The 144,179-nt window shown below is 38.4% G+C and overlaps 1 protein-coding gene across 1 annotated transcript; it reads left to right on the forward strand.

Annotated features, from left to right (window-relative positions):
• The first annotated feature begins 31,150 nt into the window (after window positions 1–31,150).
• LOC149231539 (FACT complex subunit SSRP1-like) lies at window positions 31,151–119,739 on the forward strand. Its single transcript, XM_089379219.1, has 16 exons — window positions 31,151–31,307; window positions 32,106–32,291; window positions 99,095–99,200; window positions 106,918–107,054; window positions 109,691–109,774; window positions 109,891–109,988; window positions 110,545–110,653; window positions 110,787–110,873; window positions 111,004–111,096; window positions 116,277–116,474; window positions 116,663–116,817; window positions 117,429–117,588; window positions 117,698–117,796; window positions 118,085–118,267; window positions 118,915–118,993; window positions 119,204–119,739. The coding sequence occupies exons 1-16, from the start codon at window positions 31,254–31,256 to the stop codon at window positions 119,326–119,328; spliced, it is 1,953 nt and encodes a 650-aa protein (XP_089235345.1). The 5' UTR covers window positions 31,151–31,253; the 3' UTR covers window positions 119,329–119,739.
• Window positions 119,740–144,179: the final 24,440 nt, after the last annotated feature.

A 144,179-nucleotide genomic window follows, 5' to 3' on the forward strand; every position in this document is an offset into this window, starting at 1 on the left:
CAGCTAAAAATAGATAATATACCAGAGTGCTTTCTTTGGTTCTCTATTATTGTATCATGGTATCTTTACTTATGCTTGTTATGTGATTGGTCGATGTTTGTACCACTAGTAACTATATGCACTTTTCCCTAGATTACATATTGGTTCCATGTCGTTAGTCAAAACTCAAGTCACAAAAGTATGCAAGCATAAATGTTAACACTAGAGGAGATACAGTTATGGTGGGAGACAAAAATCAATAACTACCTAAAGAACTATGTGCAGAGAAATTGACTATCAATAGAAAAACCCAAAGCCAATCTCTTCGCAAAAGCGCTCGAGCGGTTTATCAAAGGCGACTCGATAGAGCTCACGAAATTCCTTAACTGATTTCCTCAAGAAAAAACCTCAGAACAAAACTTATGCTCGACTTCTATTGAAATTATCAAAGGGTGGTCGAACAAATCTACACAAGTGGGTTGAGTCGATTTTGGATGAATTTTGTGAAGATCGATCAATAGAAGAGAGAACATCAATTGAATGTGTTAAAGCCTGACTCTTAGGCGATCTATATGATAGCCTTTTTTGCTCGGTTCCCACCCTTATACACAAATTACTCCTCAACAAGGGTGCAAGTCATATCATCGAATATCAAACTTCGTTGCCAAGTCCAATAAACATCGACTAACATAAGCGGTTGATCGATTAGTAGAACTTCCTTGACACCCAATGCAAAGACACAAAAGAAGTGTGAAGTGTGGGATTACGTTTTAAGCAAATAAACAGGGCTATCGAGTATCCCTCGCAAACTGACACTAAGTCGGGTCGACATAGGGGGGTGTAATGGATCATGATAAATAAAGAAGGAAAAAGGAGTAAATTTGGAGAATTACATGTAAATTGCAAAGATGGAAGAAAGAACGTCGACTGCTAGAAAGCAACAACAAGAAAGTAGTTAATAGAATAACAATCAACAATATAAGTAGTCGACCGATATAAAACAAATAGCAAGGGACAAGAGACAATAATGATGATAACAAATAAGAGAACAAGAATACAAAAGGACGAGAATGAAGAATTGATAGCATGAGAGGGAAGATGCATGAGACTCCTCAGATGAGTTGAGAGGCGTAGCAACACCTACTCTGACAAAGAATAATGGTTTACTTATAAGCCCTAGACAACAAGTAGACACTATGGAAACTGATGACTTTGGTCCAATGATAAGACAAACTCTGACTATATCAATAGGAAGTCCCATTGTTCAAGAATTCCTTCAACAAACATCACAGAATTATTCTGACATACCTGTAGTCTGGCATAATGAATAACAACAGAGAAACCGAAAAGAAATTGAAAATCCCGATGAAGATCGACCAAACAGAAACAATAATGAAATAGAACAAGTACTTCTCCAACTCTGGAATCTCACAACCGTGCCCCCCTGTTGCAACTAGTATCCATCAAGGAAGTTGAAAGCACAGACCCAGTTGATGAAGTTTCGTGACCTCGAGAGAGTTGGTTTATTGAATATATAGATAGAGCATGCCAAACAACAAATTAGTTTCAAAGGACATCATTGATAAAGAAGAAAATAATAGGCCTCAGAACAATTGACCCATCATCGATCTTGTCGAAAATGACCAGTCGGATGATATTCTAACATCTAGAATGTCGACACCCAAGATGAGAAAAATGGGATTGAACCATATACCCAGGGCAATGAAGAACTAAAAAAACATTGGTTCGTCTGTGAAAAATTCTAGTCTGCAAATGATGTCACTGATGAAGATAAACAAATGGTGCAATTTGTTGCAACCTTGAGGAAATGCGGTTCATGAATCTAACAAAGAAACAAAAAATAAAAATAAAAAAATAAAAAATCAAGAATAACTTCCTCGCATTCTTTAAGGCCTAAGATGTCAAGTACTTGACAATGCATAAATTAAAAGAAATTAAACAATGACCAAATGAATCAGTGATCTGAAATGGAGCATATTATAAATGTTGTGCTAATTCCCCATTTAGAATCAAACCCAAGATGCTTATCTTTTGCTTATCAAGTGCTTAAGGATTCACCATTTTTTCTTAATTAATTGATTCCCATGAGAATTTATTATGTAAATGTTATAAGCAATTTCACATAAAACATATGTTGAACAGGAGCAAAATAACAACAAAGAATATCAAAATACAACACACAACACAACGATTTGATGAGGAGTTCACCCCTCCTGGGATACGTCTCCTTGGTCCATCTTCCAATGCTTGAGCCTCTCTATTATGCTCCAAATTACAACAAAAGTGTGTCTACAATGCTCAAATGCCTCTGAAACATGTCTCAATGGGTTCAAAATAGTAAAAACTGTTAGAATTAACTCTTTTTTGCACCTAATTTGGGTAAGAACAGAAGAAGTTATGACCTCTCCCATTTCTCCCACAATTTTCTCAACAAATTCCTCTTTTTCTGGCCACTAACCATCAAATTCGGCCTGAAATCTGCCAAATTTACTACATTTTGGCCATCGGAGCCATACTTCCCAGTGGGTTAGGAAATCACAATCGCAATCGACGTTGGCGAAGAGACAGACGAAACAACTCCTTTCAAAAAATTGCAATGGTAGACTTAACAATTTATGCACCACAATTCATAAAAAAATTTGCATCCGGTATGTATCGAATTTTCACTATTGGCGCGGGCAAGGTGATTCTTAAAAAGACGACTTCCTACTTCAATGCGATTTTTGCGATGCGATCCATGTGATATCGCATATCACATCTTGGCGGGAGAGAGGGTCGATTTTTAAAAGAAAACTTATGCCAATGTGATGAAATGGGCCGATTTGCAGGACCAATGACATAGTGACACTTCGCGCCTCCCGATTGGCTGAAGAGACTTGAACTTACTAGTTGTTCACTTATTTTGCCTGTTTAGCAAACTGATCAAAACTCATTTCTGGGAGCATTCGAACTCTGTTTTCGATGAAACAAGTTGCATTGGATTCAGATCGCCGAGATATATCCAACCATACAGTTTCAATTCCATTATATGAACTTTTATTTTTGAGCATAAACTTGAGCACCTGATCACTCCTCCACACTAGAAGCTTTTGAACCCCAAAAGATTATATTTAGTTATTGAATAGATGATGGTATTGTTCTCTCACCTTCCCCTCTTAAATAAATTTGGTCTTTGATGGATTTGTACCTTTGAGACCCACTCGAAGATAATCAACATTTCCCCTCTTTGATGACCTCGTTCTTTTGTCAAGTATGGTGTCTTGTTGAAGCTCATCAAGAAATTCTGGAGAAAAATATTCAATTGATGGAATCTGTACACTTTCTCCTTGATCTTCAATCAAAGGAGGCTCATACAATCTCAAATTTTCAACATTAACAATGGAATAAATTTGCATATATGAAGGCAAATCAAGCTTGAAAGCATTATTACCAATCTTTTCTAGAATTTTAAATGGACCATAACGGATTGGTTTCAACTTTTTACCTTCACCTTGAAGCCTTTCCTTGCTAATGTAAAGCCAAAATTCATCACCTACTTGAAACTGATGATCCACACAATGCTTATCATGCCTTGCCTTATACTTTCCTTAACTCTTTGCTAGTTGTTCTTGAACTGTTTGGTGAATCAACTAAATTTGCTCAATGAATTTCTTTTCTTTGTCTATGTCGCTATGTCCATATACAACTACATCTTTCTCAAATATGAAATCCAAAGGCAATTTAGGCAAATAACCAATACATGCCTCAAAAGGCAAAGTTAGAGTAGAAGAGTGTTTTACTCGGTTGTAAGCATGTTGAATATAATGCAACTGTTCATCCCACATCTTAGGATGTTTGCTGCAATATCCTCTTAGAAAATGAATAACTATCATGTTAACCACTTCAGTTTGATCATCTATTTGCGGATGGAAGGTTGTACTTTTATTTAAATTGGTGTCCATCAAGTTCCATAAATTTGACCAAAAATTCCCAACAAATCAGGAACCACGATCACTTACAATAGAAGTAGGTAATACAAAATGAACCCATACATTTTGAAATAAAAGTTGAGTTGTTTGTTCAACTGTAATTTGTTTTTTACAAGGCATTAATATGCACATCTTGTTGAACCTATCCACAACTACGTACAAATAATCATGACCTTTTCCTGATAAAGGAAGACCTCCTACAAAATTCTAGAAACACTCTCCCATGGTCATGAAGGCACTGGAAGTGGTGTGTACAATCCTAGTTTCATATTACTAGGCTTACTGACTGCACACAATGAACAACCTCTGATAAAACATGACACACTTTGAAGCATATGAGACCAGCAAAAATACCTCTGAAGTTTTGCCACTGTTTTACTTACACCGAAATGTCCAACAATAAGAGAAGTGTTCGCTTCTCTTGTGACATTTACTCTCTCCCTATGGAACACAAAGTTTTCCCAAATGATACAACCGATTATCATGTACATGGTAGTCTAATTCCTCAACTTAATGGTGTTGGGTATACAACCAAAGTCCCACATTGACTAGAAGTGGGGAGGATCATGGGTATATAAGGATGGACACATATCTCCATTGGTATGAGGCCTTTTGGGGTAAGTCGAAAAGCAAATCCATGAGGGCTTAGGCCCAAAGTGGACAATATCATACCATTGTGGAGATATGTGGTGTCTAGAGTCCTTACAAGTGGTATCAGAGCCAAAGTTGTGTATTGGCTTCATAAAAATGTTTTTGTTGCCAAGGGTTATTTAGCCTCGTAGACATAGAAAGAATTGATGCATAGCTTGTTCGCAAATCTAATCTAAATGCAGCCAAAACAAGGTTCTACAAAGGCAGATAGATGAAGGCGAAAGCTGCAGTCTGTAGCGGCCATGAAAGAGTTGTTGCAGGCAAGAGACCGGAGGTAGAGGATCAGGAGGAGAAGGAGCAATTGTTGTTGTGGGATCCTTCGACAGCAATAGAGAGAGCTCAGAGCATATCTGTGTCTCGGCGAGGTCGTAAGCAAGAAAGGTCAAGTGGCATGGAAGAGAATGTTGATGCCATGGATATAGATCAACCAAACAAGAAACATAGCATGTTCGAGATCCAGATCAAGGCCCCCTGGTGAAGTCACCCCAGGTGAGGGTTTTAAGGATTAATCTAAGAATTTAAAGGCAGTTAAACTTGGCAAGAAGCCATCAAAGAAACAACACATTCATCTAAGAATTTAAAGGTAGTTAAACTTGGCAAAAAGGCATCAAAGAAACAACACAAGGATGCCCGCAATTGAGAGAAGATGGGTCAGAATATCAGCAGCAATAAACAAAAAAAATAAAATTAATTAATGAAGTCAAAATTGTTGCATGTAAATGGGCATATTACTGTAAGACCTGGTAAGGCATGTGTGCCCCTGGATAATCACCGGTAAAGTCTTGGTTATACCTAGGTGATAGGGGCGATGTCGGTTAACAATACCCCGGGGAAAAAACTGAGGGTACTTTGTATTTATGCAATGGTATTTCTAACTCTGTTAATGCTTTAACTTCCAAAGGAGCAGATGCAACATTATGGCATCATAGGCTCGGACACATGAGTGAAAAGGGGATGAAGGTTCTTCACTCAAGGAATTTGTTGCCGGGTTTGAAGAATGTTGATTTGGATTTCTGTGAGAATTGCATTTATGGAAAACAGAAGAGAGTCAGATTTCTCAGAGTTGGGAAAGAAAAGAAGAGCGAAAAGTTAGAGCTTGTGCATACAGATGTATGGGGACCTGCTCAGGTATCATCACTCGGTGGCTCTCGTTATTATGTTACTTTTATTGATGATGCAACTAGAAAAACTTGGATTTATTGTATTAAGAATAAATCTAATGTATTTGATACTTTCAAGAAATGGAAAGCTTTGGTTGAGATTGAGACAGGAAAGAAATTGAAGTGTCTTAGATCAGATAATGGAGGTGAATATTGCAACAAAGAGTTTGATAGGTACTGTTCAGAACATGGAATTCGCAAAGAAAAGACAGTTCCAAGAACACCACAAGAAAATGGTGTGTCAGAAAGGATGAACAGAACAATCATGGAGCGTGCAAGGTGCATGAGATTGCATGCAGGATTGCCTTTACAGTTTTGGGCAGATGTTGTAGATACTGTTGTTTATCTAATAAATATAGGGCCTTCAAGTTCCTTGGATGGTGGTGTTCCGGAGGAAGCATGGACAGGTAAAAAGGTAAACTACTATTTTTTAAAGCCTTTTGGTTGTGAGGCCTTTGTCCATATTGATAAAGAAAATAGAACAAAGCTTGAGGCAAAGTCAAAGAAATGTACCTTTATTGGATATGGTGTTAATGGATTTGGTTATCACTTATATGATTACGAAAATCACAAAATCATTAGGAGAAGAGATGTAATATTCAATGAAAAGGTCTTGTATAAGAATCAGTTGCACGAAAAGAAACTGGAAAAAGAAAACAAGGAATACGCAGTTCTTGATGAAATCACTGAAAAGGTAAAGGTGCCTGAAAATAATAATAATCAACAACATCAACCACCACACCAGCAACAGGCACCCCAAACACCTAAAAGTGGTGTTAGAAGATCTACCAGGATAAGTAGAACCCCTGAACAATACTCTCCTTCATTATATTATTTATTGTTGATTGATTCTGGTGAACCCGAATGTTATGAAGAAGCAATGCAGGTTGAAAGCAGGAAGAAGTGGGAGGTAGCCATGGAAGAAGAGATGGACTCCTTAATGCATAACCAGACTTGGGATTTAGTCAGGTTGCCTGCAGGAAAAACTACATTGAAGAATAAATGGGTTTACAGGCTGAAGGAAGAAGATGGAGGAAAACAGAGGTACAAAGCTAGACTTGCGGTGAAGGGGTTTGCACAGAAGAAAGTTAGATGTAAAGACAACCTTTCTTTATGGGGATTTGGAGGAAGAGATATATATGTAGCAGCCACAAGGATATGAGGTGAAAGGGAAGGAGAAACTAGTGTGCAGGTTGAAGAAGAGCTTGTATGGCTTAAAACAGGCTCCAAGGTAGTGGTATCTAAAATTTGACAAGTTTATGTCTGAACAAGGTTATACTAGATGTCACTCTGATCATTGTGTTTATATGAAAAAGCAAAATGATGGCAGCTATATTATATTGTTATTGTATGTGGATGACATGCTTGTTGCAGGATCTAACATGCAGGAAATAAATGTACTCAAAAGAAAATTGGCAAATTCATTTGCAATGAAGGATTTGGGAGCTACAAAACAAATCCTTGGTATGAGAATCACTAGATACAGGAAAAATCACAAATTAACATTGTCTCAGAATGAGTACATACAAAAGGTGTTGAGAAGATTTAATATGCACAATGCAAAACCAGTTAGTACACCTTTTGCTAGCCATTTCAAACTGAGTAAGGAAATGTGCCCAAAGACCCAAGAAGACATGGATTATATGTCTAAAGTTCCATATGCATCAGTAGTTGGAAGCTTAATGTATGCAATGGTCTGCACAAGGCCTGATATTGCACATGCAGTGGGAGTTGTAAGCAGGTACATGAACAACCCAGGAAAGGAACATTGGATGGCAGTGAAATGGATTCTCAGATATTTGAAAGGTACCACAAATCAAGCATTATGCTTTGGTGGTTCAAACATTTCCCTACAAGGATATGTTGATGCAGATATGGCAGGTGACAGAGATAACAGGAGGAGCACTATAGGATATGTATTTACTGTTGGAGGAACAGCTGTCAGTTGGGTTTCAAAAATCCAAAGTGTTGTTGCACTTTCAACAATAAAAGCAGAATATGTTGCTGCTACAGAGGCTAGTAAAGAAATGATTTGGTTACAAAGGTTTATGGGTGAATTGGGTAAGGAGCATGATATGGGCACGTTATACAGTGATAGCCAAAGTGCCATTCATCTTGCAAAGAACTCAGCATTTCATTCTAGTACTAAACACATACAGCTCAAGTACCATTTCATACGATCAGTGTTGGAAGATGGAGAGTTGAAGCTGGAAAAGATACACACTAGCCAAAATCCTGCAGATATGCTAACAAAAGTTGTAACCAGGGAGAAACTGAGAATATGCTCAGTTTCAATTGGTCTTCAAGGATGACGATGAAGATGAGAAACAACCAGGTCCAAAGAGGAGTCATTGTCCAGCAAATGAAGCAGCAGTGGAGTTGCTACAGTCATTCTCCAAGTGGGAGATTGTTGTGTGTGGAGCATGATTGTTTAAAGGTCTTTGTTTCAGCCGGATGTATACCCCAGGAAGTCTTGTACACCCCTCCACGCGGGGGGTGCGGGGGGGACTTGTCCCCCCCGCGGGGGTCCGGGGGCCAGCGATCCCCGGCGGGGGCTCGGGGGCAGTGCCCCCGAAGCTAAAAACAAATGTAAAATTGCCTTGTAAAAGTATAGTATTTTCTAGTCAATCTGGGCCATTCATTAGGCGAATGATCTGACGGTAGAACTTATGTTTAGTTTAGGGTTTTTGCCCTAGAAGGCAACCCCTCTCTTTGTATGAGGGTATTGTATTTGAGGCTGTGAAATAGATGTGCATTCTATGAGCGAGAAACAGAGAGGTGAGACTTTGAGAGAAAACAGAGGATATTACAACGGATTTGCTGTAGGTTGTGTCTCTTCATTTTGCTGGATAATAGAAAGGAAGGACTGGTTGTTTGGGGTGGACGTAGCCCAAACTGGGTGAACCACGTATATCTGTGTCTCTCTTGTTTTGTGCGTTTTCTGTGTTTATATTTCTGCAATATTTTATGTGTTCCATTGCTACGTAATATATAATTTTCTAACAGATGGCCTTGACTCAAGTTTGAATGTACCTCTTGAAAGTCAGCATCATGTGTGTATTGTTCAACATAACTTTCAGGAAAAACAGAATGATTCTTGAGTAAAATGGCTACAGTAACCACTGGTCTAGAAAGCGTATCAGCAACTCTGTTATAAATAACTTTCTTGTACCTAATTACCAAGTGGAATTGTTGTAAGAATCCCATCCAACGAAAGTGCCTTGATTGTTGCAATTTTGTTTGAGATTGCAGATATTGCAAAGGTTGATGATCAATGTGAATAATGGTTTCTTTTCCCATTAATTAATGCTTCCATTTCTTCACACTTTGCACCAATGCGTACAACTCTTTATCATATGTATGATAGTTAATAACAATACCATTAAAAATATCAGAATGAAATGAAATGGGCTTACCATGTTGTAAAAGAACTGCACCCATGGCAGAATCACTTGCATCTATTCGTATTTCAAATGGTTGTTTCAAATATGGCAATGCTAAAGCTGGGGCTGAACTGATCTTTTGTTTTAAAGCATCGAATGTTTTTTGTTGTTTGCCTCCCCACTGTAATACAACCTTCATGTTGGTCAAAGCATGTAGTGGAGCTGCTATGGAAGATAAATTGGCAATGAACTTCCTCTAGTACTACGCTGCTCCAAAAAACTCCTTACTTCTATGACTAATTTGGGTATTGTCCAATTCCAGTGATCGAAACTTTAGAGGGGTCAATATTCAACTCACCTCCTCCAACTATGTGGCCCAAATACACTAAGGAAGTTTTCCCAAATTCACATTTAGACATCTTCATAAATAATTGTTCTTTTTTCAAGACATCCAACACTTTCCTCGCATGCTTGACATGCTCTTCTCGTTATTTGTTGAATATCAAAATATCATCTAAATATTAAATTACAAACTTGTGAAGAAAGGATCTTAAAACATCATTCACAACTCTCATGAATGTAGTTGGAGCGTTGCAAAGACTGAAAGGCATAACCAACCACTCAAACAATCCTTGTTTGGTTCTAAAAGCAGTCTTCCAAGTATCCTCCTCAGCTGTTCTAACTTGATGGTATCCACTTCTCAGGTCTGATTTAGGGAAATATTTTGCATTCTTCAACTAATCTAGCAAATCATCTATTCTGGGTAGTGGGTATCGATTCTTTATGGTGATTTTATTCAAAGCTCAATAATCTACACACATGCGCTAGGTTCCATATTTCTTGGGTACCAAAATAATTGGTGAACCACATGGTGAAGTAGAGGGATGAATTACACCTTTATCTAACAATTCCTGGACTTGTTTCTTAATTTCTAAACTTTCCATAATTGACATTCGATACATACCGATATTTGGGAGTGGACATACTTGTTGTAGCTAAATTTCGTGTTGAATTCGCCTTTTTGGTGGCAATCCCTTTGGTTCTTGAAACACATCTCCATATTGATTGACCACATCAACCAATTCGGCTTCCAACTCCTTGTCACAGCATGCAAAGGATTCACGCTCTATTTCATTCTTCTACTTGATCATAAGGAGCACGAGATTCTTGCTAGAATTGACCAGTCGCTTCATTTGCCCTACGCTTGCTAAAGGAAAATTAATCTTTCTACTATGGGCTCTCACAATATACTCCACTCCATCTTTGAACAAATGATATTTTTTCTCAAATCTATGGAAAACGGGCTTTTCGGTCATACAGATACGGGCTTCCCAACACAATTCTAGAAATGTCCAGTGGCACTACAACTAATTCCACTTCATCAACGAAATTGGTAGTAATAGCAAACCTGAAATCGCATTTCCTTATGACCTAAAGATTTTCATCCTTGGTTATCCAACCCAACTGATACGGTTTATGATGAGTCACGATTTCCAGATTTAGCTTCTTGACCAAGTCTGTAGAAATTAAATTTGCCCGAGATCCATTGTCAAACAACGTATCATTCTTGGTGTGTTTGGAAATAACTCTGATATGGAACAACTCAATTATGTTTTCTTCATTTGAAGTGTTGTTGGAGTTATTTGTTGCGCTGGTGCTTGCCACGACTTCCTCTTTGCTTGTTTTTGCCACGACTTTTCCTTTAGTGACTGTGGTTGCAATCTTTGTTTCATCACCTCAGTCGGAACCCAAATCTTGTTGTACAACATTGTTTGTATTTTGTTTCCCTTTATTGTTAAATTTCTTCGATCTTAATTCAAGATGAAGCTTCCAACAATGCGCTTCATCATGGCCCTCTTTGGAACAATTCTTACACACAGATTTCTCCCCTTCTTTCTTAACAAAGGCATTTTTCTTCTTCTTTCCTTTAGATTTCTTTCCTTTTTCACCACTCTGTAATGGATTCTTCTTGTACATTTTTCCCTCTTGCTTCGAGGTGTGTAGCTTGAACACAGACCTCATCAAGATTCATGGGATTAAACATAATAATGGTGTGTTGAAGATAGCTATGCAAACCTCTTACGTATTTCAGTAAAGTATCTTGTGACTGCAAGTCTACTCCTAGCATAAGAGCTCATCTCCTAAACTTCTGAGTATACTCTTGCACATTTTGACCTTTTAACTTTCGGAAAATTTTCCAATTCATGGTAGCTTTTTGCATATGAGCTAAAGAGTATAATTTCCTTTTTATAGCAACAATGAAATCAGACCAAGTAATAGAGATCTTAATATGTTTTTTGATCTCGTCTTGAGTCCTTGCTTCCCACCAAATGAGTGTTGCACCCTCCATTCTCAATGAAGCCAACTGAATTTTGATATCATCCTCTCGAAGGTTCTGAATTCTACAATACACCTCCAACTGACGAATCCAATTATCAAGCTTCTCTGTATTCACTTCACCATTATACATGGGCAACTCGAATTTAACATTTAGTTTTAAAAACGGTGATTTACCAGTTCCTTTTGAAGAATAATGATGAGTATGAGTAAGGGTTGTATTAGTGGAAGGGTGTGAAGAAGAAGATGAAGAAGATGGTGGAGAGGGTGGAGGTTTGTCTCCATTCCCATTACCTCCTTTTCCATAGAGGACCTTCACCATCTCCATCATATCAAAGAAAGCCTTTCTAAAGGTCTTCTCATCTTCTGTCATGTTTGTAGGTTCTCCTTCACGAGACATGATCTCTAGAGTCTCAACTACAACTTGAGGTTGAACTAGTGTTGGAGATTGTGGCAACCTTGCTCTTCTTCCCCTTATCCCAACTTTAAGGCTTCCAACTAGCTTTCCTTCACTTCTTTTGAGTTTTAACCTTGTTAGCATGACACAAAACTAGCAAACAATACTCCTTCTTTGCACAAGCAAATCCAGTAAGCAAAAACGAATGCTCTGATACCAACTTGATCTGAAATGGAGTAGATTAGTAATGTTGTGCTAATTCCCTATTCAAAATAAAACCCAAGATGCTTATCATTTGCTTATCAAGTGCTTAAGGATTCACCATTTTTGCTTAATTAACTTATTCCCATGAGAGTTTCTTATGTAAATGTTATAAACAATTTAACATAAAACATATGCTGAACAACAACAAAATAATAGCAAAGAACATCAAAATACAACACACAACACAAAGATTTGATGAGGAGTTCACCCCTCCTAGGCTACATCTCCTTGGTCCAGCTTCCAATGCTTGGGCCTCTCTATTATGCTCCAAATTACAACAAAAGTGTGTTTACAATGCTCAAATGCCTCTAAAACCTATCTCAATGAGTTCAAAATAGCAAAAACTACTAGAATTGACTCTTTTTGCACCTAATTTGGATAAGAACTGAAGAAGTTATGACCTCTCCCAGTTCTCCCACAATTTTCTCAACAAATTCCCATTTTCCGACTGCTAACCATCAAATCGGCATTGGTGGAGAGAAGGACGGAGCAACTCCTTTCAAAAAACTGTAATCGTTGATCGGCGACAGAACACATCTTAAACAACTATCGATGGAGAAATGGACACACATAATACGCCACACCTTTGAAACTATGATGAGAAATTTGCGATGGCAGACTTAACGATTTATGCACCATGGTTCATAACAATTTCACGTCCAATATATATCGGCTTTTCGCTATCGGTGCGGGCAGGGTGATTCTTAACAAGACTTCATGTTGCGATGCGATCCATGTGATATCGCATATCACATCTCGACAGGATTGAGGGCTGATTTTTAACATAAAACTTATGCTGATGCGATGCGATAGGACGATTTACAGGACCAACAATAGAGTGACACTTGGCACCTCCCGATTGGTTGAAGAGACTTGAACTTGTTGACTGTGCACTTATTTTGCCTCTTTAGCGAAATGATAAGAACTCGTTTCTGGGAGCATCCGAACTCTGTTTTTGATGAAACGAGTTGCATTGGATTAAGATTGTTGAGTTCTATCCAACTATACAGTTTCCATTCCATTCTATGAAATTTTATTTTTGAGCATAAATTTGAGCACCTGTTCAATCAGTATGAGAATACGATAAAACATTTAAAGACTTATCGAGACAGATTCCATACATTATCGAAGAAAACCTATTAGTGCAATGGTATGTGGCTGGTCTCCTCTAGAAGAAATGTGGCCCACTCAGAATGCACAAAGTCACAACCTGTGAAGAAGTGCTTAAGCTAGCACAATGTATCGAAACAGATGATGAAGGCCAATTGATTATCTCACTGACTGACAACAAACTCGAAGACAAGCTAGAACAACTACAAAATTCTTTGTTGGCATTGACACTTCAAAAGAATAACCTATGCTGCACCAATTATCGCATGCAAGGACAAACTAAAGACACATGTAAATATGCATATTATTTTGATCAAAACTTCTCACGGGTACAGTTTGATGTATATTGTGATACTTTTCAAATCACTCAACCAAATACTGTCAATATAATCTTTGAATTTCCAAACCTAAATGGTGTGCCATTTGTAAAGATTATACACATTCCACGCAAGAATGCTCACTTAACGAAAAAAATAAACCAAATGATCATGTTGTTTATTATACATAGGCACAAGATCAATTTAATGAACCACCATCATACTGCAGACGAGGATCTAGTCGAGGAGGTTATGGTGATCGACGAGGGGGATACAATGACATAGGTCATGGTTGTGGTCGAGGTTATACCTATTGGAAAGAGGGGCAAATAACTGTGGACTGTCCTTTAAAGGATGAGACCAGACTGTGCTTCTGCAACATGTGCGAATTGGGGGATCACTCCTTGGAGAATTTCCCCGAGATTATTGAAAAAGTTTTAAATAAGAGAATTGTCAACTTGCTACAAACTATTCCAAAACAATAAAATATGGATTCCAAAAATCTCCATGTAGTTATAAGGTCAGGTGCTGGAAAAGAGAGCAGTAATCAAATCGCCAAGTTATTCGAACATTAAAAAACACGACTAAATATCTGAATATGCAGGAACAAACTGACACAATGTCAAAAGCAATGGAATTATTTATGAAGGAAACTATTCAACAAAGACTATCTAATGATCTCACTTTGGAATAATTATAGAACTTATAAAAGATGAGTATTCCATTGGTCGCTTGGTAGAATTCTTAAATATGCTGAAAAATTATAATGAAAGCAGAGAAAAATGCAAAAATGTTCGAAAACTCTCTAAAGGGAAACAAATGGAAGACCACGACCCACAAGTCAATTTAGAAATAAATGGGTACATGGTCAAACAAGTTGTTGTTGATTTTTGTTCAGAAGTAAATATCCTTCACGGGAAACATCGATCAATATGGGACGACCAAATCTGCACAGGATGACCAATTACATTAAACTTTTTGATCAAATATTTATTGAACCTATCAGGACACTAAGGCAATTACAAACTTCAATTATGGGAATCCTGACAATCATTGATTTTGAAATCATCAACCTAATCGATGGAATACGCACATACCCTGCACTATTTGGTTGACCTTGGGGATGCAGAATGAAAGCAACAATATCTCTTGGGAAAGATAGAATCAAGCTCAAAGGAAACAACAAGAAAATCATCATTCCTCTAGATCCTCGAGAAGGAAAGCCTTTGGTTGAAGCTTCTGACAAAGAAACTGAAATAAGAAGACTCTGCCAAGTACTACATGAAGACCATGATAATATTGAACCAAATGACTTTGGTGAAATTTTGACAATTTCACCCCTTTCCATTGGATAAAACATTGGCATGGAATATATGAATGGCAAGTTGAGAACTACAAATCTAGAGCTAAAGAACGTTGGACAATCGAAGCCATGCCAATGTCAAAGATTTGATCTTGCTACTCCATCAAAGAAGTACCTAATTTAAAAGAAAAAATTTGTCAAGGAACATCTCTACTTCTGATGGACTTAATACACGACTCTAGCAACACCATTCAATTTAAAGAACGGGCATCACTTGTTAACCATGTAGAACAAGTAACAAAATCTATTGGTGAATAGGGAAGAATGCAAAGCTTAGTACAAACTTTTACCGGTTAAGCGACAATATGATGGGATACCCATTCATCTTGACTTCAAACATGGACAACCGCAATGACATATTTCATCGAACGTTTTGGAGGGAAAAAACTTTCCAAACTAGAAAATATACCCATTTTTAGTGTTGGAGAGGACCCTGTTATGCACATTCAAAACTACAAGTCAAAATGGAAAATGATCGATTATAAAGATGAACGAGTTTGGCCTCATATGTTCCCAAAAACTTTAGATGACTTACCAAATAAATGGTACAAAATAGAAGAAGCGCAAGGTAAATCGTTGCAATGGAAAGAGCTAAGAGAAAATTTCATCAAGGATTTTGAATTCAAACTAAAGGAATGAAAATTAAATGATGAGATTCATAAAATCAAATAATTCATAAAAGAAAAACCAACTAAACATCAAAAATCATTAGTCAATGTTTCATTGACCTGCAATTATGTGTCATGCACCTCATAACAGAAAATGGCCAACCACATAAAAATGGAAGAAACACTTATTGTTGGTCAAAGTTTTTGTTTGAAGAAAAATCACCCAGAGAACCACAAAAGAATACAATTAGTATACAAAGTCGACAAACAAGAATTTGAGAAACCAGACAAATCAAATTTTCCATCAACCTATCAAGAAATAAAATTTGGGGAGCAGCCACTTTATGAATCAAAAGCACCCGATTAGATGGACGCATAAATAAAAATATGTGAAGTCAACATATTAAATGACAACAAGCTGAAGGTTGCTTGACTTGGTGATTACTGATCGGACAAACAAATTGCAAAATTCGTTGACTTGCTTGAAGATTATTAGGATGTATATAAACCTATTGTTCAAAAACAAATAAAGGGGATGCTTGCTATTGGAATAATCTACCTAATAGAAACATTAGAATGGACAAGTGCCATGGTCATGCAACCTAAAAAGCACAATCCAACTAGAGTATGTATTTGTGTCGACTACTATGGGTTGAATAAACTAATAGTTATTGATCCATTCCTTACTGCTTTCGTTGATGAAATTATAAACGAAGTTGCAGGGCATGAATGCTACTTATTTACAGATGGTTTCTCAAGGTACAATCAAGTACCTAATACAGAAGAAGATGGAAAAAAAACAACGTTTGTTACTGAGTTTGGTTCTTTTTCCTATTGGGTAATGCCTTTTGGATTGAAAAATGCACCAACAATATTTTCAAGAATTGTTGTTAAGCCTTTTAAAGAGCATGTTTATAAAACAATGTTTGTTTATTTTGACGACTAAATAATCTACACATTACTTAAAGATCACATCCAATGGTTAAGAGTAATGCTTGAAATATGCGACAAATCCGTTTATCACTCAGTATTAAAAAGTGCATCTTTGCAACACCAATTGGAATATTGTTGGGCCATGTAGTCTTGAAGGATGGGACTAAAGTTTATATGACTAAGATTAAGGTAATCTTAGACTTGAAAGCTCCCATTACTAAAAAACAAATTAAAATATTTTTGGCACACATTGGGTACTATAGACGATTCATTAGGCATTACTCCAACATTACATTCCCAATAGATGAGCTTTTACAAAAAGATGTTCCATTTAATTGGTCTAATGAATGCAACAAGTCATTTCAATTGCTAAAACTGAAACTAGTCGAAGCAACCATCCTTAAGTTTCTCGACTGGTAAACAATTCCACGGACATGTCAATGCATCAAATGTGGCATTCGAAGCAGTTCTAGTGCAATGTAACAACGAATCGACAGATCATCCAAATGCTTACGCTAGTTAGAAACTCAATAAAGTTGAAAGAAGTTACTCAACGATTGAATGAGAAGCTCTAGCAATGATCTTTGCCTTGCAGAAGTTTCGACATTACCTTCTTGTAAATCCATTAATATTCTACACAGATCGTCAAGCATTGAAATACCTTGTAAACAAACTAGTTCATCAAGGGCGCATTTGTCGATGGCTATTACTATTTCAAGAATTTAAATTCGAAGTCATTATTCGACCAAGTAAAAACAACGTCGATCTTGACCACTTATCTCGATTAGAATCTGGAGAGGAACCGACCGATATTGATGATGATCTCCTAGATGCACACTTATTCAAAGTTGAATAAGTCCCTTAAGAGTTCGTTGAAATATAAAAAAAGTTACATATTGGTAAGGCACCTAAGGGATTATCGGAAAAGAAGAAAAAATACCCTTACAATTAAAGCAACACCATTTACATTGCTAAATGGACAATTATATAAGCTTGGTATCGACGAGGTACTTCGAAGATGTGTCTTGGAACATGAAAGAGAAGAAATCATCAACAAAGCATATAGAGGAGGAGTCAGAGGTCATTTTCCGAGTGAAACAACTGCACGGAAAATATTGCAAGCAGGATTATAGTGACCAACGTTATTTCAAGACTATCGACACCATGTACAAAAATGTGACATATGCCAAAGATCGGGATGACCACTAGTGAAACATCATATTCCACTACATTCAATTGTTCCATCACTACCTTTTGAGATTTGGGTGATAGATTTCGTCGACCCTTTTTACAAAAGAGCCAAATGAATAGGAGCAAAGTATATCATAATAGTAGTTGAATACTTAACAAAATGGGAAAAAGCGGAACCAATGGAGTCATGTACCAAAGAAGTAACAACAAAACTCATATACAAAAATATAATAACATAGTTTGGTTGTCATATGATCATTATCAGTGATAGAGGGACGCATTTTGTCAATGGTACAATCCAAGTATTAATGAAGAACTTTATGATTGAACATAGGAAGACTACCACTTATCACCCACAAGCAAACAATGTTGTCGAATCTTCCAACAAAACACTACATAAAGAATTAACAAAGATTTGCAATATAGACAAAGATGACTAGGACAACAAGGTTCCAACCTTTTTATGGGCATACCACACAACATACAAGAAATCGACGAGATCAAAACCTTTTAAACTCGTTTACGGACAAGAAGCAGTTGTACCATTTCATTGTTCAACAAATGCACAAAATGTATCGATTATAATACAAAACTACAAACATAACGACTCAGATAATTCCATCAACTAGAATAAGACCGGATCCATGCACTCTACCATAAGCAAATAAGTAAAGAACAACAAAAACCATGGCCCGAAAGAAACCTGCAAACTAAGAATTTTCAATTCCATGACTTTGCCTTATTGTATGATAGTTGAGTGAAAGGAAAACCAAGGAAACTAGAAATCGCATGGTTGGGACCCTTTACCATCAAAGACATACGACCTTCAAGAGTCATTCAATCGAAGACACTACAAGAACACCTTTTCAAGTCACTTGTTAATGGTGCCCGTCTTAAAAGATATGTATCTTAATAACATTTAGCATGGGTTAGCTTTAAGACTACTTTGTGGCAGGCTAACCGACCGATAATTTGTAAACATAGTAAATTTTCTTTCTTAAGTTTAAATTAGCAAATTGTTTACAAAAAGTAGTTATAAATTAGCAATAAAAATAAACAACAGAATAGTCAAAAATCCAATGAAGGTAGTGAAAAAATAAATCAAGCAAGCAGACACAATAACAATATGGAACAAGAGATCAACCTATGTAATCTTCTAAATAGCAAAGTAAAACAGAACATGGACCGACATCCATTCAGAGACGAGTGATGACCAGAGCGTAGAGAAAACTTTGAAGGGTAATAAAAAGGTTATGTCTCAAGCGATAAATCAAGCCAACAAGATAGAAGTCGACTCGAACGAAGAAATAGTTGTTCGACAGAACAAAGTCACAACATACAATTTCACAGTATAGAAACTTGAGACAGAGGCTTCGACCAACCATTGGGAGGGAGTTTTAGAAAATCAATTGCTAATAGATACATGACATGTGATTCTGATAGCACATCACACAAAAGACAAAAATTTGGATTTAAAAATCAAAGCACTCAAGTACATCTATCTAATTAGGACAGTCATAAACTCCACACATACGATCGTTGTTAGACGCACAATAGAGATCAATTCAAACCACCCCATAATCATTCACCACCCTACGAAGAAGGTTGTGATAAGGTGGCATGCATGCACTAAGTGATGTTCAAGGATCAAATCAGAAATCAACGAGAAATTTTGAGGAAGAGCAATCGAGCGACAATGATGGCACAATTAATTCCACTACTATAAAAAATTAATGAATTCTTGGGCTTAACCAAAATCTTTCCAGAAATATAGTTCAATGCTATGTGCGACCTTGACGATATCTTAGACATTCCAAGCCCCATGATTTCTAATTCTGAGCTATTGGATTGTCTTCAAACCGCGAAATTTGAAAACAATTTTGCAATGGCAAATCATAAAGTCCGCTTTTAAGATGATGAAGTCACAGTAGAGCCGATGACCAAGGAAAGGTTCGACCTTCCTGGAAAGACAAAATTAGAAGTTTGCATGCATAATATAAGGCAAGCAAAGGTGAACAAACCCTCTTGGGAGAAACACTTTGAATCCTTTCTTAGGTGGGCCAAACCGAATGCTAGTGGAATTCTCGGTCTGAACAATTGTAGAAAGTGGGAATTTGGGACATCCTCGATGCTCCACTAGTAGCAGACTTGCAAGGAATGGGGGAAGAAGCCAACAAGTATTTAGTCAACAAAGACCATAATGACAAGCTTTGACTTGCACATCCTCAATCAATTTACAGGACTGCCATTCATCTGATCAAATGTATATCATACAAAGGTGAAAAAGTGTCGAGCACAACCAATTGTAATAAGTGGCTCACGTAGTTCGTTGGCAGAGCATCCAAAAATAATTCAAGAGGGTTAGTCATTAGCTAGGTTTAGGACCCGCTAGTTAGATGGATCTGCACAATAGTTTTCTTGTGTATCACAATTGTTGGTTGAGCCTTGGGCGTCAAATTGACAATGCTCAAAGCAATTTGCGAGATAACAAATTTTGATAAAGCATACAATTGGGTAGAACATGTAGCAAACCTCATCAAAGCCAACTTCTAGGACTATCAAAACTCAGGTAAAGCCATCCATTCCCCTCTCTTTTAATTTGGTTAGCTATGAAGTCTAGCCCACCAGTTGGGGAGGCAAACTTCACTTAAAAAGGCATGCCTCTTGTGAATAACTTTAGGATCTTTTCACATAGCTGGTCGGGAAAACTACAATCCTTAGGTCCCCATGAATTAGTTAGGAACTGGTTACTACGCATTAAGAACATATCCAATAAATGGAGAGTTCCCCAGCACGTCTGTTGAGCTTTACCTCCCTATTCCCATATCCAGTTATGTTTAGATGTCACCAAATTATGGTACAATAACTCTGCAGAGGTCAATGAATCCCTTATCAACCTTTCGTCAACCAAGTGTTCAACGAATTATGCCGACAATCCAATACCAATTACCTTATCCCCTTGGAGTGACCTATCCCGAGATATTATTAACCCTTTGTTTGATGCTAAATTAGAAGAAGAGGCACAAGTCGCATTGTATTTGCAACCGTTTAAAATCGATTTATCAGCCTCTTTACTAGAAACCTCCCAAAAATATGGCCGTAAAGAGTCACATAGCCCCAAGGCCACCCCACCACTTCCAAATCAGTCCAACAGGAACTTGTACTTTCAGAAATCTGCTTGCAAAATCCTTAACAACAACAACAACTTGATGAAGCTATTCGACAATTGAAGGCAAAAGAAAACATAGTAAAAAAGACTTGAAAACCCAAAGTTTCATCTATTTAAGTAGATATCCACAATGTAATGGAAAGTGCTAAGGGCATTTTTGCATATGGTATTTAATGGAAAATGTAGCAAATCTAACAGAATTCACTAAACCAGAGCCGTGTGCAAAATGGTACTTCTTCCAGTAAGCAAAACGACAACACTCAACATCAATAGAATGATACTTTAGACAAAGTCCATAGTTAGACACAATAGGTTGTCGACACACAGACCAATAAAGTCATTGAAATTGATTTAACAAATGATACACCAATTAACTCTTTGACTTGTATTAAAGAAGAACATAATTAGTTGGGGCAAAATTTATTAAATTAGGAGAAGCCAAAAGATAATTATTAAGAGATTTTGCAAGACAAGTCACCTGAGTGCAATCAATTTGACTAAACAATTAGATATTACAATCCACAAATGACTAATGCGTCGACAAACCATCATTGAAAAGAAATGACTGAAGTACCAGAGAATAATACACCAGTCACTGAGTCTGCTTCGACTGACACAACATCCTCGTAACTGACTTCAACAAGCACGTTGGGAACTAAAGTTAAAAAGGAGTGATGGATATTTCCACCAAGTATGATGATATCAAACTTGCCAGTGATAAACAATTTTTCTAGGTTTTAGAGAACTCCATCAAAGCCGCTAAGAGGCAGATGCAGAAGAGGAAGGACACCAAACAATTTCAACAACAACAAGAACGAGAAAGGGAGCTCCCTTGGCTAGCCTCTCAAAACCAAACAACAAAAAAACTTAGTATGAACACTCCAGTTAAGGTTGATGATCATCTCGTTGTTATTCAATAGTTGGTGCATCAACTAATTGATCAAAATGAACAACTTAATGCACATGTAACAAAGCTTCAAGATAGACCTATAGTCACTAGAAATCCAAAATTTACAGAAATGCTACAGAGGGTTCATGATGAATTCCTAGCATCCAAAGAGACTGTAGAAAAGACGTTCGACAAAGGAGATTCTCTCACGACTACATTAAACAACTAGCCTACTAATCCGACATCCAATCATAGTTGCATTAGAGCACAAGATATGGTTATTCATGATCTAGCTTAAAGATAAACTGTAGATCCTAGAGCAAAGCAATCATTTGACAACAAACTAGAGCAAGAACGATAAATTTATGCATAGCTAATGTAAAATGAGCACCAATGGCTTAAGGAAGGGAAAAAAGCACAACTGGAAGCCAACAATGAGTCAAAAATTTTGTAGGGAGTACTTAGTCAAGTTTTGAGCATTGAATAGGCCGAGTCGTTGAACCAAAGGATAGTAGAAGACATGCCCATGGAAGAAAAAGTCCAGTTCTTGTCAAATCTCAAAATATCTTGTGTTAAGGCTATATTGACAATGCGTAAATGGTCAAACTTTGATGAGCATCTATAGATCTTCAATTCAGTGATTTATCAGACTGCATTTCCAAACATGCCTCATTTGTATCTAACTCGCTCTTCATCACCACAATCGCCATGACCCACCCATTAGTTTTTTTGCACTAAGTATTTTGACATGTGCTGCCGCTTTGGAACAACAATCACACGAAGTTGAAGTCGACCAAGCATTAAATCAGTTGACAGTTCCAATCTAAGAAGTTATAGTGAAGCCTTCAAAAGCACCTACCAAATAATTACCAGTTGTCTTGTCTTGATTTACTTTTCATTGTAATATGTTTTGTATTAGAATTTTTCCTCTTAAAGAGCCAATGACATCAATTGTATAAGTCTTTGCTCTATCAAAATATTTTCTAAATCCTTTTGTAACACTCCAAATCTCCCCTTCTTCAAGAAGAAGAAGGCTTTGAGGGTGGGGGAGATGTTGGAGGAGCTAGTAGGCCTAGCCGACTAGCCCAAGTCGAGTCAATAAACATACATTGCAACGACAAATGTCATAAGAGTTAACTAAATTCATATTAGTTAAGTGTTTGGTTGGACAGTTATACAGTTGTAATCGTCCCAACGATCTATATATATTTGTTTGTATATCGATGTATCTATTTTGATTCGGCTAATAAGAGATAATATATCAAAGTGTTTCCGTTGGTTCTCCATCCCTATATCCCTACATTTTACTTATAATTGTTATGTGATTGGTCGATGTTTGTACTACTAGTAACTATGTGCACTTTTCCCTAGATTACAACACCAGGTATATTTTCCTCTTGTTGGTTTAATGTCCATCAAGTTCCATTTTGCCATAAGATCCTCTATTTGCTCCCTAAAAGGATCCTTGACTAGCGAGCCTCCTTTTTTTTCACGAGCAAACAAAGTTGCGTTAAAATTGCCACCAACTATATAATTTTGATGCCACAATGTTTCCTTAAGGGAAATGAAGTTGTTCCAAAATTCTACTTTCTCGCCATATATTACCGGGACATAAATATTCAGAAGTTTGACTCTTTCCCCATATCCTTTATTTTATAATCCTGTAGCTACCCAATGCATTATCGATTGAGAATATGTAATGTTCCAAAATAGGAAAAACAATGATATGCAAGCAAATAACATTTTTCACCACATAAATTTAAAACAATTTAGTAAACACCGTCAACAATCAGAAATATGGAAGCAACTGAGCCATTTTATTATAAACTGGTGCAAGAGTACAAAATATGGAAGGAATGCACCTGGGATTGCCTCAAAGGCAAGCATAGCAAAGGCCAGTTGAAGCAATGATAACCTGGAGCTACAATCAACTGACTAATTGTTACACTACACAGTCCCCTGCATTTATGCACTGTCTTTTGCAAAGATATGGTTGAAAACCCCACCTCCGGTACTCATAAAATTATGCAAAGTTATATCTAGGCTCCTCAAGAAAAACCCATAAATGGTTTGGCCTGATTATGGACTCCCAAAATCGACCCCCAAAGGCCCTGTGTAGTCCCCAACAATCCTGCACTATCTACTGCAAATATACGACTGAAAATGCCACCTTCGGTGCTCAGAAAATTCTACAAATTTATATCTGGGGTCCTTGTCGAAAACTCATAAAAACCCAAAAACAGTTTGGCCTGTTTTTGATCTTCTAAAATCGACCCCCAAAAGGCACACTGCCTGCCAATACACCAACAAAATCCTCCCCACACACTCCTGAAATGTAGAAATCAACTCCACCAATACTTCCCTTATTTCTCCCGGCAAGCAATAACCCCAATGGCTGGAACTCCGTTTCTCATGTATGCCTAGTTTCTTTCTTCTATGCTAGCCACAGAGTCTGCAAAATCATTCCTAAATATTGCAGCCACTTGTAGCCCTCAAACTCACCCAATAGCTAACAAATCTATTGAGCCTTCTTCTCATAATTTCTCTCTTAAATAGCCTTATGGAAGAATGTTGCAATGGCCACACTAGATCAACTATTGCGTCCTCCAGAAATACACACTACTGGAGCAAACTGAATACAAATTCTGGAAATCTCTCTACAAATCTCCTACATATGATAATGAATGAACCTCTCTAAGGTGGCACTCGAAGTCCCCCGAAGAAAGGGTGAATTCTCCACTTGGAAAACTCTTGCTAAACTGCAAGTGACCCGACTAAACAACTCGAGCAACAGAATCAAATTCGATAAATCAAGAATGAAAAATGAAGTGTGCTACCTTCCTTTTATAATTTTCGTGGAACCTTTCTTCTTTCCTTTTCTTCCCTCTTATACGTTTCGAATCATTGGCTTAGGGAGTGCGCATTTCTTATGTGGGTGGTTAGCACATATCATTAACAAAACAAAATAATATAAAATTAACTTGCCTCTAACTCCTAAGTCTTCTATCAAAAATTAAATGGGCTCCGTCTTCACCAAAATTGGCCCCCAAAATGTAGAAATAAATCATATTCCAAAACAATTTAGGAAGGGACATTACAATCCTCCCCGCCAAAATTGCTTGTCCTCCAGTAATGTCTGAACAAGTGCCCTCTCTGACTATTGATCACCACTGTAACCACCAATAATACTAGGTTCCAAATGTACCATTGAGTCATCTCCAATCTCAGCACTGTCCCGACATGAAGGAATCCCTCAATACCAGGATCCCAAGCCATCCTAATCAATGTGAAGCACACCTTGTTCCACTTTCTATCCAACCATATACAAGTACCAGAATTCCTTTGCATACTAGCAATAAGTAAAGCATCATGATAATGTAGGACTTTACCCAACTCCCCATGAAATTTCCCTACCGAGTAGTCCATCTCATGCACTACAATAGTAAACTCTTGAAGCTGCAATCAAATCCTGGTGGAATTGAACCCTTCTCTACTTGGGCCTCCCTTGATCTCCTCTTGTCAATGACCCTGCCACATTGATGAAGTTCCCCACACCATCAACAAATCACTAAAACCAAATGGAAGATCTAGATGACCCTCCCTTGTAAAAAATAACTCACCTCTACATATAGTTGAACTACTCATCCCTATGATGCCGGAATCCCCTACCCGTCGCAAAAGGAACCTATCCTGTTGACATCGTGACACTCTGGTCATGACCGACTACCTAGCATGCTTGTACTAGAGCCTCCTCTCCCATAACTCTCGACCATAATATATGTGATGACCGAGGCCAGACCAATCTTGCCAAAGCGACTCAACAATGTTAGTGCCTATCACTCCATGGCTAGCCCTAATCTTGAGCGACAATATTCCTCGTCCTATGGTGAGGGATTCGATGATCCCCCATGTGTTTGCTTGTGAATGAATCAATCTGCCTGTTATCTTGACCATGCTCACTAAGGAGTGGAGTATTCCACCAATCCACTTGATCCCTGGATCCCATAACCATACTGGAGTCCACAACCCCAAATCCTCTTTGTCTGTCGTTGTGATATGTTGCTAGCTATTGGGAACCCTCTGTGCCCCATCTCTGCTTCCTATAGGTATCCAATAGGTCGGTAAGGAGCATCAAGAACTTGTGTTGTAATATCCAACTGCTCAGTTCCTGCTAAATCACACAGCGAGATCTGCTATCCCAGCTCCTGATGATGTGCCCGGGTATTGTTCGAAGCCTAAGCATCATGTTGTTGACAAGGACTACCATCCTTCACACCTCATTCTCACCTAACTCCTTTTGAAAAAGCGCCATGTAATTGCCTCTCGGTCACCTCGCCAAGTGTGAGCCTAGGGGTGGAACATATGCTACCTCGACAATCAAACATGCCATCCTGAGGCCTATAACCGTCAACTCGTGCACCTACAAAGTGTCTCAACTGGAGAGTTTCCTCTCGGTCCATGACACATGGTGTCTCATCCAACTGCCTAGGGTGAGCCTCCCATGCCCTGCTACCTGAACGAAGAGTGTTAAAGGGAAACAACCAAACCCTCTGCGACTGTAAGCAACACTGGAGGATGATGGGTGGGTATGTCCCAAAGAGTATGATCAAGAGTCTGCTGGTATGCTCAAGAGTAATGCTATGGATGACCCTCTCTCCACCTCAGATCTACTGATAACCCCCTCGAGGCCCTGCCTCCATTAGACATGGTGTCCCCAGATGCTCAACAATGTCCTCATTGATCCTAGGTGAGTTGCGTCTAATGGTACACCTATTGTTCTAGTCTATAAGTCTCCTTGGAGGCAACGCTCCAAGAGCCTATTGCGCCGCATCATGTGTCACTGCATACCACCAAGTACCACCACACTCCTCGACATGCCACTGTACACCACAACCTGTCCCTATACACCACTGGATACCCCCGACTACGACTATACCATCGTGTACCATCAAGTGTCCTACCTGTGTCATTGCACTTGTCACTCCCCACACGTCCTCAATGTGATGCGAGTCACTCCTCCTACCTCACAGTGTAAACCAACATGTTGTGGTATACCACCATGCATCTCCATGCTCCTCTATAAGCCACCACACCTTGCTACATAGCCCTACACACCACTGGCCGCTATGGCCTAGAATTGGGTCTGTATGCATCAGGCCACATCCCTCTATATAACATTGGACGCTATGACCTGACTTTGTGCAACCTTGTGTACCAATGCCTACTGTCATACGACCCTGTAACATATGGTATCTCGCATATGCCAAAGTGTCCTCCACTCTGCTAGTGACCCCACCATGACACACGTCATGTTCCCTCATCCATCCTGGTAGACCTGAGCACCCTAACTCCACTCTTGCTAGAGGGGATATCTCTACTATGTCTATCCTCTATGACCCATAAGTCCTAAACCTCAATGGGAGAACATTGTCTCCATACAATATCCGATTTGGTGGCCTACCCATGCCACCTCCTCCATCAGGTCTTGCCAAAGAATGCTAATCATCTTGCGACCCCATGCACAACCAACATGCCAATACAATCCATGGAGCCTGCTCACAAACAACATGTTTGTTAATGCCGACTAGAATTCCCCTAGGGAATGTATGTGCTCAATCAATGGATCGAATACCTCATCAATGGCACAACCATCCCGCATGTCTGATATCAGATATGGACCTCCACCTGGATCCCAGTGCTAACCTGGGCCTCTAGTGCCCTCGGTGTCTACGCGCTCCTATTGAGACTTATTCCAGATTATGACCATCTCCATGAGGTCCACTCCACCAGGTACCAACTCATAATCTCTCACCATCCAACCCCAAGGGAGGGATTGAATGCACGAACTCCGGCACATAAAATAACCCTGACATGCAGATGTTGCACCTTGTGCAACTTCGATCGTCTCATCTCGCTATCCAAGTCAACACATGAGATCTGACTAGGTAGCTCTATCTCCCTCTCTCCAAAGGGTAAAGGTGACCCAATAGTGTTGCTAACCAGGTCACCCCCTCTGGTATGCCTAGACAACTCAGCCTCCCTCAATCCAATGCGTAAGGGTGGGCTAACAATGTTGTAGTCAGTGTGCCTCTTAAGAGAACTGTGCTGAAATCCTAATGTGTGGTCTCTATGTTACCCCTCATCAATGGCTAGCCCAAAGAATGGTTGCACATCCTCATCCATCATGGACTTTGCATGAGCCTCTGACTGCTCCTCCATAGATAACCCATTATGTAAGACATGCTCATTAGTCAGTTGTAGGTGACTGTCGTCCGACAACTCTATCATAGATCTGGGTGCCTTTGTACCTATTGGCTCCTCATCAATAGTGGGGATGTCTCCCGACACCTCATCGACCTGTTGCACGCTACTATCACCTGAGAACTCGGTCACAACTTGGGATACCTCAACAACGAATGACATGCTTAATTGTCTCCTTGCCAACCATGGCCCCTTGAACTACTCTCTCGTCTTCTTCCTTAATCCTCTCCATCATCCCAACATAATTCCATTGAATCCCCATTGGTTTTTGTATGCCTCTTAGCTCACAAAACTCCCAAAAAGAGAGTGACGCGTTAATGTCATGAGCCAAAAATTGGTATGCCCTCCAATTTGCTTCTAATAACTCCACATCAACTGCAATCACGTCTTGCCATCTTGATGCATTACCCATAATTTTGGGCATAATGGATTTGTTGTATAATTGAGAATGACATTGATTCCCAATTGCGGAATGAATCAAATTTCCCCCGGCATCAATCATCATTGTTGCATCCTAATCACCTCATTCAAGGTTACAACCATGTTGTTTGGTTCTAATCTTTCTTTGGATCCCATCATTTCTTAGCTTTTTATTATGGTCTTGTCATAGAACAAAGGGTTTACCACAGGCCGAGCGAAGATTATGGCTCTGATACCACTGTAATGTTCCAAAATATGAAAAACAATGATATGGAAACAAATAACAATTTTCACCACATAAATTTTAAAACAATTTAGTAAACACCTTGAACAATCAGAAATATGGAAGCAGCTGAGCCATTTTATTATAAACTGGTGCAAGAGTACAAAATATGGAAGGAATGCACTTGGGATTGCCTCAAAGGCAAGCAAAGGAAAGCCTAGGTGAAGCAATGACAACTCGAAGCTACAATCCACTGACCAACTGCTGCACTGCATAGTCCCTAGCAATTTTGCATTGTCTGCTGCAAAGATATGGCTGAAAACCCCGCCTTCGGCACTCACAAAATTTCTGCAAATTTATATATAGGATCCTCAGGAAAAACCCATAAAAACCCATAAATGGTTGTCTGATTTTGACCTACCAAAATCGACCCCGAAAGGCCCTGTGTAGTCCCCAACAATTCTACATTGTTTGTTGTAAAGATATAGTTGAAAACCCCACCTTTGGTGCTCAAAAAATTTTGCAAATTTATATTCGGGGTCCTTGTAGAAAACCCAAAAAAACCCATAAATGGTTTGGCCTGGTTTTGACCTTCCAAAATCGACCCCCAAAAGGCCCTATGCCCTCCATATTTGCTAAAGCACACTGCTTGGCAATACACTAGCAAAATCCTCCCTAAACACTCCTGAAATGTAGCAATCAACTCCACTAATACTTCCCTTATTTCTCCCGGCAAGAAATAACCCCAATGGCTGAAACTCTATCTCCCACATATGCCTAGTTTCTCTCTTTTGCGCTAGCCACAGAGTTTGCAAAATCATTCCTGAATATTGCTACCACTTTTGGCCTTAAAGCTCACCCAATAAGCAACAAATATATTGAGCCTTCTTTTGCTAATTTCTCCCAGCAATAGCCCTTTGAAAGAATGCTGCAATGGCCACACTAGATCCACTATTGCGTCCTCCAAAAATACGCACTACTGGGGCGAACTGAATACAATTGCTGGAAATCTCTCTACAAATCTCCTTCGAATGATAATGGATGAACCTCTCTAGGGTGACACTTGAAGTCCCCTGAAGAAAGGGCGAGTTCTCTGCTTGGAAAACTCTCGCTAAACAACAAGTGACTCGACTAAACAACTCGAGAAACAAAATCAAATTCGAGAAGCCAAGAATGTGAAATGAAGTGTGCTGCATTAACTTTCGTGGAGCCTTTCTTCCCGCCTTTTCTTCCCTCTCATGCATTTCGAATCATTGTCTTAGGGAGTGCATATTTCTTATGTGGGTGGTCCCCACATATCATTAGCAAAACAAAATAATATAAAATTAACTTGCCTCTAACTCTTAAGTCTTCTATAAAAAAATAAATGGGCCCCATCTCCACCAAAATTGGCCCCCAAAATGTAGAAATAAATCGTGTTCCAAAATAATTTAGGAAGGGACATTACATAATCCTTTAAGGTGAAAGCATTATTATCCTAGAAGATACCAAGAACTCCCGATGCTCCCATTGAGCTTTGAGCGACTCCATAACTTCTTTCCAAAATATCTTAGAGGCTCCCATTAGCTCACAACCTTCTAATTTCTATTCTTGAATACACAAAATTGAGGGTTTCTCCAACTTGACCAAATCCTTTATTTGGAGGGCTTTTTCGGGGTCACCCATTCCCCTTATATTCCAAGAAATTAACTTCATCATTTTTGGAAGGGGAGTGGGATTTCCAACCTCCATCCGGTTGTCCTACTCCTCCTTTACGCATTGTTCCTTTCAAAATGTCTAAGATTTGAGGCTGACTTCCTAATTTCTTGTTTAGTTATGCCTCACTATGCCTTAATTCCTTTTTTGAGTGCCTGCCTTTTCTCTTTGCCATGCTTTCCACTTCTTGACTGTTCTCATCTTCGAATCCACTTGGAGGGAGGGTCATATTTTTGGTTATGATCTTTTTGGGGTTGCTCAGTGGTTGAGATGCCCCAGATGGAGTAGAGTCCATTGATTAGATTTGACACAACACGAGACCCGTCTCCTTGACTTTTACATATTCATAAGACATTTTTTAACAAATTAATCTTTGATTAAAATGACACAAATGTAATTACTTTAGAAATCAATCTCAACTTTTTATTTATAATTATTATTAAAAATATTTTAGAAAACTTTTTATTTGTAATTATTATTAAAAATATTTTAGAAAATTTGATAAAGCTTAAAACCATACCATTCACCTAATACCAATAGTTATATATCTTTTGTAATAATATTTCCAAAATTTGAGATAAAATATTAACAAATGTATTTATTTTATAATAATATTTCCAAATTTTTTTATAATAATATTTCCAAAATTTTAATTTAATTATGAATAATTATTAAATAAAAAATAATAATTTATTTTAAATTTAATTTTGGTAAAGAAAGGGATGCCGTATATCTCCCAAATGTATTGTACACAAACGTACGCGGCGTTTATACGAACCCCGTGAAACTACTGGAAAGGGCGGGTAAAGACTCTTTAAAGCCACAAAATACAGCGCCCTTCAGTCTATTTGTAAGCACCAGGTTTAGTTTCATTACATAAAATCTGTACCTAGAGCCCAGCAATATCCTTCGCAATGGCTGACGGCCACCAGTTCAGCAATATTTTGCTTGTAGGTCGAGGTGGCACGGTGAGTAAAAGCATCTGTACCTTATTTTACTGCATGCGGAGCAATGAATAATTTTTTTTTCTCCCTCTGAAATGTCTTCCCTCTCGGCCTTTTTAGGTTTTTACCAAGGGTATCAAGTTTTCTGTTGCCTGAATTATTCTTTTTTCCCTGTGCTTGCGAGTGCTTAAAAGTTGAAAGGAGATGCTGTTATTATCATGAGGATTAATATTTCAATTTTTTTGTCAATTGATATAATTTCCCCCAGAAAGAAAGCTTTTCCATGATTCAGATATCAGTTTATTCTGCAGCCATCCTTTCATGACAGGTAGCTGTCAAAATTCCATCAAAAAATTCACTTGAACCACTTATTTACAGCTCCAAGCTTTCAAAACCTCAAACCCTAAAGTTCCAAATCATAAAACCCTACCGTCGCTAGCGGATAAACTTTCAACCGTTTTATTTTTCCAGCTGTAAATATTCAAACATGTTTTATATGCTATTTTTGTGCTCCTCTGGAATAGCAGTTGAAACACACCAGAAATAACAAAAAAATGATTGAAAAATGCTTGATATTGGAATCGGCTTTGGTAATATTGTTGTTTCTTCATAGCTTTTGATGTCAATTAGAAAAGCTCTAGAAGTACACAAACAGTAAATGCTAAAATTCTCCGAGTAAAAAACTGTTTAATTTATCAACATTAATATGTTAGATTACTCCAAGAGAACAAAAAATGATACAGTAATATAATTATTTCAACCATCTATATCAGCAACAAAGATCATATATTCACAATGACCTGCTCACTTTCTCTCTTGCAGAATCCGGGTCAACTGAGGATACATTCTGGAGGTATAGTGTGGAGAAGGCAGGGTGGAGGCAAGGTGGTTGATGTGGCAAAAAACGAAGTCAAGAGTTTGAGTTGGACTCGAGTTCCCAGGGGTTATCAACTCGGTGTCAAGCTTAAAGCTGGGTTGAACATCAAGCTTGCGGGATTTCGTGAACAGGTACGTCATTTCAATTTCAACATTTTTTTGGTAAGAGATATTTCTATCTAGCGATAATAATTTTTCTACAAGTTAGGTACTTCTTCACTATTAATATATAAAAATGTTACATCATCATCAGACTGGAGATGCTATTCGCTGTGAGACTTTCTGAGATTATTAAATAATATACACATTAAACATTAACCTTAATGTCTTTAATATAGCAGAACAGCCATACGCACTGCTGCCTTTAGTATTTAACACTCTGAAGATATCTTCATACAAAAAAATATTGTTATCTTAGAAAGTATAATCTTCTGTGTGACTAACAGTATTATTCTATAGGGTAGATGGAGGGGCCCTATAGATACTGAAACAATAGACACAAAAAAGCAGACCCTGTAATGAGATAAGGCTAATGTTTATCCTCAGGATCGGAGGCTACCAAGATGTAGGGAGATTGGGTATTAGGCTGAGTGGCCTTGAGGCATGCTGGTCCTCTGATGTATCCTCCACAACCACTGTGTCTACCCCCTAGATAGCCTTTACCAGAGCATCATATTTTTTGTCCAGAAAATCGAGTTTACCCAGAGTTCCCTTCTCTATCATCTGGGCACTGAGACTTTTGTTATGGCAATCTATTTTTACCATCTTAAAGAGTTTTGTGTCTCGGCAAATGTGGAGCCATCGATGTAGAACCACAGACCTTTTATGCTTTTGCGAGGGATTGCTGTGAAAGGAGAGCTTGTTATTACTATTTCAAGGAAACCTTCATGTACATTGTTTATTTTTTCCCATAGCTTTGGACAGGGGAGATTGAATTCTCACTTTGGGTGGTGAACAGATCCTTGGACGGGCAAAATGAAACTCCATTAACCAGGTTTCCTCCATACTAAATGCTTACATCTTCTAACCAGAGGATCACACCTCCACTTGTGCAATAGTGTGACAAGTGCCTTTGCCCAATGTTGATGGATAAATCGTTTGGGAGCATCTCTATAACCCTATTTGGGGGCATCCAAGTTCCAACTATGATATTCAACAATATTTATAGAGCAAATCTTTAAAGAAGAATGTTGCTAGAGTAACATCTGAGAGCAATAGGCCTTAGAGCATTAATGACCTCAAATTCTTGTTGAACCAACTATAGTATCCAAGGAAAAAAAATTTCATAGCACCACTTGGAGTGATTAAGAAGTTTGAGGGTCATGTTATCCATCCTTATACATGGGTAACCCTAGGAGAAATTTCTCCTATGATGCATATTTCAAACCATACAACAAAGATCATCCTTCCATGATTTACATTTTAGAGTTGATGACCAACATCCTTCACATATAACAACTCTAAGATGCCTCTCATTCTTCGTATGCTTAGTTCATTCACCTGATCAATATACCCATCCAATGATGGTGGTTCAAGACACATGAGGTACATTAGTCGGTGTTTCATACAAAGTGTTTACATTTAGTGTATTAGGTGTTTGAGTAAGGATCATGGGTTGAATTCGAAAAATGAATCATGATACTTGTAAGTTATACATATTGTCTTATTTCACTTTGGTGCTTATCAATTCCTTCTATTCAAGTATGACTATGTTAAAATTGGCAACTAGGGCCAAATTCCACCGTGGGACAACTCATTTGATGGAAATGATGATTGCATTAGATTCTTCTCTTCGAGAGGACCAAGATTGATATAAAGATCATCTCATTCAGACAAGCAGAAGTATGATTTTGAATCTATGCCTACTCATGTACAATTTGTTTAGGTTGGCCTCATCATCATGTAGGCTCATAAAGCCCAATAGACATGACTCTTCACCCTCATCAACTTGTATAAATACAAGTGTCCCTCCTCATTTGGCACATTCATCACTCACTCATTCTCTCTCCTCTCATTAGTTCGTACAACATTGGGCAACTTCTCTCTCTCACACAAGTGGCAAGAAGGACGAGTTTTTCTAGGTTGAATTGTAGAACTGAAATTTCAGACAACATATCAAGTTTGACTGGTGTTGACTAAGGGTTGTCGACCAACTTTGACTGCGATTTTTGGAGGAATTTTTCTCTCTTTAGGCCGCATTTTGGGCACAGAAATTGAGGCAATCTGGGTAATTTAACCAATGTTGACTTTAGGGTTGACTGCACTTTGACCGCAAAAAATTACAGCAGGTTTTCTCTCACCTTTGATCGAGTTTGACCGAGCTGTTTTGGGCTAACTTTGACCTCTTGATTAGATTGAATTTGACTTTGGAAGACCGAGCTGCTTTGAGGATGACTTATTGCTGATTTGACCAATGTTGACTTTCTAGGTAAGGCTGAAGTTTGATTGCAGAAATTTACAGGGTTGTTTTGACTATTAATTAAGCAAGTCAATTTGACTTTTGTACTCTCTCTACTGGACTTTTGATATAATAATAAGAAGAATTGATCAAAGGGTTTTCCCCACATCGAGGTTTTTCCTATGGTGCACGAGTTTCTGGAACTTGGGAACGTTGGGAACTTGGGTACGGGTGTTTGGAACGGCTAGAGGTTTCCCCAAAATTTCCAGGGAATGGCTAATTGGGAGCGGTAATATTATATAATAAAAAAAAAAAAAAGAAAAATTGTTTTTTTAATTATATAATTTATATAATAATCAAAATATTTCAATATTAAAATCAATTTAAAATTTTAATTCATTATATGAATATCAAATTAAAAAATGAAAATTTGAAAATGTAAATGATTCAAGAGACACTTTTTAATTTAAGAAACATAGTGAAAATCAAAGAGCTCATCATATTAATATTCATATTGCTAGCATGCTCAATGTAGTACATAGTAAAAAAAAATGACAAATGCCCAAAGTGGCATAGTAATACATGGTCCAAAAATGCTGAAAGACCAAAACATAACATTAAAGACTAAAGTTGAAGATGATCATAAAGTGCAATCTTCAACATCAAGACTATCCATATAACCTTGAGCCTCTCTATGCACTCCAATTTCATCATCACCATCATCAATATCAAGATCACCTACAATGCTACCCAAAGATATGCCAACTAAACCTGCATCTGGTGAAGGATTAGCCTCATCATCATCAATCTGAGAAGCCTCCTCAACATCAACATCCCATCTTGTTGCAGGGCCATCTAAATACTCAGGTAGCTCCCTTGAGCAAAGTCGAAGACTCCTATGCATAAAAACCAATTTCTCTGCTCTCTTAGAGGTAAGCCTATTCCTCTTAACAGAATGAATGAAACTTTAAGTAGACCAATTTCTTTCAGCTGTTGATGAACTAGAAACTTGAGATAGCAAGCGTGAGGCAAGATTTCGAAGATCTTGGGCTCCCCCGCATACATTCTCCACCATCCAATGGGATTCCTTTGTGCATAAATGTTGATGTCCACCCTTGCATCTTGAGAGAATTTGGAAGGGTTTAAGGTAGCAAAATCAATAAATTGTTCCCGCATTACATTTGCTTCATTAGGTGTATAGATTTTGCATATGGCATCAAGAAATCCTTGTTTCACTTCTTCATCATCAATGGGTAGAACTTTGTTTGGTCTCTCCATATACCACTTTGGATTAAGGGCATAAGCAGCCATGTGAAGAGAGGTATTGAGTGTGATCCATCTCTTCCCTATTATCTTATGAATTTCATTGAAGAACTTCAAAGAGGGGTGTCTATCTCGAATGATGTGCCTTATCTTGCTTACCATGCTATCAATACATTCATAAACTTCTCCAAGGGTGGGGGAACCAGAATTTGCATACCTAATCAACTCCACAATTGGAGTTGTGAAAGAAACAACATATTTACAATCAGACCACCAATCATCATTGAGAAGCTGCTCTCTTATCTTCTTTGCCTGCATTGATTTAGATTCAGACCATGCATTTCACTCTTGGGAAACAACAGTGGCTTGTAAGGATACATGCACCTCAACCATACGTTGAAGAAGAATGAAGTATGTAGCACATCTTGTTTCTGCAGGTTTCAAAAACCTCTTCCTTGAGTACATCTTATAGATTGCTAAAGAGGCATGGTGGTTGCAAATGTACATTTGTGCATCTAAAATTAGTTTTGCAATCCAAGATATTTTGCCAATGTCTTTGAGGACATTATGTAAGGCATGTACACAACAAGGAGTCCAAAAGATATGCCTATATCGACTTTGAACCATCAAACCCGCTGCTTTGCAAACAGGCGCTGCATCTATGATTACATGTACTACATTTGAAGGACCAAGCTCATCAATTGCTTTTTTCAATACTTCAAACATGAAGGTAGCATCCTTTAGTTTCCCACTACAATCAACTACTCTTAAAAATAGGGCCCAACTGGAGATGTAACAATAATATTCAATGACCTTTGTTGAATGTCTATCCAACCATCCATAACTATTGAACATCCTGAATGAATCTAAGATTGTTTAAGGGGGCCCATAAGCCCCTGCATTATTGTCACCCCCTTATATAACAATGATGTCCTCATTCTGTTGTAATTTGGAGGTGCATATCCTGGCCTAGCAGCTATGATTTTTCGCACCATTTCTTTGTAATGTGGAGAACGGGTAGTATTAAATGAAATTCCATTTGCCATAAAAATATCAGCAATAACATCATCAGCCTTATCCCTATGTACTACATTGTAGATTTTAGAAATTTGTTCCTGAGCAAAACTAGCGGGCCTCTTACTCCTCTCAGAAGTAGACCCCCCCACAGATTGAAATTGGTTTGATGCATTTTGATTAACTGAATCTTCCATATCATGGGAAGAAGATCTAGGTACTTAAAAATTACAATCATTGTCCAAGTTCATTACATTGGATCCTAGGGAAGCCATATGAAGCTTTGTCAACTCCATCCTTTTTCAAAATAGTACTTGTACAACCCTTTACACCATCACCGGATAGGGATAGAAGATGATGCCACACCCTAGTGTAGCTTCCTTTAAACACATGGTTACACAATGTGCACGTCCATTTTTCATAACCACCACTATTCTTTTTCTTGTTTTTAGTAATTTTCTTCACAAACTTTAACAAGGGTTTCTTGGGGTTTGTGCTTTGTTGGACTTGACCACTTGAAATTGGAGGAAGAGAAGAATTTTCATATCCACTTGTTGGTATTGAACTACCACCTTCCATGATTTCCCTGATTAATATAAGAGACAAAAAAACACATTATAAACAAATATTGAACCAACAATAAGGCTTAACAAAAAAACACACTAAGGTTTACATATCTACCTATGTGGATAATATCAATAAAATAAACTGGAAAAACTACTATCTATGTGGATAATACCAATAAAACAAAATGGAAAAACTTTGATGTTTTGCATTTAGTTATAAAAAATAAGTGTTGGCATAAAAAATAAGTGAAATAAATTAGCATAAACTAATCTTTGCTCTGAAATTTTAAGTGATTAAGGGCTTACACCCAAGTAATTTTTATTTCTTTCCATACTTACCAGGAACAACTATGTAAGTTAATTTCACACCATTACTAATATATCTATGACAACATATCAATGGGATGGAAAGAAGTCCAAGACAATAGCAAAACAGATCGGGCATTTTTTTAAGCAGATCTTCAATTTGAGGTCACATGAGTCAGTGTGCCAAGGTTCTATGTTGTCAATTTTTACTCCCATTTTCTTTTGCACATCACCAAAGGCCTTAGGGAATTGCAATTTGCAAATTTGATTGCTCCTTGTATATTAATATTTAACTTAATTACATTGCAGACTATTTTGAAATTTGATGTATAGAAGCGAAATTGAAAATAAAAATGAAGTTAAATACTTGATTTTTCTTTATTATTAAAAATCTAACATCTAAATAAAAATAACTATCCAAGTTTTTTTTTTTTCTCTGCAAATACTAACTTCTATTAACTGAAAGGCAAAATATTTTTACATATTGTCGAGGCATGGCAGCACTCGACAGAACAGAACTGCCCCATTACATCCATAAGCTGGGGAAACCAGTTACAAAGTGCAAGAAACCAGATATCAGACATAGAGAAGGACCAATGTTGCCAAGGAGAAGAACTAAGCCGGCATAGACATACAAAAACAAAGCAACCCAGCATATAAGTGTCACCAGGAATCCAACTGGGAGCCAAAAACAGTAGGAAAAAAAAGACATAGATACTTGACCACGCGCCTGAACCAGAAACCGAAACAAAAAGAGACAGTCCCAAGTGGCTCTACTTCTCCTGTGCTGGGCCGCTGTCCTTCTTCTCATCCCGACCAATATCACCAGTCTTCAAACCTTCATTGCCGCTTAAATCATCGTCAGGGATTGCTATGGTGTGATCAGCTTCGCCATGAATCCTGTCCTCAGCGTTCGGTCCTGTATCTTCCAGGGGAGGAAGACTGTTAAGACCAGCTTCCTGTTCAACTTTCTCTTTTTCCCAGATCTCCATACTGTCTTTGTCCGAAGAATTCTCACTGTTTGGAGAAGGATTAGGGGCAATGCAGGCCAGGGGGGTGACAAGATTTTCCTCTTCCGAGAGAATGAGAGTGATGTGGGCAGTGACCAGGGGTCGATGGAGATTACTTTGGAACTTGAAGTGCGTTGTTTGGAAAGCGCTATTCGGCAGAGGTTTACGACCAGAACCAGCAGAAGGCCCAGCTTCATGGACGGGAGAGGGATTGAGAGGTTCCGGCGCCGTTTCCATGGCGTGACCAACTGGAGGGTGCAAGCGAGTGTCACGACGCCCCTCAGGACAATGCCTCTTACCCGAGCGAACCATGGTGATGGACAGGAGATTGGACAGAGAAGGGCTGTGGACGGGATGACCAACAGGCCGGGGTCGAATGAGGCCAGAGGAATGCCCAATAGAGCTAGCGACCGCCACCACAGAATAACAGAGCTTGTAAATAACCACAATATTACAGAGCTTGTAAGCATCCACAGAACTTACGGACAACAACAGAAAGCAGGAGCTCCGAACAGGTGAGAAATTACCCTGGCGATAGATGGCTTGGAGCTCGTGGTCGTGAACGAAATTTAGACCCACACCCACAGCCTCCTCAGACCAGATTCCATAATCGCGCGACTGAACATCAAGCTTGGTGGTAAAGCAATGGAGCGTCATGATTATAACAGGGGGAATTTTGCGTCGATCCACGCAGAGCATTAATGCAAATCCGCCTCCCGATCTCCCATTAAAACACTTCCCCTGCTCGCATGAGTTAACGTCCCGGGAGGCCACGCTGCTCTGCAGCTGGCAGTACTGGGCATTAACTTCTTGCATGGATAACTGTGGAAGCGGTTATGCCACCCGGATCCAGGAAACTATCCAAGTTAAAAAAATACTTTAACTTAATTACATTGCAGACTATTTTGAAATTTGATGTATAGAAGTGAAATTGAAAATAAAAATGAAGTTAAATACTTGAATTTTCTTTATTATTAAAAATCTACCATCTAAATAAAAATAGCTATCCAAGTTAAAAATAAATAAATCAAATTATGTGATAACATCAAAGTTGAGGTCATATCAAAGTTATGGTTATGGCCATCTAATCTATAGAGATTAGAAATAAATGGGTTTACGTCGTATACTAGTTCTTGATAGTATTACTTGCATTTAAATATAGGCAACTAGAATGCTTAACCAAAACCTATACATAGCACTTTTATATGTAAAAGAACATATTGGGGATATTATTCCAGTTCTGCCTTCCAAACCTTTAGAAATGCTTGAGAAGAAATTTATCTAAAGGTATCTAAAGGTTTCTGTCAAAGGATGAGTTAAGAAATTTACCACTCATACTTTACAGGATGACAACTATGTAAGTTAATTTCGCACCATTACTAATATATCTATGACACCATTAACTCATTTCTTAGGGCTGCATTCCAAAACAATCTGACTATAGTCACGCGCTTAACTGGAATAATAGGTCCAATCTGCTGACAAAGAAACCTTTAGAAATTTACCACCCAATGAGAAGAAGACGCAGAAATGGTTGCCCGACATTACAACCTGCTCGATAGATCTTACCACAATGATTTACAACATAAAATATTTACACAAAATATGCTTGATCTTGATTCTTACCTGAACCTCTGAAGGTGAAACAACAAGTTGTTTATTGCTGAAGGGCTGTCAGCCACTGTTCGCTCCAGCTCTCAACACAGTTCGCTCTCAACATAGTTCGCTCTTCGACTCTCAACACCAAACAACAACAGACCTTAGCGAAAGCTCTCAACAACAAACAACAACCTCAGAGTGAAAAGAGGCGTAGAAACCAACATTTATGGAGGAATTGGAGGTTCTTTTTGGCGCCAAAAAGAACCTCCAATTTCCGTCCACATTCTTCCTGCCAATTTCCGTTGAGTCAACTGGGAACACTAGAACGCTGTTGATTTACGCGTTCATAGCTTCGAAAACCGTCCAAAGCTCCCTTTGCTATTCTCACAAAAAAAGGAATGTTCCTGTGCAGCTCCAAAGTTTCGGGGAGCGTGGGAACCACTTGAACGGGTTTTCCAGCTCTCAGGAACGATTCCCGTGCAACATAGGGTTTTTCCCTGACATCTGCCAAATCTGGTGTCCTCTTGTCATGGCTTGTCTTCTGCATTTTGTTTTATGTTCTATCTGGTTTTACTGCCAATTTGATTATTGTGATTGCTATTGAAATTGGAAATTGCTATTGGGCTACTAAGGAACATTGAAGTAAATTGTGCTGAGCATAGAATATACCATTGTTAACTAAAATTAACATGGTATCACAGCCCAGGTGAAGACAAAGCCCAAACAAGAATGAGAAAAGAAATCACTGAGAAGAGTTGTTGGACAAGAATATTGGTCTAGCTTCAATGACGACTACATCATATTTCAAATCCAAGGATAGGCTCAAGGACAAATCTGATTATCATGAATGGAAGATGTCTTTGGATTTGAATTTGGAAGAAAGTGATGCTGTGGACTATGTAAAGGGAAGAGTGCTAGAGCCTCCTTCAAATGCACCTACTGCTGCAAAGACAAAATACAAGAAAGGTGAGGTCAAAGCCAAGAAAATTATTGTAGACTCCATTCAAAAGCATTTGGTTGCCTATATTTATGATTTGGAAACATCTTAAGGAGATGTATGACAAGCTGGTTGGGATGTTCAAAGTAAACAATGCAAATCAAATCCTCTTTCTCAAGAACAAGTTGAAGGACATCAAGATGGATAGAGGAGAGTCTATTCAATCTTATTTCATGAGGATTATCGAAATCAAGAATGATTTTCTATCTATTGGAGAAGTTGTTGGTGACAGGGAGCTCACTCTCATTGCACTTGGAGGTCTTACAAGAGCGTGGGATGTGTTTAATACCACCATCTTCAACAATGACAAGATTTCTGGTTTTGATGAATTATTGGCTAGATGCACTCAAGAAGAAACAAGGATGATGGAGAGAGATATGTCCTCAAATGGAAATGATCCTACTGCTTTCTTTGCTCATGATAAGAGGAAGAGAAATGCTGTTCCAAGGAAACAAGGTCAAGGATTTAAGCCAGGATTCATAGAAGGAAGAAAAGGAAGATGCTACAATTGCAATAGGTTTGGCCACTATGCCAGAGAGTGTCCTCATAAGTAGGATACTCCAAGGGCTGATGACAACAACAACCACAACAATTACAAAGGCAATGGCAATCAAAGGAACAAGAAGTTCAACAATACAGGAAAGAGGAATGCTCCTGTTGCTTGATATAGAATTGGTCGACTTCCCAAAAGATCAAGAAATTCCAGGTATGAGGAAAGTAATGTTGTAAAAAAACAAAATGAAATTTATTTTATTTCCGCTTTATCTACTGCCTCTCCTCCGGATAGATTGGATCGTTGGTTGATCGATAGTGGAGCCTCAAGGCACTTCACTGGGTACAAAGAGGCCCTCTCAAATTTGGTTGAAAATAAGACTAACTTGCAAATCATACTTGGAGATAATGCCACCTATCTCGTGAAAATAATAGGTACTATCACTCTTCACTTGAATCAAGATCATACCATTCATCTACAAGAAGTATTGTATGCGCTCGATTTGAAGAACCTGGTATCTATTTCTTCGATGGAAGATAAAGCCTTCAAGGTAGAATTCATTGATGGAAAGGTACTTCTTTGGCGAAGAAACCCTAAAGATGCATTTACACTTGGATTTAGGGTTGATGGTCGTTATCAAGTTGAAGGAAGTCCCTTGGGAGCCATGTCTTGCGACACCTCTCTTCAATCTGAATTATGGCATTGGAGATTTGCCCACCTTCATTAGAAATCCTTACTTGGGGTAAGGAAGATGGTCACAGGTATGCCCGATTTCAACATGAATCATGAAAGTGTTTGTTAGGGTTGTGCAATTGGGAAACTTACAAGGGGACCATTCCCTTCAAGTGAAAACTTGGGGTAAGGAAGATGGTCACAGGTATGCCCGATTTCAACATGAATCATGAAGGTGTTTGTTAGGGTTGTGCAATTGGGAAACTTACAAGGGGACCATTCACTTCAAGTGAAAGTCAAACTTCTGGTATTCTTGAACTGGTCCATTCTGAGCTATCTAGTATGTTGCCCGTAACATCATTAGGAGGATACTTATACTGTGTTATCTTTGTGGATGATTTCTCTAGCGAAGCATGGATCTATTTCTTGAAGAAGAAGGATGAAGTGTTCAAACGGTTCCATTCTTTCAAAGCCTTGTTGGAGAATCAAACAGGAAAGAAGATCAAAATATTGAGGACCGGCAATGGAATCGAATATGAATCAAATGAATTCAATGACTTTTGCAGAGAGGTTGACATTAAGAGGGAGACAACCGTTGCATACACTCCTGAGCAAAATGGAGTTGCTGAAAGAAAGAATCGAATGATCATGGAAGCCACTCGTGCCATGCTTCATGATCTAGGTCTACCAAAGTTCCTATGGGGATAAGCTACCAATATTGCCGTATATGTTCAAAATAGGTGTCCACATAAAGTATTAAATTTCAAGACACCTGAAGAAGTTTTCACTGGTAAGAAACCTGATGTTTCTCATTTTAAAATATATGGTTGTCCCGTGTATTTTCATATTTGAGAAAATAGAAACAAGTTGGGAGCACGCGGGAGAAATTAACATTTGTGGGCTACAGTAAAAAGTCAAAGACATATAGAATTTATGTGCCTGGTCAACGGGATGTGGAAGTAAGCCATGATGTTACATTCGATGAAGACACTGCTCTTGGGAAAGCCAAAGATCTCCCCATTCCAGGAAAAGAGGATGATGATGCCACAGGAAAGCAGGATGAACCTCTGTCCGATGAGCCTATGCTCGATGTCGAAGGCTTGATGGATCCCATTGATCCACCTATTGGTGATCCCTCTTCCTCAAGAAAAAGGCCTTTGTGTCTCAAAGACACTCTTGAAGATGCTGAAAAGCATATTGCTCTAAGAGGGACATTTCGTGGAAGTAAGAAGCTAAACATGTATCAAGGGTACCTTGCTGCTATGAGTACTATTGTTCAATCTGAGCCATGTACGTTCAAAGAACCTATGAAACACGAAGTATGGAAGGATGCGATGAATGAGAAGTACGAATCTATCATGAAGAATGATGTCTGGGATGTGGTTCCTAGACCCAAGGATAAGTCTGTGGTCACTTCTAAATGGATTTACAAAATCAAACATGGAGTTGATGGGAGTGCGAAAAAATACAAGGCTAGGTTCGTTGCTTGAGGCTTCTCTCAAAAGGAAGGAGTGGACTATGATGAGATATTTGCACTAGTTGCCCGATATACCACTATCCATTTGATTATTGCTCTTGCTGCCTCTCAAGGATGGAGCCTACACCAAATGGATGTTAAGATTGCTTTCTTGCATGGCTCGCTTAAGGAGGAAGTCTACTTGGAACAACCTGAGGGGTTCGAAGTACAAGATCAAAGGACACACGTGTGCAGGTTGAAGAAAGCCCTCTATGGGTTGAAGCAAGCCCCCAGGGCTTGGTATGAGAGGATTGATAACTATCTTATGACGTTGGGATTGATGAGGAGCAAAGCTGATGCTAACCTACATTTCAAGGTTGAGAATGACATGCCTCTCATTTTGGTCCTTTAGGTGGATGATCTCTTTCTGACAGGTGCAAACCCTCTCATTTATCAATACAAGAGGGAGTTGGCTTCCGAGTACGAGATCAAGGACCTAGGACTGATGCACTACTTCCTAGGCTTGGAGGTCTAGCAAAAGACAGGTGAGATTTTCCTCTCTCAAGGATAATACATTGTGAAGCTGCTCGAGAGATGTGGGATGGTGGATTGCAAGTCTTTGTTTACTCCGATGGAACTAAACTTCAAGAAGCTATGTGGAAGTGTTGTTGGGTCCGAATTGGCAAACCCTTCCGAATATAGACAACTTGTGGGGGCCTTGATGTTCTTGGTAAACTCCTGTCCTGACATATGCTTCGCTGTGAATACGTTGAGTCAATTTATGGTCGAGCCTCATCACGTACATTGGATTGCTTCTAAGAATCTCTTGAGATATCTCCAGGGCACAATCTATTATGGACTAAGATGCACTACCAGGGATTTGACGCTGCATGGATATATAGATGCTGACTGGGTTGGTAGTGTGGTGGATCGCAAGAGCACGTCTGGATGTTGCTTCTCATTAGGATTTGCTTCAATTTCTTGGATGAGCAGGAAGCAAAAATCAGTTGCACTAAGCACCGTCGAGGTCAAATACATTGCAGCTAGTATGGCCTGTTCTGAAGTTGTTTGGTTGAGGAAGCTCTTCAGTGAGCTATTTGAGCATGTGTTGAATAACACTGTGATCTTCTACAACAACCAGAGTGGGATTCACCTTTCAAAGAATCCCGTGTTCCATGACCGCTCCAAGCACATTGATATCAGGTACCACTTTATCTGGGATATGGTACAATGAGGAGCAATAAGGCTCCAACACATCAGGATTGATGAGTAGGTCGCAGATATCCTCACAAAGCCTTTGGGGAAGGTCAAATTCTTAACCTTCCAAGAGAGACTTGGAGTTGTGGAAAGACCCTCCCATGAGGGTCCCGCTTGAGTTGGACACTGAGCTCTGGGAGCTCTTGGGGGCTTGGGGTACTTCTTGGAGCTATGAGCGACCATAGGGTGAGTGGTTCACCTTCCCATATGAGACACATGTGTGTTGGGTGAGTGGTTCACCTTCCCCTACGATTGGCATATGCATAGGATGAGTGGTTCACCTTCTCTTGTTAATGCCCCAACATACATCCTACCCATGTAGTCTGAGACTCATGGGAAGTACCTCTCATCTGGCCAATGAGTTGGGAAACGTGGATAGGGACCATAGCACTACCGATGGATGCATCGTGTACTACCGTACTCCCTATGTCTAGGATGCATGGTGTTCAACAACTTGATCTGGGATCATTTGAGGTTCTACCTTTGGACTGAATTTTGTCAATGGAGAGTGGTAAGGTCTTGTGACTCACTCTCGATCGATTCTTCTTCATTATTACATCATGGTTCAACAGAGCAGAGATGAGATGACAAAGATGATACATGACGATAGGATGGCATGATGATCGATGATGACAGATGGATTGGCAGGTGGAATTCTCCCTAGTTGAGAGGGAGTGTTAAAATTGGCAACTAGGGCCAAATTCCACCTTGGGACAACTCATTTGATGGAGATGATGATTGCATTAGATTCCTCTTTTTGAGAGGACCAAGATTGATATAAAGATCATCTCATTCGGACAAGCAAAAGTATGATTTTGAATTTATGCCCACTCATGTACAATTTGTTCAGGTCGGCCTCATCATCATGTAGGCTCATGGAGCCCAATAGACATGACCCTTCACCCTCATCGACTTGTATAAATACAAGTGTCCCTCCTCATTTGGCACATTCATCACTCACTCATTCTCTCTCCTTCTCTCATTGGTTCATACAACATTGGGCAACTTCTCTCTCACACGTGTGGCAAGAAGGACGAGTTTTTCTGTGCTAAATTGCAGAATTGAAATTTTAGACATCGGATCAAGTTTGACCAATGTTGACCAAGGGTTGTTGACCAACTTTGATTGTGATTTTTGGAGGAATTTTTCTGTCTCTTTAGGCCGCATTTTTGGACACAAAAATTGAGGCAATCTGAGTAGTTTGACCAGGGTTGACTGCACTTTGATTGCACTTTGGTTGACTTTGACCTCCTTATCAGGTTGAGTTTGACTGTGGAAGACCGAGCTGCTTTGAGGATGATTTATTGTTGATTTGACCAGTGTTGACTTTTTGGTTAAGGCTGAAGTTTGACTGCAAAAATTTACAGGGTTGTTTTGAATTTGAATTGAGCAAGTCAATTTGACTTTTGTACTCTCTCTCTCTGATGAACTTTTGATATAATAATAAGAAGAATTGATTAAAGGGTTCGGGTTTTCCCCTGGCATCTGCCAAATCTGGTGTCCTCTTGGCTTGACTTGTCTTCTACATTTTGTTTTATGTTCTTTCCGCTTTTACTATCAATGTGATTATTGTGGTTACTATTGAAATTGGAAATTGATATTGGGCTGCTAAGGAACATTGAAGTAAATTGTGCTAAGCATAGAACATACCATTGTTAACTAAATTAATAGACCACCTTAGGGATTTTCTTTCACTGTCCAAGAAGGGCACGAGTAGGAGACCTACATTGAGATAGCATGAGCATATTTTTCTATACTCAACACTTTCCATGTATCCCTCTTCTCCATATTCCTCTCGTTTGAGTTGGTTGTTGTTAGTCACCCATATTGGTTGCTTATTTTGTCTCATCCTATGAGAAGAAGGGGTTTGGAAATGCCTAGAGGTCGATGCAGTTGCAAAAAGACAAAATATAGAAGCACGTGCCAAATGTTAAAATGGAAAATAATGAGAAGGGATGAATTATGAATAAAATGGAAGTTATCTAGAGCTTTGCCCCCCATGTGAGGACATCACTCTAGTTTGATGCATATCATTAGCTATCAAAAGAAAGGGACTTAAAGAATATCCCAACCCATATGAGCATTGGATTGCCCATACGAAAGGGGGGTTTCAAAAGAAAATCAATGAAGCTTGTAAAACAGGCTAATTAAAGCAATGTTGCAAACATCAACATCGAGATAAAGTCGAAAAGGGTTTCAAAAACTAAAATATCATAAAAATTGAGAAAATATTAGTAAAAGTTGGCAAACATCAACAAAATTAAGATATTGCTAAAATATTGGTAAAAGTCTGCAAACATTGGTTAGGCCAAAAAATCGCGATTTGATCGCAATAAAATTGGGATGTTTGCAACATTGAATTAAAGCAAATTAAAATGCTAGGGGGTAGAAAAAACAGTGTTGAGGATGTTGAAATGTGTAACTAGGTTTGGTCTTCATAATGTCTATTGTAATCATGATTTTATGTATTTGATGAAAAGAGAAAAATAAATTTATTATTTTCATTCTTGATGCATGGGTTTCATGCTCAAGGTAAATTTATTTGTAGGTCAAGCACCCATTGAGTGCTTCTAGGTTTGTCATAGAATTATGAAGTCAAAAGAGTCATTGTCATACATGTAAAACCCCTTTGGGCATCTTGTACATGTAACTCGGTTGTCAATGATATGACTTCTCTAGCAGTGCTTACGAAGAACAATTCTACTAGCTTATCATAGATTTCTTTTGATGTATCCAACTTTTCTACATAAGGGGTGAGGGGATCTTTGATGGATTATATAAGAATTCTTTGAGCCCTTATCTCCTCTTCATATACTTTGATAGTGCTTGCTCTTTAGATGGTTTGGTGATTTTACCATTGACATGGCCAATAACTTCATTCTCTATGAGGATTAAGTCTATCCTCTTTTTCCATGCAAGGAAGTTTGATGACCTAACCAATTTGTTGCTCTTCTTGCAAAATGAAGTCATTTTGATAGATTCAGACATAGATATAAATATACTTAGTTGTCAAGTGAAGATACTCCTAGATGATGAAATCTTCAACTTGATGCCTTTCTTGATGATGTTGATAATAGAAGATGTCTTCCTTCAAGTATGCTTCGAAAAGTGATCCTTGACTCAGAGAGGGAGATCACCTTGATTCCTTAATGAGGAAGATGGCAATGCTTCTTCCTGCTTCCCTTGGATGTAGAGACTTCAAGATGCTTCAATGTGTAGTCCTTCTTTGAGTGGAGGTAGGGTTCTTAAGTTCTTCTTTTCCTTGTGATGATGATTGTGTGAGCTTCCCAATATTGCTTCTAGTGTAAAACCCTTCTTTGAACGAGCTAGGGTTTTGAGGTCATTTTCTTGAGATGTCTTTCTTGATGTTGCTTCTAGATGGTATGATTCTTGTGAAGAGATGAGTAATCGTCCTTCATGCTTCTTAGTCCTTCTTGATGATATCCTTGTACTTGGCTGTTATGTGTCCTTCTTTGATGTCTTGACTTTCTTGATACTCCTTTTGATGATCCTTCTTCAAACTTCCTTCCCTTGTCTTGTTACTTTAGCTTTGGTACCATGTTGAGAAATCTAGGGCAGCTAGATTAGGTGATTTCTCTTATTTTGATAACTGCTTGAGACAAAAGAACAATGAGACAAGAGGACGCAAGATATAGGTGATCAACTAGGGCCAAAACCTGTCCTCTTGAGAGGAAAACCCACAAGAATTCTTCTCTTATAGAACAATTGACGAATTCCAAGACTTATGACCCTTGACCAAGACCACTCCAAGACCAAGTCAAAACCTTTCCTTAATGAGTTCCTCTTTCTCAAAGTCAACGTTGGTCAAACTTGCTTCACAACTTCAGATTTCGACCCTTCTTCAGAATTCTCGGTGTGATGTTGCAGGTATGCAATTTTGGTCTCTTCTGCAGAAATCCTAGTTCACACGTGTGGCTAAAATTTGATCAATTTGCCTCTTTTCTCCTTCGCTTGACTTGCCTTCTCTTCCTTGTCAATTCAGCTTGCAGATTAGACTTCTTATCATTGAAATCTCGACTCCTGCAACTCGGTCTTCACTGCAGCAAGGTGATCCTCTAAACTTTGCACATGTGGAAGAATATAGCTCAAAATAGATAAAAAATATTTCGATTTCTTTCTTCCCTTGGATCTTCTTTTCTTTGCCCTTCTTAGGTCTTCTTTCTTGTCTTGATTGAACTATTTGTGATGTGGACAAATGATATCTTCAAGTGAGGCTGAGTGCTTTATATAGACTTCTCAAGTGTCCAATAGGCCGACTTGTCCTTCTAGATAGGCTAACTGCGCCTTTTGAAGGTTGACTTGATTGCTAGCACATGACAAGGTCTTGCAGGGTCTTTTTGACTCAAATAAATTTTCTTTACAATATCTAACATGCCCAAATACATGACAATGACTCAATTGACTTGTAGACTTAATTAAAAGCCCTAGAAGCACTCAATGGGTGCTTGACCTATAAAATAAATTTCCCTTGAGCATGAAACCCATGCCTCAAGAATAACAATAATAAATTTATTTTTCTCTTTACATGAAATACATAAAATCATGATTACATGTCATTAAGAAGACCGAACCTAGTTACATATTTCAACACCCTCATGTCCTTAAACACGAAGGGAAAACTTCCCTAGGGACTAAACAATCTTCTCTAACATTGTAATCCAAAATGCACTGAGAAATCTAGTGTCTCTATTTGAGATGATGCTCCTTGGTATCCCAAAGTTCCCCCAGTCTTGTTCAAAGAATAAGGTTGCTGCTTCTTGCCCTTTGATGGTCTTTTTACTGGGCATGCGAATGCACATCTTGTTGAACCTGCCAACTACCATGAACAGATAGTCATGTCCATTCGGGTTGTTGATAAACTTAACACAAGGTCCATGGAAATGCTTTCATAGGACGAGTGGGTACATGTAAGAGATGGTATTGATCTTCTTTCTTGTTACTAGGCTTGTTGGTACAATAAGGCATATATCGTCTTATGAACCTAGCTACATCTTCCTGCACTCTGGGCTAGAACACATACCTCTATAAGTTGGATGCTTTCTTCCCTACACCAAAAACCCTTGCAACCTTGGAGGTGTGAGGCTCTTTGATTAGTTGCAGTTGCTTACCTTTAGGAACACATAACTTAACCTATAGACTAGCCCATTATGGAGATGATAGTCCCCTGTGCTATCTCCATTGTCTGCAAGACTCTGACTTTGTAATTGCTGAAACAACTCCTTGAAGTACTCATCTTCTGCATATGCGTTTCTGTATACATCATGGGTGAATGGCTCCATGTGCATTGGAGTTCCAAAATTGTAATTTTTGGTGTGGGTGGCATTAAAATCATGTTAACCAACTTGTTCGTATTTCCCTTTTTATACTTGATCATTAGATGAAAGTGCTCAAATTAGCATGTTGGCAAGGTTCAACCAAGATTGCTACACGGTGAGCACTATTAGGAGTATGCCCAATGTCAGCATATTACTCTTGCTTTAGGCTAACTCCCACTAAATGCTACTGACGGTATCTTGACGCACAACTCCTCAACCAACAAATAAGTAGACCAGTGTCTAAATAAAGTAGATGCAAGAGGTAGGAGTTAATATGGTAACAGAAAATTTGATTTGATTTGTGATATAACAACAAATTTATGTTATAGATCAGCAAAGGAAAATACTCAATATGTTAGATAAAGAAGCTTGGAAATGCCACAAATTGAGTGCTAGAACTTCTTACCACTATAGGAGAATGGATTAGGTTTGTTGTGTCTGTTCTATATGGTAGTAAGAAGAAAATAAACTTGCTGTTCGACTTGTAACTTTTATATTTCTGAAGAGTGCACCGGACTAGCAAGCATAGGGCCACCTTAGAGGCCCGAAAATAGCCGTTAGTGAACCTGAAGCTCAAGGGACTTTGTTGGAGATGTTAGTACTATCAAAGAGTTTCCCAATGAACATAACAAAACTGATTTTGGATAAGTAGTTTGAAAATATGAAATCTGCAATACAACTACTCAGAAATAAGCCCACAATCACGAGGACTGAAATTTGACTTGGCCATAAACAATGATTAGACCTGTAAATCCTTTTGGCAGCCAATATATGATCTAATGATAATAATTAGTTGATGAAAAACCTTTCTAGATCAATTTCAATGGATACATAAGATTTTATCTTAGTTTTCACATATCCCAAGGCAAGGGTTTGCCTCCAATTGTTGGAAATACTGAGGGGGGGGGGTGAATTGGTATTTCTTTTACAATTGTTATTTTATGCCAGTTAAGATCACTTAAAAAAGAACACAAAATTAATCAATAAATAAATAATTTTATTTATTAGATTAATGAGGACTCCAATCCTCCTTTACAATAATTCAAGTTCCAATAAGTATAATCACACCGATGGTTTCTTCAGGGCCCCAACCCTAGATGAAGATTGCAATCTTCGAATCAACCAAGCTCCAACCCTCTCCTCTGGCTCAGGCTCCAACCTGGTCTTCTTCAGGACTCCAATCTTCTAGGGCTCCAACCCTCTGCTTCAATTTTTCAAGATAGGTACAAGTACTATTTCTGGACTTCCAATATATTCTGCAACAATTCCTGATAAAATCTTCAAAATCTCCTTCAACAATGCCCTCAATTAATCTCCAAAACACTTAGTACATCAATGACAACTTTAGTAACCATAGTAGGTGTCTCCAAGACTCTTCATGATACCCAAGCAGTCTTCTCCAAGGTTACTCCATGAGGACTTCAATCATGCATCACAGGGTCAACCAATGGCTCCAAGAATGACTTCAAGATCTGCTTCTACAAGTGTCTTTAAGAGGCCTTCTACAATGCTTCCCAACAAGATGTCTTCAATAAGTTGCTCCAAGATACCTCAAGAGTCAATACAGTCTTCAAGATGACTTTCCAAGATATGCGAATCAAAAAGATCCCCAAGACTTCCAAATTCACTTCAAGATGTATTCCAAATTTTCACCAAGAATCTTCTTAAGGACTGCTTCCAAACAATGCCCAATATACTGCTCTCAATGCTCCAGATCCAAAATTGCTAGAAGACTTCAGTAGCGTTATTCAACATCTTAAAGATGCTCCAAGATCTGCTTAATGAAGTTGTTCTATTTTAACACAAGACTTCAATAACGTTGCTCCAACTATGCTTCAACTCAGTTTCAAAGGTACTTAAGTATTTCCTCAATCTTGCTTCAACAATATCATAAGGCAGCTCCCAAGATATGCAACAAAGAAAGCCAAGATTACTCCGAAAAAGTCTCAGATAGTATTGCTCCAAAACTGAGTAAATAAGCCACAAAACGTATGGACAAGTCCGAGTTTCTATTCAAGCCAGAGGACTGATACTTCTTGATTTGGACCGAAATTTGTTGCAACCATAGGTCTGCGTTCTGCTCTTGGTTGCAGGACCAATTACCACAGAGTCCTAGCTTCTGGAAAAAAAGCCAAAGTTACAAGCTTGTTAGGACCGAAATTTCAGAGTCTCTGGTCTCCTCAAGGCCGAAAATTGCAAGCCTGTTCTTGGCGCAGGTCTCCACGGGTGAGGGGGGCGCAAAAATTGCAGAGGTTTGTAGGGCCGAAAATATGCCACAGATCTGAGGTTTGTCCTTGCCTCATGTCAAACCACAAGACTGAAGTTTAATGACTATACTAAGGCCAAAATTACAGTGGTTTCCTCCTGGTCTTAGGGCCGAAAATTTGATCCAAAATAAGACCCAAATTCTAGCTGAAAGTCTACTTCAATTTACATATGATTTGCTGCAAGAAAGGGCCGAAAATCTGTTCTGATGATAGTTCAAAAATGCACAAAAAAACCTCAGAAAAGTATGACCAAAACCTCAATGATAAACCCATGACTTGCTCCCTTGCTCTTGCTTCCTAACTCCTCCATCGAATTCTTTCTGCAATTCTTCACCGAATTTCTGAACTGAATTGATGCTTATCCAAATGCACAGATTCATATATATAGTTGTTTGCCACAATGAAGAGACATGACTGTTGGAGAGGCATGTCAAGCCTACATAAGTCGGCTTGCCAATTTTTTTCTTCTTCTGATTTTAACATTTTTTTCATCTTCAGAATTCAAAATCTTTACAATGATAGGGAGTTAGAAGGAGAGTAAGAGCTTGTTGGAAAGGGTTTTAAGCCCTCTACAAGCTGGTATAAGAGGTATTTCAAGATAATGTGTATAATTATCAAAAAATAATTTTACTTTTCAGATATTAAGGATAGATTCATTTTTTTTTTTTTTTTAAGGATTATGACAACCTTTAAGTTATGGACATTTGGAATGTGGATAGGGCTTTAGGGTAGTAGATAGGACTTCATTTATTTATGTTAGGGTGTAATTATTATAGATCTTATGGTATTATGATTAGAGTATAGGGGTATACGGATTTGATTTATTAATAAGGAACAAGGACTAGGAACAAGGATTAGGGTTTCAATAGGACTAAGGAGCTAAGGCTTCTCGATAAAGGGTTAGTCTACAACAAGGCTAGAGATGACATCATGGGACATGAACTAGAGTGCTAAGGCTTTTCAACAAGGCTGGCTTTGAAGGGTTGCATCATCTTAAATGAATGAATCACGTTAGGATTTCTTTATTCTTTAATTAAGGTTTAGGCTTACCAACCAACCATTTTAGGGTTTTCCATTCATAGGGTATTAGTAAGCATACATGCCTGACATCCATGTTGAAATATGTAACTAGGTTAGGTCTTCATAATGACATATGTAATCATGTTTTTATATATTTGATGTAAAGAGAAAAATGAATTTATTATTGTTATTCTTGAGGCATGGGTTTCTTGCTCAAGGGAAATTTATTTTTAGGTCAAGCACCCATCGAGTGCTTCTAGGGCTTTTCAATGAGTTTACGAGTCAAGTGAGTCATTGTCATGTACAAAAAACCCTTTTGGGCATTTTACATATTGTAAAGAAAAAATTATTTGAGTCAGATAAAATCAAAAGACCCTCAAAGACCTTGTCCATGTGCAAGCAACAAGTCAGCCTAGCGACAGTGACAAGTCGACCTAATAGATGTGACAAGAAGCCTATATATAGGAGCATTCAACCTCATTTAAAAGGGCATCGATCAAGCATCCAGATTCCAAGGGCAAGCAAGAAGTGCAAAAAAGGAAGTCTCTTAGATAGCGAAGGGAAGAAGAAGGAAAATCGAAAAGTTTGGCACTGTTTTTGGGCCTCCTACACCTAACACGTGTGAAAATATTAGGGATTTTATCTATTGCAGGGAAGCCGAGTTGAAGTACCATCAAAGTTCATTCATTGATGCAAATAAGAATTTGGCTTTTAGGACCGAATTCACAAAGAGGAAGGAGGAGGCTAAGCGAAGAGAAAAGAAGGCACATTTCTCCATTTATTCTTACACGTGCAATCCTAGGGTTTCTGTAGAAGAGGTCGAAATTGTAGTCTTGCAACGACAAGTCAAAATTCTGAAGCAGGGTTGAAATATGAAGTTGTGGGGCAAGTTTGACTAGCATTGACTTGGGAGAGGAGAAGCTCAGCAAGAAGAGATTTTGACTTTGGTCTTGGAGGGGTCTTGGCCAAAGGTCATAGCTCTTGGAATTCGTCAATTGAAGTTCTATAAGAAGAGAAGAGTTCTTGTGGGTTTTCCTCTCAAGAGGAGAGGTTTTGGCCCTAGCTGATAGCCTACATCTTGTGTCCTATTTTCTCATTGATTTTATTGTTTGGTAGCTGTTTGATGATAAAGAACACTAATAATAATCAATTGAAAGCAGAAGCTAATCAAGTTAAGTAAAAATACATCACAAGCAATTATCAAAGTAAGAGAAATCACTTAATTTGTTGTCCCTATATTTCTCAACATGGTATCAGAGCTAAGTTGACAAGACAAGGGAAGGCAACTTGAAGAAGGATCATCAAAAGAAGTATCAAGAAAGTCAAGACATCAAAGGACACACAAGGATATCATTAAGAAGGACTGAGAAGCATTAAGGAGGATTACTCAATCTCTTCACAAGAATCATACCATCTAGAAGCAACATCAAGAAAGACATCTCAAGAAGAAGACCTCAAAACCCTAGCTCATTCAAAGAAGGGTTCTACACTAGAAGCAATGTTGGGAAGCTCGCACAATCATGATCACAAGGAAAAGCAGACCTTATTAACCCTACCTCCACTCAAAGAAAGAAGGTCTATACATTTGAAGCATCTTGAAGTCTCCATATTCTACACTTTTACATCCCAAGGAAGTAAGAAGAGGCGTTGCCATCTTCATCAAAGGAATCAAGGAGTTCTTCTTTTATTTGAATCAAGAATCTCATCCCAAGCATATTTGAAGAGGGACATCTCTAGAAGAAGCATTGTCATCTTCAAGGAAGGAAACATCATCATCAAAATCAAGAAGGCATCAAGTTGAAGATATCATCATCGAAGGAGCATCTTCTCTTGACAAGTATCTTTATATCTATGTCTGAATCTATCAAAATGATTGCATTTTGCAAGGAGAGCAACAAATTGGTTGGGTCATCAAACTTCCTTGCATGGAAAAAGAGGATAGACTTGATCCTCATAGAGAATGGAGTCATTGGCCATATCAATGGTAAAATCTCCAAACCATTTGAAGAGCAAGCTCAAGCATTATCAAAATATATGAAAGGGGAAATAAGGGCTCACTGGATTCTTATTGAATCCATCAAGGATCCCCTCATTCCTTATATAGCAAAGTTGGAGACATCAAAAGAAATCTATGATTAGCTAGTAGAATTGTTCTCCATAAGCACTGTTGGAGAAGTCATATCATTGAGTACAGAGCTATACAAGATGAAGATATCAAAAGAAGAAGGGATAACTTCATACTTTATGAGGGTATCACAAATAAGAGATCAACTACAAGAGTTGGGGGAAATAATGTCTGACAAAGAGATGACCACCATGGTGCTCAATGCACTACTTGATGAATGGGGCAACTTTATATCAAGCATCTATGGGAAGAAGGAAGCCACCTCATTCAGTGAGCTCTGGTCATTGTGTAAGTTTGAAGAAAATAGGTTGAAGGCAAAAAGCGATGTAGGACCAAGCAAACAAGTTCAAGCATTTGCTGCCATGGCTAAGAGAAAAGGAAAGTTTGGGGAGTTTGGTCCTAAAAAAGAAGAAGATCGATATGTCAAAGATCCAATGCTCTAGATGTCAGAAATATGGGCATTTCAAGAGAGATTGTCCAAAACTCAAGAAGGACAACAAGAAAAGAAAAGAAAGAATTGAAGCCCATATCACTGAAGAAGTAGAGGAACCTGATGAGAAGAAACCTAAGAGTAGAAGAACTCGATGAGAAGAAACCTAAAAAGGAAGGGATAAATCTTCACTATTAAGGTCTCTTAGGTACATAGCAAAAAGAAGTAAGAGGTGAAAATACCTCTACCATGGTTAAAGGATTACTGTCAGATAAAAAGCATTGAAGTATGATAGAATGCGTCATATTAGGAGATGGCATCATATTAGAAGCATCCAATTAAAGTAAGAGATCATGACATCATTATAGAAGCTTGAAAGGATAGTTGAAGTACAAGTCTACATGGATCATAAGTAGCTATTGATAACCTCATTGAAAGCATAAGTAGTATATAGGGCTGAAAGAAAGTCATCTAGCATGATAGAAAATAAAAGAAATTCATCATACATCATCATCATTAGAAAGGAGCATTTGCAGGATGAGGCTAATCAAGATCCTCCATTGGAATCTTCATTAGAAGGTTCACCTATACTTGAAAGAAGCAAGTGTCTTGCTGATCATTCCACCTTGTGTGGGATCCATTGCATAGAAGGACAATGGTAGAATGACAAAGAAGTGCAACATGTCAAAATGGTTGAACAAATTTCAAGTAAGGAAAGGAAGTTGTTGAAGGAAGTCTAGATGACCAAAAAGGAGAAAATAAGTATGTATATATTTGATAAATTAAGTCATGTCATCATATAGTTGCAGATAACATGGGTAAATGCTCTAACTCATGAGCATGATTGAGGGATCTCTTCCTTTGGAAAGATGCATGAAGGCATATGTTTTGAACTAGTTCACATATTTACAAGATGAAATCAACATATTATATCCTTGTATGGAATATGAGGTGGTTGACAAAGATGAAGAGGCTATGTATAGAAGTTCGTGGGAACAATATGTAAAGAAAGGAAGAGGATTTCGTGAGAAATGCATCTATGGTCACATAAGATAAGATAAGTGATCAACATCCAATGACTAAGAGAATTGGATAAGACATCTCCATGGAGAAGGTATGAAGGCTCTAATAAAATATGTAAAGGAAGAAGACCCTTGAAATCAAATGTCTTGGAGATGTGTTTATGAATGTTTAGGATATTGATGTTGCAAGCAAGCAAATATCATGATGAAAGGCCATCATAAAAGGTAACATTGATTTAATATTCATTTTGATTTTTGAAGAACATCTGGTTGGGTTCATACAGGGCTATCGAAAGAGAGTTGTAGATGTCACCTACAACCAAGAATGGATGGAAGATTCTGAAAGTAATATGACTTGGAAAAGGTAGCTGAATAAAGAAAAGCCAAATGTGGACTACAAGATCTCTTTTCGATAAAGAGAATGATATGGTTCGTGAAGGAAAGTGATGGATGGCCGTTGCCCTACGAAGAAAAACATAGAAGATGAAGGCTCCATAATGATGAAAATAAAATTCACGGGAGGAGCTCTACAAGCAATTGAAGGTACCGTGATCTCCACAAAAGAGAAGAGAGATGCTGTTGGAAACAAGTCCCTAGTTAAGAGGGAGCTTGGACAAGTCCCTAGATAAGAGGGAGCTTGGGTATATTCCATTATAGGAATGAATACATATTCCCTAGTTGAGAGGGAAAGATAAACACATCATTCTTGTCTTCATATGAAGAAAGAATGGAGGATTGGGTAAGCATCTGAGATTGATTTCGATACTCTTTGAGGATGAGGTAGGGCATCCAAGATAAGAGTAGTCAAAGAGGAAATTCCTTGAGGATGTGTTATTCCAAGATAGGAATTGTCCTAAAAGGACATACCCTGTGAACACCCGAGTGGGGTATGTGCCTTAAGAAACAATGATGATGGTGTTTATCAATCATTGGTCTCGCCAACATTGTGCTTTGATCTTGTGGAGAGATAGAGCTATTAGTCAAGGCCTTGCTATGTGACAATGCTGGTTGATATGATGAGATACTTTGGCATAAGCTAAGGAAGTAGTTTATGAGATGGTTTACCAATCTGACTCTTCTTATGAGAATTCTTCAGTTTGAGAATGTCCAAGTACCTTGTATAGATTATGAATACCTCCCTAGTTAAGAGGGAGTGTTGAAATATGTAACTAGGTTCGGTCTTCACAGTGACATATGTAATCATGTTTTTATATATTTGATGTAAAGAAAAAAAAATTTATTATTGTTATTCTTGAGGCATGGGTTTCATGCTCAAGGGAAATTTATTTTTAGGTCAAGCACCCATTGAGTGCTTCTATGGCTTGTCATTGAGCCTACAAGTCAAGTGAGTCATTGTCATGTATGAAAGACCCTTTTGGGGTTACACATTGTAAAGAAAAAATTATTTGAGTCAAATAGAGTTAGAAGTCCCTCAAAGACCTTGTCCATGTGCAAGCAACAAGTCGGCCTCATCAAGTGACAAGTTGACCTAGGGATAGTGACAAGTCAGCCTAATAGATGTGACAAGAAGGCTATATATATGAGCATTCAACCACATTCAAAAGGGCATCGATCAAGCATCCAAGGGCAAGCAAGAAGTGCAAAAAGGAAGGAAAGTAAGTCTCTTATATAATGAAGGGAAGAAGGAAAATCAAAAAGTTTGGGACTGTTTTTGGGCCTTTTTACACCTCACACGTGCGAAAAAATTAGGGCTCATGGAAGTCGAGTTGCAGTACCACCAAAGGTCATTCATTGGTGGCAATAAGAATTGTTTTTGAGGACCGAGTTCGTAAAGAGGAAGGAGGTCAAGTGAAGAGAAGGAAGGCATATATCTCCATTTATTTTCACATGTGCAATTCTAGGGTTTCTGTAGAAGAGTCCAAAATTGCAGTCTTGCAATGACAAGCCAGAATTTTGAAGCATGGCCGAAATCTGAAGTTGAGCGGCAAGTTTGACTGGAATTGACTTGGGAGAAGAGAAGCTCGACAGAAGAGGTTTTGACTTGGTCTTGGAGGGGTCTTGGTCAAAGGTCATAGGTCTTGGAATTCTTCAATTGAAGTTCTATAAGAAGAGGAGTTCTTGTGGGTTTTCCTCTCAAGAGGAGAGTTGTTATGAATAAAAAATATATAAAATAATACAAATAATGTAAATAACAATAATAATGATTAATGATTAATTAACTAATAATTAGTAGTGAAGAGGCATGTCTTTAAGGACATGACCGTTTGTGGAGAGGTACCTACCTAGGTATACAAGCAGGTCCTCACCCTCATTGTAATCATCTCACTTGTATTCAATCAGTGATGATAATATCGGCGAGATATCGCCGATTATTGAAAATATTGCGATATTTTCGGCGATGCGAAATATCGTCGAGAAAATATCACGATATTTTGGCTCCCTAAACCATAGCGATATTTTCGAGATATCGCCGATATCTTGGAAAAATATCGCGAGACAATAGGAAATATCGCCGGGCAGGCTATGCTGCGGCTAGAAAAAGGGAAATTCGTCTTTTTTTCTTCATTTCTGTTTCTGAGTGTTGGAGAAGGAAGAGGAAGAGTTTTGTGGTGGTTGCCAAGGAGGGATTGAGGATCAAACAACGATTATTGCCACCAAAATTTTTTTGTGGATCAAAAATTAAAGAACAATGAGACAAACTTCATTTCTTCCATTAACAGGTATGTTCTTAAAAACCCCTATGTTAATGATTTTTTCATAGATTTCGGGTTATGCTTGCTTGCCTCTTTGCCTACCAACATTTTGTTTCTTTGTTTTTTTTTACATTTGCTATGATTTTCATGCTCTTGAGCCAATGCAAGGGTTTTCTCCATATTTGGACAACAAGCCTCATTTTTTTTTTCAACTTTCGTATGCACCCTCTTATTGCCATTTTTCATCCACATTGCAAAATGGAAATAATTAGTAATTTTTTTTAAATATGGTGGTTATTACTTATTATTTTTTGTGTTGGGGGGGTTAATGCCAATTTTTTGTTTGTTTTTTTGTGCCCTAGGTTTGAATTAGTTCACTACAAATGTCTAATATGCCAAAAGCCTTGGACCCATTTTGGGAGTATGGGGAGGTTGTTGGTGGGGCAAATCGGGCATATATATCATGCAAATTGTGTGGGACCAAGATGTCAAGAGGGGTTACTTGATTGAAATACCATTTGGTTAGACTCCCTGCACATGATGCAAATGTAATGCCTTGTATGGTTTCTAGTGCGGAGGTTATACAAAAAGCTCTTGAAGCAATTACTGAACAAGACATAAAGATAGCTGCTAGGGAGAGGCCACTGGTCTCATATAGATAGCTGCTAGTTTTATTTGTTTTGCTACATATAAGTTTATAACTCATGATGATGAAATACTTTTATATATGTGATGCTATATTTTTGAGTCCTTGATTGGACAATTATCAGAGATCAACAAGATATGTGATGTTATTTTGTTTGAGTCCTTGATTGGACAATTATCAGGGATCATCAGGATTTGGTTTTGCCTTTCAAGTTTGATGTATCATTTCTGTTTGACATCATATATATAAGTGCTTTCTTCATATTTATGTGCCAATGTGTTTAGTTCATGTTGTTATTGCTTTATATTTTTAAAAATCTGGAAAAAAATGAATATATTATGCTTGCTGATATTTGCTGAAAATTTGCCGAAATTTTCGCCGATATTGTCGATAAGATGTTTTCTGGAGCCTCGCCGATATTTTGCCGATACGATATTATCAACACTAATTCAAATATTCTTATATATAAGCCTCAAATTTTGTAGGGAGGCATGGGCACATGTATTTCAAAGAACCCAAAAAGCATTTTGGGAAATTCCACCCAGAAGTGATTTTATTAAAATAATTAATATTTTTAATGGGGTTCCTAAGTCTAAACTGAGGAAAATTAAAATATTAATGGGTATTAATCTAATCATGGGTGAAACTTCTAGAAAAAGACACGGATCAAGCCAAAACGATTTGAGCCTTTGATTAAGATTTAATCTAGGCTGTTGGTTGTCCAAGTGAAAGATATAAGAAGGGGCTTGAGGGTCATTTGGAAGACACACCAAGAGAGATTAAGAAATTGATTTTATGAAGTGAGAAGTTCTTTGGAGGAAAATTCGATTGAGGAGATTTCTTACAGTGGAGGGGCAGGGATAGCTTCCGGAGAGAGAGTGATTTTCTCAGCCAAAGAATCATCAACAAAGAGAGGCAGAGAGTAATCCAGCAGTGGCAGCGCTGATCCAAAGGGGCTGACACAGAGCCATGCAAAAGCCCCAGTGAGGAGTTCGAAATTTGCAGAGGGAATTCGAGTTTCAGAAGTCGAGAGCCGGGGTGTGAGACCAGGTGATAGAAATCGAATCTCTTGGGCAGCGAATCGACTAGATAGAGGAGTGACGCATTCCCCAAAGAGCTTGACGCTGGGTTGACGCAGATACTATGCAGATGCAGCCAGAAACGCCTGGGGCAATCAGTTTGGGGCTGGACCAGTCAAGATTTCCAGTGATAGTGTGAGGTAACCTCACAATTCTTACTGCCAGTATTTCTCTCTGTAACTGAATAACCTGAGAGGTATTCAAAGATGTATTCAAAATTTGCTATTGCTTAATAATAATAAACCCTTAGAATTGCTGCACTGGTTTTCCCGCATTGGTTTTTTTCGGGGACTATTGTCCAAAATCAATGGTGTCCTATGTGTTTGTATTTCCTTGCTCAGTTTCTATGTTTCAGAATCATATTTAATTTGTTGTAGGCTACTTCAGTAATTTACTTAAATATTTCAAAAAGAAATCTGAAATAAGCTTGTAACGTAATTTACGATCTAGGTGAAGTAGATTCAGCTGGTTGCAATAAGATTCCAAAGATTGGTAGATCTAGGAATTTTCACATGGTATTAGAGCTTTTGATGTGAAACAGGAAGAGCAGATCAAGCACTGAAGCAAAGGCCAACTTGTTGTAACAAGTAGCAGTTCGAATCCCCTGAGGGATTGGGCAGTTCTAGCCATGAGGGCTATATTCTCGAGGTTGTTTCTCTCTGAGTGAGTCGACATAGATGTAAGACTGCCAGGATCGAGAATTTGCCAAGGCAGAGGGAGCCATGCAGAGCCTCAGTGCAGAGCTAGAGGGACACAATTTTCTGCAAGCTGAGTATTGAGCAGAAAAGTCGTCGAAAGAAGGAAGCAAATCACATAGTGAGGGAATACTTCCCTAGTGGTTTCTTGCAGAGGAAATCAATATTTCTCAATTGATGGGCAACAGAGGAGAACAAACTTACTAGCTCCATTAGGGAGTACGTAAGCCAACCTAGAAGCTACGCAGTAGGGAGAAAGGAGGAGTTGTTCGACAAATTTATGAGGATATGGCAACCAGTGGCTTGAGGGATCAAGACAGGTTGGATAGAGAATCTAACTACATCATCTGGAAGGCTAGAATGTCCTTCCTTCTAGATGAGCATGCCCTCAAGACGTATGTTGATAGTGTGGTAGCTGAACCTGCGGATGCAGATCTGCAAGCAGTAGGGAGAGAGAAGGAGTTGTCCGACACATTTTTGAGGATATGGCAACCATTGGTTTGAGGAATCATGATAGGTTGGACGGAGCATCCAACTACCTTATCTGGAAGGCTAGAATGTCCTTCTTTCTAGATGAGCATGCCCTTAAGACGTATGTCAATAGTGTTGTAGTTGAACCTGTGGATGCAGATCCGATGAAGAAGTACAAGGATGAGATGGCAAAGGCCAAGAGGATGATCCTAGATGGAGTCAAGGATCACGTGGTGTGCCACGTTGCTAGCAGAGCAACTTCTAAGGAGATGTGTGATGCTTTGGCCACATTGTATCAGGGATCTTCCGAGCAGCGGAAGATGTGCTTAGAGCAGAAGTTGAGATCTGCTTAGATGCAGAAGGGAGAGCATGTGGATCCATTCCTCATGAAACTGAAGGAGACTTGTGATGAATTGTCGGTTGCGAGGCACACACCTTGGGATTCAAAGTTAGTGAGACTGGCTCTAAATTCCGTCCTAGATGAATGGCAAGTCTTTGTTCAGAGTATCTTGGGTAGAGAAACATTGCCAAATTGGGACGAGATGTGGGCAACTTTGAAACAAGAAGAGCTGAGGAGAGACTTGGTCAAGGTCAAACTTGAAGGAAGCAACAACAACAGTGGGTTGAAGCCCAAAGTCGAGGAGGAGGATAACCCAACCCTTGTATTGAAGGGGAAACAGGGGCAACAGAGACGAAAGAAAGACGTCTCCAAGGTGAAGTGTTTCAGATGTGGCGAGATGGGCCACTATGCATCCAAGTGTCCTTTGAAGAAAAATGACAAGGACGAGAAGCACAATCCTAAGGCTGCAGCTGCAAAGATCGAACAAGAGGAGGAGTTTGCCATGACAGTGAAGATACCTCCAGGTGGGATGTGGGCTGATATAGAACTGTAGTTCGATAGAGCTACAGAGGGGCAGGATCCTTGAGGAACCCACCTCTTGGATAATCACCTTGCTGCAGGAGCCCATGATCAGTAGTAGTAGGATGGTGGAGTTTTTAGTTGGTGCTATGGATTGTTGATTCGACATATGCAGTGGTTAGTAGCGTCAGAACGTGAGCAACGCAAAGCAGAGAGGTAGCAGTCCATGGAGGCACAGTGCAGAGCTTCAGCAACGCAGTGGCTTCAGAAGACAGTGTGGGACTAGTAGCAATCGAGATTTCTGCACCAAGGTGTATCCATTGGATACTTGTCCAGTTTTGGGTGTTTTCAATTGCTTCTCTCAACAATTGAGTTGCAGTACGGATGCAGTGTTAGCAATGGCAGTGCTAACAACATAACAAATGCAACATTTGAGAGGGAGTTGTAGTACAAATGTAGCATTGGTAGTGGCAGTGTCAAAGGCAACATTACAGTAACAACAACAATGCAGTTGTTGGTGGACAACATGTCAGGCATCAGCAGCGCAGAAGACGATGCTTCAGAGTCAAAGCAATATGCAGTAGCAGTGTATTGCTAGAGCACATTCCTCGCTAAGAGGGAGTGTTGATTTGGGGTAGCATCAAATGTGATCTAAGCCTCAAATTTTGCAGGGAGACTTGGGCACATGTATTCCAAAGAACCCAAAAAGCGTTTTGGGAAATTCCACCCAAAAGTGATTTTATTAAAATAATTAATATTTTTAATGGGGTTCCTAAGTCTAAACTTAGGAAAATTAAAATATTAATGGGTATTAATCTAATCATGGTTGAAACTTCTAGAAAAAGACACGGATCAAGCCAAAATGATCTGAGCTTTTGATTAGAATTTAATCTAGGTCGTTGGTTGTCCAACAGAAAGATATAAGAAGGGGCTTAGGGTCATTTGGAAGACACACCAAGAGAGATTAAGAAATTGATTTTATGAAGTGAGAAGTTCTCAAGAGGAAAATTCGATTGAGGAGATTTCTTACAGTTAAGGGGTAGGGATAGCTTCTGGAGAGAGTGAATTTTTCAGCCAAAGAATCATCAACAGAGAGAGGCAAAGAGTAATCCAGGAGTGGCAACGCTGAGCTAGAGGCGCTGACGTAAAGGCAATGCAGAAGCCAGTGAGGAGCCTAAAATTTGCAGAGGGAATTTGAGTTTCAGAAGCCGAGAGTCGAGGTGTGATAACAGGAGGAAGAAATCGAATCTCCTGGGCAACAAATCGACCAGCTAGAGGAGTGACGCAGTCCCCAGAGAGCTCGACGTTGGGCTGACACAGATACTATGCAGAGGCAGCCAAAAAAGCCGAGGGCAATCAGTTTGGGGTTGGATCAGTTAGGATTTCCAGTGATAGTGTGAGGTAACCTCACAGTTCTTTCTACCGGTATTTCTCTCTCTGTAACTAAATAACTTGAGAGGTATTCAAAGATGTATTTAGGATTTGCTATTGCTTAATAATAATAAACCCTCAAAACTGTTGCACCGGTTTTCCCGCATTGGGTTTTTCCGGGGACTTTTGTCCAAAAATAATGGTGTCCTATGTGTTTGTATTTCCTTGCTCAGTTTCTATGTTTCAGAATCATATTTAATTTGGTGTAGGCTGCTTCAGTAATTTACTTCAATATTTCAAGAAGAAATCTGAAATAAGCTTGTAATGTAATTTACGATCTAGGTGAAGTAGATTTGGCTGGTTGCAGTAGGATTCCAGAGACTGTTAGATCCAGGAATTTTCACATATATAATTACTTGTCTTACAATGGATGTCTTTGTCTTCGAAGTATTCTAAAGATTATTATAGAGTACGAACTTTGTTCCTTACATTGGTATCAAAACATTCCTTTGAGTATGCGAACCCTGTTCGTTACAAGAGGTTTTGGCCCTGGTTGATAACCTACTTCTCGTGTCATATGCTCTGATTGATTTAATTGTTTGGTAGTTGTTTGATGACAGAGAACATTAATAATAATCAAGTGAAAGAAGAAGCTAATCCAGTTAAGTAAAAATACATCACAACAATTGATCAAATAAAAAAAATCACTTAATTTGTTGTCCCTAGTTTTCTCAACAATCCAAAGGGTTCATTCTAGGATTTGCCATCCAATCAATGCAAGGGTCAGGGCATCATGCATAGGGTTTCATGCAGGGCATGCTAACAATGCACCTAGGTTGTCATCTTATTGACATCGATGACAACTTTATCCAACACCAATTACTCCCAATTGTTGTAGATTATTTCCAGACTCTGTAATCAGTCTTGAAATACTTGGAAATGCAATTAGTATAGCAATACAAAGAAAATCTAAGGGGGCCATACAGCCTTAGGGGTTAGGGATTTTTTTAAATTACAAGTTTTGTGGTGATTATACCAAAGATATAACTAATAAATGCAATGTAAACCACAGTGAAATGAAGATATTCACTATTAGAATATTTTTTGGATTTTTTTATAAGGATTAATTTGATTTTTTGAAATATATGATTTTTAGGTTTTTTTTATTATTAGTTTTTCTTTATAAATATATATATTTAATACTGACTACAAATTTACAAAATACGAGGAATTTTGAGATATAATTTTGTAAATAATTTTTTTATTGTAAATAAAAATTATTGCAAATTGTTGGAATACAGATATGATCCTTCTTCCACAAAACTTAAGGAAAGAGAATTATATCTTCTCTTGAATTGATATTTCAATGATTGAGGCTTTTGAATGTTAGGTGGAACACCAAGGATACAACCCTAACATCAAAACAAGACAAGTAATAGAACCAAAATTCTATTAGGAAGACCTTCCAAGAAGAGAATCTTTCAATGAAGCAATCAACAATTATTTAAGATACGGTTATTTACCTCTAGAGAGGAGAGCAAATCATGTCCCAAAAGATAACAAAAATACCTTGAATGAATTAAGAGAAGATGTGAGATGAACACTATACCTCCTCTTCCAAGACTTCTTGGATCAATTAGCTTAGCCTTGTAGTACCTTTGTGTTGATTCACAAATTTGCCTTTGAAAAATATTTGATTAACCAAACAAAAGAAGGGAATTCACATGTGCATCCTCTTGTCTCGTGAAAAAATTCTCATTGTATTAGATAGCTCACAAGTTCACAATGATGTTCGAAGGAGAAGGCTTTCATTTATAAATAAGGCACTTCAAAATATTTTGCTTGGTTTCCCACAAAATAGGTAACTTGCCATCCACAAAAGCTTGGCGGCTAAGTTACGAAAATTAATTTTCAAATTTTACATTGGATAAACCCCAAAAAAGGCATTCACGCTAAAGCAAAGAGGCCCAATAGGGACATTTTGACCTCTATTGACCAAATGTTTCACTTGTGTCTTCATGGATGGGCTGCTTGAAAAATCAGCTCTCTCCTAGTGGCACAATGACTTCATTTGACCAAGGATTGACCCTTAAACAACTTGGGGCAAGGCTAGCCACTAGGGCCGGTGGACAACTTCCTTAGGCGACCTTTCTTGCTTGAATTTAGATATTTTTGCTTTGAATGTTGGCTTTCCTTGCTTGGATTCCATTCGCTTGACTTGAGGAGGACTCTTCCTTGCAATGACTTACTTGCATGACCCCTTTGGTATTAAAATTGGGGGCTCAACCTCCTTGATGCTGAACGACTAGCTGAAGGAGGTTCAAATTTGTTTGAAATTGACCTTTAGATGCTTGAAATGCCCTTGGGGGCCTTACTTTACCAACATGCTTCCTTAACCTTGCTTGCAATGGGCTATTCCCTCCTTCAAGAGGACTCAATCTCCTTACTTTGTCTTCAATCTACCCAACAACTACCTTAATTTGTAATGTTCTCTATGGATTAATTGCCGAAGGGAGGATGAAGTAGCCTATCCAACCTTGTAGGTTATAGTCATTTATAAAGGGGGAAACCCATTATCCAATGTTTTGGGGCAAAATTGGGAAAATTTTGGGGTAGCTGGGGCAAAAAGCCATAAATGGGAGCTACACTTTTAACCCCTCACCTTAAATTAAGGAAAAGAGACCCCCATGAGGAATCTATAAATAAGAGAGAGATAATCATTTTCACATCATTGTTTTGGATTGGAAAATCTCTGTTTTCTTTGAGCTGAGGCTCTGAGGGTTTTAAGACCCCGTTTTCCTTGATTAGTTTTGATGGAGGGGATCCCACCCTAGCTAGTCTTCTCTTTTTTTCTCTGTGTAGGAATTTATAGGGTAAGTTCCTCAGACAGAACACCAAAGGACACCGCTCATAAACAGATCACAGATCAATACACCAGTACTTTTGACGTGGTTAAAACCCTCAAAGAGGGAAACAGTCCACGACCTGAGCCAATGCGGCCACTTCAAGCAATTTATTAATAAAAGAATGAAATTTTACATAAGCTTCTCCCATGAACAGTTAACCTACAAATGACCCTCCATGCTCTTTAAATAGAGATCATGGACCAATCGGGTGTTAAGCCACGGATCAAGTGTCGGTAATACCGAGGAGAGAATGAACCGTCAGATCACTACATATCGTGACCGTAGGATTGTAAGTTACAAAATGTACATAGTAAAGAAACACACTTTACCTAACTCTATACTAGACCAAGTTATACTTAACTATTTCCTATGTGTCGGAATATCCTAACATCCCCCCTTAAGAATGTGTCGGAATATCCTAACATCCCCCCTTAAGAACAACTTGGGATAGGATTGAAGGATTTACAAATATGACACAATAGGAGAAGGAAGGAGGCACTAGAGCCTATCCCCCCTTAGTGACAACTTCCTGGACTCCAACCATAAATCGAAGTTTAGTAAACTTCGCCTCTGTGAGAGCCTTTGTAAAGATGTCTGCAATTTGATCATCTGTTGAACAATATTGCACTTCAAGAACATGGTCGTGAATGAGCTTTCTGATGAAGTGCATGTGCAGTTCAATGTGTTTGCTGCACTGATGTTGGACTGGATCTTTGCATAGTTGAATGGCACTTTGATTATCACACCAAAGTGTAGTCGGATACTGCTGCTGAAAGCCAAACTCTGACAGGATCTGAGGAAGCCACAAGGCTTCCTTACTGGCTTCTACGACACCACGATACTCTGCTTCTGCTGAAGAAAGAGAAATGGCACCTTGTTTCTTGCAAGCCCATGTAATAGGTCCTGAACCAAGAGTGAACACATAACCTGCAGTAGACTTCCGATCATCAGGGTCACCAGCCCAATCGGAATCAGTGAAACCAACCAATAGAGGAGATGCTTGGGCACTGTAATGAATCCCAAACTGAACTGTACCTCGAACATAACGAAGTATTCTTTTATCTGCTCTCCAATGACTTTCACGTGGGTTTTGCATAAACCGAGCAACAAGGCCAACAACAAAGGAAAGGTCAGGACGAGTATGGGTTAGATACAAAAGTTTTCCTACAAGTTGACGGTATAAGGTAGCATCAACTTCAGGAGAAGTACAAGTGCCTGAAAGTTTGACTCCAGACTGAAAGGGAGAAGGGGCTGGCTTACAGTCTTCCATGTGAAAATGGCGTAGAATATCATAGGCATACTTGGACTGGGAAAGGGAAATACCTTCCTTGGATTGCAAAACTTGAAGACCAAGAAAATAATGTAAGTATCCTAAGTCTGTCATTTCAAACTTCCTTTTAAGGCTAGACTTCACATGGTTTATAAGGTTGGGATCACTACCAGTCATGATAAGATCATCAACATAAAGAACAAGAATGATAAGAGACTTGCCCACTTTCTTGGTGTAGACAGTATTGTTAGAATGACACCTAGAAAAGCCATTTTCTAAAAGAAAGTTATCCATTTTGGCATACCAAGCTCAAGGAGCTTGCTTGAGACCATAAAGGGATTTCTTAAGCCGACATACAAGGCTGGAGTCTGTTTGTATAAAGCCAATAGGTTGTTCCATATAGATTTCTTCATGCAAGTCCCCATGCAAGAAGGCGGATTTAACATCCATCTGATGGACTTCCCATTTGAAAGAGGCAGCAACGGAAAGAACAAGGCGGATAGAGTTCATTTTGGCAACATGGGAGAAGGTTCCAGTATAGTCAATGCCTTCAACTTGTGAAAAACCCTTAGCAACAAGACGAGCTTTATGTTTATCAACTTTCCCATCTGGTCCATACTTGGTTCTATAAACCCATTTGCATCTAACAAGTTTTTGTCCCTTTGGTAGAGGAACAAGATCCCATGTATCATTTGCCAATAATGAATGATACTCTTCATTCATAGCTGCTTCCCAATCTGGATGGCATGAAGCTTTTGCAAAGGTGTCATGATCATAATTCACTGAAGCTTGAGCCAGTAAAGAAGAGGCTCTCTCGAACTGAGAACGTGTACGTCGCTGATCTGTAGGATCACCGACAAGATCACCTGCTGCATCCCGAGTAGCACGGACCCATTTTGGAAGCTGAGGAGCTGAAGGAGGATCCTGAGAAGGTGGGGGAGGATTGTCATCCTCGCTTTCATCATCTGAAGAAGAAATATTTTCAAAAGTAGAAGAGATAGGAAGAGGTGGCACATCCACCGAACTAGGCTCGTAGGCCGATATATTTTCAACAAACTTTACATCTCTTCTAATGATAACATTCTTGGACTTAAGTGGAATAAGTCTATATCCTTTGACATCTTCAGAATATCCAACAAAAATACATTTTTCACTCTTAGGTTCTAAAGCTTTATGTTTCTCATCTGGAATATGGGCCCATGCTTCACTTCCAAAAACACGAAAGTGACTTACATCTGGTTTAATTGAGGTCCATGCTTCTTTTGGAGTGATATTCTTTAAAACCTTAGTAGGAGTGCGATTTATTATGTAATTTGCACAGTTAATTGCTTCTGCCCAATAATTAAGACTAAGTCCTTTAGATTGAAGCAGACAATTAGCCATTTCCTTTAAGGTGTGATTCTTCCTTTCAGCTACACCATTTTGTTGTGGAGTATATGGAACAGTATGTTGCATTTGAATTCCATTCTCAGTGCAAAAGTTGATGAATTTGTTGTTAACATATTCTCCGCCATTATCAGATCTTAGCTTAAGAATTTGATGTCCAGATTGTTTTTCAACAAAGGCCTTAAAGGCCAAGAACATGTTAAATACTTCACTCTTGAGTTTTAAGAAGTATACCCAAGTGTGTCTGGAGAAATCATCAATGAAAGTTAAGAAATACTTGTAGCCAGAGAATGAAACAACTGGAAGTGGACCACATAAATCACTATGCACAAGCTGTAAAGGGGCTGAGGCGTGTCAAGAGGCACGTTTTTCAAAACTGTCCTGATGATGTTTTCCGAGTACACATCTGGAACAAACAACATCTCTGCAAGATACCATTGGAAGACCTGTCACCATATTTTCTTTACATAGATTCTGAAGAGAGCGATAGTTTAAGTGACCAAATCGCTCATGCCAAAGTTTGCTCACTTCATCATTATGAGCAACAAATACCGAGGGAAGATTTGATGACCCAAAGTTGTGAAACTTATACAACCTTGTAGAATCATCAGCAATGTCAGTAGCTAAAATCTGTCTAGGATCTCTTAGGTCCTTAATTACAACATCGTGAGGTGAAAATTCAACGATTTTACCTTCACCTGAATGAGTTATCTGATATACAGATAGAAGGTTGCAGGATAAGGTTGGAACACATAATACATCATTAAACTGACCATTGTCTATATGAACAGTTCCAGTCCCTACAACACTAAGAGATCTATCATCACCAACATATATATTTTTGGTGTTACAATCATTTAAAGAAGAAAACATGGCTTTGTTTTTGGCCATGTGATAAGAAGCGCCAGAATCAATGAGCCACTCATGAGAATGAGAAGAAGAAGATACATTTAGTGCATAGCCAGACCGAGATGCTTGACAACCACATGCAGAAAGTGCCATTCCTGAAGATGAAGTTGAAGAGTGCTCCAAATGGATGTTATGCTTCTTCATTGCTGCTTCCAAGGCTTCCATCTTCTTAAAGCATTTGGATTCTAAGTGGCCATCTCTATTACAAAAGTTGCAATGTCTATCAGTCTTCTTCCCTTTGTTTTTATTTGTCTTATCATTTTGTTGAAATGATTTTTCATTTTGAGGCTGAAATTGCTTAGGACCCTTGTTTGGTTTAGGACCATTCCTTTTAGGATACAACTTCTTATGATACTTTGAATTTGGTTGCTGCTGGGCGGGTAACGCTTTTTTAGAAGAGTTTCCAAGATGAAGAAGACCAACGTGTAAGAGTTTTTCTTGTTCTCTTATTAAAGAATCACAAAAAGAATCAAAGGAAGGGGACTTGTAGTCTTGTCCTTGAGAAATGAAGGCTTCGCTTGTAGAATGGAAGGTGGAAACAAATACAGAGTAGGCTGGTCCCAACTTAGTAAGAATGGAATAGATAAGGTTACTATCTTCTTTCTTAACCTTAACACCTTCCAAGAGAAGTCTAAGTGTCTTGAACTTGGACAAAAAATCTTCAATGCAAGAAAAATTATTGGGGTCCAATGTAAGCAATTCATTTTCAAGTTGATGGGCTCTAAGTTCATTTTTTATTCCAAAAATTTTAGTAATCTGTTTCAATGCTTCATCAGGAGTATCAAGTTCTGCAATATGGAATCTAAGATCTGGAGAAATAGACATCCCTATCAACCCACGTGTTTGATCTTGCCTATTTTCCCATTTAGCTGCTTTATCTTCATCTTTCGATTTGGTTTCTTGGCTTGAGGCTATTTTGTAAAGACCTTTACTTCTAAGTAAATCCACAATGTAGGACCACCATTGAAAGTAGTTGGTGCTGTCAAGAATAACTTGGCATGGACTTCCATTTTAACAGAAACTGAAGCTATAGAAGCTGAAACTAAGTGTTCCAATGGAAAGATCTCGAAAAATTAGGATGTTAAAAAAAAAACGGCTCTGAAAACGACTTCCGGATGAAGAAGTTATGGTTTTTTGAAGAAAATTTGATGAAGATGCCGACAAAGTGCGGGAATGTGTGGAAATGAAAAATCCACCCCCATAAAAAGGAGACTTGAACTCAAGACCTCTACTCTCATAAATTAGCTTTGGACCAAGTGAGCTAAACAAAAAGTTTGAGAGAGAGAGGGGGGAGGTTGAAGCTTTGGGTTGCGTGCTTGCTTTGAGAAAGCTCTTTTTCCCTACAAAACAAAAAACACAAAACCCAACACGGACATACAAAAAAAAACGAACCTTGCGGCTCGAAGTTAGCTTTAGTCGGAAACTAAATATTTTCCTCAATGTTTCTGATTTTCCGAGATCACACTAAGACGCAGTGGAAAGGAGCATACGCATTAGAAAAATCCTCCTTTTCTGTTTCTGATTTGCCCAATCGCACAGAGTCGCGGGGCAAAGAGCATACGCAGAAATGAAAGGTATAGATCCGGTAATAAAAAAGGCAAAATAAACCGAAACCAAAATAAACAGAGAGAAAATAATTGTAAATTGCAAATAAACACTGTATACCTCCAGATCTTAAAAAAGACGTAGCTAGAGCTATCGGAAACCTTTTCGCATGAAACAAAAGGGGTTCCTCACTAGAACAGATGCTCCCAACACAATAGAGCAGTCCTCTCGGCCCGAAAGTAGTCAGAAACAGTAGATCTAGGAAACGACATTCGGATGCAGTTCTACCGGCTTCAAATTTGGATCACCAACGGGCGCGGCCCTCAAATAGCTCTGATACCATGTAGGAATTTACAGGGTAAGTTCTTCAGACAGAACACCAAAGGACACAGCTCACAAACAGATCACAGATCAATACACCAGTACTTTTGACGTGGTTAAAACCCTCAAAGAGGGAAACAGTGCACGGCCTGAGCCAATGCGACCACTTTAGGTAATTTATTAATAAAAGAATGAAATTTTACATAAGCTTCTCTCATGAACAGTTAACCTACAAATGGCCCTCCATGCTCTTTAAATAGAGATCATGGACCAATCGGGTGTTAAGCCACGGATCAAGTGTCGGTAATACCGAGGAGAGAATGAACCGTCGGATCACTACATATCGTGACCGTCGGATTGTAAGTTACAAAATGTACATAGTAAAGAAACACACTTTACCTAACTCTATACTAGACCAAGTTATACTTAACTATTTCCAATGTGTTGGAATATCCTTACACTCTGTTCTATTACAACATAATATTTTGGAGCGTCTATGGTCTGGTTTGGCAAGCAAGTTCTCTGTGGTTCTTCTTGGTCAGTGGGCACTAGAGCAACCAAGGTCTTTTCGGTGGTTTGTTTGCTCACCAAAGGTTTGAATTTGAGGCAACGAGACTTTCTCTGTGGATTCTTGTGGTTCATTTGACCTTCGAACTATTGATTGAGGGAAATTAAGGGAGCAGGAATTCTCCTTTGAGGTGCCAAGGTCTAACAGAGGGTATCGAGGCGCTTAGTTCATAAGCAAAGGGTTTGTCAGAGACTAAAAGTTTTGGCCTATAATAATTAGGGCCCAAAAAACCTCATTTGTTTGATTGATACCTTCATGGAAGAAAAAAAAGCAGCCGCTGGAATTGATGACTCATTTGAGCAAGATTTTGGAAAAGGGACTTGGCAATCGACTCTCATGGGAACCCAAGATGTAACAACAACACTCTTTTCTTGTTCTCTGAGGCCAACTGGTTGAGTTAAGTATAATCTTGTGGCAGGGAATTATTTAAAGATCGCAAGCCACATCCAAGTAGATGGTGACTACTTGCGCAGACACATTCAAGCAAAAGGCAACACAGAAAGTCGAGCTACAGTAGCTTAGAGAAAATTGTATGGTTAATAGTTGTGCCAATTAATTTAGTACTGTAGACATTGTGAAGAGGAATACTATGTCTGCAATAACTGTAGGAATTGCTTGTTGGAGATTGTAAAACTATTGAGTACTGTTGGAATTACTCAATTAACTATTCAATTGTTTATTATTATGCATTCAATATTGTTATGTTGAGTGAATAATAAACAATACTATAATTTTTGGTTGCAATATTCTCTCACGTTTTTGAAACCCTAAGGGAAAAAGTCCCCTTGGGTCATTACATAATTGCTTGTTAATGCTTCTTCTTTGACCTTGAATTGACCTTGTTTGGCTTATTTTAGCCCTTGGGGGCTTAGTTGCTCACAAGTTGCCTTAACCTCTAGCTTGGAAGTGTTGAAAATCGTGCAACTAGGTTCGGTCTTCATAAATATGAAATGTACTTTCGATTTTTTTATATTGTAAAATGAAAGAAAACATATTATTGCTATTATGAAGCATGGGTTTCATGCTCAAGGTCTTTTATTTTAGAGGTCAAGCACCCATTGAGTGCTTCTAGGGTTTGTCCTAGGTCAAGAAGTCAAAAGAGTCATTGTCATACGTTGAAGACCCGATCAGGGACATTGTAACTTGTAAAAAGAATTATTTTTGTATTTAAAAGTGTTAGAATACCCTCCAGGACCATGTCGACCTGCCAGCTAAGAAGTCGATCTATTTTTAGGAGCCTTATCCCCCTTAGAAGCCTATATAAAGGAAGGAACTCGACCTCCCGTGGACACAGTCACTTTTGATCATTTAAGCGAAGGTGAAGAGAACGAAGGCTAGCGAAGAAGGAGAAGGACGAAGGAAGAAGTTTTTTTGGGCTAATTCTCTCTCACGTGCGAAGAAGAAGAGCTAGGGTTTGCTGCTTTGAGGTCAAAATTCTCAAGTTGCTAGAAGAAGATCGAAGTGTTGGAAATAATACTGAGATGGGGGATGAATCAGTATTATCAAGTCAATTGCTTTTCATTTCACAATCAGTTTTGTATACGCTACTTCAGTTAGTGAAAACTGCGTATATACGCAACTGTTGTTAAGGAAACTAGCGTATAACCTGCAGACTTATAATTTAATTTATTTTTCAGATGTTGATCATTAATCTGTGCATTAGAACCATATAAACAGTAACCAAGAATAGTAAAACAGAGCAGACAGTCACACATAAGAACACAAGATATAAGGTGGAAACCCAATGTGGGTGAAAACCACCTGCTGCAATTCGTCTCTATCTTCTTTTAATTAGAAACTTCTTTTTACAATGTTTCTGTACTGGTGTAGTCTTATACCAGTACGCAGGCTTCTACCTGTAGAAGGCTACAACCTTCTCTCGTTCTCCAGCTTCTCCTGGAAGGGAGCTACAACCCTGTTAGCTCTTGTACTAGCTGATGTACTAGTACGTAGGTGCTGACCTACAGAAGGCTACAACCTTCTCTTTTCTTCCAGGGACCACGTTTCATAAATTTTCAGACTGGATCCATCAATAACTTCAATCAAACATCAAATACATCTGCATCAATCAATCTCCTTTGCACCAACCAAAATTGAATCAAACAATCACTTCTCTGAATGCTGTAACCAAAATACATTAACAGTAACCAAAATCCCGAACCCAGAACACTGCAGCAATAAACATAAGTAGCTAAGACATATTTCATGAGACGTACGCTACTTCAATATGTGTAACCTGCGTGCATACGCTTTGTATTAAGGCCAATCTGCGTATACGCAGTTTTGTAATACTGAACTAGCGTGTATACGCACCTTTTCTATGTGGAACCTGTGTACAGATCTATAAAAGATAATTTACCCTTTTCAAATATTCAGACATCAGTTATACCCAGATTATCAGATTTATAGATCAAGTCATGCGCCAAATATAACATATCAAAATCACACAAAGATACTTCTCTTCAAGCCTTGAGATCTTGACCCATCAATAGAACTTATCCTTCTCCTTGCGCTCAGGTTCCTCCTTGATTCAGATCCAGCTATGCACCATAACCCAATGACCAGTATTCTAGATCTTTCTCTTCATAAGATATTCAATCCTTGAGTGCCTTTGCCTAATGATCTCCTTCCCCTTTTATAGTCTTAGGCCTTACTCAATACCATGGTCCAAAACCATATAGAATCAATACCTTGGACCCAATACCTAGGGTCAATACTTCGGACCAAATACCATGGACCAATACCAAAATACCATGGACCAAATACCACGGACCAAAACCAAGTTTTCCAAACTGTACACGCTTTTCTGTGCATGAAAGTGCGTGTATACGCATATGCGCCTTTTGGTCTGTGACATCGCATGTATACGTGTCTTCGTCAAAGGGAACCTGCGTATACCTCCTTTTCCTTTATTCTAAGAGCTTGAACTGTGATTTGTCATATGAGTGAGTTGCCATCAAGGACAACACTTGTGTCATAGTGCCAAACCTGTGTCATAATGCCAACAATCTGCCCCTTTGGACGTGATGGCAACCCCAAGTCAGTTAAAGTCATTCTCCCCCTTTGTCATCAAGGGCAAAGGGTTATGCTCCCCCTGAGTACATGCTGAAATCTCTGCTCTGCTGTGCTGTCCATGTTTCTCTTGACTGTAGGCAAGATCTGTAAAAAGATTTTCTACGAGAAGAACATGACTCTATACATCATGAATGACCTTCCTATCACCAAAGACTCATACATACATCCATCTCCCAACCAGGTGGGGATATACCAATATTGACTCATCCACCCAACCAAGTGGGGATACACCAAAAGCTTATACATGATAAAACAAGAACATTACATCATCCATCCCAGGCATTGTGGGGAAACAAGATAGGTCGTTACATGACCTTGATAATAAAAGAAATACATGACATAGAGACTATGAATCTAAGACAAGACTATGATAGTCATCAGCAACTAACATCAGCAACATCTGTCAATCATCATTCAGACCGGCAATCATGATCTCCCTCTGCACCTGTTCCACTGAAACAAAAACAACTGTGAAATTGAACCAAGATCTTCTAAGATAATGCCAACAATGCATTATTAGAAGTATATGCTCCCCCTGACCCTGTGCCAGATGGTCTGTCAGACCCATATCAGACTCTTTTCATCCTGAGTCTGGCCCACTGTTTGTCTTCAGACCAACATATACGTGACTGTATCCACAGAAACCGGCGTATGTACACGAAGACGCTTCATGAAACTTGCGTACAACCACTGTTCTCTAAAATAGATAATTTCAACAGCAAGATGATGCATCAACTACTCCTAGCTTCTGTCTGAGGTATTCAAATGTCTCCCTGGGCAGAGGTTTGGTGAATATATCAGCAACCTGTTCCTTGGAGGGAACATACTCCAATTTGACCTTTTGTTCAAGCACTTGTTCCCGAAGAAAATGATATTTGATAGGTATGTGCTTGGTCTTCGAATGCATGACTGGATTCTTTGAAATACTGATTGCACTTGTATTATCACATAAAATGGAGATAGGTGGAGTACAAGTGATTTGAATGTCTTGCAAAGTTTGCATCATCCAAAGGAGTTGTGTGCGGCAAGATGGAACAACCACATATTTTGTTTCAGCTGTAGATAATGCAATTGAGCTCTGTTTCTTGCTGAACCAAGATACTAATCTGGAACCCATAAAGAATGCACCACCACTAGTGCTTTTTTTGTCATCCACGCTTCCTGCCCAATCTGCATTTGTATATGCATGAAGTGTGAGATCTGTATCTCTAGGATACCATAAGCCATAGTTTTGAGTTCCTTGAAGATACTTGAAAATTCTTTTAACTGCCTGAAGATGAGTTTCCTTTGGATTTGCTTGAAATCTTCCAACTATTCCCACTGCATGCATGATGTCTGGTCGGGTACCTGTCAGATAGAGCAGACTACCAATCATGGATCTATAGGTTGGTTGATGTACTGCTACTGATTCATCATTTGCACTGAGGCTGCATCCTGTTACCATAGGGGTACATACTGGTTTCGAATCCTCCATCCCATATTTCTTCAAGATCTACTTGAGGTACTTGGTTTGTGATAGAAAAATACCGTCTTTGTTTTGTTGGACTTGTAAACCAAGAAAATATGTGAGCTCACCAAGCAGGGACATTTCAAATTCTTTTTGCATCACCAAGGCAAAGTTTTGACTCATGTCTTCTTCATTGCTACCAAAGATGATATCATCAACATACACAACAAGTATTAACAACTTATTATTGTCAATTTTTATATATAGATTGCTATCTATTGATCCTTTGAAAAACCTTGTTGATGGAGGTACTTATCTAAACGATAATACTAAGCCCTTGGAGCCTGTTTAAGGCCATAGAGAGCCTTTTTGAGTCTGCATACAAGTTTTGGATCATTCCCAAGGATGAATCCATCTGGTTGCTCAATATATACTTCTTCTTCTAAGTCTCCATTTAAAAAGGCAGATTTCACATCCATTTGATGTACTTTAAACTTCTGAAAGCTAGAAAGAGCAAGGAACATTCTTATGGCTTCAAGTCTGGCAACTGGTGCAAAAGTTTCTTCAAAGTCTATACCTTTTTGTTGAGCATACCCTTTACAAACAAGTTCGGCCTTGTTTCTAATAACATCTCCTTTTTCATTACCTTGTTTTTGAATATCCATTTTGTCCCTTTGACATTCTTATCATTTGGTCTAGGAACCAACTCCCAAGTGTTATTCTTTTCAATCTGCTCAAGTTCTTCATTCATGGCCTTGACCCAGCGTTCATCTTTGCATGCTTCACTAACATTTCATGGTTCAATGGAGGAAATCAATGCTAGATAGCTTGAAGCTTCTGTAATAGTTCTTCTTGTTTGTACACTTGCCTCTTTCTGCCCCAAAATTTGAGTCTCTGGATGGTTCTTCTGGACGTACCTGGATGGAGTCTTTTCTTCTATCCTTATCTACTCTTCTGGTGCCTCATAGGTTTCTTCTTCATCATTAGTCTGATTTGATGTTGAAGGATAGTCCTCATCATCTTCAAAATCTTTGGATTTTACTTGCTTCATCAATCACCATATCAATACTTTCAACAATTTTTCCAAGTCTTTTATTGTAACACTTATATCCTTTACTTTGGGAAGAGTACCCAAGGAGAATGCCTTCATCTGCTCTAGATTCAAATTTGCCAAGCTTTTCATCAGTCCTCTTGATGTAACATTTGCTTCCAAAAACTTTGAAGTATTTTACCGTAGGAGTCTTACCATACCAGAGTTCATGAGGATTTTGAGTGCTATTTACCCGGACATTTGTTTTGTTGAGAATAGTAATGACAGCAAATGCAGCTTCACCCCAGAAGGTTGCAGGAGTCCCAGACTCATCAAGCATAGCACGAGCTATTTGTTGAACCGTTTTGTTCATCCTTTCCACCACTCCATTTTGCTGAGGAGTCCTTGCAGTAGAGAATTCCCTTCTTATTCCATGTTCTTCACAAAAATCGAAAAATTCATTCGAGGTAAATTCCCCTCCTCGATCAGACCTAAGGCATTTGATTTTGCGATCTGATTCATTTTCAACCAAGGCTTTGAAAGCTTTGAACTTTTCGAAAGCTTCATCTTTATGCTTCAAAAGTCCTATCCAACACATCTTGGAAAAGTCGTCAATGAACAATATAAAGTATTCTTCTCCACGAGGTGACTTTTTCCTTGATGGACCACATAAATCAGTATGGACAAGTTCAAGTGGCTTACTAGCTGATCCTTCCTTCTCAGGGAAATGTGTTTTGGTTTGCTTACCAAACTGACATGATTTGCATATTGTATTGTCTGTGACATCGCGTGTATATGCGTCTTCGTCAAAGGGAACCTGAGTATACCTCTTTTTCCTTTATTCTAAGAGCCTGAACTATGATCTGTCATTTGAGTGAGTCACCATCAAGGACAACACCTGTGTCATAGTGCCAAACCTGTGTCATAATGCCAACACGAAGTTGCTAGAAGAGGAGCCTACTAGGTCATTCTCTAGCCCTTGACAAGGGAGCAAGTCAAGCAAAGCTTTTGGGAGGCCTTGGAAGGTTAATTTTCGCTCACATGTATGGATGCAGTAGCAATTGCAGGGGCCGGAAATTTCAGACCTACTATAGAGGCCGAAAATTTGAAGCTGGGGGTAGAAGTTGTGCTGCTGGAAGAGATTTGACTAGGTTTGACTTAGAGAAAGGAAGCACATCAACAAGAAGGTTGGACTTGGTCTTGGAAGCGTATTGGTCTTGGTCTTTGTCAATTGAAGAATCTATAAAAAGAGAAGAGACTTACGGGTTTTCCTCTCAGGTGGAGAGGTTTCGGCCCTGGTTTGCAGCCTATATGCTGTGTTCTTATGTACTATTGTTCTTATTTTGGTAGTTGTTTGATGATAAGAACAAATATAATAACAATAGAAGCTAATAAGAAATAAAAAGTAAAAAGACATCAGAAGCAATTATCAAGAATAGAGAAATCATCCTATCTATTACCTTATAGATTTCTCAATAGGAAGGACCTTTCTTGCCTTATTTGATGAATTTGGCTTGCCAATCTTGCTTCAGTTGGAAATAACCAACTTGATTAGGAGGATATTGACCCCTTCTTGGACTAAATCACACTTGCTGCTTGATAATTAGCGCTTGGGGGCTCCAAATTTGCTCATTAAGCTCCAACATTCCTATATTAGCCTTCATGTTCCACCTTTACTCCATCAAAACAGGTGGAGAATGACATCATACCACACGTGGTACAAGTGCTTGGAGATGTCACCTTGGCTTGGCTAGAGCATTGAGCTGATTTGGCTTGTACAAGTCGCTTGCCACATCTTCATTGCCCACCTAATCACTTGGCTTTAGATTGTGTTGCTTGCAATGCCACGTGGAAAGCCCTTTTGTCGCTAAAGTAGGGCCACCACTATAACTAGAGTTTTTTGAGGGTGTTCTGGTTGCTTCAAAAGACAAGTGGTTCATCGAGGCATAGGGAATCAAATGGACACCTTCTTTTTCTCAAAACATATAACATGATACGTCGGGAGACGCAAATGCATTGGGAATTGTGAGACTACCAGGTTGCAAATCCAAGGCCAAAGGGAAGTGCAAATACATAGGACACATGGCACATATGGGGTAGGGGGTGCATTGGGTCAAAAGGGATAATGTGAGGGAAAAATACATATGGTGATCACTCCTACAAGGCTTTATTGACACAAGTCCTCTTTAAATCATGATTCCTAATAATGCTTATTCCATGGTACTTGCACACCATCCCATGATATAAGAGTATCCATCAAAGTAGGGAGTTACGCCCACTAGGGGGAAGTCAACAATGCCACAAAGGCAAACATATCATGAAACATTAACAAAAATACCAAGAATAGCCATGGTTGTCCACACCAACAGGGATCTAGAACTCACTTGCATAACTAACACACACCCACATAGCTTTACAGGGCTATAGGCACATCCTTTGGGCTTATATGGCATGATCAAAAGTTCTATAGTACCCCTGTTGAAAGAGGGGTAACAAACCCTATCCACTTGTAATGTTTGATATGCTATAATTTACTCTGAGCTTATAGGTATTGTAGTAATTGTTGAACTATGTGGATGATTGTCTCCTTTCCCATCAGATAGCGTTTCCAATTCTCGACAGCTTGTACCAGGGCATCGAGCACTTTGTCGTAGGTAGGGTAGTTGAGAACCACTCCATGAAACACTTCAGAATGGTAGCATACATGCATTTCTCCTTGCATCAACATTGCTCCCATAGCATATCCACTTGCATTCACATCGATTGTGAAGGGCCGCTACAAGTTTGCTAATGACAGAATCAATGCTTAATTGATTTTCTTTTTTAATTATTCAAAGGCCTTTGCTAACCCTTTCCCCTTGGGAACCTTGGTTATAAGAATTCAACTTGGTGGAACAAAGCATTTTGACAATAATTTCGAATCAAGTTTGGTTTTAGAGCTAGGATATGCTAAGTTGGATTTGCACAAGTGTTGGTGTTGAATGCTAATTAGGTCTAAGCTGAAGTCATAAAGTTCACGTTCCATTTTAGTTCCACAGAGAAAACTTGAGGAATATTATTCTACTTTGCCTATGTCTTGGTTGAAATTAGATGTGAAAGTTGATTTGCCAATGTACGATGGAGATCTTAATGCAAAAAAATTGGATCATTGGATAAAACAAATTGAAGTATATTACAAGTTTCAAAACATTTTGGATGAAGAAGCAAAAGTCTAGCTAGGCACTCTTCGCCTGGGAGCCACAACACTAATTTGATGGGAGAGTAAGAGACAATAAAATTTTCTTGTAAAAGGTAAATTGACATCTTGGTATGAGTTTGTAGTTACATTAAAGAAGCGATTTTATCCTTTGGGGTTTATGCAACAAGCAATAATGGGTTGGTAGAGTCTAAGGCAAAATGGAAGATAGAATGTGCAAGACTATACTCAAGAGTTTAGAAAGAGAGAATTAACATTGGGTGTTCCTCTTTATATGCAAGAAACTCTTTTGAAGTATATTGGTGGGTTACATAGTTATTTGAGACATACTATTGTTATTATGTTCAATCAAAGTAATTTTGATGAAGTTTGTGTCCAAGCATACTCATATTGAGTCAAGGGGAAAGAATGTCAAGACAAATTTTGAAAGAAATTAGTTTAGCCAGTTGAAGGCGAGAGCAAGGAAAGGGTAAATTGAAACGAACACCTACAATGAAGAAGCAAGATGAGAAGCCTTCATGTTTGTTGAGGCCAAGTGTTGGAAACTTTATTCGAGACTCAAAGGCCAATGATGTTTGGAAATAAGAAGGGTAATAATAATACTGCCACTATAATCCAACAGGATTTTGGATTGGATTAAGGTGATGAAACCATGATCATGTCTATGGGAATACACAATATATCTTCTTTTGCTAGTTCTAGCACTAATACTCATTCTTTATAATCTGAAACTATGCATGATGAAAGAAAAAACAAGTGAGCTATTCTATATTTTAGACTTATCTCAAAACGTACAAAGATTGGTCACTCTTCACTAGTGGTTTGCAAGCTAATCTCATTTTTGAAGAAGTTGTTAGGTCATTAAGACTTGAAACCAAGTCTCATCCAAAATCATATTCTTTAGGATGGGTATGTGAAGATGCTGAGTTACCGGTATCTAAACAATGTAAGCTCAGATTTGCAATCACCTTTAAGTTCATAGATGAGGTAGAATTAGATGTCGTAACACTTGATATTTGTCGAATTGTTTTGAGAAGTCTTGATTTGTAGGATAGGGAAGCTATCCTCTACGAGGAGGAGAACATGTGTCATCTTACAGAGGATGGGATTGAGTATATTGTAGAAACCCATCGTGTGAAGACTAACTTGTCTCTTGTTACTATAGGGCAAATGGAATGGCTTGTAAATGCAAGTAGGAATTTTGCACTCACGAATCACGAGTGTAAAAGCTAAGGATGATGATAAACCCAAAGCTTTCAACGAATATGATCCTAAACATAAAGATGAATTAGTTAAAGATTATTTCTAACTATTTCAGAAACCAGAAGGATTTCTTCCAAGAGGAGCGGTACAACATGAAATTCAGCTGCAACAAGTTGCACCTCTTCCTAATAGTGGCATATATTATTTATTTATGCTTGAGAATGAAGGAATCAAGAAGCAAGTTCGAGATTTGCTGGAGAAAGGAGGCATTTGACTGAGTACTTCTCCATGTAGATCACCTATTGTGTTGGTGCCAAAGAAAGATGATACATGGAGAATGTGCATCTTGGGCATTGAACAAGATTATGATGAAGAATTGATCTTTGGGCATTGAACAAAATTATGATGAAGAATCGTTACTGTATTCTTCGTGTTGATGATTGATTGAATCAATTGAAAGTGTAACTTATTTCACTAAGTTAGACTTACAAAGTGCTTATTATCAAGTAAGGATTAATGAATATGATATTTGAAAAATGGCTTTTAAAACAAAACAAGGTTTGTTTGAATGGTTGGTTATACCCTTTGGGATTTGTAATGCTTCCACTGCTTACATGCAGGTTATGAATGATGTATGTAGGCCATTCATAGATGATTTTGTAATAGTATAAATAGATTATTTATTGATTATCTATAAAAGTTGGGAAGATTATGTAAAACATGTTAGGAGAGTCTTATATGTTTTGAAAAAGGAGAAATTGTGCTTAAATATGTCAAAATTTGAATTTGGGTCCTGGGAAAACATATTTAGTATTTTTGGGCTATATAGTAGGGGATGGTGATTTGAAAATTGGTCCCTATAAAGTTGAAGCCATTGTGAGGTTGCTGAAGTCTAATAATGCAACATAAAGTAGGAGCTTCCTTGGGGTTGTTTATGCATGTGTGTGTAATTTTTTATTTTTATAATATTTTATGGCATCTTCTTTACACGCTTTGACAAGTACTAAGTAGTTCTTTTATTGGGGAGGTAAACATCAAAAAGCCTTCAACACCTTGAAAGTAAAAATTAGTACAATCCTAGTATTAACATTGCTAGATTTACAACAACCATTTGAGATTGAAACTAATGCAAGTGATTATGCCACGAGAACAGTGTTAATACAAAAAAGGAAGTTGATTTCTTACCACTCTTAGAACTTCACTGGTGTAGTAGGAAACTATCCTACCTATGACAAAGAATTGCGTGCTTTGGTTGAGAGTGTGAAGAATTGGAAACACTATTGATGGGCAAAGAGACAATCATCCATATAAATCATCAACCTTTGCAATATCCACAATCACAAAAATAAGCTACAACAATCATGTCATTTCTAGTGGATGGGATTCTTGCAACCCTTCCTCTTGGTCATTAGGCGTAAGAAAGGATAGAAAACAATGTTTGTTGTTATGTTATCTAGATCTTTTGTTAATGCATCCGTTGTTTTACAACATGGTTCATTAGCTCATAAAAGTTATATTGAACAATAAGTTAACGTTGAAGTTGTTAAGGATGTTTATGATACCCTAATGCATGATACTAACGTGGAAGAATTATATGATCATGTACATGACAAATTACGATATAATCTTGGTATATTGTGTATATGCCACAAACATAGTATTCAAAACCGGCCCATCTAATCGGTTATCGGTCTAACCGGCCGGTTAGCAAGCCCACCGGTTAGAACCGGTCAAAAAATTGGGTTAGACACCTTTTGTGGCCAAAAAAGAGACCTAACCAGTCCTAACCGGCCGATTTAGGATGGAATCGACTGGTTTGTATCAAATCGGCTGGTTCCGTCCTAAACCGGTCAGTTACCGGTCAAGCCCACCGTGAGCCCAATCATTTTTCAATGTCTTTTAGGGGTTTTGGAGGGAAAGTAAGGGTCCTTTCCCTCCAAAACCACCCTCTCCAAGTCTTTAAGAGGCCCTTCTCCCTCTCATTTGTCTCACACATCTCATTTGGAGTGTTTGTGAATTTGCTTGGGAGCTTGGAGAGTGTTGAGTTTTTGCTGGAGTAGTGGAACAACAAAGTTTAAGTTAAGTAGTAGTCATCATGCCTCCAAAAGCCAGAGATACTGCATGGGTTCATTGTGATATGATTGATGGCAAAATGATCTGCAAATATTGCCAAAAATCCATTGAAGGAGGGGGTATTAACAGGTTCAAGCAACACTTGGTTGGGATAGGAGGCCATGTAAAGCCATGTGGAGCACCAAATGAAATAATAGGGCATATTAGGGTAGAATACCTTCAGAAGTTTGAGACTCAAGTCACTGAACCAATATAGAAGTTTGTGACTGCAAAGTTTGGGAGTCGAGACTCAACCAACTAAGTTTGATCACTATTATCATATATGTAGACTTGAGTCTTGCAGTAGGCTACTGGCCCCATAGTTTGTAGGCTTTGTTTTTGCACTCTAGAGGCCATTTAGAGCCTCATTGCTTATGTATTTTGTCGATGATATGTATTGCACTCGGTGCCATTTTGAATCTTGATATATTCACCTTTACATGGTATATAAATGAGCAATCTTTGCATATTTTGTCTCTATTGGCTTGGAATCATGGTTTTAAATCTAAAAATAGTTTTTTCATTAAAAATTAATTATTTAATGTATTTTTCTAAAATCGGTTCGTTTAGACCAAACCAGTCCCAGTTAGATCGGTGCCGGTCGGTAAACCGGTCCGTTCACCAGTTCCGGTTTTAAAAACACTGGCCACGAGGTGAAAGTGCAAGTAAAGAAGCACATACTTCTTTCATTTTTGGTCATTATGGTCTAGGCAAAACAATAACTTAGTTGCAATGCTAGTCATATTGGCCTTAGATGCATGAAACATCCAAATATGTAAAAGGATGTGTAACATTTGCCATTATCAAACTAAATAATAGAAAAATGGTTTTGTATATGTCCATGGGAAAGTACGTTTATGGATTTTGTAGGGGGTTTCCCTATGTTTAGGAATGGTCATGATTATCTATATGTTGTTATAGATAGATTTAGCAAAATGTGTTTTTGTGCTTTGTAAGAAACAAGTGATAGGAAAAGGTGTTGAAGAGTCTAGGGCAATTAGGTATAGTGTGATTCTTTTTGACTTGATAACAATTTGTGGAGTCTTTTTACTTTTTCTTGTTAGCTTAATCTTCTTCTTCTTATTAATGCATGTGTGTGTACTTCATCAAAATGTTACCAAAAACATAAGAACAAGAACACAAGATGTTGGCTCTCTGCTAGGGCCAAATCATCTATTCTCTTGAGAGGAAACCCTTTAGTAAGTTTCTCTTATTGAGGCTTCTTATTGATCAATGCCAAACCCTAGACCCTTGACAAGAATATCCTCCAAGCACAAGTCAAGTTCTTCCTCCTTTCCGCTCTTTATTTCCTGACACTTCCTTCTTCCGGCACTCGTTTTCCTTCTTCTGGCACTTCGTTCTTCTTTCAACTGTTGGTGAGTCTTGTTATACTTGCTCTAGAAGACATACCTTTGATGAGACCCTTCCCTTATGATGATCCCTTCCTTTCCTTCACCAACCAATGAACTTGTTATGACTGTAATGGGAGGGATGTTATGACAATAGAGACAACCTCCTTCCCCTGACACGTGTGACTGTAATAGGTTTTAGAACAACCCTATTACCTTTACTTTTCTTCCTTGGTCCTTCGCTTGAGTGGGAGGCCCTTTAGGCCTATATTTCTAGACTAAACAATGTGAGAGGTGGTGTTGATATAATACTGCTGTTATGACTGCAGGCAACCTTCCCTTTCGTCGCACGTGTGACTGCAGTTGCCCTAGAAATGGTCCCCTTAAACTCAGTTATGTACTTCCTTGCTGCACTTGGAGACCGTCTTCCTTCGCTCTTTTCCACCTTCTTCTAGTCCCTTCTTTGCTGATTTCAGAGAGGATTGCCTTGTCTTTTGAGGGAGTGGACAACCTCTATATAAAGAGGTCTGTCCCTCCTTTAGGCTGACTTGAAGGCCGACTTGACTTATTTAATTTAGATTGCTTCTTTGTAGGTGTCGTTGCATGAAGGAGACTTGTTGACTTTGATTAAAGGTATTCTCTTGACTCTAATACATAAACATACATGGTGTAACCTGCCCTTAAGGTCTTCAACATTTTCTTTTGACTATTTGACTCACCTATAACACTTTAATATGTGCTAGACCTATTTCAATCAGCAAGAAACTCATTGACATATATTATAAAATTAATATTTCTTTTCTTGGATAAATACAAATATCAAAAGTACATTTATGGAGATCGAACCTAGTTACATTTCCTTCAACACTCCCTCTTAATTAGGGAGGTATTCATACAACATTACAAGGTGTTTGGCTATGTTTCAATCTTGAAGAATTTACATAAGAGAAACCGGATTTGCAATCCATCTGTTATAGCATCATAATAACCAACATTGTTTCCACAACAAGGCCTTGATTGATAGCTCTATCTCTCAATAGACCAGAGTACAATGTTGGCAATACCAATGACTTATAGACACCTTAGTCATTGTCTCTCAAGGTACATACCCACCCGGGTGTTCATTGAGTATGACCTTCTAGGACTATTCTTATCTTGGTTTTCTAGCCCTCAAAGAATATTGGTCCTCTTGCCTACTCTTGTCTTGGATGTCCTACACATCCTCAAAGAGTATTGGATGCCAGATGATTACCCAATCCTCCCATTCTTTCTTCCCAAGTGAAGACAAGAATGTTGTGTCTATCATTTCCTCTTAATTGAGGAAGACATTCCCAAGTATCCTCTGACAAGGCACTTGTCCAAGTTCCTTTATAATTGGGAACTTGTTATAACTCCCTCTTAGCTAGGGACTTGTCCATTCATCAACAACTTCTTCTTTGTGGGTCCTTCAGTTGCTTGATCTTCTTCTTTCTTTCGATATCATGAAGTCTTGGTTCGAACTTCCTTTTGGTAGGACACCATCCATCGATGACTTTCCTTCCTGGTTTGTCATGTCATTGCTTCCTTTGTGGAAAGTGGTCTTCTTGTCATATATCAAGATCTCTTGTCATCTGGCTACTCCTTTGTCCATGCTTCAAAATACTCTTCTCATGGATGCTTCGTTGAACTTGCTTGTTCCCATGCTTTGTTCGAGTAGCCTTTCATGACTTCATCCTGTTATTGTTTCAACATTAAGTTTTTTTGGATGGCTTCTTCATCATGACATCTTCGTAGAGTAGAATTAGTTATCTGCACCTTTCATATTTCCAAGGCCTTCATAGGTGTCAAGGGTCCTTTGATCTTTTTCTTCCTTTGTTAGAGTTGTCATGCCTTCTTTCGAGAGTTGTCTTCAAAGTATCTTGTCAGATAGTGATTCTTGGTGATCACTGTGTTCACATGCTTGATCTCTTTCTTCATTTGCTTCTTCTTGGATAGATTGGTCAACCACTTTCTGCTCCTTGTGAGAGCACTTCTTCATTGCTTGCTTTTAGGACTAGTTAGCATTTCTTCTTTACTTGCTTCTTAGTCAGCAATCTTATACTCCTTATGTGAGTATTTTCTTTTGTTGACCTTCATTGCATTGTAGTACATGCTTTCGAGTATGTCATTGGTGAAATAGATTCTTTCCTACTTGATCATGTTATAAAACTATTCCCATGACTCAATAATATACAAATGATAACATGACTAAGCTTTGATGCATACATACCTCATCTCGATTCTCCTTTGATCATCTTAGCTTCCTTTGGTTGTCCTTGGTGTGGCCCTTCTTGCTTCATCTTAGCTTGCCTGCATATCATCCTTTTCTTGAATTCCATGAATAAGATTCCCAATGAGACATCTGCTTTGGTTCATGAACCTTCTTTTGAAGATTCCATCATAGGATCTTAAAGTCCCTTGCCTTACAAATTTTTCTTTCCTTTTGAATCACAATCAATTTTCTTTTATTGTGGATGAGGTCCTATTCTAGGTATGCTCCTTCTACATGAATATCTTGAGCTATATCCACCATGCTCCTATATTCTAGAAGATATTTCTAACCATGCATTTTTGTTCTCATTTATAAATGCTCTTTCTACATGAGTATCGAGAACTCTATGTACTTCATGCTTCTAGATTCTAGAAGATGTTTCTAGCCATCCAATTTTATTTTATTCCTACATGCTCCTATCGTACTCAAAACTTTGAAAGAAGACTTTAAAAAGAGTTTGACTTAGTCATAATAGAGATCCGAAGGATCTTCCTTCTTTTGCTTATTTTCTTCTTCTTTCATCTCTTGAGTCATGTGAGCTTCTTCCCTCTTTCTTTTGTTGTTGTTGTCCTTCTTAAGCTTAGGACAATTCCTTTTGTAGTGTCCATATTCTTGGTATCCATAGCATCGGATTTTGGAGATATCTTTGTTGTTTGTTCTTCATGGACCAAATTTACCAAATTTTCCCTCTGTCTTGGCCATGGTAGCAAATGCTTGCTCTTTTGATCCCACATCTTTTTTGGCTTTGAGTTTGGTTTCCTCTGTTTTGCATAGAGATCACATTTCACTTAGTGTGGTAGCTTCCTTCTTGGCATATATGCTAGATGTGAAGTTGCCCCAATCCTCGGGTAGAGCATTGAGTACTACAGTTGTCATTTCTTTGTCGGACATGACTTCTCCTAGCTCTTGAAGTTGATCTCTCATCTCAGAGATCTCCATGAAGTAGGGAGTTATTCCTTCCTTTGATATCTTCATCTTATACAATTCATTTCTTTTAGAGATATCACTTCTCTAGATGTGGTTACTGAGAATAGCTCTAATCATAGATTTCTTTTGATGTTTTCAAATTTGGAGACATAAGGAATGAGAGAGTCCTTGATAGATTCTATTACAATCCTTTGAGCTCTTGTCTCATCCTTATTATACTTGGCTAAGGCTTGGGTTTGTTCCTTAGCAGAGATAGTGATATTCCCTTTGACATGTTCCAGAAGTTCATTCTCCTTGAGAAGTAAATCAATCCTCTTCTTCCATGCAAGAAAGTTATTGTTACCTACCAATTTGTTGCTTTCCTTGCAAAAAGACATTGATGCATATTTAGAAGGGGAGATATACTTACTTGATATATTTTTAGATGTAGTGGATTTTCTTTTTTCTTGAAGACTTGATGGCTTGCTTTCCTAGGATCTTGATGTTCTTCAAGTTGCCTTCTTCAAGTGTACTTGCTTGATGATGAGATTTGCTTGGTAACTTGTAGATGATGTAGGTCCCTCTTTGATTTGCTCTTATTTGTAGGTGCCTTTGTGTAAGGCTCTTCTTCTTGCTATGTAGTCTTCCTTGATGAATGATAGATGGTAGGCCTTCTTGTACTTGAAGTGATTGAGACTTCTTGGCTTGATGCTTCAATTTTGTAGATGTCCTTCCTTGATGAGTCACCTTATGAGTGTTCTTGAGATGCCCTTTCCTTGATGTGTCACCTTAGCTCTGATACCATGTTGAAAAATCTGGGGAATTAGGTGTAGTGTGATTCTTCTTGACTTGATAACAATTTCTGGAGTCTTTTTACTTTTTCTTGTTAGCTTAATCTTCTTCTTCTTCTTATTAATGCATGTCTGTGTACTTCATCAAACTGTTACCAAAAACATAAGAACAAGAACATAAGATGTTGGCTCTCTTCCAGGGCCAAAACCTCTCTTCTCTTGAGAGGAAAACCCTTTAGTAAGTTTCTCTTATTGAAGCTGCTTATTGATCAATGCCAAACCCTAGACCCTTGATAAGAATATCCTCCAAGCACAAGTCAAGTCCTTCCTCCTTTCTGCACTTTGTTTCTTGACACTTCCTTCTTTCGACACTTCGTTCCCCGACACTTCGTTCTTCTTTCAATTGTTGGTGAGTCTTGTTATACTTGCTCTAGAAGACATACCTTTGATGAGACCCTTCCCTTATGATAATCCCTTCCTTTTCTTCACCAACCAACGAACTTGTTATGACTGTAATGGGAGGGCTATTATGACAACAGAGACAACCTCCTTCTCCTCGCACGTGTGACTATAATAGGCTTTAGAACAACCCTATTACCTTCGCTTTTCTTCCTTGGTCCTTCGCTTGAGTGGGAGGCCCTTTAGGCCTATATTTCTAGACCAAACAATGTGAGAGGTGGTGCTGATATAATATTGTTGTTATGACCGCAGGCAACCTTCCCTTTCCTCGCACGTGTGACTGCAGCTGCCCTAGAAACGGTCCCCTTAAACTCGGTTATGTACCCTTCTTCCTCGCTGCACTTGGAGACCCTTTTCCTTCGCTCTTTTCCACCTTCTTCTAGTCCCTTCACTTCGCTGATTTCAGAGAGGATTGTGTTGTCTTTTGAGGGAGTGGACAACCTCTATATATAGAGGTTTGTCCCTCCTTTAGGCCGACTTGAAGGTCCACTTGAAGATTGTAGGCCGACTTGAAGGCCCACTTGAAGATTGTAGGCCGACTTGACTTATTTAATTCAGATTGCTTCTTTGTAGGTGCCGTTGCATGGAGGAGCCTTGTTGACTTTGATCATAGGTATTCTCTTGACTCTAATACGTAAACATACATGGTGTAACATGCCCTTAAGGTCTTCAAAATTTTGCTAGACCTATTTCAATGAGCAAGAAACTCATTGACATATATTATAAAAATAATATTTCTTTTCTTGGATAAATACAAATATAAAATTACATTTATGAAGACCGAACCTAGTTACATTTCCTTCAACAAAAGGGACTGGCATTTGTTCTTCGAACAAGTTTGTGTTTGTTTTGGTTTGCTCACGTCCATTGTATCTGATCAAGACTCACTTTCTTGTGGAATTTTGGTCAACTATGTGGGAGTTAATGGATATTAAGCTTCAAAAAAGCACTGTTTGGACGAAGGGGAGTGGTCAACAGGGTTGTTATACAATTTCTTCAAGGATATTGTAACAAGCGTCCTAAGCTTTGGGATGAATAATTGAATTATGTACAACATGTCTATAATCATGCCATACATTCTTCTACACAAAGGTCTCTTTTAGATGTGTTTTGGTTATTTTCCCGAGTCTCCTCTAGACTTCTCTCTTGGGCAAGATTTAGTGGTGGATGGACGAAATGATGTAGACAAAGCCAAGAAGTTCATTCAAAAGATCCAATTGGTTCGTCAAGCCATACAAGAACAGATGGAAAAGAGCCAAACCAAGTATAAGGCTATTTATGACAAGCGTTAGGTTGATCATCACTTCCAAATTGGTGATCAAGTTTGGCTATACATTGGCAGAGGACACCTTAAAGGTGATGGTTAAAAGCCCAAGCCTCTAAGGTATGGCCATTTAGGATTTTGGAAAAGATTGGTAACATTGCTTTTCAGTTTGTAGTTACCTCATTATGTTTAAAATTTTAGATGTATTCCGTGGTTAATGTTGAAATCTTGAAACTATGTGAGCCTCCTATAATCATGGATGAAAGTGAGAATGTTCATGTTCCTTCTGTTGAAGATTTTGCTCTTGAATATCTTGATAATTGCATAAAAATGTTATTCTTGACAAAAGGTTTAAGGATTTCATGAAAAGGTGATGTGGAGTATCTTTGTATGGGTCTAGAAGGAATGCATCTAGTTAAAGCACAATGGATGGAAATAAAAAAAGTGAGGGAGTTGTATCCTCACTTATTTTTTGAATGAAACTATACTTTTGGTGGTCCAAAAGTTTTTTAGTTGGGAGGAGTGATCTAGGAGGATCCCCAGAACCAATCCAAACATAAAATCCTAAGCAATGGGGTGCCAACCAAGCAAAGATGTATTGATGCATTGTCATTTCCCTCATGAAATCGAGGCAAGTTGAAGCTTCCTCTAGGGATATTTGTGTGCAGATTTGGACAACTTTGAGTTTGTTGCAAACTCCACGTACATGGTGTTGTTGTTGGAGTATTGTCTTCTTTTCAATTACAAACCCTCATAATTTCCTATGCCCTCCAAATTGGTTGCAAACCTTCCATGTCCATGGCCTCAACGCAAGTCTAGTTGATTGTCCTCCTCATGTGGATCTATTCAAAATATTGAGAGGGGGGTGAATCATTATTTTTTATCAATTAGTATATTTTTAATTCCATAGAGCATTAATAGTTATTAACATAAGATAGACATAAACATCATCAACACCATTCAACAATGCATATCAAATAGAGACAAACCCCTCTGAGTGAAAAACCACTGAACGCTTCTTAATATTTGTGTTTAGAAAATTTACATCAAGTTTTCAGCTCCAACTGAAGGAGGCTCCAACCCCCTTGATTTACAGGCTCCAACCTGTAGGACACTCCAATGCCCTGTTTACCAACTGCAACTGGGAGGATGCTTGCCCTGTGTCTTGGTTTTTATTTCCAAGGCTCCAACCAGTTGCAATTGGATGGACGCTCCAATGCCTTGTGCATGGTCCAACCTGCCCTAGCACCACCTTGCCACCTTGAAGTGTTCTCAGACTCCAACCTGAAGGAGACTCCACTCTCCTACCTTGCACCACCATGCCACCCCGATCAGTCGGCAGACCATGCTTCACAATTTTTAGACGATCCATCTATGCTCTGAATCAATACAAAAGAACCGCTATACAATTTCTGGTCAATCAAATCTGTTTCTGCTCAAAATCTGCTTAGCATCTTTGCATCAATAAACTGTCAATCCTGTAATCAGGCAATCTGTAACTTGTACCGTACAACCTGCAACCGAAGCCTTTTATCACTGTCACTGCAACCGGCATAAGTACCTCTGCTCATTGTATATTTCTCTGCCTCTAGCTGTACATGGAATCACTAACTCTGCTCAACCTGTCAGCTTATATTAGTAGCAAAACCTCTGCTCTTTATGAAACCCTAATTGCAATCCCTGGCACATCTTCTGCTCACATCGTCCAATAACACTGCATATATATATATATATATATATATATATGAAAATGAGTTCAATGCAGTATAAAGTTTAAATCATAAATATCACATGGACCTTCAAGGCATACGATGTGGTTTTGGTCAACAAACATGTCTAAGTGCATCTGTCTCTGAACCACAATTGCCCAGCTTCTTCCGAATATTAATTTGGATAAATATTGACTTTAGAAATCCAGAATAACCATCATAGACCATATGGAGCTTAAGTATTCTACAATACCCCTTTTTGTGCACATTATACAAAGTGGTCAAATGCCAGTACTGAAGTGACAAAAGGCTCATCAAATATTACAAACAGTGCGACAGGATGAAATTTATGTCATAATTTCTTTTTGACTTTTCAAGTGCTAAGACACATCGTGCTACCAATTTTTGATGCTTGGTGACGCTTGTCAAATAGTTATATCAATCTGGGCAGATAATAGCATATGAACTCATAGATGGTGGTCTTTAAAAATACACTTGTGATTTTATGCATAAAACTAGCGTACCTCATTGCAAGTCTTCATATATCTGATACTGAGGCTGATCGAAAGCGTTTCCAGTCCGTGTCAACATTATACTCTTCCGGTCCAACTTCACTTCGTCCATCCTGTTAAATATTGTCACGGATTTGATTCACACTCCATGTATTCTGTTGACAAATTAATCGCTGATACTTTATGGTAATGCAAATTCAAAGTAATGTGACTTATTGTTGTCACCGATATTTTGCCACTTATGGGATTCATGCATACTGCCTTGGATTCAGCCAATTTAGGGTCGATTTCAGCTTGTGGCAAAATTTGCATTATATAAAACACAACAGGCCTAAAAAAAATAAAGGCTGGAAGCTCAACGAATCATGGCTTAGATTGCCATGCTTGAGTATTTGATATTGCAAAGAATTTTTCACTGAAAAGTAGTTCTGGTAAAGCAACTTCTGGGAATGCCGTAAACCTATCTTGATGTGACCAGAAATTGCCCTACTGTAGGGCCGAAATTTTACCATTCGAAATCTTAGATCTGCTCGTTCTAATTGCTTCAAATTTGCAGATCTGCTAGAGTTTAGGCTTTGAGAACCGAGAATATCTAGGCACAGATCACTGGTTCAATCTTTCTTGAATTGTAAGTGATACATGCAAAACAAGTCCAGAAAAACCCTTGCAGAATGATCAAAAGCGAATCTCTTCAAACCCAGAAGATCATGCCAAAACCCAAGTGCCAGAAAAACCAAGACACAAATGTATTCCTAAGCCACTCTTCTTCATTGTCTCCACAGGGCTGAGATAGTTTCGGATTAAAAACAAATCAAAAGTTATTCATTCCATCATAAAATGGATGATAGATTAGGTGTCTTCTTATAGATTTTGAAAAGGCTTCAAAGAATGAGCCATTGGAAGGTAATCCCACTTTTGAAGTTAAGTTGTATTTAATTTTGAGGCACAAGGATGAGACCGCTGCCTTATTGGAGGGAAACCTTAATTTAGGATTCAAATTGGTAAGTCAAAGCCCTATGATGTACTAGTCTGGATTTTAAGATGCCCTCAACAAAAATATCATAATAAGACTTCTTTTGACATCAAGTCTTGGCCAAAGGATGTCACAAAATCAGCCTTTTTGTGGTTTTTGCCCACGAGGTGGGTCCCCCAACTTCAAACAAGGATATCTTACAAACTATGAAGCTTCTCGTGGCATGCCAGATACCACCGGATTCAGCTTGACAAGGAGAATTCAAAGGCTAGGATCTTCAAGGCAAATTCAGTGATCTGCCTCTTCAAAAACCTCCAGCAAATGTGGGGTACATTCATCACCCAGGGAATCCAAACCCTAGGGATAGGGTTTCCAACCATCCTTCCGTTGGAGCTTCCAACTTGATGCAATGCAGACAAATATTAAGAGCGTTCATTAATGGATGTTGACATCAATGACAACACCATTCAACATGATCATCATCACATGAATTTGTAGATCTGGGGGCTTCCTATTATTTGTTCTAGTCTTTGCTTGAGCTGAATATGGAGGCCACTGCAAGTTTTATGAGTGTGGCTATGCACACATGGATGCCCAAATTTGGTTCTCACAATTTTGCTGCTAGAGCTCTTGGGGAACCCTTTGTGTGGATTAGAAAGGCTGGTGATGGCAGCAACTGGTATAACAAATTCTCGCAAGTTCTCTTTGAGGCTCATGGTTTTTGTAAAAGTTGAAGCCACGGAGAATCTGGTGGAGGATGCTTGGAGGAGAAGAGACGAGGAATTTCACGGGATTCAAACCCCCAAATAAAGATAGTGCCCTAGCTATACATCACAACAAAAAGCCCCTTCATTGGGAGAATAGGCAAGCTTGAGGTCATTGATTGCAGAAACAAACCATTGTTATTTTCCTAGAGGACATCAGAGACCATTTTTGCATAGTGAAGGCCATTATTGATGTGAAGGATGGAAATGATGTACTTTGCATCTTTTGAATGAGTCAACTTTTCAATTAAAGTGTACTTGGAGACGTAGTCCATGTGGTGAACTTCGTTATTAATTTGCTTAGTATGTCCTTTGTTATTTCAGTTATGGTTTTGAATTTCAGGCTTTAAATGCTGATTTTTAATTAATTAAGCCAATTCTAAATGCAATGGCAGGAAATTGAGAAGCTGGTTATAAGAATTTGATTTAGTGGAACAAAGCATTTTAGCACTAATTTCAAACCATATGAAGATTAAGGATGAAGTGTTCAGTAAGTTCATAGAGTTCAAGGCCTTGGTTGAGAATTAGATAGATCGAAAGATGAAGTTTCCAAAGTTTGATAATGGAGGATAATATACCTTGGAGGACTTTGATGCCTTTTGCAAGGCAGCAGAGGTTAAGAGGGAATTGATAATACCTTACTACCTGTGGTAAAGTGGGCTTGTAGAGAAGAACTTGTCTATGATTAGGACAACCAAAGCAATGATTCATGACATGGATTTTCCCATGACTCTTTGGGTAAAGGCATGCACTACAATTGTCTATATTCTCGATAGATGTCCTCACAACATATTGAAGGATAAGACTCCATAGAAAGCCTTTATTGGTGAAAAGCATCGGGAATCACACTTTCACATGTTTGGTTGTCTTGTTTTTATTCACATGCATGACAAAATGAAGTATAAGTTTGGACCATTGAGCATTAAGGGTATATTTGTTGGTTAAAGTGAGACCTCAAAGGCTTGTTGGATCTATATTTCAACACAGTGGAAGACAATGGTAAGTTGAAACTTGATATGTTAAGTTTGATGAGGATAGATGGTCCTCTAAATCTCATGAGTCTCCAACCGAGGTTGTCAAGGGAGAAAATCTCGCTGTCACAAAGGTTGATTTGTGGCAAGAGGAGAAATCAGATTTAGATCTGCATGGTTCTTGCGAAGGAATAGATGCTTCAATACCATCTAGTTCAATCAAGCAGCTGATATGGCTTACCCAGACATTGCAGGTGGCATAGGGAAAAGTGGGAGCACCTAGAGATACATTTTGGGTTTGTAGTCCTAAGATTTTTTTTTACTTGTGCTTTATTAATGACTTATATTTTTATGGCAGAACCTTTGAGCTATAACGAAGCAATTGAAGAGCAAGTATGCAGGATGCCGTGATAGAGGGGTCTGATTTTTGGGAGACCATTCCAAAGCCCATCATGAAATCAATGATTAATTTTGAGCATGTAGTTGCTGATGGATTCTTTTTTGAGTGAGGGAAGTACACCTTGAAGATACATGAAGTTCATGATGTTTGGTGAACTCATTCCTCACAAAGAGGGAGTGCTAGAATTTTTACTTGGTTGCTCCGCAATGTTTGATTGCTTCTTTTGCTTGAGGGTCGTTCACTGTTTTTAGCAAGGTGACAGGATACTTATTGAGCTTTAATATCATTCTTACTGAAGGCCTTGCGTGCCTCTCCTTAAATGAGTTATGAAGATTGTCTGTCTCAATCATTTTGTCATTATGTGTACAACAAAAAATTGAACTATCATTTGATCATATGCTGTTACTTTTTCCAAAGATTTCTTCTACGCCATAACCATTTACATTTTTGGAAAAGTAAAAAAGTTTGACAAATGGTCATTTATATGTTTAAATTTTCTCCTTTGGAGCTTTATTTTTTATGCAATTGACTGCCCTTACATGTTTTTGACTCTTTATGACTCTTTACTTGCAGGATGTTGGCATTTTGACAAATTTCATGACAAACACAATAGGATTAGCTCCAGAAGATAAACAGCTATCTGTAAGTGGGCGGAATTGGGGAGAAGTTGATTTAGATGGTTTGTTTCTTTTCCTTTCCTTTTTATGTTTGACTTAGATTAGATAATGGTCTGCGGGGATTTTATATTCAAATAATTAGATATATTTTAAACAAAATGACTATTCTCTCTTCTGAAATAGGAATAGGTCTACTATCCTGCATTTGAGAATCTGGAAAATTTCATGCCCATTACAAAACATTTAAGTATAATCTCCACATATGATCTTTTACCCTGTGTGAACAAGATGTATTTTAGGGATGTTTCAAGAAACTTTATGGTTATTTGGAAGGCATTTCATGTTGCTTCTGCATGTGTCTGCCAATTTTTTGAATATCCCCTTTCCATTTTTTCTAAACTATGCCCATGGCCAAAATTTTGGAGGTTTTCTTTTGATTTTTATGTTTTTGAATATTGCAATAGAGTGATTTCCATTACAGGTAGCTCTCTTTCACCTAAATGATACATTGCTTGATCAAACTTTAACCCCTACTACCAAGCCTGTGTACCCTCTTGCATATGGACATAAGTATTTCAGAAATAGTGCACCCCCATTGGAGGATAGCTATGGCATGCATGCACTTCCTTGGGATTTGTGCCCTCAACTTCTCACACAAGTGCCTTAAAAGTCCCTAGGATATGTGCCCTCCTCTAACAATGGATAATGCATGCCAAATCAATTTCTGAAATACAAAAGCTAATTGAAGTGCTAAATCTGCACAATAATTTGGAAGTGTTCTAAGATTGGCACTTATATGTTGGAGGTGTTGTCACTCAAATTGTACACAAGAATGCGACAACGCTCAGGACAGGGGCTGTCACTCTGATCCCTGCCCTCTCCATTTAAGTTGTTCTTACAGTAATACGTCTTTCTCATTTTCAACATTGTTTATACTAGAAGGAATGAGAATCTTAACATCACGGCTATTCTCAATAACCTCTATCCAGTCCTCTAAAGGCAAATGATGCTCTTTCCCAAACATATTAATCTGATCCTTTGTTATCATGAGATCACCATTCAAAATACCTTTTGCAATAGCACAAGATTCTTCATTGTGGAAGCTTTGGCAAGGCCTACAAAAAGACAAAGGCTGAGCAACAATATTTGTAGATTCAGGTGGATATGGTGGTCTCTGCTCGTTTGAAGGATTCTTCTTCAACCATGCATTATTGTTACCTCTGTTATTATTATTTCTAGGCTGCCTATTCTGAGCTTGAGATCTTTCCATTTGAATCAGCCTAGTCTTCATGGCATTCATTTTTCCTGGCATGTTCGATCTTCATTTCCTTAATTAATTGAGCTAATTTTTTTATAGGATCATGCTCAACCTCTTTGATTTCTTTTTCCTCAGTTTTAGCTGCACCTCTTTCAAACCTAGGAATTTCTGACTTCTCATATGCTTTCTTGTCCTTTTCTAACTCTTTAGCTAAAGTTAGAGCAGTCTTTAAATCAGTGGGCTTAGAACGTCTTAACTCATAAGAAGTATCCACAGCAAATGCATCTAGATAATGCTCTAACATATATTTATCAGTTGGTTTGTAATCTTGATGCATTTCTTAAACAATGCCATTGAACTTCTTATTGAATTCTTCAACAGTTTCATTTTCGTTCTTCTTCATATTATTGATGATTCTAAGCAGATATCTTCCTTCCCTTTTGTCCCCGAACTTTTCTTTGAAAGCATTAATGATGGCTTGCAGAGAATCAAAGGAGTTATTGGGCCAATCCAAGAACCAATCAGTTGCATCATTTTCCCAAGAGAGAACAAACAACTTCATCTTGATATCCTCATGGTTATATGTAGCTTGGATAGCATGCTTTACCAAGAAAGTTGTAAACACTTTGAGATGGGCTTCAATAGTGATTGCATTATTCCCTTGGAAACTAGGCATTTTATCCAAACTAGAATCTGGAAGATCATGAGGCTAACCTTGAATTTTGCCTAAGTTGCAAGGAGAAAATAGGTCCATGATGTCTTGCCTGACGGGGTTAGGGAAAAGTAGATGGATATCAGGGAGGGCTTTTTGTCCGAGAAAGATTAAATGCTTACTAGAATGTAGTTTGTTTAATCGAGCTCTAAGGGCCTTTTCAGTTTCCAGAGCAGGATTAACCAAACTACCAGAATTTCTTCTAGTATAAGCTCTTTTGAACTGATGAATTAGTGGAGTCGCCACCCAAACATGAAACTAGCCCCCAAACAACTAGGTGCTAGATAATGATGTGACGGATGAGAAGAAGAGATGTCGTGAAAACCGAGGATCAAAAGATTAGTCCCCGACAATGACGCCATAAAATGTTGTGACGATGCCAGGCCAAAGATGAAAAACTGAGATGTCAGTTGAAAACCCAGAACAAAGATGGTCTTGGAGAAAATGTTGAAGCACCGAGAACAAGATGAACTTACGCTCGAGAATGACGCTAGAAAATGTTGTCGCTCAAATTCTACACAAGAATACCAAGGATCAAAAGATTAGTCCATGACAACGGTGCCATAAAATGTTGTGACGATGCCAGGCCAAAGATGAAAAACTGAGATGTTAGTTGAAAACCCAGAACCAAAGATGGTCCTGGAGAAAATGTAGAAGCACAGAGAACAAGATGAACTTATGCCCGGGAAAGACGCTAGAAAATGTTGTCGTTCAAATTCTACACAAGAATGCGACAACGCTCAGGACAAGGGTTGTACTTGTCACTCTGATCCTTGCCATCTTCGTTTAAGTTGTTTACTAATTGTAGACTAAGGGGGGTAGTCCCTATGGATGAAGAGATGAACTACTCGTTGGAAACTAACAAGTAAAGGGGACAACTGAATGGTCTAGCATCTTGGTGGAAATTAATAGGCAAGTATGATTATTAAGAACCACTTGATTATATTTATTAAGATTATTAGTTAGAGATTAGTGCCTTTAAAATTGATTACTTGCACAATTAGAATTAGATTACTAAGTAACTGTATGAACAATCGCTGCAGTATGAAAATTCTATCCTATATGAAGTGCAAGACCTAGATCTATGTGAGATGCAAGCTCTTGGTTATTTTTTTTTATATGCCTAATCTAGATTTATCCCTCTTCTCAAATATTTTGGAACTAGTCTTGAATGCAAGTTGTAGAGAGAATTCCAAAGGAAGGAGGCTAAGGCCTCATTAACGATACCCCTCCCATGGAGTTCTAACCACCTAAGTGTCTCTGTTCCTACAAGGGATTGCCCGCAATAGAACTGCAAGATCATCTATGTTAATTGCGAATGAGGGCCTAGAGTCCTCAAATTGCTTGAAGAGGGTCCTATCTTCTTACAACCAAGCTTATGCTTGGAGGTATATTTTATAAATGCACTTCTAGTTCTAGAATGAAATGCAAGATATGAGTGAATGCTTCAATGAGATTATTAAGTGAGTTAAGTACTTCAATATAAAAGAAATTGGATGAAGCACTTAAAGACTATCTATCTCAAATGGAGCAAGATAAGCAATTCTAGTGAAACACAAGTGATAACACAATTAGCCAAAGATTATTAGAACTTGTTATTGCCCTAGTTAATTTCACTTATGATCACAAGAACAAATTAGAGCACTTAATGACACAATGAGACAATGCTAGCAATTCAAATGAAATGAAATTAGCAATTCCAATTACTAGAGCTTATCAATTATGTCAACAAGATCTTATCTTATGATTAGCAATATTATTCAATGATTAGGCCCAATAGCAAGTTACCACTTAGATCATAAGCCAATGAAGCACATTAGATGACAATAGAAACAAACTCAAAATGAGATTACTAACAGTGATTAAAAAATGAATGCTAGATACACAATGCAATGATCCAATGGTACAAAGATGCAAGAGGAAAGCCAAGGCAAGACTTGTATGACCAATTCACTGATAGATTTCTTACAATGCTATCCCTTCAAAAATGCACCAGACTTGAGCAAATCAGACCAGCAAGCTATAAATGTTAGATCAGTCCCAAATTCTTCCTATAACTCAACCAATTTAATGTTTGCTTAGCCCTTTAATCAAGATGATGATTCTTTAGTGTATTAGACTGACTTAAATGAATTTTTAAGAGCAAGATGCCAACAATAACTCTGTTGTAGTAATTATATCAGACCTTTACAAACTCAGATCAGAATTCTTCAATATCTATCAGACCTCAGAAATGTATAGGAAAACCAACATAAATCAACTAGAATGATGCATTAAACCCTTATAATCAAAGTGTGATGTCTTACATGAGCTATTAGCTTATTATAGGGTTACTTAGGCTTATGTTTTGATTTATATGCCACTGAAATCTTAGTATTCAGATCTGATTGCTTATGACAGTTAATAAAAGAGAGAGTTAAGGGGAGCAAACCGTCAAGGCTTAGTGGCATGCCTTCAATAGCAAGTTTTCCAAGTTGAGGCAAGCTTAGGGCACAAAATGAAGAGTATTGTCAATGATTTCGAATACTTACGACCACCAATTGTTAGTTTGTAACCAGGGAAGAAGACAACCAAACCCCATGACCAAGACAAGATGAGCCTCCTAGGCTAGCGGCTAGGGAAAATGACTTCAAAATGGTGATGTAAGGATTTCAACAAGTGCAATACACCTGGAAACACAAGGAATTAGCCCTAAAAATAATTCAAATGATAAATTATGCAAATAGCTAGGGATTAGAGGCCCTTTAGGGATGTGACCAGGCTTAGAAGGCCTAGAAACCCTTGCGGTCAGGTACAAAAGTGGCTTTGAGGCTAGCGGTTAGGCCTCCAAGGGCTAGAATGATGAATCAAACCAAATTTTGGCCCTTGAAACCCTTACTCGATGGATAATAAGCTTGCAAAACCAAGATTAGCTCACAAATTGACAAAATGATGGAAAACCACTACAAACCCTTGCCAAAATTCATTGTAGGCCTGCAAAACAAAGTATTAGCCTTGAAATCACCTGTAAAAATTGAAATTGAGGCCCTCTAGGATTGCAACCTAGGCCTAGAGGCCTAATTAGGGCAGTGACCCTTTTGGAAAGGCTGAAGAATGGCAGCGGCTAGGGCTTTTAACCCACAAATCCCTGCGGCTAGGCCAGAAATGGCCTCTAACCCTTGCGGCTAGGCCAAATTAGCCTTAAAACATTGAAAAATGCCCAAAAATGACTTCAATCTTGAGATTCCACCTGCAAAACAACTTCAGAAAATATTTGCTCAATAAAAACCCCAGTTGCAGCAGCAGTAAAGCCCTCTAAGGTTAGCGGCTTCCTCTTATGGGCCCAACATCCAAAATTGGGGGACTTGGGTCTTGTAGATCTTGGTCTCCAGACCCTAGATCTACCCCCACAAGCCCAACACACTTCTCAAAAAAGCTGGACAACTCCTCCTAAGGCTGATGCTAACCCTGAAACCCCAATAATTTAGGCTGAATAATGGCTAGACACTTCTGCTTCAGATTTGCCTTTGAAATTATTTTGAGATCAAGTGTCTGCAAGATAAATAAATAGAGCCCAATACATAAGATCTAGAAATTTTTCAAATAAAAATCCAAAATTTGTGTTTACAAGTGATAAAAATAATTTACAAATATTAGTAGTAATTTACAAAATATTTACAATGATTTACAAGAGGAAATTAGCTCTATTAAGCAAATAAAACGTTATTAACCCAAGTAGATTGTGAAGAAATAATTTTGAATTTAATTTTACAGGCCAAACCCTTTAAAATAAATCGTTAGATTTAAACTTGAAGCCAAACAAGATCGATTTCTTCCCTCAGTCTGTGTACTTGGGATCTCCAAGGGCTACTGTAAATCTCTATTCAACTCAAAAGATTGATTGTTAGTTTCAAAGGGACTTTGATCCACACTTAGAATGCTCAAGATCTAGAGATACCTGGTAGATCAAGTGAGTAGTAAATATGTTTCCAAGATCCAACACCTAAGGCAAGATACCTGTACCAATAGATGCTCCTACTACTAGCTATTGAAACAACAATACTCAATATATTCCGAAATTAAAGCATGAAGCGCAAGAAATACCAGCACATACCACAGATCAGCGAGACAAAAACACCTTGAATTGAACCCCAAAGTCTTTATTAATGCAAAATTCCAGCAAAGCTTAGCTTAGTACAGAAGATTTCGATGTAGTTAGATCATGATGATCAGAGGAGCTTGAGAGCTTCCTTATATAGAAAAATGAGAGGGAATAACTCCTCCAAGTGGAAATAACAGCCAGTTTGACTTGATCTCGGAGAAAAACGGCTAGTAGCTTCTTGATCCATGCCAAAATCAAATTCTGTCCCTTGATCTTGACAAAAATCGTATTTGTTGATGAAGGCCTTGATCATGGTCCAAAAAATATTTTTTCCAAGCTTTTTTCCTTGAAAATTGATCCTTGACTCAACCACCATGGTCCAAAGACATTAATTTTCTCAAATAATTGACTTTTCCTTTGCTGGAGGATCTCATAAAATTTTTTTTTTTTCTGGACCCACGAATTTTTGATTATTTTCCACTTGGAGGGTAATTAATTTTCCCTTCATTTTATTTTTTGGATAATTTATGGCTTACTTTTATTTTTAAATTTTTGCCAGAAATTAAAGTTAAAATGATTCAAGAGGGGATTAATTATTTTTCCACCATCTAAGTATATCTAATTTTTTTTTTTTTTGGTAATGGTGTCTAATTATTAGGAACCATTCACCAAAAATATTTCTAAATACACTTTTACATCAAATATTACAAATTCAACCCTTAGCCTACACATAGACATAGACTCTTGAGACTCAACCAAAATCTGCGACAAGACACATGATCTAGTATGAAAAAATACAGACTTGATAAACAATAGGACTTATCTAAGGCGTCATCAATGAATTTCACCCTAGCTTTGGGGTATATATGGGAGAAAAACTCTGCCAATTATCCGTGTTTACAAACACACACAATTCGGGAGGTAAAAAAACTCCCTAAGATGAAACCCTTTGACAAAAATCATAGGCTTACCTAGATGTTGTTACATGACTTAATAGCCATACTAGAATCATTTTTACATTAGAAAGGCATAATTTGGGATTACAATGATGACATGACTGAATTTTTTTGATCCACTGCTTTGTACTCTGCTTCTTGGACTGTTGACACGTGTAGTCAACATGAGGCATGCGTGTGCCCTTTCCATCTCGCTTTTATTTATATATATTTTTATTTATTAATCAAGATTCCTACTCACATGTGTGCATTGATGCTTATTTCTTGTTCTTTTATGTTATATTCCATTCTCATCTATATATATATATATATATATATATATATGAAAAATCTATATAGCTGATCCTAAAGCTAAATGTTATTGGAAAATTTGAACCCGAATCAAGCTTAATTGTTACCGAACCTGAACCGTGTGACTTAGGGTATCATGAACCAACCTAATTCTACCTAAATATAAATTGATCTATCACATTGTATGATGTGACTCATCTATTCTACTACCCATATATTTTGTGCATTAAATCTAAAACACTTCATTGAGTGGTGGAAGAAGATTCTTTTCTTTGTGTGGGGTGCATGACAAAGGCATGTTCTGTAAGATTTTAGTTAATAAAGAAATCAAACTCTGAAATTTCATTTTCAGCTGACCTATTTTCCTGGTCATTTTTTCCTTGAGGTAGCTTTATGGGTGCTTTTCTATTAAGCTTAGTTATGTCTTTAGGGAACTGAAAAGGTTTGTGGGCTGATATTTGAATTTTGTATTATGTTGCAGGAAATATGTTATCATTTTTGGTGGGTTCAAAGCAGGCTTTTGAAGTATCTTTAGCGGATGTGTCACAAGCACAGCTTCAAGGTAGAAATGATGTCCTCCTGGAATTTCATGTGGATGACACTACTGGAGCCAATGAGGTGAGTAATTGCTCAAATGGTGAAATATCAGATTAAGCAAGAAGCAATATCCCCAAATTAGATTAAGGTTGGTGGAAGAGTTGTTTTGGAACAAAATTTTGCATAGATCTTGTATACTGTGCAGATAATAGTTTGTATACCTTTACATTCATGGTTCTGTCATTCATGTATAGTGTGGTAATGATGGGAGTGAAATGCTACACTTCCTTGAAATTCTATGCCACTTGCCTGGGGAAATTAAGGTCCTACTACTAACACCCTGGCAAACCCCTTTCTATTTTTAGGTTGACTGAAGATACTTCTTCCTTCGCTTAGAATCTGACTTACCCAGTTGAATGTACTTCTGGGTCTTTTGGAATTGTAATTCTTTAGGATGAATCATTCTGAATCTCATATTCTCTTGGAAAGGTTTATCTAGACTCAAGTGATGGTGGGGTGTGATATATTGATTATTTGGATTTCTTGCTCAGTTAGAAGCTGAAGAATCTAGGATATTCCCATATCCCTGTATATTTATCCAGAGCAATAAATTTGCTTGTATCCTTCTATTTTTGTTAGTAAAGAGAAATTATATTAAGTCACAGAGTCTAAAATGCCTCCCCCCTGAAGTCAAAATTCAGATGATAGATTCCAAAATTTTGATGTACTGACAGACAATCTCTTTTTCTTCCTGATTAAAGCTATTTGAAAAACTAATAACAGCAAGAAAGGGAACTTATCAGCCTTTCTTGTAGTTGCCTTGTTCTTCACCTCGTGAACTTGCATCTGAATCATCTAAAGTGATTGAAGGGTCAATTCCCAGCATTTCATTCTTCAATAATTTTCAAGCGTTGTCTGTTCTGCTGAGTCTTCCAACACGTCAAAGTTGACTTGCTGCTGGGTCTGGCTTATTCAGATTTGTCTTGCAAAAATCATTAAGGTCTGTAAATCAGAAATCCTGTTGCCAGGACTCCTTCAGCTTCTGACTCGACATCTCAGAAACTGTGAGAATGCTTTTAATCTCCTCCAGAGTCCGGACTATCCTTAATCCTCCTCTTCGGATCCATTTCATACTTCATTATTTGGATCAGTCTCCCCCACATACAACAGACGTAAAGACCTATTGGTTATATTGGGCAGCAGTAAGAAATATCTTCCTTGTCGCCTGTGAGTCACGGGGTCTGTCCATGTCAATGATTCCCTAATTTCCGTCAGTTACATTGTTTCCTTGCACCACTGGAGACCTTTGTCAGATGCATCCTGAGGATGCCTGTCTATACTCAATTAATGGAGATCCTACAAAGTCAAATGCTGATTTTTTCTGTATTGGCTCCCTGAGAGTGACGTCTTCCTTCTTGTTCCACAATTTTTCTTATTTTGATTTGCGTCTGCCATTCTTCTGCTGATCAGATTTAAGAAAGTTAAAATCCTCCAAATGTAGGTAAGGCAGAACAAATGAGCTCCATCTTCCCTTGTAACCTTACCAATGGCAAGGAAGAGCTAATGCATTAGAGAGAGTTAGTAGCAGTAGTTGAAAGCAATAATGGCTTGGACTTTATTGTTAAGCCCACCAAAGTTTAGCTTGATGAATATAATCCAATGTTCATAACCATAATCAAATTTCCTTAGGCTTGAGTAATATTCCCTTTACTCTCTCCCCTTTGGTTCCTTTTAATACTCGTTCTGCTTTTTTGGTTATCACGTCTCAAATTGGATGATTGATTTGGGTTAAGAATACCAACAAGAGTCTGATTCAAGGTCTCTTCCCAGCCTGGTCCCTCGCTTATTCTCGAAGTTTCCAGGATCCTTGGATCCTTCAAATTTATCACCTGATTAGCAACTGGATCTGCAACTTCATTAGTGTTTCTTCTTACTTACAGAATTCAGTGCTCCATAATGCCGAGCTGATCTCATTCAACCAGTTTGATTGATACTCTAATTTTCAAATTTGAATCTCTGCTTTCCCTTTCAAAGTTTGAGGCTCTGTTTTCCCTTGCATCATATGGATGATCACTGGTAAATCCTTCTCCACAACTAGTCCCTTTTTATGACAGAACTTGAGTCCTGCTATTAAAGCTGCCACTCGAGCCTGATATTTCGAATCTTCTGCTGTACACTCCATGTATATTGCTTGAAACTTGCTTCAATAGCTCCCTAAAATCCCCCACAGCCTTCTATTTCAGGATTCCCTTTGCAGCCCTCTGTTTTTCCTTCCTTTGGACTTTGTCAAACTTTCCTTGTGTTTTCCGTCTTGTCCTGACTCCTTTATCGAGATGGGAGTTAATTACTCTACCTTCTATTGATTGGATGTTTTACTCCAGGTCAACTATTATGATGATTGATTACTGACTGGGCCGTGGACAATTATCCTATGAAATTTAACTACACAAAAAAGGTCCAAATGTCAATGATAGAGATTATGCAATTAATAAAAACTATAAAATGGTTCCATTCTGGAAAATTGTTAGGTTTGAGAGCAATAGTAAACTCTAATTGTGCAAGCAGCAATTCATAACTATAAATGCTTAATCCTTTGTTATTTTGCTGAAGGTGTTAGCTTGTTTTATCATCTTGACATTAGAGTGCATTGGCAAACTTCATTTTTGTTCTGTTGAGAATTATTTGATGAAGGCATGTGGCACTTTTTTAAACTGCAGAAGGATTCATTAATAGAGCTGAGTTTCCACATACCAAATACAAATACGACATTTACTGGGGATGAAAACCGACCTCCAGCACAAGTAAGGCTTTGGGACATTCTCAGTAGAACATGACTGACTCTCAGTGACCTCTATTAAAAATAATCTTTCATGTTTCTGGTAGTAGAAATTACTAATTTCTTTGCTTCACTTCTCAGATTCTTCGAGATAAAATCATGCAAATGGCCGATGTTGGGGTGGGGCCATCTGGTGAATCAGTTGTTGTGTTTGAAGATGTTGCTGTACTTACTCCAAGGTGTGTTAGACTGGATTTCTTCCTTGTTACTCTCTGGGTTCATAAGCTGTTTGACCAAAAGCATCTAGTACCAAAATTAGGAAGCAATTAATTTAAAAAAAAGCTCTTCTATTCTCAAAGAAGCAATCACAGGGAAACATTGTTCACTCACGGGTGTGTTAGACTCGATTTCTTCCTTGTTACTCTCTGGGTTCATAAGATTTTTGACCAAAAGCATCTAGTACCAAAATTAGGAACTAATCTAAAGTTTTTAAAATCTCTTCTATTTAGAAATAAACAACCACAGGGAAACATCTAGTACCAAAATTAGGAAGCAATTAATTTAAAAAAAAGCTCTTCTATTCTCAAAGAAGCAATCACAGGGAAACATTGTTCACTCACGGGTGTGTTAGACTCGATTTCTTCCTTGTTACTCTCTGGGTTCATAAGATTTTTGACCAAAAGCATCTAGTACCAAAATTAGGAACTAATCTAAATTTTTAAAATCTCTTCTATTTAGAAAGAAACAACCACAGGGAAACATTGTTCACTCACGGGTTCTAATTCTTGATTGCAGGGGTCGCTACACAGTTGAGCTCCATCTTTCGTTCTTAAGACTTCAAGGACAAGCTAATGATTTTAAAATTCAATATAGTAGTGTGGTTCGTCTTTTTCTTCTACCAAGGGTATGTGCAGTTTTGTAAGGGTTGTTTCTGTCATTGTCCGTAAGTTTTGCTATACCTAGAATTGCATTTTGTTGGAATAATGTGCAGTTAGCTCTCCTGCTTTAATTTATATTATTATTTTCATTTCTTGCAGTCAAATCAACCCCATACGTTTGTTGTCATATCTCTGGATCCACCAATTCGCAAAGGTCAAACATTTTATCCACATATTGTCTTGCAGGTAATTCAGGCTTCATCAAGTTTTTATTCATCTTCTTTTGGTCTTTGAATGCCATGTTTCTTAATGTGGATTTATGATATCAGTACAACTGCATGCTATGCATTTCTTATTTCCACCCATTTATGTGCAGTTTGCAACAGAAGAATTAGCAGAGCGTGAACTGTCAATAAGTGAAGAACTCTTAAATTCTAAATTCAAGGACAGGCTCGAGCAATCCTATAAGGTAACTTTTTGTCATTCTTAGATATCTGTCACTCAAGTTTGACATTGAAATGATATGCAAGTGGAAGGCAGGCCTTTTGCAAACTTTGTCTGCCTAGCTTTATTTATGGTGTTGTTTTATTGTATGGATATGACTACAAGTTCATTGGTCTTTTGATTATATCGTCTGCCAATTTCTTGATTTATCATATTTGTCAGCTGTGAATGATGTAGGAATATTGTTTTTCATTAAAAGAAGCTTCACAAGATCAGATAAATTTGATTAATTTCCATGAATGAGAATAGGTCAATGGGACTAGAAAAATACAGTTGTAAGAAACAGACATTTTTCTGACATTCCCAATTTGTGTTTTACTGTTTGGGCAGCAAACAACGCTTTATGTTATGTATAAAAGTGAACATGTAACACGTTAATATGAACATGATATTAAACTGAATGATAATTATTGTATTAAGGTTAGGTGGTTATATCATCTTACCTTCCCAAGATACTATATATGATGTGATGTATGTTGATATAAGACTCAGGAAATAGAGTAATACATGTATTCTATTTATTTGGCTAGTCTACATCAGGTCGATGCTATGATATATTATTGCAACGTTATCAATATAGACAGGATTTGTTATTTTCTCCACATTGGTGGGCACACAACATTGTGGCTAGAGAGGCATACAAAAGGTCACATGGAACATCAATGTTGAAGAGTATCACTGTTGAGAACATTTACCAAGGGAGATAAAAAAGGTATGACTTGAAGTAGTGTTTGGTGCACATGCACATTGAAGGGCAGCCAAAAGTCGAGGCTAAGGTTGACATTAAACCTTATGATGACCAGATGGATCTTGAAAACTAACTGGAGGTTTAGTTTAGTTTCTCCAAGTTCATAGATACTGAGAATATATGCTTCTCTCAATTGAAGATGGAGGGTTATGCATTGCTACGGTTGGAGAGTTTGGCTTATTGTAGCTAGAGAAGGCACATGAAAGTCATGTGGAGTATCATTGTAGAAAAGTATTACAGTTGAAATGTGTAAATCATTAAGAATATGGTCACACGATTTGTTAAGCATTCATTTATTATGGTATTGGGTCAAATGGCAGGTCAAGGTTTATGGCGTTAGAGTGGTACCTCAAATTAGATTATTAGACAATGAATACTTCCCTTGTTAGGTCAACCTTTTTCTGATTTCCATGTCAAATTGCACAGAATTGCTTGAATCTACATAGTTTAGGATCATCTAGTCTAAAGGCCATAATTGTTGGTTTGGGTTTATCTAGTCTGAAACCCATAATAGCTGGTTTTGGGTAGTCGAATTCAAAATCTGTGTGCAGACTCAATTGTTGAAGAGCATTATTATAGCTCTTGTTTGAGAGGGGGTGCTGGAGTAGCAAAAAATGAGCTCCAGTGTAATAATATAAATGTCAATCTGTTATGTATTGAAGTGACCATCTAACATGTTAACAAGTTAACATAACGTTAATGTTGATGATGGTATTTGATGGTATTAAGGTTAGTTAGATGGTTATCGTCTTAGACGAGTTAACCATATTAGGGTAAGTCACTTAACACTTGGACACACACACACACACACACACATGAATTTTATTAAACAAATATACGCATATGAAAAAACTTAAATAATAAAAATTTAAAAATTTAAAAATATAAAATGATTCAAATTATAGAAGTGTTGGGTGTGATCACCTGTCTTTGTCTAATTAATGTCCATAAGTATTAGGGAATGGAATATAATTAAAATTTAATCAAATCGAGCGCTGACTAGATGGTGTGCTTGACATAATGATCAAAATTGACCATGTCAAGTGACCCTTGGCTAAAAGTAGAGGTTGTCACTAGAAGATTAGGTCACACTACTTTTGTTATGATATTATTCCCTGTGTGATCATAGAGCAACAATGATAATTATCGGTTTTGTAAGACTGGAAATTGTACCATTGGTTATCAGAGAAAAGTGCTTGTGCATCTTTGTGGTGGGTTTCCTCTTCCTACTTGGATTTCACAACTTAAAGATTGTGTGGTGATTTTATGTGATGGATTTTATGGCGTTGATGATTATAAAATGTTAGGGTAAACCATGGTTGAATAGGCTTGATATGTTGTTGGTTAATCAATTTGCTTAATACTTGCAGTGTCAACTCTCGATCTGTTTCTGTTTGTTTTTGTTTTTAGTTATTGCATTCTGTATATCTACGTTATCCCCAGTTGTTCTTGGGTCTTATTGCAATCACTTATATTGTGCTATTACAGTTTTCATTGGAATATGTTTTTATTATAGTTCGATATCTGGTTACGCTGTGTAACCAATATACTTTAGAACATCTAGCAATAAGTTTATAGATGTGTTGGAACTGTATGTGCTTGATTGGAGATTGGTTTGCTTGTGTTTCTCTGTTTATGTGCTGGTGACTATGTTGAACTAAAAAATTATATAAAATAAATGTCCCATCAACATATTTGACATGCAGGGCATGTGTCTTGTGTGCTGGACCTGCACGGAACACACAATTTCTAGAAGTGTTGTCCCATGCATGTTTGACATGTGGGTTCCCCTTGTCCATGTGCTGGGCATTGTGACACTGCATGTACGCTAAGTAGTGCATGTTTGATTTCCTAGGTCTTAGGGTACTACCATATACGATATAATGTATGGAGGGATAGGAGAGAGGGTAGCTCATGTATTCAGTGTACTTGGGTAGCCTATCTTGGGCTAACCCTATGATGCATCACTGCAACATTATCAATAACATACAACAAATGTTATTCTCTTCACCATATGGTGTATTTATTTCCATGTTCATATGGTGTTAGAAAATCCTACATTCACAAAGATTGCCGTTTACTTTTTGTGTTAGTTTATTTTCTATGGTTCTGTAAAAACATAATAATAATAATATAAATCATTAGTTTAATGAAAGGTCCAGGAGCACACATCCATTCACCTCATGACCAGTGAATGCATACGATTATACCATTACAGGATTCATTGTAACATCACTTTTTCTGTTAGTTGTTTATATTCTTTGGTTCTGTAATAAAAATAATAATATTAATAATAAATATAAATCATTAAGTTAATGAAAGGTCAAGGGTCACACATCCATTCACCTCACGACTAGTGAATGCATATAAGTATACCATCACAAGGTTCATTGTAATGTCATCAATTCAAGTCAATTTGTATTGATTATTTATAGAGTAGTCTTTAAGTGTGACTTTTTGGAAAATTTTCCGGTTTATTTTCCAATCTAATTTGTCTAGAATCTAGCAGGGATTCTTTGAAATCACAAGTTTGATGAGTGAACTCTTCACAATCAATGTGCCCCACGAGTTTTTGACGGTGCTGAATCTATATATGCAGTCAAAAACCCAGTTTAAACTTTAAACAACCCAAATTAAGATTTGGCCGCAATTTTTTTCGCCAGATTCCTGCCAAAAATCCACGGGAAACTCCAAAAGTTGCACTTAAAGACCACTCCATTATTTATTACTCAATATTCTATATACAATAGCACAAATCCTGTCAACTCTGATAAACAGCACTGTTTATTCCATTTAGCGTTAGGGCCAACTCTTGGCTAATTTCATGGGATAAATTCATACCCAGCCAATTAAGTTGTACAGGCTGTACACAGCCTTCAATCGCGGTTGTCCATACAATATCACTACTACACAAACATCCGTACCCTCCATACAATGCGTGTGTATTTAATTTTTTGTTTTGGACTTTTGTACAAGTCAACCTATATCATAAGTCAGTTTCGTAAATACATATTAACTTTAGATATATAAAGTTAAGATAAAGTGAGCCCGACAAAGAAGCCACCACTAAAATGGGTAATAATGACAAATCACAACCAGATGTTAATCATTATGAAGATGAAGCAAGTAGCACCATGCAAATTATGGATAGGAGTGAGAAGTCACAAAAAACATTAATAAAGAAAGAAAATAGTTGTCACAGATGTGGAAAAAAGACGATGGTTAAGATTAATAAAGAAAGAAAACAGCTGTCACAGATGTGGACATAAATGGTTACCGGAAGAGTAAGTCAGTCCAATAAAATCAAAATTTATACTGAAGATTGATAATTAAGTAGTGCCAAAAGTGTTGCCACCAATAATTTCATGCACACCATACAATAGAAATGAAGGAGTGTCTCAGAGAAACTATTACTCGAAAAGACCACATACAAGCATTGACGACATAATATATTCCATTCCATCTCAGGAAGGTTGATAAAACTTAGGATCCAGTAAAATAAAAGTTCATGGAATTTAATTGGCAAGTACAATGTCAAAGTTATATGGGTTTGAAAATTCTACTTTCAAGGAAAGTGCATTATAACTAAAGACAAAGGGGCAAGATACATAGACGAAAACACAACAATGAAAGCAAAGAAAGTATATTATCGAGGACACACTTACGAATATGATGCACACACTGCAAAGGAACCTGACCAGGGTTCAAAGAGGAACCAAGCCAAATCTCTGGAACCAGACACACAAAAATGATGCCACCAAGAAAGCATGCCTAGCTAGAGAGTCCTATTTACTATTTACTATGCTTTGGGGACGAAACATTCTTTAAAGGGGTGGCAAAATAATAATAATAATAATAATAATGGAAATGGCAATAATAATAATAATAATGGCACACATCCATTCAGCTCATGACCAGTCAGTGCATATGCATATGTGGTCACCAAACTCATTGTAACTTTATAGTTTATACATTCAAATTAATTCATGTTAATCATTTATTATATACAATTGTAGGAATATTCTGTCAGCTCTTTCATAAACAGCCTTGTTTATTTCAGGTTCTTTGATCAGTTTTTTTATTTGAATCCCTCTCGAGTTTTATAACATGATGTTCGAATCTGTTTCCCATGTAATATGTGTGAGAGAGAGATCTGTTTAACTTGCTTTATATTTGTGATATGCATTTGATTCTTTCTTGTTTAGTATTGCAACTTGAAAGCTGAAGGGTGTGCATGGTTGGAATGTTGACATGTTTGTTGCAGTAAATATTCTAAATCTTGTTTCACTGTGCATATGCCCATCGTTATAGTTTACCTTTTATTTTGGACTGTTATTCAGGCTTGTTAGATGCTCACTCATATTTTGTATTGTCCTTTGCGTGGTATTGGTTTTCAGGGTCTCTCACATGAAGTATTCATTCAGATATTACGTGGTCTCTCAGGGGCCAAAGTTACACGGCCTGGGAAATTCCGTAGTTGTCAAGATGGTTATGCTGTTAGGGCTTCCCTCAAGGCTGAAGATGGAGTGTTATATCCTCTTGAAAAAAGCTTTTTCTTCTTGCCTAAACCCCCGACACTTATTCTTCACGAGGAGGTAAACCTTTGGTAATTCAATGGGTTGATTTATAATTTAATTGTAACCAATCTGAACTTTGCAGATTCATGTGTAAAGAGAGCTCGTACCATGTCATGTACATAAAAATTTTCACAACATAGGACAAGAAAGTCCATACTGAGTAATCACATGTACATTTAACTTTCTTTGTTGCATTTTTTTTCTAGATTGAATATCTTGAGTTTGAGAGACATGGAGCTGCTGGTACAAGTAGTATGTCTTCACACTATTTTGATCTTATTATAAAGCTGAAGAGTGAGCAAGAGCATCAGTTCCGAAATATTCAGCGGAATGAATATCACAATCTTTTCAGCTTCATAAAGTACGCAACCCTGTATCCTATGTTTTTCTAAGAAGTTTCAAATATGCAAATGGTTCTCTAACTATTAGACGTCTGCAAGTTTTAGATGTTTTGGAGTTTTTGACCAGAATGAGGTGATTTGTTTTTGGTCGAATCTTTATTTTTGTTGTTTAAACTGGGTTTTTGACTGCATATATGAATTCAGCACCCTGAAAAACCCTGGGTACTCAGATTGTAGAGAGTTCACAATTTAAACTTGTGATTTCAGCAAATCCCTGTCCGATTCTGGACAAATTTGGCCAGAAAAATATGCCAGAAAACCTTCCAAAACGTATAACAGATAGTCTCCAGCTATGCAAATTATTTGATGACCATCATTCTGTTGTTTTTTTTAAATGCTAAACAAACTGTAGAAGTTGTAACAAGAGTCCAGTGCCTAAATTCTTGTGATGACTAATCTCCTGAAACCCTTCTATACAGCTCAAAGCGTTTGAAAATCATTAATTTAGGATAATAAATTCTTGTGATGACTAATCTCCTGAAACCCTTCTATGCAGCACTAAGGGTTTGAAAATCATCCATTTAGGAACAAATTCTTGTGATGACTAATCTCCTGAAACCCTTCTATGCAGCACCAAGGGTTTAAAAATCATCAATTTAGGAGCTACAGAAACTATTGGTGGAGTTGCAGCGGCTCTTCAGAATTCTGACGATGAAGCTGTAGATCCACATCTTGAGCGAATAAAAAATCTACGTGATGGTGGAGCCGGTGATGAAGACAGCGATGAAGAGGCAGGCTAAATTATGTTTGCTTCTTTATAATCTATTGTAGCTTTAGTTAATTTTGGATATTATATTAAGCCCTGCTGGCAATACATTTGGCTTGTTTGCTTGTTTACAGGATGAAGACTTTGTTGCAGAAAACGATGATGCTGGATCTCCAACAGATGAGTCAGAAGAAGAGGGATCAGATGCAAGTGAGAGTGCAGAGGTCAAGCAAGTATGCTGCATATTTCTTATATTTCTCTACTTGTTATTATTCTTTAGCATAATCTTTTGCCAGTAGAGGGGCAGTGAAACTCTCTTTTCTGCTATCAATTGCTGATTTTAATGTGCACATACATCCTTATAATACTAAAATAAAATAGGGAAATACGACATCAGAAACCTAATTGATGTTAAGAAACTTAAATTCCATGAAGTGTTCAAACAATAATACTATGTGGATGATCACAATCAATATAAATGGAGATCTGAAATGCATTTATGGATTTTCTGTCCTTGGAAGCCTGCAAAGAAAGAAGTAAAGAAAAAAAAGGCGGTGGCTCCCAAGGCAACCGAGACCAAGAAGAAGAAGAAGGACGACGAGGAAGAGGGAGGAAAGAGAAAGAAGCAGCGAAAGAAGAAGGATCCAAATGCGCCGAAGAAAGCCATGACTGGATTTATGTTCTTTTCTCAAGTTGAAAGAGAGGTGAGTGATCCTCATGTTTGCTCCAACAGCGTTATCATTGTATCATTCCATATGTCAGGGGTGGTTGGTTTTGGCATTTGTTATCTTTATTTAGATTTTAAAATTCTGTAGGCTAATATATAACAAGAGTAGAGGATTTTGAGGATGTTAAGATCGTTAGATTTTCGTTTTATGCTTGTTTCATCTATTCTGTGGTGGGTGTTTATACATTTTGTATTTATTGTATTGACTAGTGTTTTAGTTGTTTGTCATGGTTAAAGATATGCCACTATGGTCAGCACTTTTTAGCAGTTTCTTTGGCTTCACATTGTTAGCAGCATCTTCTGTATTTTAAATATTTCATATGCTCAATTTAGACAGTATTTACCGAAATCCAAGGATCTGAAATTTGATATCTCATAGTTGAGTGCTTTGAATTTATCAAATTTGTGAGTTGAATTTTCACTTGTGTTTGAGGTTTATTGCACTTAAATGCATGCCAGATATTATGAAGTCAACTTATAACTAGTATTCGGCAAAACTTGTAAAGTGCAAATTTTGGTTACCCTGGTTAAACATAGTTTGGACGGTAGTAGATCAACTGGCTGATTTCATGGCTTGGGAAAGTAAAGATACTCGAGCAAGAATTAATTGAAATTCTTTTGCAGAATCTGAAAAAGAGTGATCCAGGAATGGCATTTACTGATGTGGGAAGAACACTTGGAGAACGGTGGAAAAAAATGTCAGGTGTGCATAAATTCAATTCACGGTTGAAATTTAGCACAAAATGTCTAGCTACCTGAATTTAGAACTGCTTTTTAATTAGGAGTTGTCATTCTTGATTAGTCTCTTCTATTTCTCATCTTTATATTGGCCACGCTTCTATTTAGAGGTTGATTTATTATCTTCTTTAGTGGTTGAATGCTTGTCTGTGATGTATATTGTATGACTTTACAGCTGAGGAGAAAGCTCCTTACGAATCAAAGGCCAGGGCTGATAAGGAAAGGTACAAGGAAGCAATGGCCGATTACAAAAGTGGTCCAACAAATGTGGACTCCGGGAATGAATCTGATAGTGAATAGAGCATCATACTTGCAAGTTCATATTAACATGGCTAGCCGTGTAAAGTAATTGCTTTCATTTAAATGCTTTCACCCTCTGGTGCAATCTTTTTACATTCACTTGAGAATATTGTTGGTGTACTTCACATCAGCAAAAAGCGAGCTTACAACTGAGTTGTGTCGAGGAATATATCTACCATTTATTAATGTTCCTTGTCTCGTTGATTATCTAAATCTTTTGTGACAAATTACTGTCACTATTGTTCTCTATTTACTCGATCATTTGGATTGGTATAAGGATGAGCTGTTCAGGAATGTCGCTTCCTTTCGGATCTGGAGCTGTGGTCTATATGTAAATGCGTACCAATCCCTTGACCAACATATGCTGATATTCATGCAAGTATATTATTGCTAGATTTCGTTTTTCTAACATCCCACTTTCAAATTGTATGAGGAGGTGGGTCATAAGATTTTTTTTTTTCTTCGTTTATTTCTTGTTTGTTTTAAGTTTAATTTACTTATATTCTTCCTTCTTTCTTGATTTAAATATAAATCTAATAGAAATGTTTATATTCTGAACTAAAAAGATAGAATTAAAAGGTCTGATCTAAGTCAAGTTTTATTCTTAAATTTCATTTTTGTGACATTCCACCTGCATATTTTTATGACGAGTAAGCGATTTTTTTTCGTATTTTGATAGCTTTATCAAGTCTTTTTATTTTGAACAGAAAATATAGAATAATATAATTATAAATTTCCTTGTATTTCGAGTTTTGCATCTGCACCAATCTCTGACATTCAAGCAAGTATATCGTGGTTGCATGTATCACATTTTAATATCAAATAGATTATGATTACCTATTTCTTATTTCTAAATATTCAAGCATGTTACATTAAACTTGTAGTCAAGAGGAGGCATCTAAAAAATCTAGTCATGTTGAAAAGTTTATGTGGGTTAGGTAGGATGTGATCCTGAGTGATTTTGATGGATTAGATATTTTCATAAACATGTCAGCATTTTTTATTTTATTTTTGAATGATATTAATTTTTAGAAATTTACAGGCATCAATATTCAAAAAAGTTTTGAGTGATGTTAAGAAATTCTATTGAAGCAGATTAAAGGCAAACAATAAAAATGTTCAAGTTCTACGAAGTAAGAAAATCCATGATATAAATAAAAATGTTTAAGAAAACATTTATAAAAATCAGACAAATGAAATATTGAAACTGGAAAATCAAATTGAAATCTACAAGTTGGATTATATTTTGGAAGTAAATTCAAAATTTAATGATCGATTTGAAATTTCTTCAAAATCGTATGACATCTATAAGTTTGCAATTCAATTTGCTAAGAAATTGCAATAAAAAATTGGGCGAAAATAAATAGCTTAAAAAGGAAAATCTAAGTGCAAAATTAGTTAAAGAAAAAAAAAGAAATGTTATTTAGTTTAAACATAGCCTTCTATTTCCCATGAATGCTACAAAATATGCAAACTTAAAAAGTATAGAATGTCACTAGGGAAATCGAGCCACCCCTCTTTTTGGGAGTTCAATGTTGAGGTTTCTAAGTTTACTTAGTTAGAAACCCTCCATGCACTTTATCTGATTTATTTCTACATACTTGTTATTTTCCTTAACAAGTTATTTACAATGTAAATACTGAAAATAACACTAGTGCATGTTCAACATATTACAAATCAACAACTAAAAGAAACATAAACAAACATACCATATGACACCATTAATTTTGGACTAATGTCCCTGGAAAAACTCAATGTGGGAAAACCGGTGCAACTATCTGAGGGTTTTCTTATTAAGCAATATTAGAGTACAATTTGGGTGTCGACACTGGCTTGCCCAACAAAGAATTTCTTTGACAGTAATATCTCTTAGTTTCTGAAAAATCTTCTAGCTGACACCCTGGATAATCCTTCCGGCAGCTACTTAGCACAATCTGCCCCATAAACCCCGCGTCAACCTCTCTACACTGTGTCAGCCCCTTTGTCCCATGCATGCAATGCGTCAGCCCTCTGCATCAGCTCTGATTTTCTTCATTAGCAACACTGGCCTCTCTGAGGTTCTACACAGCTCTTGGTTGCCTTTGTGTGGCCTTGCGTGAGCCTTGGCTGGCTCTGCATCACTCTTCTTGGCTACTGCGCTGCTCTCTCGACACTATCTCTGTCTCTCTGTACTCAAATGCCATTTAGCTGCATCTACTAATCACTAATTCTATCTCTCTTAGCAAACCTCGCTCTAGAGAATAGAGTGACTGATCACTTTGGTATATTCTCCAAGTGACTCTCAAGCCTTCTATTATACTTTTTCCGTTGACATATCAATGACCGAGATTAAGTCCTAATCAACGACTAAGATTAGATCTGGTTTGATCCATGTTTTTTGGACCATTTTAACACAGATTCATCTTAATACACATTAATATTTTATTTTCCTTAAGTTTAGACTTAGGGACTACATTAAAAATATTGATTATTTTAATATCTCTTAATCTGTTTAGAATCTGCGCAAACTCTTTTTCGGTATTGGAGATCTGATGTGCCCCAACCTCCACCAAATTTTGTGGCCAAAGCACATCTGGTGTTACCCCAAATCAACAAATAGCTTGTTTGTATGGGAAATCGAGCTTTGTAATAAGGCAACATTGATAGAGAGAACAATTAAAAACTAGAAATGTTTAGAAATCAAAATTTCTCTATAGTTAGTTTGGCTAGAGCTAAGTCTATCTCTTGATGCTTTAAGCTATAATGCAAAAGAATTAGGATAGACAACTAAAATTCATTAGAGGAAGGGTAACACTTGAGGGGAAGGCTTGGGGTTACCTCCTCTTTAAAAAAATATGAAATTCACAAGCTGGGAGTGTTAACCAAACTAAATGAGGGTGGAAGAGGGTCTTTTGTTATTAGAATGGAATTGTCTCAAGATCCTTTGGAGCCTTGTGATCCATCTCTTTGTTTGCTTGCTCGCTCTTCCTTGTTGGACCTCTCATTGATATGTTGAGTGTAGAGACTCTGAGGAAAGCCTCATACTTTCCTTCGAAATTTGCAAATTGCTTCTTTAGCTTTGCAATTTCAACCCTCTTTGGAGCTATATGCCTTGAGTGATCATGGCATTCATGGTCTAATACATTTTTGCATGCCTAGAGAATCTTGTTTTCTGAGTTCAAGTGTTGCTAGGGTCATGCACCCAACCTCATGTCTTCACCAAGAGTTGCTCTATGTCTATGTTTTTCCATAACCTTTGCATTGTTGTGTCAACCTCATCAATGGCTACTATGCTCTTCGTAGGACATTGGTAAAGACATTGAATGTGGGCTAATTCCATACTATGTTATGTTCATGGTAAATACCTAAGCCTTATTTCTTTATTTTGTGTTGCACCCTTCGAAGCATTAAAGCCTTAGAAGATGCCTAAGCCAATCTTTTGGCACTTGTAGACTCCCTCTGTGATTTGTAGCTCCTGTGGAAGTTGAGGTGGAGATGAATGAAGTTAAACCTGCAAAACTAACTACTAACAACCTCCCTCTAGTAGAGAGACTTCACATTCTAGGAATTGGGTAGAGTAACCCCAAACTGTTATGCTACACTATGGTCAACTTCCCTAGGTATGATATTGCATTCATGGCAATTGTCCTTGGCATTGTTGAGATCTAGACTTCAATCTTGTGGGAGTTCCTGTCAACATGTGAAAATTACAAAACATAATCCTTTGTAGCAACTGGAATTATTTCTCCTAATTGTTAATTAATTAACAATTTATTTGCTATGAAAAATATTGAAATAAACACAATGCAACTTTCACAAAATAAAAATTTAGCGGAAAAATAAAATGTTGGAAGGTGAAAAACGCTAGCACACACACATAAAATTAACACAATTATTTTTGGAAAAAATTCCTTGGAAAAACCCAACTTGGGAAAATCGATGTAGTAGTTGAGGGTTTTATTATTATGTAGTGGTGAGAAATTTTGAGAACAACTGAATATCGAAATCTGGCAATACTACAAAGAAAAATACTAGCAAAAATCTAGTGAGGAATTTCCTCACACTACAAGAAAACCCTGACATAACTTGCCTTCAGAAACTCGGCCCTCTGACCCTCTGTGTTAGTCTCTGTATTGTTTTGCGCAATTTGCTTGACGCTAAGCCTTTGACTGGTCTCTGATGAAGTTGTTGTGCCCTTTGTTAGCTAGAAAAATGCTTCTCCGACACTCTGGGTCTCCTTCTCGGCCTTTGGAACTAAAGACGTCTTTCCCTCTCAGTAAATCGAACTTGCCTCTAGAAGCTACTGTGTAGCCCCTGCGTCAGCTTCTTTGTGGCTCTTCTGCCTTTTTGCAAATGCACTCACTGAATATGAAAACTTCCTCCAACCTCACTATCTCTGCTCCACACATTGCTTCAATATCTAGCTCTCTTCGACAACTAACTGTTGCTACTTTGGAAATCGATCTGTTAAGAACTCAAACTGCTCAAGTGTTTTTTCCATCACCACATCCACCTCCTTATAATCCTCTGTTGGAGCATCAACGACCAAGATAAAACATAATCGATGGCTAGGATCATCTTTGGATTGATTTGTGTGAGTTTCTAGGTGATTCTCACCTTGAACTTAATTAATACTAATTAATCAACCTGTTGCAGCGGCTACAACCACCCTCCAAAATTTTGGCTCGCATGCAAATTTCAGAGCCTACTGTGGATCCTGTGATCGATCGATCCTTGGTCACTGTGTTATGAAACCAGCGCAATAAAAGATAGAAAAGATAGATCAACGCCTTAGAATTCAGCCTTTTCGAGGGGGCAATCTTCTTTACATTACATAAATGAACAATTCTTGGATGATACAAATGAAAAGACCTCCTTTCTATATATAGGAGTTTAAGGGGTCATAACATAATCAGAGTCGACATAACAATAATAATGTAAGGGCACAATAATAACAATAATGGGCTTCTATGTGGCACAATAATAACAATATGGGCATTACATGGGTACATCAATATAATAAGTGGGTTGTACTAATAACAATAAGGGGTTACACTAGTAGTATAGGGGCCTAACATGCCCCTCTCCTTCAAAAAGCGTTGTCCTCAACGCTTGAGTACTTCTTGATGCTTCTGTATAAAATTCTTGTCCTCTCATGTGGAATCTTCGGCGGGTAAGTTCTTCCACTTGATGAGATATTCTGAAATTGATCGATTTCGTAGCTGTCGGGTTCTTGTTTCTGTGACTGCTCCAGGTTCCAATATGATTTTTCTTTTCTCTTCAATTTCTGGGAATATTGTTTGAATTGGGATCTTTTGCAACTTTGAATAAGTGGCCATACTTTTCGTCATTCTTCCCTTCATCCCTTGCTTCGTTTATCCAATCTGGTTGGATAATAGAAATAACACAAAACAATGCTTCCACATCCTCATCCTTGAAGAGTCTTCCCATTCGGTAAGGTCGCCATTTTTTAAGTGCATGTAGTATTGCCAACATTTCCTTCTCATAAATAGCTTGCTTGAGATGTAACAGTAAAAACCCAATCACTTACATCAAATTTTTTTTCACTACGATGTTGATCTACCTGTTGTTTCGTTTGATTTTGCGCCAAAGTGGCGTTATCCTTTAAAAGTTGGAGAAATTGTTGTTGATGCTTGATGTGATCTTTCTCTGCTTGAACCTTTTTCTTCTTGATATGTCCTTCTATCTCTAGAGTTTGAGGAGTGGTAATTTCTTCCAATCCTTTACAAGATATGGTCGGATTCATTTCTTGATGCTCGATGTGTTCTTTCACTTCTTGAACATTTTTCTTCTTGATATGTTCTTCTATCTTGATAGTTTGAGGAGTGGTAATTTCGACCAATGAATTACAAGATATGGTTGGATTCATTTCTTCTTTCTCGATGTGATCTTTCACTTCTTGCACTTTTTTCTTCTTGATATGTCCTTCTATCTTGAGAGTTTGAGGAGTGGTAATTTTTGCCAATGCTTTACAAGATATGGTCTGATTCATTTCTTCTTTCTCTAGGGCGGGGTCTTGGCGTATATCCTCTTTTTTTGATGTTTCTTGATCATTTTCTTCCTCCCCTTCATATTCTATGTAAAATAATTTCTTCTCAGCACACTTATGACCTTTAGTGCATTTGCTATCACAATTATAACAAAGCCCTTTTTCTCTTTTTTTCTTCCAATTGTTGTGGTGTAACCCTTGTAGGTTGAGGAAGGCTGGGAGAAACAACACTTCCATCTTTATAGTTGTGAGGGGTTTGCTTCCTGGTTTCCAGAATTTTGCTTTCCACTATGTCACAAAGCCCTTTTACTCTTTCCAATTGTTGTGGTGTTGCTCTTTGTATCCTCATAATGTGCTATCATTTCCTCCGTGAAAATTGACCACGTAACAAGTTGTTTACGAGAACAAAGCCCTTCATACCATAAAAATTGACCCGGTTTTAAATATGAAGATGCAATACATACCTTTTGTAACAGTGGTACACCATGTAAATCAAAATATTGCTCCATTTGAAGTATCCAATTTACCGGATCCTTGCCATCAAACTTCTTCATCTTGTTTTTTCTTGATTTTAGGAGCTCGATCTTGAAACGACTGTAACTCTGTTCAGATCTTTAAGTTCTGAAATTGCGACCTGTAGTAGCCCTCTGCGTCCTCTTTCCAATGCCACCAGTCTGATCCAAATTGGATTCTCCAAGGACGAGTTATGCCAAATCTCCCACAGTGACCTGATTATAGACTAGTTCAATAGAGCGAACTTGTACGACATGCCACGTGTCCCTGTTTCAACCTTTGGCTCTGAAAAATATATACAAGAACTACAGTCTGTCCTCTTTCTTTACCTTCTTACGAAATTTCAATTTGATGCTCAAAGAGAAAGTTATGACGATTTTCCCTAGGTCACCTGTTTGAAATGTAATTCAGGAGTCTGCAAAAAGACCAACTTTCTCAGATCATATCTCCGCAAATATAGCGTGAAAAGCTCTGAAATTTAGACTCGAGATTCAACGCGATTTCTTCTCAAATGGGGTTTTTTTTAGCTTCTGAAACGTCGCAAAAAAAAAGGTTATAGCGAAAATTCCACGATGACTTGTTTGGAGCAGCGAAACCCTAGAATCCAAAGCTCTGATACCAAATATTATGAAACCAACTCAAGAAAAGATAGAAAAGATAGATCAACGCCTCAGAATTCAGCCTCTTCGAGGGGGAAACCTCCTTTACATTACATAAATGAACAATTCTTAGATGATACAAATGAAAAGACCTCATTTCTATATATAGGAGTCTAAGGGGTCATAACATAATCAGAGCCGACATAACAATCATAATGTAAGGGCACAATAATAACAATAGTGGGCTTCTATGTGGCACAATAGTAACAATATGGGTACATCAATATAATAAGTGGGTTGTACTAATAACAATAAGGGGTTACACTAGTAGTATAGGGGCCTAACACACTGATTGGTAAGTTGATAATCTCAAGCCCCCTCATTGATCTCAAGATTTGTTCACATTCTCATCTTTATTCAATATGTGTCATCTTGGGGCATTAAGATTATTGTTTGTCATGCAAAGGGAATGTTGTTATGCTTCAAGGGGAAATCTTGTGTGTATGGGTTGTTCTCATTACATAGACATATTTCACACTCACTTCATACACTCTTGTCACAAAGGTTGTTGCATCAAGCAAAGTATGTCTTTTATGTTCTGGATGGTCTATATTGTATCATTAAGTGTTCAAGTGTGTGATCATAGTAAAGTTCCATCATTGTTTACATCAGTTTCAATGATCTCACTCTTATCCAGTTTCTCGAGCAACCTAGCCTCATCCAACTTTCTGGAACTACACACTTTGCTTCTGCAACTCTCAAGTTTTTTCCCCAGCCAGTGGGGACTGCACAATGCGCATAGACCCCATCCTCCCTTAGCATCCAAAATTGTGTAGTGGTTTCCTTTAGTGTCCTTTCCCAGCTAGAAACCACTGTCTTCAGAAACTTGGAAATATTGTCCCTCAGCTACCCAGTCTGACTTGCAACCTAAAACTGTGCAGGGGTGTTGCCCCTGGGACCCCATCCCGCAATAGTGCCTTGCATTCAGAAACTGTGCAGTATTGTCTCGCAACTGCCTACTCTGTCTTGCATTCAGAAACTGTGTAGAGGTGTCCTCCCAGGACCTCATCCCGTACCAATGTCTTTCATCTCAAAACCACGAGGTGTTGCCCAAGTTGTCCAATCTATCTTATATTCAAAAACTGTGCAGATGGGCCTCCTAGGACCTCATCCCGGCAATAGTCACTGCCCGTTGAAATTGCGCAGATCTATCTCTTAGTGACTACAAGAAAAGATGACATGCTAGATCACTCTCAAGGAGTTGAGAACCGAGTGATGGCAAAAGAACGAGACCACATGCAAAATCCGTTGGATGCATAATCATCTCGAGGGTAAGTAAATTACATCTCTTAGTGTAGCTTGAAGTAATGCTTATCATTGTTATGCCATTCTGTCTCCAATAACATGCATGTTTGCAAGCACTAAAAGTCATTCCATGTGTTCCGTCTACATGGAAGTTGAGGTGGAGATGAATAAAGTTAAACTTGCAAAACTAACTACTAACAACCTCCCTCTATTAGAAAGACTTCACATTCTATGAATTAGGTAGAGTAACCCCAAATTGTTATGCTACACTATGGTTAACTTCCCTAAGTATGATATTGCATTCATGGCAATTGTCCTTGGCATTGTTGAGATCTAGGCTTCAATCCTGTGGGAGTTCCTGTCAACATGTGAAAATTACAAAACATAATCCTATTGCAGCAACTAGAATTATTTCTCCTAATTGTTAATTAATTAACAATTTATCTGCTACGGAAAATATTGAAATAAACACAATGCAACTTTCACAAAATAAAAACTTTGCAGAAAAAAAATAATGTTGGAAGGCGAGAAACCCTAGCACACACATAAAATTAACACAATTATTTTTGGAAAAAAGTCCTCGGAAAAACCCAACTTGGGAAAACTGATGCAGTAGTTGAGGGTTTTATTATTATGTAGCAGTGAGAAATTTTGAGAACAACTGAATACCGGAATCTGGCAATCCTACAAAGAAAAATACTAGAAAAAATCTAGTGAGGAATTTTCTGACCCTACAGGAAAACCATGACATAACTTGCCTTCAGAAACATGGCCCTCTGACCCTCTGTGTTAGTCTATGTACTGTTCTACACAATTTTCTTGACGACAAGCCTCTGACTGGTCTCTGATGAAGTCGTTCTGCCCTTTGTTAGCTGGAAAAATGCTTCTCCGATACTCCAGGACTCCTTCGCGGCCTTTGGAACTAAAGACATCTTTCCCTCTCAGTAAATCGAACTTGCCTCTAGAAGCTACTACGTAGCCCATGCGTCAGCTTCTCTGTGGCTCTTCTACCTTTTTGCAAATGCAGTCACTGAATATGGAATACTTCCTCCAACCTCACTGTCTCTGCCCCTCACACACTGCTTCGATCTCTAGCTCTCTTCGTCAACTGATTGCTACTACTCTGTAAATCGATCTGTTATGAACTCAAACTGCTCAAGTGTTTTTTTCCATCACCACATCTACCTCCTCTTATTATCCTCTATTGGAGCACCAACGACCAAGATAAAACATAATCGATGGCTAGGATCATCTCTGGATCGATTTGTGTGAGTTTCTAGATGATTCTCACGTTGACTTAATTAACACTGATTAATTAACCTGTTGTAGCGGCTGCAACCACCCTCCAAAATTTTGGCTTGCATGAGAATTTCGAAGCCTACTGTGGATCCTGTGATCAATCGTTCCTTGGTCACTGATTGGTAAGCTGATGATCTCAAGCCCCCTCCTTGATCTTAAGATTTGTTCACGTTCTCATCTTTATGCAATATGTGTCATCTTAGGGCATCAAGATTGTTGTTTGTCATGCAAAGGGAATGTTGTTCTGCTTCAAGGGGAAATCTTGTGCGTATGGGTTGTTCTCATTACATAGACATATTGCACACTCACTTCATGCACTCTTGTCACAAAGGTTGTTGCATCAAGCGAAGTATGTCTTTTATGTTCTAGATGGTCTAGATTGTATCATTAAGTGTTCAAGTGTGTGATCATAGTAAAGTTATATCATTGTTTGCATCAACTTCACTGATCTCACAATTAGCCAGTTTCTCGAGCAACCTAGCCTCATCCAGCTTTCTCGAACTACACACTTTGCTTCTGCAACCCTCAAGCTTTTTCCCCTGCTAGCAGGGACTGCACAATGCGTAGAGACCCCATCCTCCCTTGGCATCCAAAATTATGTAGTGGTTTTCTCCAGTGTCCTTTCCCAACTGGAACCCACTGTCTTCGGAAACTGGGCAATGTTGTCCCTTAGTTGCCTAGTCTGACTTGCAACCTAAAACTGTGCAGGGGTGTTGCCCTCGGGACCCCATCCCACAACAGTGCCTTGCATTCAGAAACTGCGCAGTATTGTCCCGCAGTTGCCTAGTTTGTCTTGCATTCAAAAACTATGTAGAGGTGTCTTCCCAGGGCCCCATCCCGTACCAATGTTTTGTATCTCAAAACCACGAAGTGTTGCCCAAGTTGTCCAATTTGTCTTATATTCAGAAATTGTGCAGATGGGCCTCCCAGGGTCTCATCCCGACAACAGTTACTACCCGTTGAAAGTGCGCATATCTATCTCTTAGTGACTATGGGAAAATATGACATGCTAGATCACTCTCAAGGAGTTGAGGAGAAGGACCAAGAAACCGAGTGATGGCAAAAGATCGGGACCACATGCAAACTTCGTTGGATGCATAATCATCTCGAGGGTAAGTATGGTAAGTAAATTACATCTCTTAGTGTAGCTTGAAGTAATGCTTATCATTGCTATGCCATTCTGTCTTGAATAACATGCATGTTTGCAAGCACTAAAAGTCATTCCATGTGTTCCCTCTACGTGTCTTGCTTCATTTTCACTTGTTGGACCAACTGTCGTCTTTTGGCATGTTGATTACTATATCATGCTTGCAATCTTGTTCTGGCAATTTTGAAGGTTTGTCTTCGTGTGCATGATTTGTTTTCACTATGTGAACATCTGTCGTACTCACCCACAAAGTTGTAAGCATTGTCGCACAAGTGTTGTCATGGTTGTCTGAAGAACTATCTCAAGTGTCATTCTTGTCGCTCTTAACCTTTAGACAACCCCATTGAGCACATGTTTGTATTATTGATTTGAGGTGTTTTATCGTCGAGTCATGTTAAGTGTGTGATCACAATGTGATGTATGCAAAAGTTCACTTGCTCCTACACACAACCATTTTTCTTGAAAATCTGTTGACCGAACAACCCTCCTTCAACCAAACCCCGACTAAGCTGCACTGCGTAGTCACAACTCTTAGTGACCCTGCTCTGCTTCCCACAACTGCGCAGAGCTTGAGGCTATCCTCCGGGGCATCCTGCTCTACGCAATCTTGGAAGTGAGCAAGCTGACTATCTCCAAGAACTACGCAGAAGTTGTCCCCAAGTCCGATCCAATCTGCATTTCCCATAAGACCACTCATCAAGCCTCCCTCTGGTTTACCGAAAAATCTGAATTCCACTGTGACCCGGGGTTGCATTGCTCTCCAAAACTGTGCATACATGTCCAGCTGCCTGCCCGACACAACCTCCAGAAACTGTGGAGACATGTGAGTCAGGTCCCCTGTTGGCTTGCTCTGCCATGCCTCTGAAAATTGCGCAGTTTTGACTGACACTCTCTTTGCTGCCTCGCTCTACACTCATCCCAGAAACTGTGCAGTTGCGTTGGGAAGGCCTCTGTGTCCTGCCCCGGACTGTCCCTCAAAACTACGCAGTTGTGACCAACAACCCCTGGCAGTGCGATCCAACCTTGCTCTGGGAAATTGCGCAGAAATCTTTGCTAGTGCTTCTTGCTACCTGGTTTGTCCTCCTTAGAGAAACTGCGCAGATTCCTAGCTGGACCCTCGGGTGACCTGCCCAGTTCTCATCCTAAAAACTGCACAGAGACTGCCCAACAGTTCCTCCCGACACCTTGCCCTGTCTTTCTCCCAGGAACTACGCAGTTCTGCCCAACTGGGTTCTACCTTGCAGCTGTCACTGTCATCTCGGATTGTGAAAATCCGCCTTCCTATGTCCTCTACGCAGTTTTTCCTGATAGTGCAGGTTGTCCTCCCAGAATGCCTCATTCTGGCCAGAGCTGCGCTCTGCGTTGTCTCAATGAGTTGTCCTCCTTCCTTGTCACCCAAAAAACGAGAAAAATGCATCATGCTAGACTAGGAGGTTTTGGATTTGATGTCGTCTCGTCATGAGTGATTGTAGGAATAGGTACTTTGATGGAACATGGTGCGACGACGAACAAGTTGAAGAAGGAGCGCATGCTAGAAGACTTGTTCGCAGTTGAACGAATAAACGAAGCACATCAAGCAGCAAGCGAAAGAAACACATCTTGCGAAGACTAAGACCATTGAAGACCCTGCAACACCAAGCTATGAAGAGATGAAGGAAAAGTACATTCAAGGACACATCCATCACTTAACAACACAACAACTTGACATGGACACCACAGTCAACTAGTACATGTTAATAATGTCATTTCGAGTTGTGTTTTGAGATGTCTCGGCCACCTCACTACTGTGAGCCATGACTGTTGTAATCAAATGTAATGTAAGGTTAAATTTCAAGTGTCATTAGTGAAATGAAAACAATCATATGTAATGTAAAGAGTTATATGTAATGAGGTTAAAGAGTCATGAGGGTAGTCCAAGAGTAAAAGGGGAATGTCAAGGGTCATAACTCATAGAACTGACTTTTTGGGTGCCAAGCTTTTCTAGGTTTTGCTTAGAGAGGGCATGGAGAGTATTGTGACGAGCCATGGCTTCTCCACAGTGCAGAGTGAGTACATCACTTTAGAGGAGCAGGTGGTGTTGACTGTGGCTTCCACTATTGGGGCTAGTGGCTGTCATGGTTGTATGTATGGATGGAACTTTCACTTTATAAATATAACATAGCTAACACATTTTCATGCATATGTTGTTATTGTAGTTGGACTATTATGGTTGCTTTAGCAATGTATGTTATTTAACTTGCGCATTCATGTATGAACTACTTTGTATATGATTGTATGAATCTTGTTGGAATCGTGTTGTTGATTTAACCCGTCACCATGGATTGTGGATTATTCCACTTCTAGCCCGTGATGTCATTCTGCTCGTGTGTTCCTTTCAGGCTGCGTACTATTACAGGGCTCTAAGGGACACTTCCTTTTCCCCGTCATGTGTTAGAACCTCCCAATGCATATTTCTTTACTCGCCGCAAGGTCACACACTTGCTTCCGACAAATATATCTTGCTTACCTTTGCGCGCTATCGCAGTCAAGGCATAAATTTACTACCTACTGTTGGGACTCCTACTCCAAATGGTTTAAGGTCTAGTTGGGTCTTCTTACTTAGGAGATCCCCTGACATGTTGGCGGGTCCAATACCATCAACATTTCTAGCGCTAGGACGGCCAGATGACAAGCTGAGACCTCAAGGTATGTTCTGAATCTTCGCATATCTATCATGACTAACTGTACAATTTGTCCTCCAAGATGTATGTCTTATGAAAATGATTTTGAAATCTTGGAGGCTCTTTGGAATTTCTTGTCACGTTTCACATACAAAGGTGAAGGTGGAGAAGCCTGGCTCGTACACAGAGCTACCTTCGTAGCTTTCTGTAGAAGGTACGAAATCCATGAGGATTACATGACTTGATCGCTATTCACATTCACGCTTCGAGGGCACCCATTGCAATGGTGTGTCACACTGCCCGATAAATCCATTCACTCTCTTAATCAGTTGGTTGGAGAGGTGGACAATGCTTTCCATCATTTTGACTGTAAAGAACTCAACAAAGAAATTATGGAATTATGGAAAGCACTTGATGAACCAATTGAGAAATTTCACATAAGCTTTCGTAATCTTGCATTTCTATTACTTGAAGATGAAATTGATTGGGAATTTCTCAATGGAGATTTAAGTATCTTCTTCACATATCTGAAAATCTGCAAATATTAGAATCATTCGAACCCCTATCGACATACCTCGATGTTAGAGCTGCCAAATGTAAGACGAACAAGGTTGCTGTCACAAGTGATTGTCCATCCTCTTCTCATCAAACAAATCTCGCTCCACAGTGTGAGATGGGAGAAGGTGCGCGCACATCTGTTGAACTGTCACATCCTCCCACCCCACCTGCTCTTAATATCTGTGCAAATTTGGCCTGCAAGACTGTTGGTTGTCACGTAGAATTGATTCCTCAACCTCCATCCCCGCGTTTTGTTGATCCTCCAGATTGTATTGTGCTGTGTTCTCCTGTTTCAGACTCCACACTTGTTGTTCACAAGGATCAGGTTGTCGACGGAGTTGATGTTGGTAGCCAACCTGCACTGTGATTCATCATGAGTGTGTGCGGGGATCTGAAGAAGAACCAGCGGTGAAGGATGACCTCCTATTCGTGCCTCATCCACTCTATCTTGACATCTCTTGTGATTTTTCCACTTTTGGTTTTCCTTGTGAAAACCCATCACTGAATGTTTCTACTTCCGATCATTCACAGAACACACCGGATGTCAGTCTATCATTGCTTTGCGGGGAGTACACATATTTCTCTGAAAATCCATTCAATCTTTCATCTGTCATTTCCGAAAATGCAGAGGGTGAACATCCTTGTTTCTCATCAACCGCTTTGCATGATTCGTCAGATCATGAAGATGCTGATGAACGTCTCAAATTTTCTGATCATGGTTATCGTCATCTCTATACTCCATTTGATCATGATGTTGATTCACTTGCTGTTAATCTTTCTGAGCCACTGGTCTTTGACGATCTATCTGCTGATGTAGTGGGAAACCCTCAAGATGTCGAGGCACTTCAGCCTGCGTTGATGGTTCGGTCAAGCCCTCAATCTCGCTCCATAGTGCGAGATGGGAGAAGGTGCGCACACATCTGTTGAACTATCACATCCTCTCACCTCACTTACTCTTAATATATGTGCAGATTTGGCCTCCAAGACTGTTGGTTGTCACATATACTTGATTCCTAAACCTCCGTCCCCGTGTTTTGTTGATCCTCCAGATTGTATTGTGCTGTGTTCTCCCATTCCAGACTCCACACTTGTTGTTCACGAGGATCAGGTTGTCGACAGAGTTGATGTTGGCAACCAACCTGCGCTGTGATTCATCATGAGTGTGTGTGAGAATTGGAAGAAGAACCCGCGGTGAAGGATGACCTCCTATCTGCGCTTCATCCACTCTATCTTGACATCTCTTGTGATTTTGTCACTTTGATTTTCCTTGTCAAAACCAATCACTGAATGTTTCTACTTCCTATCATTCACAGAACACACCAGATGTCAGTCTGTCATTGCATTACAGAGAGGACACATCTTTCTCTAAAAATCCATTCAATCTTTCATCTGTCATTTCCGGAAACGTAAAGGGTGAACATTCTTGTTTCTCATCAACCCCTTTGCATGATTCAGCAGATCATGAAGATGTTGATGAACATATCAAATTTTTTTATCATGGTTATCACCATCTCTGTACTCCTTCATTTGATCATGATGTTGATTCACTCGCTGTTAATATTTCTGAGCCACTGGTATTTGATGATCTATCTATTGATGTAGTGGAAACCCCTTAAGATGTTGAGGCACTTCAGCCTGCGTTGATGGTTATGTTAGGCCCTCGCTATCCTGAGGCCAGTTCCACTCCTGATTAGAAATTTGTTGAAACACCCGAGGCTCCTCATCACTCTCCTGTGTGCATTGAAGATCAATCTAGTTCACAAATTTCACATCCTCCACTGAAATCACATGATCCCATCGCTCATGCATTGGAGGAATCTTACACAACGAGCACTCTTGCGAAGCACAAGTTGTCTTCTTTCTTCATGTTTCCTCATCAGTCAAGGTTAAAGAGTGTACGTGCTTATCGTCTGCACATAGTGTGTCGCAACACCATGGTACGTCTGCAGAATTCTTATCCTATGCTTTTACTCTTTTCTTTTCTGTGGACGCCTTTAAACTCGGAGCATGTTGGTCTTCACTATTTTATCTTTTTAGTTTGCTGGTTTTCATGTATATCTTTCTTGTTAACCATGCCTTCACCAACATGGGCCAACCAATGTGTCGGTGGCTGCATTGGAAATATCACTTTACGTGAGCAGGCCCATGCACTATTTAGCATAGGAGTAGGAGTAGTGTTTGCTTTCTTGCTTTGCTTTGCTTTCTGGTTTGCTTTGTTTTTCTTGCATTTTGTATTTGCTTGCTTGTTTTTCTTTTTCTTTACTTATGCTCTTTGCTTTCTTGTTTGTTTGCTTGTTTGCACCCATAGGTTAGTGTCACATGAAACCGTGTTTTCCTCTTGAGACAAGATGGGCAAAAGATAAGAGGAATTGTACAACTATCAACATTTGGTTATCTGTCTATTCCCTCTCTTTATGATGATCTTGCATTCTTCAGTCGATGATACCCTAATGGAAAATACGTTCTGTTCAGCGTGACTCTTGGTGAAAACACAATGCCTGCACTTCTAACTAGTATCGCCTACTCTAATCAGTTTTTGGGTTAACCCTTGTCAACTCAGTCAAGTAGAGTAAGTGGAGGGGGGAAAACTTAACAAGTATGTTAGAGGTATATATAGAATACTTCTATGAAGGGACAAACTCTTCTGCTCTCAATAAGTTGGGATCCCTCTTCCGCCTCATGAAACAAATAAGTGCCTATGCATAATCCTTTGAAAAATGAAAAAAATGAAAAAATAAATAAGGTGAAAGAAGAGAAAGACTTCCTCAGCAGAGAGGTGATGCAAGTAACTCCGCTGGGGTACTGACCAAGCTCACTGGCTGTAGAGTGATGGTTTCCCCTGCGTGATTCCGCCTAGGTATTGTCTAGGTCTGCTGACAGCGGAACAACACCAAAGATGAAACTAAAAATTTGACAGTTATATTATTTGTGCACCAATATACCCTTCATCCCCAATCGAATCGACTCAATTGAATTGGCTTGGTACACTTTCGAACGATCAGGAGAATGGTAGGGACTACATCTTTACTCAAGCCAGTGAGGAAGCCATGACGATAAAAAAATTGAACAATACTTCTGGAAGAGTTAGACTCGCTTTCATGAGGAAAGTTCCATACAAAGAGCTGGAGTTCTACCAGTGTGTTTCCAATGTGGTAGTGCTTACAACCACCCTCCAAAATTTTGGCTTGCATGAAAATTTGAGAGCCTACTATGGATCCCGTGATCGATCATTCCTTGGTCATTGATCCAAAATGGATTTTGGATAGACTCCTAAGTCTAAGTGTTTCTCACAAAGGAAAATGGAAGTCCAAGGATGTTCCTGGAAATAGCCCCATTGCAGAGATTTTTTCCTTCTGAATCTACTGCAAATTGAATGGGCTAAAATGGACTTCGGATGCAGAAGTTATCACAAAAAGAAGTTGCCCTTTATCCTTTGAAAAAGAGGAAAAATCTTCAAAAAACTGACAAAAAACCCTTATAAAGGAAAATCTCATCGGAGATGGTCCAAGAGGCGGACTTAAGCGGAGGTGGAAGAGAACCGGATTGACGATCCCTAACATATCAGGTCGAAAGCAAACATATGTAAATAACATAAGGAAGGGACCCCGGGCTGATGCGACATTACGATCGCCGATATCAGCGTCGACAATCGACGTAGTCAATAGATAGAACCCCTGAGTCGTTAGAAATGCGATATGCGATAATGCGATATGCCGATCCGCGACGTGCAATGTCAGTGGTCGGAATAGGATAAGATCAACGGTCCAGATTAAATCGACGATCCCCAATAGAGGGACGATGCAATATTGACATGCGATGCAATCTTAGTCGTCCGATCCGGGATCAGATCAACGGTTTAGATTTAACCGACGATCGGAAATTGGCTATCCCCGATGCCGATAAAAAGGCGGACCCGATAAGAATTATGGACGCGATTTCATAAATTTTGAAATTCGGATTTTCAGATTTTCTGTGTATTAACACATTTCCACTATAAAACCGAAATACAAAGGAAATGCGCCCGAAGCAATAAAGCCAGACCGGATGGGGTTTATAGATGCAAATACATATATTTTGAGTTTTGGTATGCAACCATTTGACGGGTTTTCCTGTGTATTTGGCGTTTTTCATTATAAACCCAAATACAAAGGATACCGTGACTTGCGACTTGCGATAACGATCTAAAAGCAGACTCAATGGAGTTTTAGGGTGGATTCGATAATATTTGAAGTCAGATAAGAGGCGTTTTGGCGGATTTTTCAACGTTTTCTGTGTAAACAGAGAAACGACTTTTTGAGGATTTCAACGTGCTAGTGGTCCTTTCCGTTTAAAAACAGGTGGCCACCATACCTGCAGGAATTTTTACAATGATTGTTTAACGCGTAGAGGGGATTTGAATGGACAGAGGCCAGGAGCCAGAGAGCTCGAAAGGGGAGACGAACAAACAAGTGTCGATAGGCTTAAAAGCCACTCAATGTCAGAGACAGAGACAGCAGTTGTTGAAGCTAGCAAAACTTGGTAGCAGGGAGTTGCTGAAATAGAGAAAGACAGGCAGCGCAGAGAGCTGAGGGAGTTTTTGGAGTCACTTGGAGGTCAAGTGAACCAGAGAGCATAATTGACAGGTAGAAAAGCTGCAAAAAGGTCGTTGGAAGGTTTCTAAAGGTCGCTAGTAGGTCTAGCAAACCATTGATGCACGCAGAGGCAGAGAGAGAGCTCAGAGAAGCCAGAGCCACGAGCTAGAGCCAAGAGCCAGAGCTAGATCCAAGAGCCACAAGCCAAGAGCCAAAGCTAGAGCACAGAGCCAGAAAGCCGAGAGCTTCAAGATCCAGGGATAAGACAGTGTTCTAAGCCCTCTGAGTCCTGTGTAAACCAGTGGAGTTGAGCATGTAGCTTGTAAAAGAACTATTGCCATAATCCCAGAGAGCCTAGTCGAGTTGAATAGAGATCAAGGAGACGTAGCCCAAGAGTTTTGGGTGAACTCCAAATTAAACTTGTTGTCTTATGTGTGATGCTCATTTGTTGCATTGTTTCACTATTATATGTTTCATATCAGTTTAATCAAATCAATTTACAGCACATAAACATTTTTAAAACAAGCATAAGAATATACCTATATTTTCAAGCACTTATTAATTCCGCAATTGGTTAATCATAAAGACTTGGGAATATTTAAGCTTTGGAAGTGGGAGAGGTTCTTGTAAGTTCACAAGAAGCCTTTAGTGCCCCATTTTAAGATCAGGTGGTATGAGAGCCTGAGATTGATTAACCATACCTTCAAAGAAGGTTATATCAAAATTCTTGATTGCCAGGGAAAAGATTGTTTGTCTGAAAGGTGTTTGGGCAGTCAAGGATTGATTGTATGCTTGTTTACAGATTGAATATTTTATGAGTTTGCAGAGGTGAAGGGAAATCTATTAATAGCTCAATCCAGGAAGGACAAGAAGGAAGAAGGGCTGAATGCATTCTTCTATCCTAAAGGACCTCAAAGCAATCCTTGAAGCACAAGAGGTTTGTTGCAAAAGGTTGCTTGAATAAGATCTTTATTAATCTTGTTTGAAGTTCTTTTGTTCATTGACATAATGACAACTTATACAAGTGGGTCCTCAGATTCCTCCTTCATCACAACATTCTTTGATGGAAATATGAAGCAAGACTTGTTCATCATGATGGACATGGTGAGAGAAATGTATGCGGATGGAAGGAAAATCAACATACTTAGAGAGAAATTGAATTTCATGGAGGAAGAGAAGCAGTTGATTTCTGACAAATTGTAGGAGATGGAGAGGAAACTTCATATTGCAAATATGAACCTGAAAAGGATGCATGAGTTGGAGTCACAACTCTTTGTTGGCAAAGAAGCCTTGGTCAAGTATCATCTTGAAGAAGAGGTAAACCATTCTAGTTTGTCTTCAAATTCTTCTAAGAATGCTTATATTGGCTCTTTTGAAAAACACACTAGAGGCATAGGTTTCAAGTTAATGTCCAAGATGGGCTATGAAGGAAAAGGCTTGGGCAAGCATGCACAAGGTATTGTTGAGCCAATAATGGTTGAGGAAAGGCCTAAGTATTTGGGTCTTGGCTATGGACAGTCTTATGGAGAGAGTTCCAAAGCTGCCATGATGGCCACTGAAACAGTTCTAAGGAGTTTCATTGCAGGTCCTCTACCTCAGGAGTGTGAAGATTGTATTAAGGAGGAATGCAATAGCTTGAAACATCATTTGCAAGATGCAGGTGTTCAGAAGCACACACTTGGACCAGAGAGTTGTGGAAACTATGAAATCCTTGAAGAGGTTGATGGTGTTCCAAATGGAGCTACTTCTTGATTCAATTCACCTCCTCATGAAGGAAAAAAGGTGAAAGAGAAAGGTATAAATCTGGTTCTAATCATATTCCTTTTGATTTTGCAAAGCATGATAAATTTCCACATAGATATGGGAAAAGAGTTGCATGTTCCTTTTGTGGTTTTGATAACCATCATGTTTCTAGATGTTGGAAGAGAATGGCCACATACAAGAAACTTTTGAAGGAAAAGAAGCAAGAAGCCAAAGGTCCACTAGAAAAGGCAAATCATGCTGTCAAGAGGATGCACATGTGTTGCACTTATTGCCATAAGCAAGGGCATCTTGCTGAAAGGTGTTGGACTTTGAATTTAGCAATGCTTCCACAAAAGCTGAAGAAGGTGGAAATAGAAGATGGCAGAAATGGAAATGAAGATTCCATGAATGATGTGTCTTAGGATGATTCACATATTGATGCTGATGTGCAGACAAAGGAAGGACCTTTGAAATGGATTGGTAAGAAATGGTTAGAGTTCTTATCCAATTAAAAGTTGCATGTCTATTGATATAATGCATCTATTTAGTAATTGAATGAAAGTTGCAGGACTTTATCAAGAAGGTGAATGGGGGAAGTTGAGTAGGAGGCTCACTTTGCTGCTGCAACATTATATTTCATTTTAGCTTCGAAAGTACAGTGTGCTTAAGTGAAAGTTGAAGGTTGAAATGCATGCATGAATACATGGATGTTGATGTTTTCCTTGTATTTGAACATGTATGTATAATTAACTTGAAGGGCTAATTGCTTTAAACATGCATGTAATGTTGACTTGGGAGAAGTTAACTTGGTCTCCAAGATGGAGATAATAATGAAGTGTTCATATTTTGAAAAAGAGTCCTAATGGTCTTTTTGTACATGCTTGACTTAAAGGGTCATTTGTTTTTAAAGGCATATTTTGTGGGCTTGTTATCTAGTCCATCAAACATGGAGGTGTTCACAAGACATGCAATCTGTTTCTTTTGTTGAAGCAGAAGTTTAGGCCATCCAGTGGTTGTCTGTATTTCTGTTGTTGTTGATAGCTTTGCAAACAGGTACAAATGAAAGTTTTGTGAAGCAGATGTCACTTCACATTTGTTTGAGCCACCTTGGATTAATGATTAAGGCAGAGAAGTTCAAACTACCTTCTATGACCATTTCAGCATAAGTTCTGCAGGAAGGCAAGGAGGAAAACAACTCTTCCCAGGAGGACCAACACATTTAGGAAGGAAAGTGGTCAAAGGCTTTGTTTCAGAGGCACTATTCAAGGCAAAGTGTATGGAGGCTGAAAGAAGGGGGTGCTGTTACTCTCATTTACTGTTCAGATCAGTATATCAGTCTTTTGGAGACCAAAAGTTCTTTTAGTGGGAAGGCGTGATCCAAAATGGATTTTGGATAGACTCCTAAGTCTAAGTGTTCCTCACAAAGGAAAATGGAAGTCAAAGGATGTTCCTGGAAATAGCCCCATTGCAGAGATCTTTTCCTTCTGAATCTATTGTAACTTGAATGGGATAAAATGGACTTTGGAGCACAAAAAGAAGTTGCCCTTTATCCTTTGAAAAAGAGGCAAAATCTTAAAAAAAATGGCAAAAAACCTTATAAAGGGAAATCGCATCGGAGATGGTCCAAGAGACGGACTTATGCGGAGGCAGAAGAGACCCCGATTTCCAATCCCCAACATATCGAGTCGGAGGCATACATATGTGAATAACATAAGGAAGGATCCCAGGCTGATGTGACATTGCAATCGCCGATATCGACGTCAGTGATCGGCGTAGTCAATAGACAGAACCCCTGGGCCGTTAGAAATGCGATATGCCGATCCACGACGTGCGATCTCAGTTGTCAGATCGACATCATATCAACGGTCCAGATTAAATCGGCGATCGAAGATCCCCAATCCACGATAGAAGGGTTGATGCGATAGCGACATGCGATGCAATCTCAGTCGTCCGATCTGGGATCAAATCAATGATCCAGATTTAATCGGCGATCGTCGATCGACGATCCTCGATGCCGATAAAAAGGCGGACCTGATAAGAATTATGGACGCGATTTCATAAATTTTGAAATCCGGATTTTCGAATTTTCTGTGTATTAACACATTTTCGCTATAAAACCAAAATACAAAGGAAATGTGCCCGAAGCGATAAAGCCGGACCCGATGGGGTTTATAGATGCAAATAGATATATTTTGACTTCTGATATGCAGCCATTTGATGGATTTTCCAGTGTATTTGGGGTTTTTCGTTATAAACCCAAATACAAAGGATTTCGCGACTTGCGACTTACGATAGTGATCTAAAAGCCGACTCGATGGAGTTTTAGGATGGATTTCGATAATATTTGAAGTCCGATAAGAGGCGTTTTGGTAGATTTTTCAGCATTTTTTGTGTATTTCTCTGTGTAAACAGAGAAACAACTTTTTGAGGATTTCAACGCGCCAGTGGTCCTTTCCGTTTAAAAACAGGAGGCCACCATACCTGAAGGAATTTTTACAATGATTGTTTAACGCGCAGAGGGGATTTTCACGGACAGAGGCCGGGAGCCAGAGAGCCCGAAAGGTGAGACGAACAGTTAAGCGCCGATAGGTTTAAAAGCCACTCAATGTTAGAGATAGAGAGAGCAGTTGCTGAAGCTAGCAAAAGCAGGAAATAGGGAATTTTTTAAATAAATAAAAAGTAGGTAGCGCAGAGAGGTGAGGAAGTTTTTGGAGTCACTTGGAGGTAAAATGAACCAGAGAGCATGATTGAAAGGAAACAAAGTTGAAAAAAGGTCGCTGGAAGGTTGCTAAAGGTCACTGGGAGGTCTGGTGAACCATTGATGCATGCAGAGGTTGAGAGAGAGCTCAGAGAAGCCAGAGCCACGCGCCAGAGCCAAGAGCTAGAGCAAGAGGCACGAGCAAAGAGCCAGAGCCAGAAAGCCGAGAGCTTCAAGAGCCAGGGATAAGACGGTGTTCTAAGCCCACTAAGTCCTGTGTAAACTAGTGGAGTTGAGTGTGGAGCTTGTAAAACAACTATTTCCATAATCCCAGAGAGCCTAGTTGAGTTGACTAGAGCTCAAGGAGATGTAGCCCAAGAGTTTTGGGTGAAATCCAAAATAAACTTGCTGTCTTATGTGTGATGCTCATTTGCTGCATTGTTTCATTGTGATATGTTTCATATTAGTTTAAGCAAATCAATTTACAACACATAAACAATTTTAAAACAAGCATAAGCATATGCCTATATTTTCAAGCAATCTTTAATTCCGCAATTGGTTAATCATAAAGACTTGGGAATATTTAAGATTTGGAAGTGGGAGAGGTTCTTGTAAGTTCACAAGAAGCCTTTAGTGCCCCATTTTCAGATCAGTCATTGATTGGTAAGCTGATGATCTCAAGCCCCCTCCTTTATCTTAAGATTTGTTCACATTCTCATCTTTATGCAGTATGTGTCATCTTGGGGCATCAAGATTATTGTTTTTCATGCAAAGGGAATGTTGTTCTGCTTTAAGGGGAAATCTTGTGCGTATGGGTTGTTCTCATTACATAGACATGTTTCACACTCTTTTCACAAAGGTTGTTGCATCAAGCAGAGTATGTATTTTATGTTCTGGATAGTCTATGTTGTATCACTAAGTGTTCAAGTGTGTGATCATAGTCAAGTTCTATCAATGTTTACATCAATTTAACTGATCTCACACTTAGCCAGTTTGTTGAGCAACCTAAGCTCATCCAACATTGTGGAAATGCACACTTTGCTTCTGCAACCGTAAAGATTTTTCCCCTGCCAGCTGGGATTGCACAATGTGTAAAGACCCCAGTCTCCCTTGGCATACAAAACTATGTAGTGGTTTCCTCTAGTGTCCTTTCCCAGATGGAACCCACTATTTTCAGAAATTGCGGAATGTTGTCCCTCAATTGCCCAGTCTAACTTGCAACCTGAAACTGTGCAGTGTGAAAACTCTATCACTGTAGCAACTGATTTAATTTTCCTACTTATTTCACCATAAGTTATTCATGAAATTACTTCAATAAACATTAAAATAAATACTACTGCAGATATCACATTGTAATATAGAAACAAACATATGCACAATAATCAACACATTGACATAGTTATTTTGGACTAATGTCCCCGGACAAACCCAATGTGGGAAAACTGGTGCAACAAGGGAGGATTTTATTATTCAACAATTTTCTAGTACAACAGGGTGCCAAACTGGTTTACCTAAAGATAGACAAATTTTCCAGCACTTCTTCTAAACTCAGCGTCAGCCCTACTGACCTCTGCGTGACCTAAATCCCTATGCGTCAGCCTGTTGAGACTTTGTGCAACCTCTCTGGCCTTCTGTGTCACTCTTGCAACCTCTGCTTGGATGATGCAGGCCATGCTAGCTTTGAGTAGTCTCTGCTGCCTCTGCGTAGCTCGCTCTGGCCCTGTGTATGCCTTTTTGTGCCTCTGTGCTGGTCTCCGATCTCTCTGTTT

Source organism: Pinus tabuliformis, chromosome J (assembly GCF_031772625.1).
Source record: "Pinus tabuliformis cultivar Carrire ecotype Pingquan chromosome J, CPIR1, whole genome shotgun sequence".
Taxonomy (NCBI): Eukaryota; Viridiplantae; Streptophyta; class Pinopsida; order Pinales; family Pinaceae; genus Pinus; species Pinus tabuliformis.

Excerpts from the sequence above, each read along its gene's own strand:
- LOC149231539 (XM_089379219.1), top strand. The coding sequence starts at position 31,254 with ATGGCTGACGGCCACCAGTTCAGCAATATTTTGCTTGTAGGTCGAGGT. Across the intron at positions 31,308-32,105 it reads TTGTAGGTCGAGGTGGCACG|AATCCGGGTCAACTGAGGAT; the intron begins GTGAGTAAAAGC and ends TCTCTCTTGCAG. Across the intron at positions 109,989-110,544 it reads GTTGCTGTACTTACTCCAAG|GGGTCGCTACACAGTTGAGC; the intron begins GTGTGTTAGACT and ends TCTTGATTGCAG.